Source organism: Notothenia rossii, assembly GCF_949606895.1.
Source record: "Notothenia rossii genome assembly, chromosome: 12".
Classification (NCBI taxonomy): domain Eukaryota; kingdom Metazoa; phylum Chordata; class Actinopteri; order Perciformes; family Nototheniidae; genus Notothenia; species Notothenia rossii.
Window position 1 is genome coordinate 11,377,928 of NC_136911.1, and position 144,179 is coordinate 11,522,106.

Sequence of the window (144,179 nt, forward strand, 5' to 3'; positions counted from 1 at the left end):
GGTTCCTCCGAACTGCGGGTTCGACTCTGATGGCCGGGAGGGACGAGGGAAACGTCGGGGGGGTCTGCTGGAGGCTCCTGCTGGAGTCTTGCGTTCACTGGGACCTGGCTCGAAAAACTCGAAACCCTGACTCCAGTGCGGTGTTGCGGCCATGCGCCTCCGGGTACCAGACTCCCCTGCCTCCTCCGTGTTGCGTGGGCTGCGTGGGGGTAACCCTGCTTGTCCGTTACCCTGCGTGTCTCTTACCTCCCAGGCCGACCGATATGAAGCGTTTCCAAGACGAACCGTCTGACTCAGGGGTCCCACCACGGGTTCCGTAGCGGGGTGGAAGTTCCACCTCCCCACTTCGCCGCGGAATGCAAGACAAACACCTGTTTCTCTCATCCTCCACTGTGGCATAGCGGCCTTAGTCGGCTGCGGCATTCAGCAACTGGCCTTGCTCCGGGCACAGGACCCTACTTCATCAAACTACCTGTTTGATCCTGCGTAACAACCACATATATGCTTGTCTGCAAAGACATTGATCGAATGGCAAACGTGACCCGCCATCGGAAGGCCTCCGCCGGCCCGGCTTCGTGCCGGTGCTCTGGCGGTCGGTTCATCCAAACTGTGGGTTTGACTCTGCTCCTGGGAGCTCATATATGCTTGTCTGCAAAGAGGGACATGCCTGGTCCCGCCCAGGTGTTCTTCTACGGCTAGTGTCCAGCCAGCTGCGGTATCATCAAATTTGACCCGCCATCGGAGGGCCTCCTCCCCGGGTCCAGCTTCCGGTGCTTGGCGGTCAGTTCATCCAAACTACGGGTAATCCTGGAGCGGACAAAGATATGTCTATTTGCCTGAAGGATGGAAATAAACAAAGAATGATATTTTACAGGACATGATGGATATGTGTTTTTTCCAGGCTTTTTGGAAATAAACCAAATGTGATTTTGCAGTGCATTATATAGCTCATTTTACCCATGTGATGTTGTGCAGTACATTACTGAGCTCATTTAACGATATGGTCTACCAGGCGAAGTGGGATGCTGCCATGTCCCAACTGGTCTCCGGAGGAATATAAGGAGAATTGACAGGGGACTCTGCCCAGTGCTCATGAACCAAATGAGGGGTGTGTTAGAGGGGAAGGCTCTGGCTGTTTCTGCAGCCTCTGCATCTACCGGCACCCGCTGCCCCCTTCCACACACACACACACACACACACACACACACACACACAAACACACACACACACACACACACACACACACACACACACACACACACACACACACACACACACACACACACACACACACACACACACACACACACACACACACACACACACACACACACACACACACAACTCTTCCTCTTTTTCCACCTCTTCTCAGGATCCAGTCTCCGCGTCTGGTCGTCCGGCACCACCGGGGGCTCCTCAGACGCCAGGACAGGGTTGCTGGCGGTGCGCATGGAGGTCGGACAACTGGTTTGGGTTGCTGGACCGTCAGTGTCCTCCCCCGGTCCCGAGGTACACACCAGGCTCTGATGGACACGGGCTGTAATCAGACGATGATCCATCAGCACTTGTTTCGGCCGGGGGCATTGGTTGAAGCATCGTGCGTGAAGGTGAGGTGTGCATGGGGATATTCACCAGTACCCAGAGGTGACGCAGGAAATGTTTTATAAGGGCAAAAAGCATAGAGTCAGGGCTGGAGTTAGTACTCGCCTTACGCACCCCCTAATCTTGGGAACTAATTGGTCAGGGTTTGCTAAGATAGCGGGGGCTATTGGGGTGCTTTCACGGACGTCAAGGTAAATGTGAGTTGTGTGCTGTGTTGAGTGGAGAGTCGGAGGCGGCACACAACGTTGAGGGGGAAACAGCCACGGAGGGGGCAGCGGAGGTCCCTCTCGCCCCGCTGGTGTTTCCCTTGGAGGATTTTCCTTTTTTTTTATTTGTACAAAAACAACCTTTTTATTGAGAGGGAGCTCAGGGACGTCAGCAGCGCCTGTACAACAGAGGGTCGGAACTGAGACAATTTTCACCAGGAGATAAAGTGCTTGTATTACTCCCAACCTCTAGCTCTAAACTACTCGCCAAGTGGCAAGGACCCTTTGTGGTGGGGGACGTAGATTATGAGGTGGTGCGTTCTGACAGGGGGGGACCAACACAGATATACCACCTTAACCTCCATAAAGCATGGAGAGAGGTGACGTCTACTTCTCTGGCCACCACGGTGATTGAGAGGGATGAGTTGGGACCAGAGGTAATTACAAACAACCAATTAGCCCCGGTTTGACGTGACGACCATCTCTCACCGGGTCAGAGAGCAGACGTTGCCTCATTGCAAAGACAGTTTTCCGATGTGTTCTCCCCGCTGCCAGGGCGCACCTCTCTCATACACCACCGCATAAAAACGCCCCCAGGCGTGGCCATTTGTTCACGGCTCTATCGGCTGCCTGAACACAAGAGGAAAATTGTTCAGGCGGAGCTTCAGGCTATGCTAGAGATAGGAGTGATAGAAGAGTCCACCAGTGACTGGAGTTGTCCCGTCGTGCTGGTACGTAAGTCCGACGGGTCAATCCGGTTCTGTGTGGACTACCGCAGGGTTAACGAATTGTCCAAATTCTATGCTTATCCAATGCCCCAGGTCGACGAACTCCTGGATTGGCGAGGCACTGCTCGCTTTTACACAAAATTGGATTTAACCAAGGGCAATTGGCAGATTCCCCTGTCTCCAGAGTCCAAGGAAAAAACGGCCTTCTTCACTCCATATGGTTTGTACCAATTTGTCACACTTCCTTTCGGGTTATTGGGAGCCTTAGCCACCTTCCAGCGGCTCATGGACCGGGTCCTGCGTCCCCACTCTGCATATAGGTCAGAAACCAGAGGAGACTGTGAAGTCCACCGTAGACGGACCACTTTCGGTCAAAATGTTCTATCAATTAAGGGCAGCTCATTGTTGAATAGCCTCCCAACTGAGTTACGTGATTGTCCCACTTTGAACAGTTTTAAAGGTCAACTAAAAGAATGGTTGAGAAACAAACAAACGTGCAATCACCGCTAAATGTACTTTAATATACAGGGGTATCTCCTCTCGCACTTTATGTAGCTCTTTTATCTTCTCTTGCACTTTATGTAGCTCTTTTATCTTCTCCTGGACTTTATATGTCGTAGCTGCTACATTGTACTGCCATGTGGTTAATGCTTTTATGCTGCTCATGCTCTTTCTGCACATCATGTACTTATTTTTGCTATGTATATAAATGTCATGTTCTTAAATGTTGTATGTGAGGGACAATGGGTGGAAATTAGCTCAAAGCTCAAATCTGGCATGTTTACGTTTTAAAGCATTATTTGTTTAAAATGTTCATCAATGTGCACTGTCCCTCTTCAAATAAACGATAAAAAAAATATGCTGCTGCTTACTTGGATGATGTCATCATCCACAGTGAGACCTGGGAGCTGCATATGCAGCAGGTGGGGGCAGTGCTCAAGTCCCTGAGGCAGGCGGGGCTCACGGCCAACCCAAAGAAGGGTGTGGTTGGACGGAGGGAGGTACGGTATCCGGGGTATCACTTGGGTGGGCAAGTGCGGCCACAAATAGAAAGGCCATTTCCGCCTGTCCGGCGCCCAAGACGAAAAAAAGAGGTCAGGAGGTTCATGTGGCTGGCCAGCTACTCCAGGCGGTTCATCCCATCCTTTTTGGAGCTGACCAGTCCTCTGACCGACCTGACCCGAAAGGGTGCTTCAGATCCGGTCCAGTGGACGGAGCGGTGTCAGCTGGCGTTTGAGAGGGTTAAGAAAGCCGTCTGTGGAAAGCCGCTCCTATATACTCCTAACTTTGCTCTCCCTTTTGTCTTGCAGACCGACGCCTCGAACAGTGGGGTAGGGGCCGTTTTGTCCCAGCAGGTAGAGGGGGTCGACCGCCCCGTACTGTACATCAGCCAGAAGCTGGCGCAGCATGAGGTGAACTACAGTACGGTGGAAAAGGAGTGCCTCGCCATACGGTGGGCGGTCGGCGCCCTGCCTTTACGACCTCCTGGGGTGCCCTTTCACCATCTGGTCGGACCATGCCCCGCTCCACCGCATGAAGGATGCTAACGCCCGGATCACTCAACAACATTTCCTGATTATGGTCAAATATAGTTCAAAATTAGTTCTCCCAGTTAATTACAAGATCTCATTTATCTAAATAACCAATCTTAATCAAGAAAATCTTACCAAGCAAATGTTTACTTGTTCTATTGGCAGATTTCTGTACTTATTTCAAGTGAAATCATCTTGTTTTCATTATTGTTTAACTTGTTTTTGGAGCAGTTGTTTTTTTATTTAAAAAAACAATTGAGGGTCAAAATCATCAAATCAATCAGAAAAGACCAACAGGGAAGGGTTCATGCAGGCAGGATCAGGCAAACAGAGAAATAACGCTGGAAAGCTGGAGCAGATACAAACTACACAATCAGGCGCGAAGTGACTGTGTTGTGGGCTGGTGTATGAGCTGCAGGGCTTGTTGGGGAATGAGGAGTAGGTAAGTGTGTGGGTGGGGAATGTCAGGTGATTGGAACGGCGGAAAGGGGTTACTGCAGGACAGGAGGGGGTGGTAGGATCTGGATTGACATGGATATTCCATATATGGCAGAGAAACAGAGTAAACAGACTGCAAAAACTAGAAATTGGATGGAGATGTGACAGCTGTTAAGTTTGATTGCCATCGTGCCACCTCATGAGAAGAAGGGAAGCCAAAGTTATGGAGTGAGTAGAGCAACAGAAATTATAAAGTTCTCTGTTGCCTGCAAGTCTTTCAAAGTGAACACTCACGCACAAAAACTGGTTTTAAGCACTTTTTTAAAAATTACGTAATTAAAGCTTATGATTTAAAGGTGTGCTATGAACTTTAAGCATACTGTTGGTTGTAATGGTAGGTGCCAATCATAACAAAATGTTGCCTAATTGGATAAATTAACATGTCTTTATTCTTTGTTTTTTACTATAAGATACAAAGTCTCAAGAATGAGACCGACAATATTGTCTATTTTGTTCCTATTCAACAAATCCCAAAGTGAAAACCCAATCCAACAATGAATGTCCAAACACAAAGTACTGTAATAAAGCCTGATATATGTTTTTTACTTCTGTGTCACGTAGTAAAAGCTATTTAAATATGAAAAGCTCAGGAGACATGTTCCTCCATTACCATTAAATAATATATTTGACTCATTCCTAATTAAACTGTCCTGCTGCCACAAATACTAAACTAGAGCACCACATGTGTATTAATCAACCACAGCAAATGCACAATTTCTAGGTATTTTATTACACATTTTATGTTGAGCTTTATGAGAGATTAATATCTACAGCATTGTTAAAGGGCTGCTTTGTTTTTTTAATTGACAGGCACCAGCCCTGGTGGCAGTTCTTCCCACCAACAGTTCTTCCCTCTAAAGACCTTGGATGACCTGTGGAACTATAGGCTTGGTTTCTCTACAGTCTAAGGTTGCATATATCATGACTTAACTCAACCACAAGTCAAATCAATTGTGCCTCAGTTCCTCAGTTCCAGTAGTGCTGTTTTGGAGTAGACCCTGATCTCTTGACCTGCCAGTAAAACAGTAAAGGAAACAAGGGTTTCTATACAAGGACACATCAAGTAAAGGATTCCATTTTAACTTAATTGTCTTGTATCCTGTACTACACACCCAGAGTCAGCTCAACTACTTCTTTCATGGATGACTTGCATCAAAGGTTTAAGACACTACAGGATCGTCTCATAGACCCCTCACACAACTCAAACACCAAAGCTGCATCATCCTGACATCAGGCTGCTTCAGTAGGGATGTGACATCGCACTCCGTGGTTGATGATGATAAGAAGAACTGAGAGCCATCAGCTTTAGAAAAAAGTAAAAGAGATTAGAGCAGTGAAGCAAAAAATAAGCAGTTCAGGTAAATTCAGATGAACTACGTTTGCACTTTTTAAACTTTAATTATATGTTAATACCCTCTCTGTGTACACATTAGTGTTGTAGCTGTTGCTCACTGTGCAGTACTACACTTAGCTTGTGGGTGCTTCTGGGTGTTTATATGCTAGTTGTTTCACAAACAGATTGTATAACCATGAAACCTTGGAAAGCAAGATAATGAGAGATGAGACAGTTTGGTAAAAGGCATTATTATTGTGGCAGTCACATTAATGAACATTGCTGAATGCACAGGCAATTAATTACTGCTTGCATCATCACCCAGGAAAAAGTGTTTAATTATTTTTTTGATGCACTCTGTTGCACTCAGCGAGCCTTGTAGAGTGTGCTCAGGCTGACAAAATGGATGCTGGCAGGGAACCAGCTAAACTGTGGTTTCACTGCCTAATGGCTATTGTACTGGCAGGGCAGATGGTATTTCTTGACAGTGGAGATGCACTGAGGTCTGCCGCAGCAGAGGTGACACTGCTTGGTTTTAAAGGTTTTTCTTTTTTTCTTTTTTTTTAAATGATCAATGTCTGCAGCAGCTGAACAGGGCAGCTCAAAGCACCAAAACATATAACACTGCAGATACTGTATTGATGTTCTTTCTCTTTAACAGAGTTAACGCTGCTCTGGAAGAAATTCCTCCAAACAACACAGTAGCCTTCTTTGCGTCTTTATTTATTCAGTTCATTTGCTATATTGTCTGTAAATGTTATATTGCACCATAAAGGTGTCAACATACTGACAGTAAATACTTAATCATTTATTCCTAGTTCCCCCTCACTAAATTAGAAATGATAGGAAAATATACAACTTTTGCTTGGGATACCTACAAACATTGACTGTTGGTAAAAAGAAGGAAGCAAGAGAGTGTGTCATGTGATTTGTTGACCCATCCATCCACCTTGAAAGGTTTCCTTGGATGTAAAGAATGGGACCTCAACTGCAACAGCAGTCTATTTACATAAAAAAACTCTTAATCCCATCACCTATCTTTGTTTGAGGCTAGACTCAAGGCTGCATTTGCTGCCACTACCGAATCTCCTCTCCAGGAAGAGAGTCAAGAGAGGCATGACTGAAGCTAAACTAACCTGCTAAATTCAACTGGGTTTGAATCCAAACTGATGAATCCAAAACCTCATGCTGCATGTTGTCTCTCCTCTTTGTATCTGTTCAGCGGTACAATCTAATAAAAGCAAAAATAAGCCCTAAAGATTATCAGAAGAAAAGAAGATTGTTTTGTTCTGTTGCATCAATTGTAATCTTTTTTTGTAACTGTGCCTCCTTTTGCTGTCTATCTACGCAAACAAAATAAACCAGAAATAGATTCGATTTAGATCAACTTGTGTTTGACCATAGTGAGTCTGACAATGTTATAGGAGTGCAATGCTAAATGTTCCTCTCCTGGCTAGGTTACAAATGGGGTTAAATTGGCACCAGCCCTCAGGGCACTTAAACGTTCCAGGTTTGCTGTGTTGCCATGTCAGCATTATGACCCTATTTACCTGCATCATCTCTTTTTCAGATACCTGTATAATTATGTATTTTACAATCCTGGATTATAGGCCCTTATTGTGAACCTGCAAAAGGAAAAATCTAGGTTTAAGGCCTGCAGTATTGCTGTTAAAATGTGCCTATATGGTGTATATTCCAAGTGCATTTGACAACAAAAAAAGACATATCACTTATCCATACATGACAGTGATTAAATCATAGATGAGCAACCACCCCTGAAAAAAGATAAACACTACCTCCTTTTAATTCATAAAACATTGTCATGTTTTCAGAACAGATGTGCTTTTTCAAATAATCTATGCAGCTTTTCTACCCCCTGCCAATGCAAGTGTTGGGAAAGCAATTCAATATTTGCATTGCTCGTGACACAAAATAGTCATAATTCACACCAGCTGCTCAAGTTCCTTGTCAGTTCATCATCAATAAATATCAAATTTAGGAATTTGAATAAACAACAGATTTAAAGACAGTTGTTTTTCTTCTATCGTTAGAAAAACAAAAAGTCTTAAGAGAAACAGAAGGATTGAAGCAGGGAAGCAGACATCAGGGACACTTACCAAACCATGTCTTTGAGCCGTTATCTGACACACAGTGACTCCACGCTGTTTGTTTGCCTATAACCCAACACTGAGTCAAGGCTTTAATCAAACAAGTATGACATGCTGGATCAGAGCACTGGGATAGAAAATCAGATTAACATGTGAATCTCTAGGAGAGGCTCCTTGGGTTTCACAGCAGGGCTTCTACATCATCCAAGAGTGTTTTGGATATTTTTTTGTTCATTTAATATTTTTCTTTCAGCGTGATGGTTGATCATTTTCCTTGAGGAGATTGAAGGATATTTTTGGGTTTGTTATTAATTTAAAAAACTATCAAGGGTCATTCGGAATGAACAGAACTAGGCCAAGGCTGTCTTCATTTCAGAAAAACAAACGGACAAGCTAACAAAGTGACATCCAAACTGATTGAAAAACAACCTTGGCACAAGTAATTACTTCATAAAATATCAACAAAGGGTTCCATTGATTTCTAACAAAAAAACACATTTACAATGTACAACCTTTTTTTGTGGCAAAAATGTATCAGACAAAACTTGAGATACAGTATGTGTAGCACCATGCCATTAAACCTCCAAACTCCATTACAACAAAGTTAGATCACGTTTCAGAAGAGCTATTTGTTTTCTCTCATTTTTTACAACAATTACAAACTATTGGGTAAAGATGTTTCTATTTACTAGATTTGTTCTTTTCGAAAGACAGAGTCAATAATAGAAATACTAAATGTCTTAAACATTAGAAATGTTTTTGGGAAATGTTTTACCTTTTTTTGTATTCAGTGTCATGTTTATGTAAAATAAATAATATATTTCCTACCCAATCATATACTTTCTAATTTGTTGAAATATAGTTTGGACGGAATAGAACAAATTGAGTTGGTAAAGCACAAAATGCAATCTGACTCTTAATGAATATCTTATGACAATCCAAGCCTTATAGTTATTTTTGTGTTGAGTTTGAAAACCACTATAAATTAATGTTCTTCATTAACAATAAAAGCAGCAATATTTTAAACCAGAAATAAGCATTCTTATTATTCTCTATTTTTGTTAATGCATGGAGAATAGAGCAATGTGACTAATAACTGTAGATTCAAACCGGTCTGTGGGTTATATGTCTAACAATATATCTGTTAAATTAAGAATTTATAAAACAAGTTCAGCTGCTTTTGGTTTTGGAATGTTTTAGAACTAGTAAGTAGCTTGTTCTGCATGGCATCACGTTTTATACATATCCTTTATTTAACCAGGTAAAAGACTCATTGAGATTAACATTTATTTTCCAAGAGTGACCTGAAGGGCAGCATGTACAAAGGTACAACAGATAAAACACAGACAAGACAGCCAGACAAATACAGCTGTAAAACACAAATAAAATGACACATTAGCCAGTCAATATGCGAAGTAAAACAAACTATTTAACATTTAAAACGTTTTTAGGATATACGAGCACTCACATCGACCAATGGTGTCGTGTTCTCTGTCCTTTAAGATGGACCTGAATTCCCCCATAGTGATTAAATCGGAGAGTTTCAGCTCTTTTCAGTTTTCATTTTCAATACAAATGCACAGCACATTTTCAGATAGACATTGTGTATTTTTTTTCAACAAATTCATTGTCCATTTGATTAAAGCCGCCCACATGTTGCAGAATCACCTGATTCCAAGGTGACTCGTAAAAGTCCTCATTAAATTGTGACATGCCGGGCCTCTGAGCACCAGCCGCTGACTATCAGATGTCAACATCTGACTTCTATGCTGAGATGACTTTGAAATGACAAGAGTCAGAACAACACCGGCTTCACTTACACACACAACTTGACTAAATATTTTAATTGACAGGTTGTAATGTATTATGGTAGTTTAAAATGTATTTTATGGATTAACTGCAGAGTTTATGAGGATTCAAACAGTGCAAAACCCTTAAAACTAATCAAATGTACATAATGAATACCTTCACATTTATAATTGTTTTAATTAAGATGTTTTTCACAAGTTGCTGCTGTATAATTTGGCTCAATTCCTTAAAGACAAATTTTTATTATATATATTTTTTAAATATAAATTATATAAAAATGTGAATTTCTCCCCTTTACGTGCATTGAAATGATTAAAGAAAGGGATGTGAAAGAAATGATGGACATGAGGAACAATTACAGTAAACCCTTTTATGTAGGCATGTGAGTATTACATTAATATACATCGAACAACTGTAAACCTATCCTCTAATATGCTGACGATTTCATCTTAAAGCCCCCGGTTAAAGTCTAGCAAGGAACCTTTCTTGCGTGTCTCATCACTCTACTATCATGTCCTTTCTCTTCTCTAATGTCCCTTGTTCAAATACATGCTGTAAATGTCCTCCCTAAACCCTCTTTGAAGTAATTACTGTTGAAGGCTTTTGGTTTATTGAACATGAGAACTTGTTTGCTGATAATAAAACATACAAAAAATGACTGAGCTTTTCAAAGTGGAGAAATGTACAGTGTTGCAAAAACCCTAGGTGCGAAATGTTAATAAGAATACTTGCCATATATACAGTCTATAACACTTTTGCACAGTTTAACATTGTTTGCACTTTGAAAAAATAGCTTGGTTGCATTTTAGTGCATTCCTGAAACACTGAAAAATTCAAAGGCTTCATTGTCATATGAACGTATAAGTATTGGCAATGAAAATCTTAAGTCCCAGGCTCTTATAACAGTGCAGCATACAATATACTCAAAACAAAGAAGAAAATAATACATATGATAGTGCAAGAAAATAGTGCCAACGACAAAATGGTTGAAGTAAAAACGCAGAAGTTAGTCAACTATGTACAAAATGAGTAATGAAATATTGTAGGGAGGTTTGGGTAAGATGAGCCAGTGGGTAAGTTGTGCCTCCCCCTTTATCTAGGCAACTGTGCACATGAGATGTCATGTGACCGATTCAGGAAGCCCCCATCATTTCTATTTGGCTGTGATGGAGAGAAGCACATGGTAAAGTGATAAATGTGTTTTTTTCACAATAAACCAATTACAACATGTCAGGTATAATTACTGTTATGTCAAAGCAAATGTATCCAGGTCTATAAAGATATATTTTGGTTATTTAGCAAGGTGTGACTCAAATACCTAAAGATTAGCATGAATGACTAAGCTAGATGTTTTTTACCCAAAAACGTGGCTGTGGGGCAAAGTGAACCAGATGCTATGGGGTACAGTTAGCCAGTTGTTCACCTTAACCCCCATGAGGCACTGAAGTTGGGTTAAGTCTCTGTAGTATAAAATGGTATTTGTTTACATTACATTACATGTTTCTTGTTAGACGCTTTTATCCAAAGCGACTTACATACTCAATCCTGTGGACAATCCCCACAGGAGCAATTTGGGGTGAAGTGTCTTGCCCAGGGACACAACGACATGGTCCCCTGATCCCAACACCAAGGTTCTATCCACTTCGTCACACGCCTATTTCAATGTAGTTTTAAACAACTGATTTGTTTGTTATGTTTTAAACATTATAGGGAAGCTATCATGCCAAGAAAGTAAAAGAGAAAGACAGAGAAGCCACCGAAGGCAAGGGTGGAAAATCGATCAGAGCAGGGGCAAAAGATAGAAATATGGACAGGTCAACCCTGTGTAGATACATAACAAGGAAGGAGGAAAGGAAGGAAAAACAGTACAATGGAGCAGCAGAGGCAAAGAGGGTCTCACACAGGAGAGAGAAGGAGCTTGCATACCATACAAAAAAACTGGCTGACCAGTTCCATGGCCTCACTCCAAATAAAGGCTTTGAACTGGCCTTTGAATTAGCCGACGGAAACAACCAAACAACTCCGGATTCAACTTGAAAAAGTCAATTGGTCAATTTACTCCGTGGCTCAATTTACCCCTTGACTCAGAACAACTTACCCTTTAGATTGCGAAAGTTAAGCCACAAGACAATATCTTTTTCAAGAAGTCATATTTTCATGGCCCGTACATGCATTATTATCATTTTGATTGACCGAAGACATCCTGAAATTACGGTTGTTGTTGTTGTTGTTATTGTTGTTGTTGTTGTCATTTGACTTATATCAAATGTTTCCTTGCTTTGAAGTAAACCTTTGCTCATCTTACCCCACTCTCCCCTATAGTGGAATAAAAAAAGCTGTTGCTGGGGTTAAGGGGTCTTTGCTGTTTAGTACATTATTGCATGCTTACATTTAAAATAGTCGACCACCAACATCAGGGTGAACGCTGTGTTTCATTTAGACTAATAGGGTTAGAAAGCTTTATTAATCCCCAATGGGGAAACTCATTATATTCACAGCAAACAACAAACACATGAGACCACAATTAAATACCACCGAAAATAGCCATTTGAGACATGATTAACAGCTGTAAAATGCTAAAGACCACAACTAAAAGTCAATTAAAAAATCTGACTGCTACTGGAACAAAAGACCTTCTGATTGTCCAGTAGGACACCAATGCGTCCTCAGTCACTCAACCACTGAGCCTTTGAGATCATAAAAACAATGTATGACCCTCAAATCCCTTTTTTGTGTTTTTGTATGCGGCTCTTGATATATTTAATACAGTTAGTATCTGTGTAACTCTCCCTTTTTTTGAGTATTCCATTGATCCTATATTATCATCTACAGTGATGCTGATACCCCCAACCGAGCCCAGCATAAAAAAGGACTCTGATAATAAAACACCAAAAAAAGCCATTGTGTCCTTTACCAGGAGCAAGTTTAATATTCAAAGTACAGTTGTGGATCTTCTGTGAACCACATGGCAGCAGGGACCAGTGATTATGCTAATCACCTAAATACCTCTGCCCACAGACACTTTTGTTGATTGAAGAGAAAAGGGCTGGTCCCAAAAGGATGATCCTGGATTGGTCTCTGAATCAATTAAGAGCATACATTTGGAGTGGCACATGTTGGGCCCATTGCAACAAAGGGCAAAGCGTTCTCATTCTGCCCAGGAGACTAATAATATCCCGGCTGGATCTCCTCTATCTTAATGACTCAGGACATGTTATATTGCCCTGCACATGCCAGGTCGCTGCTCCACCCCCTCCCTGTTTGCTACTATCTAATGCTACAATATTGTTTTATAGCCTCTGAGACGGGTGGTAAGAGTGTGTCCTGAATGCATAATCACTCAAGAGTAGGACACACCCACACTACATATGCACACTTTTTATGATAATAATGTTATCTTTTTTAGATGGGACGTTTTTTTCCCATTATGCGTTTGTGTGTGGCGCGCTAATTAGTACAATTGGATGACGTTTAAATCACCATGTTATTTAAGAAGTGAAGCACAATAAACAAATATTTCCGCGCTCGTAATTGAATCAGTGCAAAAATAAAGCTCCTGCATGCGCATTTGTGTTTGACGCTAAAATGCACTTTGTAATTATTAAATAAAGCGGTCAAGGTGACAGTAAGGGGGTCGGATGAGCACCAGATTCGCAGAGGTGTGGAATGTGTAGATGCCACAGTGATCCACTAGACTGACGTCTCTCCGGTAGCGCAGACGAAGCCCGCAGCCCGGTTATTGTACAGACTTCAGTACAACCAAGCAGTCGACAGTCTCTCCTGCAGAGGCACAGAGAAAGGAAAAAAGAACTTCATCAACGACGAGCTGTAGTTTTGCAGCATGTTCCACCTTCGGCAATCTCCGTTTAAACACATTAGTCCAGCAACTGTTTGATTTTGCTGGCAATTTCTTTTGGAAGCGTTCGCCTTTTATCCCCTTTCGACTGATGTAAAAAAAGCAACCTTTCTATCTTGGAATGATGTGGACCTCTCATGATACTGTTGGATTTTTTTTCTTAGCCGGAATTTGCGTGCAATTTGGATTCTCCTTGGAAGGTAAGAACTGCATATTTTCATAACGAACATTCCATCTCCGTGTCATCGTGTCGAGCTCGCTGCCCTGCATGGTAGGCTCCGTACAAAGTGCTAAAAGTGCGCAGTATTTCCGGAAAAGCAAATGGGGTTGTTTAGGGGAACATGTTTCACGTGAGATGGACTGGAACAAGCTCATAAAAGGGAAAAGCAAGCTCACAATGAAAGGTGTAGAACGTTTCGTGTTTTACCCGTCGATGACGAACAATGCAACTGTTGATTGTTTGAAATCAAGTCGTTCTATATAGTGTCAAAAGGAGTGGGTGGCTGTTTTATCTCCCGTTTTCACAGCATGAAATCCATTCGATGCTTAAGAAATATACTTATTCTAATTGCATAAAAAGTGAGCGGTCTTCCGGTGATTTCAGCACCACGGACAGCTGCTGAGATGAACACTTTCAAACTGCTTCTGTGCTTTTTTCACCACTCACAGCCATATTTCAAAATATCTGATAATAAGTGCCCACAAATCGAGATATATATTGCCTGGCTGTAGCTCCTTGTGCAGAATTAGAACGACGGTTTGGTATGGAAGTTTGCATGCACGGATATCCTCACAAATCTTTCTATCGTCGCCACCTCTCCTAGCGTAACCCCTTTCGGCTCCTTCAAGCATATTCTTTATTACTGCTTGTATATTTCCCTTTATACTTTATTCTGTTTGCCCTATAGTTCAATGTGTTTCGTTTTTAATCGTGGTCAAAGATAGCACGAAGACTGCCACAGAATGAAAACAACTCCCATACAAATCCCAACCTGCTCCTAATGAAGTAACTGGTTAGATTAGCTTTGGTGCGACAATGCCTTGGTTACATTTCCCATGAAGATGCTCCGTGAGTGTTTGGGGGAGGAGGCGGGGGGCGGGGGGGGGGGGGGGTCTCCTTCAATTAAAACAAGCACACGTCTTTATCAAGCGCTTGGTTTCAGTAACACAGCTGCTGTCACCGGCCACATTCATGGCTGCGTTCACAAGCAGACCATTTAAGTGATTAATTCATTTGAATTTATCTGCGGTATAAATCACACAACTGCCCCCCCCCTCCCCTTTCCCCTTTTGTGTTTTATATGCAGGTCACTTCACGGATATGCCCTCTAACATGACGGTTAAAGAGGGACAAAACATAGAAATGGCGTGTGCTTTCCAGAGCACGACCGCGTCGGTGTATTTGGAGATCCAGTGGTGGTTCGTGAGAGCGCCGGAACCCACTGACAGCGAGGAGGAGGTCGATGCTGAAGAGGTACAAGACACCTATTTTTTTCTTTCTTTTCCCCCTTTCCTATGCCAGTTAAGTTTAAAGCACACAAACTCATAAAGGGAATAAAGGCACAACAAGTATCCGCGCAATTACGCACCTTGTCACATCAGCGTCGTGCGTGTGTGAAGGCTATGTCATGTTTGATATTTTTTGTATTGACCTGTTCTATCACAAGGTACAATGTGTTATGACCTTCAAATATTTTAACATGAAGAAAATGTCATGCGCAGTTATAGTTTATGTTTACCTTGATCGTTAAAATCCCTTCATACGTTTTGGAATCACTGTTAAATTATCCTTAATTCAGAGGAAGGTCCATTATTATAACAAATGATCAGATATTTAAACATCCGTCTAAAATCTGTATGTGGTACTTCATTGTATATTCCACATATAATGTGGTATGTTTAGCTTCCTGGCTTCAACGAGTTAAACTAATCCCTTCACACATTAAGCACAGAGCAGTCCCATCAGGAAAAATAAGAACATTAATCAAGGGCTATTGTGGAAAAAAAGGGCTCGTTCTGGATATTAATTACATGATAAATGAAGTAAATGAGCCTGACTAGTCATGAATGGATCAAAAAGTGGCTGAATCAAAACAGCCAAAGAATATTCTTGTATATTGCCTCATTAAACAACACATTGGAAGCGCTTCGGCATTTTTGTTATGTATTGCTGTTGCATTACTGCTTGCTATGACAGCTTCCTTCGCCTCAAATAATGATTGCCTGCTTAGTGGATGAGATCGCTGAATGTGTTTACTACATTCAAATGGATGGAAATTATGTTCTTACGTATTGTGTGGCAGGTAGCTGCATGTCAGGATTTGGAAGAGTTGCTGTATTGTCCTGACAGACATCAAACGGGGCTCTTTCTATTTTTGTGATAAAGAGGGAGAGAGATATGTGTGTGTGTGTGTGTGTGTGTGTGTGTGTGTGTGTGTGTGTGTGTGTGTGTGTGTGTGTGTGTGTGTGTGTGGTGTGTGTGTGTGTGTGTGTGTGTGTGTGTGTGTGTGTGTGTGTGTGTGTGTGTGTGTGTGTGTGTGTGTGTGTGTGTGTGTGTGTGTGTGTGTGTGTGTGTGTGTGTGTGTGTGTGTGTGCGTGCGTGTGTGTCTATGAGTGTGGCAATGGGGTGGTTCGATATCCATGTGGCTTTAATTATGGTTTCATTGTTGCTGGGCTTTCATAGTAACATGGGCCAGGCTTTGATGTGGGTTTGATCCCACGTGACTCTTGGATGTTGGGCTGAAGTGGGCTATTGATGCAGACATCTCATTGTTACCCACATTTCTTATCATCGAAGGCTGTTTGAAATGAAAGCCACTGTGTGTGTGTTGTCCTGCAGTGTTGCAGTTAGAATGGGAACAGAGTCAAGGCTGTGTCAGAGATGCTGCCTGGGAAGCAGCTGGTCTCCTGGAAACTTAGAGGAAGTGAGCTCAATGACTTAGAATGCAAATATGTATGCAGATATAAGCTGCCAGCATGAAAAGTAAGAGATGTTTGAGCTTTGAAATGCCGACATGAAAGGAACAACGTGGAGAAAGCAGTTTACATTGAAATAGTGCAGCAAAGGGAAAGAGTTGCTGGGTGGGTGGATATTTTATCTTAAACTCTCAGTGACCCAGGATCAGTTTCTCAACATTACAAATGAATATACTGAGAATTCTTCACATTCAACCTTCACTTTTTCTCCTTTTTTATACATTCAAGCCTTTTAGTTATAGCCGAAAAAAACCCTTACAAAATCTACATCCTGGCCTAGAGCTTTGATCCACAACTTAAACAGAAAAATGCATTACACAGTGATAAGTCAGTTATACATTACAAAGCTATATTTCTTTATCACATTTCACGCATTCGATTGTCTTTGGGGGGAAGAAATCATGGGATTTAGACAAATAGAAAAATATAATGTACACATACAAATGTTATATATATATATATAGCCATAAAGGAACTCTAAAACAATCTTTTCAGTTATTTTAACGACATTAACATTATTAATACTATTAACCATTCAGGTCTTTTGAAGTGTACTAGTAGTAGAAAGGTCTGTAAATCTAAAAATAAAAAGAACAAAGCAGTGATTTTCAAACTACGTCATTTCTAACCTTTTCCAGCCTACTTTATTCTGTCAACGGCTATTCATACGGTGATAAGGATTCCATTCCAAACCATTCGAATTATTTTCTAGCTGCAACCTTGAAAAGTTATAGTCTGCTAATCTTGGCGAACATCCAAGCTACATCTATATTTCTACATGCTGAAGACAATAGCATTGTCAATTTGTGATTGTTTTCACAAAACCTAATTTGTATTGGCAGAAAATGATTTTCCTGTTGGAACGTCTGTGCTTATTTCTGCACTGGGCATGGATTAGGGAAGGAAAGAAATTAACAAACAAACATGTCAATAGAGAAAGCTGCTGTTTGGCTCTGACTTCCACAATAACTGTTATGTGATTCCCCTCTCAGATTAGAAATGACACGATGCCAGTTCATAACTATGCGCAAACACAGAGACAAACAAAATATTCACACCTCCATGACAAAGAAGATTCATGTTGCTGATAGCATTTGCAACACTCGTGATGTTATTGATTCAAGTCATGTAGTGTAGATACACAGAGAGAAAGAGAGTGATGTTGAGCACGAATGTGAGTTAAACATTTGCCGTTACGGAACATGAGCAGATTGCTGTGGAGGCAACGGGTCATCACTTGGCATTTTGGCAGCAGATTTTTTAAGTACAAAGTGATTCAGCGCTGGGCGTGATAACACATGATTGTGTGGTGTTATTTGATACTATTCTATGTGTTTTTTGGTGCTATGGACCAAATATAAAAGAAGCTCTCAAAGGACGCAAAATAATACCTTTTTGAGGATGACATTTTAAGTTATTAGCAAGGGAAGTTATTTGTTCAATAATTCCTCTTTAATGTCCAAGATGACAGTAATGAGCCGGATGAGAACTATAATGAGACATGAATGTTGTCATACTGATCCGCCACAGTCCTTTCTCTGCAAATTCAGTGGGAGAATGTTAGGTCTCTCTTTTCATGAAGAAAGTGATACAAAATCAGTTATGTATTTTATGAAAGTTGAAGTATGTCACACAAATCTCATAACAAATGTTGTTGTGTAATGATGCTTAATCCGGCAGGCATCTTAAGTAATTTCGCTCAGTAGTTTAAAAAAAAATCCATTGGTGTGAAGCTTTGTGTACTTGCATCCCAACCGTATCTTCCTAAAATTACGTTTGAGTACTACTTATATTTTATAAATGTGTTTTGAATAAAACTCAATTGCTACCTGCACATTTATTACTTGGGCAACATTCACTCTATGCCCAGACCATCAAGGTTTGTCTAAATGTTGATTAAGTTAACACTTTATTTTGAGCTTGAAGACATTTTCTTACAATTCAACCCAGCCAACGAGCTCACCTAACCTAAAATATACTCTATGAAAATGCAAAAAGAATAAACCAAATGTCAGAAAGCAAATCCCAGAAATACAAATATATATGTATATATATATATATATATTTTGCAATATATATATATATATATACATATGCAAAAAACTGTGTTTTGGTACTACTTTCATTATAGATATTGGTTTTCAAAATGCGGTTTGCACATCCAAGAATGAAAAGTTATAAAATATAATAAAATATGATGTACTATTGTTTGTAAAATGATGCCTACATTTGTCTTTCAATAGTGCAAGAACATATACAGCACAGAATAGGTTCAAAATTGGTGTAATGTTGCTTTATATACTGTTCATTTGTCACAACATTTTTATGTTTTTATAAGGTCAGAAGAAAAAAATATAGAGTTGAATTCATACAGATAAAGCACACGGCACTGTTGAATTTCCCAAAATTAAGAAAGTAAAGCCAAAGGACCACCATTATAACACAGGTTGTTATCATCATGATCTTAAAAAAGCTAAATCCTATCCTGAGATGCCAAATCAATAAATATTAAAAACCTATAGCTGATGTGGTGGAAATCGTTCAAATAAAGATTAAAGTCAAGAGATTGTCTTATACAGAGTACAGAGCCCATATTCACAGCAAGAAAATGAAAGTCTGAATGAAGATTGTGTGTGTTGTATCTGGTTTACTTAGCCGTTGAAACACCAGCGTCCTTGAGACTGCCCAACAAGTGCAAAAAACGAATCCATATCTTGTAATACAGTGCTACACAGTTAGTTGTAAATTAAAACAAAGCGTTGTGTTATGTGGGAAAGGAGGTCTCAGTACTTTCCCACTCATGTGAAATACACTTAGCAATAAGCAAATACAACTAAATGGAAATGTATATGAAATGTCCAATACACTGACTGACCTGAAGGCAGTGTCTTCTGTTTGATTTTCTGTCAAACTATCATGTAATACAGTCTAACAGTTCCCTTGGATCCTGCGCTGATAACCTGAATAGGACAATTGATATCACTAATGGTGGACATTGTACATCCTCATCAACACCACCTTCTGATCAAAGCACATATCATTGTTTATCCTGTATGTAGGGTATAACATAATGTACCTTCACTGGTGGACGTAATGCCTACACAAACACTTAGCATACCCTGAGGGCTGTGAATTTCTGCTTTGCTGCCCTGAACTCCATCATCGAATCAGAAAGCATAAAAATAACTTAACACAGCCTCCAAGGTAATTATAATAACGGAAAACTATGTCACACATGGTGGACAGAGAGCTTCATTTCCATGTTTTTCAATTTAAAAATGCGTTAATAAATTCTTCATTTGGTTCCAAACCCTAAATCCCTCTTATTCTGAAGAGGTGAATTCAATTATTTCCCGGAGTTTGATCTCTCTTCTTTATCCAGCTAATCCAACCACGTTCAATTTATTGAGCACATCTTCACAACCCTGTCCACTAGTGATTCTATTTAGTGTGGGATTATGTTTGGAAATAAGGAAACAACGGATAAAAGCTGGGTTTTATTTGTGAAGGCAGCTGTTTCCATCCTTTCAGCCAGTGCTCAGTGAGTTTGTATTTCATATTCCTACCTCGGTGGAAAATGCATACAAAATAAAAAACAGCTTGGAATCAATGTTATGCTTTCTGCGAGTGGAGAAAAAATCTTTGCATATCTGAAATATCAGAAAAGCTACACCTTGACAGCTTGAATTTCAAAGCTGGATCAAGCAAAAGCACAACAAATCAGAGATGATGCTGGAGACTCGATGCATATGTGTGCTGTTTAAAAATTCATACCGCATTTCATTCCTCAAATACCGCCCGGAGTGCATAACTGGCTAGGCTGCTGGATCCAAACCTGGATATACCTGACCTGAGATATGTTAAAAGGTGGCGTGATGTGTCTGTTAAAGTGAGATGAATTAAGAAAAGGTAAGCGGACATGATGCGGGCTGCCCTTGACTAAGCCAGTCAGTGAAAATAGGATCAGCTGAGGCCTGCGGACAGAATACAAACGACCGTTACATAAAAAACAGGCAGAGATGGCAAAAGTAAACACATCCTTTACTCAAGTAGAACAACAGATACTCATGTTTAAAAATACTCTGGTAAAAGTAGAAGTAATGACTATACTTCTTTACTCAAGTAAATCGGCTTCTAAATGTACTTCAGTGAAAAGTACCCATAACTAGCAGCTGTTTTAAAGAGTACCTGACCTCCCTTTATATTAATAGAACAATAATGTCATTGTTAGCTAATGAATGTTTCCATGCTGAACAACGGCAACATGACAACGTTTCCATTGGTCCCTCTTCTTTAGAGAAGACCAGGAAATGATGGATACACGGATCATGTTAAAATCAAAAGGCACGCAATGACTCAAAATAATAATGATCACGCCACCAAACACAGAATCAAACTAAAGTAACAAACCTGTTTTGAAAATGTAAGAAGTAGAAGTACAGGTATTTGGGTTAAAAATGTAAGAAGTAAAAGTAAAAAGTCGTCAGAAAAATAAGTAGTGGAGTAAAGTACTGATACCAGAAAAATGTACTTAAGTACAGTAACGAAGTATTTGTACTCAATTACTTCCCACCTCTGAAAACAGGCCGACACTCTTTGACCAAAATGCACTGTGCAATGTTAAGCTCTTGAAACAAGTGAGTTTATAAAACCAGTGGATGTAACAGCAAGGAAACATAAAATCCATTGGCGGGCGTGCTCTCTGAGTGACCTTACTGTCTGCGTCTCCACCCCTCAATCACTGCCTGACTGCAGCCCCCTCCGACACTCTTGCTGAGATAACTGCATCAGGAGTCAATATGATGCTCCAGGAGTAGTCCGGGTAACTGCTCTCATCAGCCCCGTCATCCCCGTATGCGCACAAACATCTGTAATGATTGTAATGGTTTCCAAATGGCTTGCAGTGATCATGCCTGCTGCTTTCATTTCCGACTAGTGGACTATGGACCCCTCGCTGTCAGGCTCACTACAGTCATCAGTCATGGAAGGAAGGCTTCTTTGAAAATCATTACTGCATTGTGCTGCTGTAAAACTGGCCCTGTGTTGCACTGCACCATTTCTCACTCAAAATTAAAAAAAACTCAAACTACTCAACATACAATTATGGGACCTTTATTTCTATAAGCTTAATATTTGTAATATTTCATGGTCCAAGACACTCCTCTGAACAAGGACATTTGATTAAAGCATTTTCTCAATCACCATTTATGTGAAAACTATTTGAGATGAATAGTTTGACCATGTCAAATCATTATTAATAAAGGTACAGGAACATGAAATCTAAAAAATGAAATGAATTTTTTTTTTACAAACGGTTTGTTTCTCATGGATTCATACTGAAGATATAAACCTGTAACATCTTCTTTAAGTCCAACACCATGTCAAAGCATCTTCTTATCAACTGTTTTATTGTTTTGATTTTTTTTTAAAGAAGAAATAAAGAGTGGATTATTCATCAGATATGTTGTATTAGCCCCAAAACACAGTAGGTAGGCTGATGTTTTCTTGACAGCTTACAAGGCTAAATATCACTTAAAATAAAATAGTTTGCCATTGTGTTTAAACTCTATGGCTTTTTTTGAAAAGCAAGCTGAGTTCTGGCTGAGAGTGTGACGAGAAAGCAGCCTACAATGGAATAGAGAAAATGCGGTTTGATGCAAATACTGTTTCAAATTAAATTACTTCATGGGCTTCATAAAAAAAAGCTCTGAATGTAAATAAGGAAACAGTAATAAACCTGCTTAATAAACAGATATGGGGTTGTTATGAAACCATATAAATAATTAAAACACATATCCCCTTTTGGGTGTTGAGCACATGAATGTAATGTACAGATCAGTACGCTGAAGAAGAGTAACAAGCTAGAATAAAAGATCAAGTAAAAAATTCTCACGCATTTCTACTTAATTTAAAAAAGGCTGAGTACTACTCAACTACTCAAAGTGAATTTTAGAGCCGTATTTTTAGAGGTGGATTGATCCACATGTATTGCTCTTAGGGAGTATTTGACACATTCAAAAGTTGAAGGATTGCGTCATAATAAACTGAAGTGTGTTTTCATGGTAATGAAAGAACATGTCACTCAGAGCATCAGTAAACCTCATTCATGTGTTCTGATGGTTTTTAGACAACAATGAGGCTCTATAGCACAGAGGAACAAGAGATTGCATACCAAAACACTTAGTAGTTAGTAAGATACATTTAGTATACGTCAAGAGTTTTCTATTTAGAGGGCATTCATTCTCTCATGGGCAAAATGAATGTTATGGAATATGATTGACTTTTATGGTGTCAAAGACAATGGCAGAAGGAGCTTTGTCAGCTCAGAAAATAAAACCTATTGATTCATCTGATTCAAATGATTTTTTCTTCTTTGAAAATCCAAGCGCTGGAATGACTCATTGGACCGTTACGCAATACAAACAAAATGCGTTTTGAAATGTGAAGGTCTTAAAGCCAATATTCACTCTTTCAAGGATTTTATTTGCATTTGGATTTGCACAATATTTATGTGAATTCTCTTTTATGGTATGATGACAGTCCTCCTGTTTTCGGTGCTTTTCAGTCCGCACCATGGTCTGATCTTACATGAATGTGATTTTCCCAGTAGTTAAAAAGTTAAAATAAACAAAGAAAAACATATATATATTTAGAAAAAGCATGTTCCCACATTTCAATCTCTATAAAGGTTCATATAGAGTAGGGCTCATATTTGTTACTATTCCTCTTTTCTTCTGAATTATTCGTATTAACACGCCCAAAAAACCCAGAGTTGAGGCCATTCAAGTGCTGCAGAAGAATAAGATAATGGAGGAAGGGATAAAGGGACGAGCAGATGGAAAAAACATATGGGAGGTGGGTGATGCAATAGGGATACTGAATGCCTTTAGGGAAATATCTGAAAGAGATTCATACATGCATGCAGAACAATTTCTCATTTACTCTCCCATGTGCTTCAACACAGCTCTGTAGGCTTATATTGGCAAGACCTGAACAAAGCAGACTCACAAAACAGAGACGTTCTGGGCATTTTGTTCACGATACGGGGGAGAAGAGCCAGTTAGCTAACTAGCTTGTTAGCTTAATGACTCATTTCAGTAGTATTTGGAGCTCACATGAATGCACAAGTCTGTTTACTGGCAGTATTGTATCATCAATGCTAAATCCCATGAGCGATTTTATGCTTTGCAAAGAGATGACAATTATTGCCCCATTGGTATCACAGTGGTGTTTTATTGTTTCAGGAGTAAATATTGTTTCCTTCCTTATTTAAGCTTTTCATTCCAATGCACGCGCTCAAATCTGCAATAAGTCCGTTTAACTGACTGCAGTGTTCTTAGCGTGTCTTCTCTTATCGGCCTCCAAACAGCGACTGGACTGTGCACTTATCTTTTATCTACCCTTTCGTCTCAAAGGATGTCTTACACTGTAATCACATCATGTTACTTGTCTGGCTGCCAACTTTGGATCTCCTGTTATCCTACATTTTCATTACTAAAACAAAATCATTCATGAAAGTCTTTTTTTGTTAGCTCTCAGACTTTTCATTAGATTATGTTCTGACCCAGTCTCATATATTCAGTGTCTGTGTACAGGTCCACTATAAGCAATCATCCACTAAGTATTGAAAACATATTGTATTTATAAAGCACTTCCTTAAAACAAGGGTCAAGTGCTTCACAGTTACAGGAACACTTGAAAATCATTTAATAAATAAATACATTTTAAAGGTCCCCTATTATACTGTTTTTCATCAATATAGTTCTCAGTTATATACAAAACATGTCTCTGAAGTATTTGGCTCAAAATACCAAACAGATCATTGCAGCATCCCTGTTTCAGCCCTGTTTCAAAAGTGCTGATTCTCTGTCTGTTACTTTAGAGGAAAATAAGGAGCCACTCCCCACGCCCCTCTGAGAGATATTTGGTTAAAAAGAACACAATGGTGCTCCAAGAGGAGATTCAGGTGAAAAGGTGGAAGGGTGTTACCTTGGTTGGTGATTGGCTAATGGTTACACAAGCCAAAAAATCGTTATGACATCATAAAGTGGCCAAAATCTGATCAGCTCATTTTCAGACTGGTTTTTTTATGGATCATGACAAAAACAGAGCGAATCTCGTTTACTGAAACTTTCAGAATCTCTTTACACAGAGGGGACACACGTTTATGTATAAAAGACATGAACAAGTGGACTTTGCATAATAGGTGATCTTTAATTGGAAAAACCAAGGCCAATGAAGCACCAATAAAAAGCCATATCATTTAAGCTAATATCTGAAACACTTAACATTGTTTGCAAATATGAGAGGGACCAGTCTAGCAGTCAGGACAGAAAATACTCAGTCACCTGTGGGCACAGAAAACAAGGAGCCCTTGATCTGATGAGCAGAGGGGCCTAGTGGAGCTGGAAGGGAACAGCACATGATCAATGGAAGTGTGTAGTGCTTGAAGTAATACAAATGATTTGAAATTCAAACAAATCAATGTAAGTTATATCCCCCTAGTGAAGTGAAACAACTGAAGAACTGTGGAAAACAAAATATTGGGTGTTCCAGTGTTGCGATTGTTGTTTGGCTTTGAGGAAAATGGTTACCATACTTCTGAGATTCATAGAAAAATCTATAGAATGCATATCAATCACGGTTGCTGTTACATATCTATACAGTCACTGCAGCCAATACATTAACAAACATCCTTTTCCATAATCCATCCTTTTGGTGCTTTAATCAGCAGGACATAATGACCGGTGGCGGCAGAAAAAGAGCTTAAACACATCACAGTGGGACAGGAAATTAAACATGGATTAGGGAGATGGTTTATCCTTGCTGTTTGATAGTAGAGGAAGATTATGACACAGGCGTAATGATGGAGGTGAAAAGGTTGGCTGTGGCTTTTACACCATGAAAATCAGCTTATATACACTGAGTATGTTGATCTGAATGCACAAGCTCTAATTTATATATGTTATTGCTGATATGGCAGTGAGGATTATGTTGAGAATAGCCTGATCCCTGATGTGTTGCTTGTATTAATTCAAAAGTCACATTGGCTGTGGTTTATCATATGTTTTCAACGTCAACCTTGGCTGGAATAGCATCAATTTACCTCTATTGTATTCACAAATGGGAGGAAAATGTTTTATTGCTTTTTCTCTACTGTTGGACATCCTGAGCTGCACACACTTTTCTTTCCCTTCTGTTTCGCACAGACTTATTATTTTCTTGCCAAAGCGTGGCATTATATTTGTTCGCTGTTCAGAATGGTGGAGAATCCACTGTCACAGATGCGTGGTCGTAAACAGCAAAGTCACTTTATTGCTTTTGATGTCAGTCCAAGTATCCGGCGTGTAGCCCATCTACTGCCAGACAAGAGGGGGCTCGATCTCATATCTGCCTTTTTTCTAACAGTCACTGCAGATAATTCCATCAACTGATCCTCTGCTGTCACTGTTCTTCTTGACCCCTCTGTTATACTGTCACCAAAAGGAAACTGAATCCATTTGGTGTCACAACAGCGGTTGTCAGACTAAGAGAAGTACTTTTCAAATGTAATCTGAGGCTTCTCCAAATGCCTACAGACGATGCCTTTGATGTCTGCTCTGTTGTTCTGCGTTTCCATCGTTGGAATCATTGCCAAATTGCACCCCTTTGCTTGCTCTGTTAATCTGCGCTGTGCTATCCCACACAGTAATGACCTTTTGTCATAGTACAATCCTTATTGATCATGTTTTGCACATTTTTAACTTTGCTTTTATAAATATTTTGAGGCAAAATGATGGCGTTCACGTTGTGGTCGTCCTTCAATTTCTTAATTATAGGCTTATTGGTACCACTTTACAATAAGACTACCCTTATAAAGGGTTTACGAATAGTTAATTCATTTATTAATTATTAACAATTAACACTTTATAAATCATTAATAAGCTTTTATAAGACATGAGATAAACAGGGCACCTGTGACCGGTTGCTTGCCAAATAGTGAGCCCACATTTATCTGTACTGCTAAGCCTTATGGCTACTTAGCTTACTTTGTCTTCTTCATCAGCCAGCATGCTTGGTATCTGTGGTTCACTGAGTTGATTCTCGCTAAGTAGCCAATATAAGGCTTAGTCATCTTGCTAAATAGTGAGCCTCTGTTGACTCACTGCACACTCACTCACTTCTATGTTAGAACTGGTTTATAAATGGTTCTTAATGATTAATAAAGTGTTTACAACCCAATTCATAATCTCATTTTAAACCCTTTATGAATCCTTTATAAGGGTAGCCTTATTGTAAAGTGGTACCGGCTTATTAATATTGTCCTTTTTTCCAACCTGTTTAATATTTATCATATCATAGTCTTAAAGTCAATGTAAATGTTTATTCAGAAAATAGTCAAATTATAAAAACGTCAACAATGACAAAAACATTGATTTGCCGACACATGCCAAAAATGTACAAACACGATACAACCTTATGTCATGTTTTGGAAAATAACTGAACATTGCCAAAAAAACATTTTTTGCAATTTTGAGACTTATTTTAACATTTTAATGACATAATTAAGATAAAAAAGCATATTATTTGAGGTGGCCTTTAATTATTTCATTTACAACAAACCATGTCCATATTTAGTTGACCCTGGAAAGCTTGTTCTAAATGCTGTGCCTGGGTAGTCAAGTATTTGTTAATCAAACACGTACTCTTCTGCATTTTCTGCAGTTAATATATATATATTCACAAAAAAATAAACTGTTTGTATTTGGTAATCAATCCTCACACATCCTTTCAGCGGACAAGGAAAAACACCACCAAATAAGGATGCATCAAACTCTCTAAAGTGTTGAAGCAATTTGTACTTCTGGCTTCATCGCACTTAATAACGTAACTAACCATCATAACTAATACAATTGCAGCTTGTTTGGAAGCCTAATAAGGTCCACTCTGAAACATGTCATATTGTACCGAAGCTTTTTATAGATTTTCTTTATCCATCTTCCAACAGATCTTACAGCTTGATACTCAAGTGTCCCTGAAACATTTCAGAGAACTCATTAAGAGCATAATTAATCTTAGCGGTACACATTGACACTGTGTCACCCTTAATTATTGTATTGATTATTTTATTAAGAACTAATTTGGCTTACTTTCCCCCTACTTATTGTGATTATAATCTACTTTTATGACCATGTCCTTTTTTTGGCTGTTGTTTCATAACCTCAAGAACACACCGTCATTCAATAATGTCATTAAATATGTTATAACCTGCACAGCAGACGGATTTCAAAACATTAAAAAGCTGAATTATTTTGTAGAAAGGAAGTACATTTTATTTATGTTAAAGAAAACACTTTAATTAAATTGATACTATGTTGTGAATCATTAGATATTAAGCCATGGTTTACATGTGGTGTCAGTTGAGAAATACATTACATATATCTATATAATGCTTATAAATAGTAATATTAAATATATACTGTATAATCAAGCCATGTCCTTGGCTGCATGTCATAACTTGTCTAGCTCCGTTCCCATACAGTCATATTACTGTCCGTGCAACAGAGGAAATAACATAACATGTTTTTTAAAAAGTGTTAAAATTCTTTAATTTGTGTTAGCTTTTTAAATGCCAGATGAAATTATTGTATGGGAATGAGGCGCAAATGAAAAAAATTACTTGATTGCTCATGATTTCTGATGTGACAGTGTGTTCTTTAGGTTACGAAACCCCAGTTTGGAGGGCAGGGCGACCGTACAATACATAAAGAAGACAGAATTGCTTTTAGTTTTACTCCAGATCATAATGATAGCCAGAGGAAGAGTAGAGGATGATTTGTTTCAGCTTACAGGACTCATGGCCCATAATGCTTTCCCTCAGGAGCTCAGATCTAATGCAGAGGACTTTTATTGGCATGATTCATTTCTCTAATTGCTTCCACTCCCCTTATCCACCTATCTTCACATAGATAATGACATGCCCAATGCTAGATTGAAACGATGTACTATATTGTTTTCTATTTAGTAGAAATAATTACCAAAAAGCAATATACATTATATAAAATGGCCATGGCTGGATAACAGTAAATAGATGCCTTTGTGGGTGAGAAAATATTTCAACACCCATTTATGTAGACAAAAGTCTACATAAATACTTTTGAAATGGCCTGGACAAGTTGGAGCCACGGTGGAGCCAGAGACAAAATGTGCAGCAACTCCAATGTGTAGAAAGTAGCAGTGAGTATGAGTTCAGTTTTTCCACAGACATGACTACAGTATGTAGCTCACTGGGAGATGAAAACATTTAAAAAATCAGCGCAGAAATAAATGTGACAAGATGAAGTCATCGCAAATAATTAACAGTAGCAGGACTGGATTAACCCACCAGGGGTGCCGGGGCGAAAAAAAATGAGCTGTCAGCCCCTGTTGGGCATGCTGTTTCTTTCACTCTGTGAATTCTAGGCGTGGTACTGAATACAAATACATTTTCAGAAATAAAGAGATAATTCACTCTTAACCACATTAAGATGTATTTGTGTTCTCTTTTTTTTGGCATGACACTTCGTATTATCCTGGTTATAATTTAGAAATGCAATACACTGCTACAATCTGCATAATGTAACAATGTAATGGTGGCTATGAATTGAACATTTTGTACAATATGCATCAACAATAAACGTCAACATATTTGCTATGGTTTGTTTATGCAGTAGGGGATACAATTTGCCAGTTATTTTTTTCAAATGATGATCCTGGTGGCCTGACAGGCTCCTGTTAGGGACAATAACTAAAACCAAGGCAAAGAGAACTTTTCACATTTCTGTCAGTAGCTTTCAAATGTAGTTTCATGCCCAACTTCCATTCTTTCAAATATGCAATATGACTTACCGAACTATTCCTTTCAAAATAATGTCATGAATGTATTCTATTAATTGTTCTATTCATACAGCTTCACCAAATCATGCAAACCAACACGTTTTCTGACTTATTTCTACACATTTGCACTCAGTTACTTTCCATAATTATTTCAACCAAGTTCCAATCCTAGAATGAGCCCAACATGTATCTGAAAAGGATCCATGTAAGCACAATATATCATGCAATAATAAAGCCTTGAAAACTGGATGTCAACTCAAAACTCCTCACGAAAATAAGGCCATAAAAAAGTGTGTATATGATGCTTTAAGGCCCCTACCATTTCAGATTATAATGTGCATTAGTGCAAATTGGAATTTACTGAATGACCACAAACTGATAGCCACATGCTGACACTGCTAAGAGTGGACCTCCTGAAGGTCTGGGTCCTAAGGCAGTATAGTTGTTATATTCCGTAGGCGTTGTGTCAAAATGCACAGTTTAATTTAACGTATATAATTGCAGCACAATGCAGATTTGGATAAACCTTGCTGATGATGTAACAACTGCATAATGCAATTTTGTAATTGCTTTGAAGTGCTGTAGGTATCAAGAAAAACCTCTCAATTAAAAAATAACATGAACCTTCGTTTTGGACTTGGTGCAGAATATTAAGGTAATTGTTTTATGGCGTAGCACAATTCACAAAAGTAGAACAGAGGTGATGAAGATGATTGACTTCAGGGTAATGACTTAAGTACTGTGTGTTTGCAGGCATGATTCTGAAGGACTGTTTAGACATCAGGTAAACATGAGTTAGTCTGTAATTGTATACGAAATACACTTTATCATGTTGACTTTGTACATATTCAAAAAAGCTTTTTTTCCCCTTTAGACATGAATTTACGTTTATCTTTTATCAATGTATGTTTCCTTTTTAAATGAAGGAATACATAGCAAACAAAGGATTTTCATGAACTATTCATGAAAAATATGGCATAAAATTGTTATGACAAAAGCAATCACAAGCTCAGTAGAGTACAGAGAAAAAATGCAAAGATATTTTGCATGTCAAATATCAGCATTTCTCCAAGATAATGAGGCACTATTGAGCCACCATTGATTCTCTGTGGCTGGATTCCACTTTAAGCTTTGCCAGTGTGTTTGGCATTGTCTGTTGGCTGCAGTCGGCTCTTATCAGTGGTTATCTAGAAAACCCATCATGTTAAATCAGCAGCAACAGGCAGCCTGGGAGAGACAGATGTCTGAATGGCTGCTCATACGTTGACAAATGGAAGGAAAAGTCTTAATAAAAACATGAGAAATATAAATAAGGCAGATGCTTTTATGCAGGACAAAGGGGCTTGCAGAAGGTATGAAATGGACTTATGGATTCATCATGTTTGCCAAGGACAATGACTATGCACCATTTTGAATACTATGACAATTTGAAGACTATATCATCTGTGAAGGTTTGTGGAATTGTAAGCATCTATTCTTTAGCAGGTGTGTTCTCTTTTGAAATTGAGATCTACGTTTTTTTATAGGCTTTTTATATTCTTTAGTTGTTTTGTTTTTAAATGACATGCAAATTAATCTCCCTGGCACTCAATGAAAAGGGCCCTCAAGCTAAGCAAACTTTACAGTGCCAGCTGGAATTTTCTTATCAGACACACATGTGTTTTAAATCTGTGTTCTCATTATATATGACAAGATTACTATCAATTCACAGCGGAGAAACGTGTCTTAGTACTTGGTGTCTGTGTCTAAATGTGTTTAAGTTTATTTCATGTATCAAAAGAAGTGTTCATGCAGACTTTGTTTATGTTTATGCTATATTTTAGGAGAATTCATCTGAACATAATCACTATAAAAAATAGCCTTCTTAGGGATTTTTTTTACAATTATTTTACCTTTACAAAGGACAAAATGTTCTTTCAAAGCTTTTTCCATGCTGCCAATACAAATCAGTTAACAAGTACTTACATTTGTAAATGAAAAACACTGTCTGTATGAGGTGGAAAAAGCCTAAATAATGTTAAGCCCACTGTACAGTTTCTAAAGTGGTCAATGAAGCAAAGAATGTCAAAATGAACAAAATGCAGGCAAAATCGTGTTCACCTAGGGTACCTTAGAGGACTAGAAGGCCTGTGCACATTAAAGAGTATGATTATATGAAAGTGCTGTCAGTGCTGATGTGGAGCTGACATTGGAGCATTTCAACAGTACAGGTCTGATGCTGACAGACGTAGCGCGGGATAGTTCTTAGAAAATAATTGAGGGAAAACGGTTGAAAATGTGAAAGGTCGGTGTATTATGTGTGTGATAGTGCTGCGGTGTATCTTCTCCACTGCAGATAGTTAAAGATGGATTAGAAAAGCGCGTGTGTGTGTGTGTGTGTGTGTGTGTGTGTGTGTGTGTGTGTGTGTGTGTGTGTGTGTGTGTGTGTGTGTGTGTGTGTGTGTGTGTGTGTGTGTGTGTGTATCAGACAGCAGAGAAATGTGACTCCAGTAGGCCTCTGCTATATCTAGGGATAATAGAGCTGTCACAGTGTTTTGACTCAGGGCATTGATTCTGCCTTTAATTGCTTTAGGCCTCCGCTTGCCCGATAGCAGTCCGCAGATAATAAATATAATGTATTGTTGCACAAGAACAGTTATGACACTGATCACACACTGATATGTACTCATGTGCTGTCAGTGCCAATAATCCTTTTATCGATTGGGGCCGCCTCCAAACAATTATGGCGATTGTTTAGGGGCATAACTCAGACGGCGCAGCGCTCTGTTTCCATCCAGCATGGATCTTTTATTGAGCCAAACTAAGGATTTCCTGCATCCCTGCCTTGCTCTTTTAACAATATGATTCTTCGTCCACAATGATTTTCACCTCTAAGACTTACATTTCTCTCAGGATCTGGCTCAAATGCCAGTGCTGCAGCAAACCTAGATCCTTCCATCTTGAATAAAATACTTTGTTTTTCTAACTTTTTTTACCATTAACCTTTATAATGATTCATTTTGCTGAGGATCCTTTGACACATTTAGAAACAATATTCACACAAATATATAACCTTCAAGGATTCATTATTTCACCAGTTATCAATCAATTATATATAAATCATAGTGTCTTTTACATGCTGTTGATTAATTACATATAAGACTTATGGGTGCAACCAATACTCATTTATACACACCTTAACAATCCATTTTGAAATGGCCTAATAGTATATGCTATTGTAGTCCATGCAGTGTCACGTTATCATTGTATGTGTTTTTGTATGCTTACATAATCATATGTCTTTCACCGTAAGGCTTTTGTTGGTGGTAGGTAAAGTTGAATGCATTAATTAAGCAATCATACACGAGAGGCCGTTCTTGAACGTCATTTTTGGTACGGCACTACTGCGGCAGGACCGAGGCGCTTGCGCCGAGGTCCGTACGCCTGTACTGGAGTTATGATTTATATATTTAATTTGTATTCATTTTTTTGTAAAGAGTTACTGCTTTGTCCCTCAGTCCACCTGATGAGTGTATCAGGCTCATTGAAGCTTAACTCTCCTCACCAATTACAGATGGCATACAATTGTCACGATCACAGGTACAGATCAGAACCCGATAGCACGACTCAGATACAACCAGTTTTTAGCAATGTTCAGTTTATTCAGGTCAGGGACAGGCAGGGTCAAAACCAGGAAATCCGTCAGACAGGCAACCAAAACCAAAACAGGGAGCAGGCAGGAACTCGAGATCCGAATACAAGCAGGCAGGGGTAAAAACCGGGCAGGACAAGAATCTAGGCTAGAGAATAACAAACACTGGAGAGCTTGGCGGAAAAGACAAGACAATCTGGCAAAGGACAAGTGATAGTGAGGTGGTATAAATACTGTGGAGTAATGAGGGAATTAGTAACAGGTGAGGGGAAGGGCTGGGGAGACCAGGTGAGGAAGTGAGCTGATTACAAGGGCCTGGAGGAAGGCGGGATCTGAAATGACAGGAGAGTTAAGATGAGCCAAACCAAACAAACAACAATAGATGTGTCTAACTCAGCGGTTCTCAACTGGTGGGTCGCGACCCAAAAGTGGGTCGCGGATGTGTGAGTGAAGAAAAAAAAAAAAAAAATTGGAATTCTTTTTTTTTTTTGGGGGGGGGGGAAAAGTCAAACTTTTATTTTGAAGGCCAGATTTTCTAACGCTGTGCATGCAGTCGGCGTTGGACTGGAAATACCGGAGATCATATACGGTTTTGAAAACTTCTGTCACGTAGTGATCATCTTCTCAATAAAATATCTTTGCTGATGTTTTTTCAAGTCTTCTGGCCAATCAGAATCAAGATTGTTGCCAGAAGTCCCCATGGAGAATAACTTTGCGGTATAACTCTTCTTTATACATCCATGGGTACAACTTCAGATAAAAATGAAGACATAATGAAATATGGCCCCCGGTTTGATGATTGACAGGTCACAGAACAATGGGAGCTATCTACCCTTACCCACAATTTAAAGTAAGTCACACAGACTATCTCCTCTTTACTCTTCTCGCAGCAAGATGTCAGAACAAAGTGAAAAACAAACAATGGTATAAAATATTATTAATATGTCGGGTAGTAATACATTTATTTATTTTCTTCTCAGAGTGTACCAGAATGCATAGTTTATGTTAATATTTCTAAAAATCTCCTGGGGGAGAATCCCCCCAGACCCCCCTGCTGGGGTTGGGTTTTCAGCATGTGTACCTTTTTATATAGTTCAGCTTTTATTCCATCATCTCATTAAACCTTTTAAAAGCATACTTTAGTTCTGTGAAGGGATATAAGGGATACGTATATGCACTGTACTTCACTTTTATTAATATTGTATGCTGAAAAGCATATATATTACAGCACGTTTTTTTGTTGAATAGATTTGAGTGCTTCAAGATTTTGGGTCGCGATGTATTGACCAAGTAAAAAGTGGGTCCCGAGGCCTGACCAGCTGAGAACCACTGGTCTAACTTGTGACAACAATCGTGTTTGTAGTATGCTGCAAAGGGCTTAAGAATTAAAAGATTACTAATACGCTGCTTTCTTTATGGTGCATTTAACATCTAACAACATAATAATTTTGTTATTTTAACAATTATGTATTCCTTTGGTTTAGTTGACAGCTCTACTATTTGAATTATAATTGTAAAACACATTCTAAACATTAATATTTGCTATAATATAGATGTATGAGCTCCATATTTTTCTTTCTGTGGGTTCAACTATGCACTTTTTCCCTCGCCCTTTTCTTTCTTTCTCTGATATTAACACCAGTGGCCTGTACTACGAAGCTGGTTCAACCTAACCTGGATATGTTTGAGTTAGCCGGTTGGCCTAATCCAAAACATACGCGCTCTCGCTAAACGGTCCTACGACACGGGTTATCAAGTGGATCGCTCAAACCAGCCGTGCCCTATTTAGTTAGGTGCGCGTTCACATGAAAGGGGTGGTATTTGGAGCATTCGACCGATCACAAACAAGGACAAGCGTACTGACAGTGCAGCGCGTCATACTTCCTGAATGAAAAGTCAACTATAATATTAGACAAATATGAAGACGTTAAACTTTAAACATCCATGACTTAAACACTTTATCCAAGATCAAAGCAAGGTGAATACAGCTGGTAAAAGAAAAAGTGTTTGAATGCGTACATTAACAGGTTTATGATATCACTGCCCCGTCTAAGACACGATCTGACTTTAATTACATTTGACTTTCGTCAACTTAATGTGTTGCTTAAAATAATACTTCTGCATACAGTAGCCTATGTGACACTGTGAGTGTCACATAGTGTCAGATACGGCTCAGCTGACTCAGATAAGGAAATAATGATACATTATGATGTGATATGCCGCGGACTGTACTGTTACTTTGATCCGGTTACTTATGTTGTGGCAGATATTTAAGTAAGCTTTCTTAACGCTAATGTTATAATAGTCAGATTGCTCTGAAGATGGGAGGTGATATTCTATTAATGTTCACGTTCACACAGTCAGTTGATTTTCGCCGGCCGTCTTTCCTGCAACGGCAGTTTTTCTGTATTTCCTTTCTCCTGTAACATGACTTGATCGCTTTAAACTCCGCACACGGAGCTCTGATTGGTCAGCAGGCAGTGCTTTCACTGAGTTGATCTCTGCAACCTAACGTGCTCCGGGGCAGGTTAGCCGCTCAGCATTTTTTTTTGAGATAATTGTGTTTGAAGTGCTACTCTTGAACCCTTATGAAGTGTAATATGACAGGCCAGCATATGGCATCAGGCAGGATACAGATGCTGGTCAAACAAAGAAAAAAACTAAGAAAGCTCTGTTGCAAAAATACAACATGGTGGTAAAAAGTCCAACCCCACTAAAGCCTCTGCCAGAATTAACAGTTTATGAAAAGGAACAATAGGAAAAACAAACGCTTTAACGATGTACATCTATTTATAATTCGTAATTTCAACACTGAGCAGTTTAGTACTGTGTCAGGCTTAATTGGATATTCTGGAACTCGTAATTGCTTTAAACTGTAATAGGCTAATTTTTGACTGTAGTTAGCTAAGGTTAATGTAGCTTTCTAAGTGAAGCTTCATAATGTTTGTTGCACATTGTTTAAAGTGATGGTGCAATTTAAAGAAAAACAAGCTCTTCTAACTAAACAGTCTATTCAAACTGTGTGTTGAGTATGTATAGAGTAAAAACACTTGGAATATTAAGTAGAAAATACTTAAGGGTGGCTTGATGGACACTCTTCCCAACAACATAACACATAACAGATATCTTCTGACAGCTTTAAATTAAACCAAACTTTGGATTGGTGAGTATGGGGGCTAAAACATGTGTTGTGGTCAGCAAGTCAAAGTGCCTCACTTGATCAGCAGTAAAAACGCTTTTTGTTTTTGCAGAAGTACTGCCTTTGGCGTTTGCACAGCTCAAAATTACTACCGAGCATTGAAACAATTGCCGCTGTCCTACAAGGACAACCAATTAAATAGATCAACAAGCTGTGAAAGAAACAGAACCAATTAGCTGTCTTTATCACAAGCACACACAGTTTGGTTGTGCTTTTCTCCGAGCACAATTGACTGTATCCTTGGGTGGGAGACCGGTGACTCTTAAGGTGAGTTGCAATGCAAAGTAAAAAAGACATTTAAAATGAGGGTCCCATTAACACATATACTAATAAATAGACAGAATTATGACAAAAAATATGTTGCCTTTGTCCGTGACCGTGACACAGACACATTCACATTCACTATCAACAAAACATGGAATATTTAAACCTTTGTTGATTTGTCACAAATGTAAGCAAACAGTTACCAATCTAATCGTCATGAAAGGTGTGATAATTCCTGCTACATTCCCTGGTGAATGTGAGCCCTAAACTCTCCCTCGTTTAGCCCTCCTTTTGAAGGTGTCGTTTGGTACTAATGTTAATTTTAACAATAAATCTTTATTTTCTATGTGGTACAAATCTGCTCAAATCATCAGTGTTTTAATCAGGATTTAAAATCAATGTGGTTGTTTGGTACGAGGCAAATTAATGTACAGTTGGTTATATACTGTATATATATATGAGCTAAACAGCCGAGTTGGGGCCCACAGAACAAAAACAATGCGCTCAAAGACATTCAAACGCTTCCTAGATCTCAGGAGAACTGCATGGTCCCCTGATAATACTTTGAAGGTTTGAACTATGAACTATGAAATTATTTGGGCAATAGTTAAAATAAAAATAATGTAGTTGATACCAAGATGATGCAAACAAACCTGATTGAGACCTCGGCATCAATTAAATATAGCGTAAGCTCTTATTTCCCTATTTTTTAATATTTGTTTTGCTTTTTCAGAACATACTCACTTCCTCTCTAAATGTCATTGCCAAACTGTTTGCACAGTCTACATGGGCTGGAAACCCCAAACAATAAGACTTAATCGGCTAAAAACCGCATAGAGCTGCAACAATGGTTGTTATTTCCCCGCAGGTTTGCAGTAATAGCAGCCCATTTTATATTAAAAAGTCATTTGATTTAATGTTCATTTAAAAATGTTCCATTTATGGAATTTTAATATAAACTGAATGATCCTTGACTCATGGGTCAAGATCACCTAAGACATATCTCTTTTTTATAAATTGCTGGAATGATTATGTTTGTTTTTCAATTCCGGCAAGTGGGTTGAGCCTGAGTCTTAACATTCAATCCACTTATATTCCTCACACCTAATTTAAATGGTTACTTACATCTTGACTCACCCTGTGGGGTTTTTGTTTGAATTAATACTAGTTTTATATTTTTCTTTCTTTCATTATGTGTACCTCTTTGTCTAGAAAAATGATGTTACCATGGCAAATGGACTAACTACCTAGGAAAGCAGAGTGAGAGAACAAAAAAAAGAGGATTGCTGTTGGCGTGGAGGAGTTGTCACAAGCCTGTACAAAATGTGGATTAGCATTTAGGCAATTTTCTACAGCATGCCTGAGATGATGAAGCTGCAGCACTGTTGCACACCCACACTGAAAATACACTCTTAGCAATGTTTTATTTATGCATTATCTGTAGCCCCGCTTGCAAAACCCTAGATGAGAAGCTACACCATGCCACTGTGGCGAGAATGTAACTATACATTAAATAAACCATTTGACATTGCTTTTTGTGTATACACAGAGAAGCCCTGAAGGAAGAGTTTTACACAATTCGATAAGATAATACAGTCACGTCCTCCAGATCTTGTTTTTTCAAATTTCACAATTTCAGAGGTTGAGTCGTGGCTGGCCTATAGAAATAGGATACTCCCACACTGCAACCCTTCTATTGACAACGCTGTATTATTCTCAGGTCAGACGAAGGCCAGCACACACTTTGAAGGAAGAAAAGCAGAAGTTCTTTACATCATAACGCGTGTGTGTGTGTGTGTGTGTGTGTGTGTGTGTGTGTGTGTGTGTGTGTGTGTGTGTGTGTGTGTGTGTGTGTGTGTGTGTGTGTGTGTGTGTGTGTGTGTGTGTGTGTGTGTGTGTGTGTGTGTGTGTGTGTGCGGGAGGTGTGTGTGAAAAGAGCAGGAATGACTGATTCAATATCCTCAGGTGGAAGCAGACAGAAAGCACTTTGGGTGAGTAAAGAAAGTCATTTCAAGCTGTCAATCAAAGAGAGTCGCTGACATCTTGAGATCCACCTCAAGATGGAGGTATCAATCACCCAGAGTGCAGCAGGGTTACTGGTAAAGCAGTGACATTAGACCCAAACTGGGGACTGCTTACTGGGGATCTCTCTCTGTTCATGCTAACATTTGGGATCAGTCAATCTGCAGTCAGTCTCCGCTTTTTGTATGTATGTTTTTTGTTGTTGTATAAAATATTCATGCCCACCTGATGACCCCAAATATGTTATTACCCCTTCATTCACTCAAGAACTCAAGAAGGTGCCAATTATTATAAGGGATTGTACAATTAAGTCCTATGAGCTCGACTTTTTTTGTTGAAAATATTCAACAATATTATTGATGCATTCACATAAATTCACCTTCCATAGAGACAAAGAACCTGCATATCTATCAAGTTTTACCTAAAGTTTTAGTGCTTTTACTAGAATCAAGCATGATCATGATTGCCAAGCATCTGATTTCAACACATTTAACAGTCATGCAAGCGGCTTTGAAAAGATAAAGGACATTTCATACATTTTAATGTATTTGGTAAGTTTATAGTGATTTGATATCATTGAATTTTAGGGCTGCAACCAACAACTGTTTTCATTTTTAATATATCTGCTGATCGTGCTCTCAATTCAGCATCCTGATGATATTTGTACCTTATGTGGAAAAATTGTGAAACAACTTTGCCAGTAAACAAATGAATCAAACTGACATTAAGTGTACCTGAGATTTTGATGTAGTTTAAATACTTATTGAATTATTTGCTGCTTTTCTTTTTTACATTGCATCAGAAGAATCAATAGTTCCAATCACTGCATTAGGTTTGTAATTATGAGTGCATAATCTTAAATTATCTAAAGAAATGATGAATGCAAAATGTCAGAGTTCAATTTCAGCCTGACAAGTTATAACATTCTAGCCAATACAATTAAAACAGATTCTGAAATTGAACAAACAAGTCACCATCAAAGGTTTTGTTTTTGGTCCATTGCCTTATTCTGACTAAAAACTATTTGTAATCAACAAGTTCTATGTATGCCTTTCAAACTCTGAAATATAATGGGTTAGGACAGCCGAAAGACTTCAAACACACTGTAGTACGAAAGGTGTACAACAGAGCAAAGTCAAATAACAAAATTCAAGGTTTTCTACACTCTGATCCTGAAAATAGTAAACAAGCAGAAGTAGTAAAAGGATACAAAACTGCAACAACATGTTTTATTCTTCAAGGTTAGTTAATCAGCCTGCATGGCTGTTGATAGACAGATGGGAAAATAAGGTTCAAGATAAGGGCAGAGCATCCGATGGTTGTTGACAATATTACTGGGCTGTTTTCCGGAGCAGCGTGAATTAGGCCCAACAACAATAGCAACCAAACCATAATAGATTTCAACAGATCTGTTTTGTCATTGCTGCAGACAACAGTACGGCCTTTGTATAACACCTTTCTCAAACAGACAATCCCTTCAAAAGTCCATTTAGTAGATGTGAATGCTCGGGAAGAGTAAAAGTCATGGTAGTTCGAAAAGATAGATAAATTCCCCAAAAGGGGAATTTGTTTTTTACAACCAGTGTATGAAGCACACTGACAGTTTGATTTTTTCTTGACCTTGAAACTTGCCTTGCCATATCGGTAGAGGTTTAAACAACTTGGATAGTTACAATCATTCAAATAGTTGGGATTTTTGAAAATTTGGTTTTGGAAGTTACGTAATTGGCATGGGTGTTTGAGCACTATGAGACATTTACCAAGACTGGATGTCAGCACTAGGCATACCTAGTTTAGGTTGGATTCCCGCACATTCTATGTACACATGATCCTTCACTGTTTATTCAGGGCTAATGCCATTAAAACTTTGATTTCACTCCCTCTCTCACGCACAGACATACTGTAAAGTTTCAAGCTCTTACTTGCGTCTCTTTCTTGTGTGGGTTGAGTACATAGCTGACTCACTTAGCTAAAATGTCACCACAATACTAGTGCAGGACAGTAACTATACAGGTGTAGAAAAAACAGATACTTTCCTTTGCAGCATGCCCAAAAAACATTTGTCATGTCATGCTTTTCCGGTTATTACCCGTCCCCTTGTGTGTTATGAAGGTTTTTATGCATATAAACGCTCTGCACAGTCACAAACCCTCAAAGTACACCTTGTAGCGAGTACAACTCTAACACAGAAAATACCTGTCGATACTGCGCCAGAACGCCTCGTTGGAGATTTCTCTTTTTCCATTGTTTTCTTCCTCGGTACAGTGACGTGCCCATACCCAAATGGACCTATTGGTCCATCCGCGGAGCCGTTAGGTTAAGTCCGTGGATTGGTCCAAATGGACCAATCTGCGGACTTCCTAGCACACACACTCAATCTTTTCTCAGCTGCAGATCCGCCGATTTCTCCTCCCTGAGACGGCGGGACGTGGCGAGGCTGTGAGTCGGTGTGTGTGTGTGTGTTCGGGCTGGGTTTCGCTGTGTCTCGCTGTCTCGCAGACAGCTACTGGACTCATAGGGAGGGGGGGGGGGGGGGGGGGGCAGGTGCTCCAACAAGCCGTTTAGGACAGAGAGAGAATACACATACTATACAGAGATGCTGTATGAGAAACCAATGGGATTTTGGAAAATTGCAAATATATAAATCTATTGTAGTATACCTCAACAATGGAATTATGATCATTAGAAACGGCCATGATATGGGACCTTTAACTTATAATAAATGGTGCTCTTCACTATGGTGGTTCAATTCACAACCAACACTAAAAGTCTGTGTGAGCGTGAAACCAGCAGGGGGCTTTTCTTTTAATTTGTGCTGCATGAGGGACATTACAATTAAAAGGAATTATCCCAATGAGGGCCTGACTGTTTATATCACACATTCAGAGTTGATGCTTTGCCCGAGGATGCTGCTAAATAAAACAGAGAGTGTTTGATCCTTTGGGGAATATAATGTTAAAATAAGTGATGTGACATTCTTGTCATTAGATTGTAATTTGTACAAGGGCAAAGTTTGGCTTGATAATGGCCTCAAAGAAAAGATTAGAGGATTGAGGAAATATCCGGGTTGATCCCCTCGAGCCTGTGTCCAACAGCAAAATACACAGAAATTAGATTTGTTTTGTTACCTTGAAAAGTGTTTTCGATAGGAGAATTTAACCCTGAACATCATGCCCCATAGGACATGAAGTGACTTAAGTCCTTAATAATCAGCCTTTGGCCGATAAAAATTCACAACCGTTCAAAGGAAGATCTGGCCAGTAGTTGCTTGAATATATTGTGCTCTGGACCAAAGTATTGAAAAAGTATCCAGTTGGTTCTGCCATCTCAACAATTCTTTATTTAAGATGCAAAGGGAAGCACTCGGGCTGCTTCACTGCACGACTACAATTAATCAATTATTTCACCATCATTAAAGTCAATTTTTTTCCTGTTGTAGCTGCAAACATCTGCTGTACAGTTCATGTTTTCACAATTTATTTCTCCCCATCTGCTCTCCAACGCCCACACCTCAAAAGTCTCCCCTGGCTGCTGTGATTGTTTACCATATAATATTGATTAAGACACTTGTGCCCTCCTGTGAGAGGGTTGAAGAAGTTGCCCAAGGTTTCTCCTCAGTTTGAGTCACTATCCATTACCCATGAGTAACATGCAATTAAACTGTAAAGATAGATGACTGTCTGGTTGATGGGTCCATGATGTATTAGAAAGCTTTATTACATGCAGTATCAGAGTGCATTCTCTTATTTATATTTTACAAATAATGTTTTAATGATATCCTGCAAGCCTGCTAGACTTTACAAAAGGAGGTTATTTTGCATGAGAATTCAAGCTCAGTTTTAGCAGTTCACAATCTTTTTTTTAAGGACTATAACTTCTAAGCGCAATTTTTCCCCTTCCATGCTTTCATATCTCCCTTTTAACTTTGGGACATTTTGTGATAACTATTTCATTACCTTCAGAACTTAGACCTCTGAACTTCAAAGCTGATATGGATTCATGGCAAAGTATTCTGGAGAGACTCTCTCTCTCTCTCTCTCTCTCTCTCTCTCTCTCTCTCTCTCTCTCTCTCTCTCTCTCTCTATTTTTCCCTCTCTCAAACATTTTATCTGCTTTAAGAGGTCCATTGCTCATAGAATCAAAGCACCACTGGAGCGCACCCCCTCAATAATGCACTAGGCACACCTTCACTGACCAAGAGTCACAGTCGGAAAAATTGAAAAGGTTCGACTCCAAAGCCCAGAGACAGTTGTTAATTAACATTCATTTGAAGCACCTTTCCTACTGTAGAATTCACTTCTGCTGTGGCTGACTAAAAACAGCTTTTCAAGAAATGAATATGTGACCCCCCCCCCCCCCGTAACCCTTTTTTCACACCGTTTTGAAGCATGATTAAATCTGTGATTGCAAATAGCATCCATTAATACACATGAAATGTAAACGACAAAAATCGAAATCCTGAATGTGTTAGCAGCTTCAACCAACACCCCCATTTCCAGGCATTATACATTTACATTTTGGCTTACAGGCAACATGTGCCGAATAAGCTTATGATGGTCATTGATTGTACAGACAAATATCACCAGATTGGTTTGATAAATGTAAAAGTTAATATGTTTAATAATGGCTCAAAAACCTGATGATTCTCATAAATGTTCTTGGGTAATAAAAGCAATTTTTTTCATTTGTTCTGTAACTGCATGGATGTTATATGACTTCCTTTAAGTGTGTAAATAACACTGACTCTTAATAAATATTTGTATCAATTCTGTTTATTTTACATTTGACTGCATTTATATCCAAACTGTTTGCAACATCTCTTATCATATGCCACATTTGATTCACAATACATCCACAAGTCCACCAAGTTGACTGCAATCAGGGTCATCCAGTGTACATTCTAGTATGTCATGTAACAGGCTTCATGTTTCACAATATTGCACCATAAGGTTTGACACCTAATCCTTAAAACAGTTATACAAGTGAAAGTGAGAGCACAGTCACAAGGAGATTATGTGGTGATAAATGGTGACAGGTGATGGCGAATGGGATTAGATGATGTATCGCAGATTCAAGATCAGGCTTCTGTCATTCCTTACTAAAGTAGTTCATTTAGGATTAAAATCCAAGCTGGTAATAACCATCAATTTATAATCTTTATTTCCCACAGTAATTGCTGATTAAAACTGAATTTGAGTCCTTTCGGTATGTGAACCTTTTACTTGTTTAATTTCTACTGATAAATGGAAATGTGCCAAAATGATGTTCTTCTTTTGTTTTCCTGCACTGCAAGCTGCCTATGGTGATTTAGCACCAGTTTAACTAGTTAACCAGTTTAACACACATTTAACTATTTGAATAAGCAGGACATTATTAACAGAAGAATGGAAATGGTCTGTCCACACAGGTCTACACTGCAGCAATGACTAGTGCCATGCTAACTTTGGAAACCATACATGGCAGTGACGTGCGGTGAGCTTCATGGCTGGTGAGGCACTGACTCTTTCAGAGTCAGATTTACAAATATTATATTTTGACCTTAATCAAAATTTTCGGTTATTTTCAAAAGCTTTTTTAGTCTGATGCTTTGATTCATTTTAAACAGACTGTTCAACAAAAGGATACCCAAAATCTAAATATTGGATTGTTCTTTCTTAGTAAGATCCCATTTTCATTACAATTGTGGTCTTACCTTGACTTGAAGATTAAGTCCATGCTCTCCTTCTGGACAACAATCTCTATTAGTTTTTTGTAAAAGTCCTCCTTATCTTCCTGTAGTTTCAAAAGTCTAGTTTGTTGTTTGTGTCTACTGTCTCTGCGCCCCCCTTCAGTGCGGCAGAGGTTATGGCTGCCTCTCCTGATGCTTTTTTCATTGCCGTTATATGATGAGACCAGCGAGCCTAAATATCATATATACGTTAAATAAGTTATTTAGAGACAATGGATGGCGAGGATACATTTAATAAAGGGATCTACAAACATTACATTGGTGACCTACAGTGAGATGGTAACAGGCATGCGCTTAGGGCCCGCTTTCCAGCCAGTTTCTGTGGGTTGACACATTCTGAGGTGAGGCAGAGCTCATCTGTGCCTCACCTCAACCCACAGTAACTGGCTTGAGCGCGCTCACAAAATAAGTGCCCGCGCTAAATTAGTGCCCGTGCTCCAGCAAGTTACTGTGGGCTTACGAGAGGAAGAGCTCGTCCCTGCCTCACTTCTCATCGCTACCTGTAGTTGTAGCGGAGCTCGGCAAATTAGCTGATTTTCACTTTAAAAAGCGATTGGAATCATACATAAATCACACTTACATCATAGATCAGTGGAGATATTTTATTATTATTACTATTTAGTTTTTCTTTAGTTGTTTTTCCGTTACATTGGAGTATGACAGGTGAGGCTCTGCCTCCCCTGCCTCCCCTGCCTCCCCTGACTGCACGTCGCTGATACATGGCGTCCTAAATGTATATTTTGTAACTGTGATTTGAAAGAAAAGGGAAAGCTGTGCCGCATGGCTGATCAGTTATGAATGGTTGATTGTGCACCAACCTTTCCCGTATCTGATTGAATTCACAGTCTCTCACCGGGCTGTCACAAGTGTTTGCATTGGATGTTCTAATTGGAAAAAAACTGCATATTTGCAAAAAGTGTCAATCATCCAGCAATGTCTGTGGTGAAAGACAATTAAGGATAGTAAAAGATCATGCAGTAAGGAGTTTTAGAGAAACTTGAGCAACAACTGCTGACCGTTCAAGGACAAGTCCAACACATAAGCAGCTGAGCTGAATCCGTTCTTGAGTGGATGGTTTCCATTATTTAGCATAACAATGAAAACCAAGCTAGCAAGATGTAGATTAGTAGAATAACCTCTCTAAGACTCAAATATCCATTCAAATATTAGGCTCAATGTTGATGTAGATCTTGAAGCAGTGAGTGCAATTCAAAACGTTTCTGCCATTATGAGGTAAATACCTAAGAAGTGATTTCAAATATATTAACTCTGATAAGCTTCCTTAATCATATTTGCTAAAATGAAATAATGTTGAGGCAATGACACTTCATTCAGTCCTGCAATGATAACTTTAAAATGCAGAAAGCACTGAAAGCAGTGTATAGGTTTGATGCAAAAGCCAAACAGTAAAAAAACAAGAAAACCTGTTTGCTGTTCATCATTCATGTTCAAAGGCTAAAAAAAGAACCCTGATGTGAAAGGGACCCCAGGGTAATCAGAAATTATTGAAATACGGTATGTTCTAGTGTCATCAGATCCAATCCTAAATGAAGCTCATAATAAAAAAAAAACATTCAGGTTTTTCTATATATTAGAATTAAGACCAGGGGCCTCATTTATAAAGTCTTCCGTAGGATTCACGTGGGAAGGTTGCTTACGTAGGACAAAGCAAAGAAATACGCACAGACATTTTCCGATTCATAAAACACTGCGTACCGGCATAGGACTTGCACGTCCTACGCCAGTTTCCCTTTATAAATCACAATCAACTCGAAATGTGGCGTAGCTTTTGCGGGCTTCACGTAACGCCTATACATAGTCAAAGAAACGCCCCGTATTAATATTACTTTTTACTGACTGCATGAAGAAGATCGCAGCAAATGACGACGGAACAACTAAAAAAGAAATGTCACACCGTGTCAGATTTTGGTTCTTTTGGGAAGGTGGAGACAAATCACATTGTTTGGTGGATGCAGTTTGAACCAGAGTAGCAGCATGGAGGTCGGATCGTCACCAAAATAAATAAACAAGTGGTCCGAAAAAAGTTAATGACAAAATACACATAACCTTCCTCAGGCGCTGTGTCAGTGTGTTTGTGACCCCCCCATGAGGAGAAACTGTAAGAAAGTATCGGGGGATCCCTGCGGAGTGGAGTCAATTAATTATTATTTTTTTTATTTGGTGGTTTATGTTTCAGCTTTCGATCAGTTGTGTGCAGCGTCTCCACTGCAGCCTCAATCAGTCTCAACCCCCCCCCCCCCCGCAGCAACACTAGTTAAAGGAAATAAAACTCATGTGTTGAGTTATATCAGCTGGCAAATCTACCAAATATATGGTTTTCTTAGTTTCCATACCTCCTGTGTTTTATGAGCGACGTATCAAGTCTTAGCAAGTCTCAGATTTTGTAAACACTCAACATCTATTGTTAGAGCATATTACCCCATATGAGTAATAAGACACAATAAAACACCAGGCATAATGTTGTGCATAAGCACTCACATTGTGTTAAATGAAATCTGCAAGGAAACGTCCATAGAGAACCACAAGTATTAAAAAACTAATTTTGAGAGCATAACAGAAAAACATTTGCTACAGTAGGACCTTAGTTTGTGTTATACCTTAGGTGTCTTTTCTCTAAGAAGTACCACACATAAGCCTGCTTGGTAAACATGGTCATGCTGTTTGGTTTACTGAAATTGTGAATCAATTGTGAATTATTTATCCCTTTTGGGTGTTGAAATCCAAGCGTGTAAGGTTATATACAACATTAATGTGTAGTGAGAGGTTCAGTTTGCTTTTTAAAAGACAAAATACGAAAAGAAACATGTGCCAAGTGCTTCATCCTCCTTTTCCTTCAGCATTTATGAGGAATATTGCTAAAGGTAAAGATACAGGTCCCCTAGGGCACACTACTTTATGAAAAGTGGCTTAGGAGGAGAAGTGGGAGGTATTTTGCTTTTTGAAACAAAATGCTTTGGTTTCACCTTTAAGTAACCCAGAAAATAGTATATAAAGTCTCAAGACGACAGAAAAGCAACACTAAACTTAAATTGTCTCAGCGATGTGCCAAAGCAGACAACAACAGTTTAATTAGACTTAATAAGATGTTATCTACACTTAATAGATAAATTAACAGCCCAACCAGTACAAAAGCTCTGAATCCCCCCTCTTTAGTAATATACCTTTCTTTTATTTCCATCTTTTTACCATCAACCAACCACAACGCCAACTTAGGCAAAGGGTAGAGTTCAAAGTCGGTTTACATTTAGATTTTAACCACACAGATGTATAGTTTGTGTCTGCATCTTACACAATTGTAAAGGTATTGTGTTCACTAAATCTGTCCACAGACAGAGAGAAAGACATATAATGACAATGTACTCAAAATCCCTTCTGCGGAACCACATTTTGCCGAAAGTCTCACAAGCTACCAGCCAGATGCTAGTTGGTCTATATGGAGGACATGTCAAGAAAAGGATTTGAACCCCATTGTGCTTGGTAATAAATGTTGGTCTTATACTTCCTGCTATGATTATGCGGATCCAGTAGCATGTTTTCCAGCTGTTTAAGACATGTTGAATTCGTCTGAACTATCTGGATGACAAATTAACTGAAACCTTAAAAGGAAAGTTTTTTTTGTTTTGTTGCCATGTTATGATAAACTCTGTTCATATTGCTTACACAAGGTTATGAAGCTGTTGGTGAGTTCATCCATTTGTATGGTTATTCGTGAGGTTAAATCTATTTTCTACCTTAACAGTAACTTCTATTTGCCACCACTGCTCAACCTTCATCTACACTTCCTCCCTGTTGACACATACTGTATACTGCTTATTGTCAATCAACTTGATGTGACAAGCTTATGTGGCGGCATTTATAGTTTTGATCTAGTTATTTCAAAGCCTGTCTTCATGTCCTGCTTCTATTATTTTACCACCCCTGTGGCTCCTTTTAACAGTCATTTCGATTACTGTAACAGATTACAGCCATATGTAGTCCTTTGAACAGAAACTCTTCTTCTACCAAAGTCTTCAGGGGTAGGTTTCAAATCTTTTAAGGGTTTTGTGAACTCATTAGGAGGAATGTCTCCTTTAATCATATCGGGGTTCAAACAATATTTTCTTAGATCATGAAAAGTGGGTCTGAAATACAAGGGCTCTCGTTAGTTTTTTGTTTGACAAAGAGCATGACATATTTGAATATATCCAAGCAATCACATGAAAAGCAGAACATTCATTTTGTAGTTGGAAGGCTTAAGATAAAGCTGTAATAAGCATTGATGTAAAAATGACCACCTTAAATTGAAATGCTCTAGCTTCACTACTTGGTCCATATTAAATTATATTCTATGGTATCAGTGATGGAAAGGGATTTTTCACAAGCAGAAAGAAAACTAACTTGTCTAAAAGATCTCCTATATAAAGTAGCAGTCAGCAATGCATGGTTCAAATTGAACTGGACAGACTGATGACTGACCCACCTTTGAAGGTTTCTGGGCATTTCGGTTCAGGTTTTTTCCAGTTTGCATTAAGAGCTGCTAATGTTGAAAATAGCCTTGTTGAGCATTAAAAACTGTACTGAAGCTGTCCCAATTCAGCGTTTCGACTCAAATGTCACCCCTTCAGCTCTCAACCGGCATTCCCGTTGCGAGTAGTAAGTACTTTGTCATTCTGTTAACCGTCGACTTGAATTGACATTTCACTCAGTGTCTCTCATTTCATTCAATATTCTTCGGAGACTGCCTTTCCCTCCGTCCCATCATTACCAGCCAGGCCGTTTCACCTTTTTGTCTTGCTGAAAATTGATAATTAGTCAGCCAGGACAAAAATTAAACTGCCAAATCAATTAGGGTTTCTCGAACAGCCAGATTCATTATCACGCTAATTCATCACAACATGTGTCTGTTGGAAGATTGGGTGTGTTTTTGCTATAATGCTAACCTACAAGCGTATGCATTTAACAGGAAAGATGGTAAATATAAAGAAATCATTATCATTTTCATTTTTGGTTTTGTCTGAAAGATATTTTCCTTTAGTTTTAAAAGGTTCAGGTGAATGAATTAATCAACAGAGCATACAACTTGTGTACGAAAGACGATGACAACAATTATTTGCTAACAAAGACCAGATTTTAGTGTCTGAAAACAAATAGTTACAAACCATAGACCATGCTAGCAGCCCTATGTATTACTGTGCATGTCCACAGGGCCGCCCCTCCCTACAGGCCAACCACGCAGGCTGCATGGGGCCCCGCCTTGCGCAGGGGGCCCTGCCCAGAGGGCCTCAGCTCCTGTGCGCAGTTCTCTGCTCAGTTCTCCGTGCACCCCCTGTGAGAGTGAGAGAGAGGTGACAACGTCTGTAACCCGACACCGTTGCCATGAATCGACATCTGACCAATCACGGCTTTGATACGGCCACTAGTGCAGGTGAAGAGATGACGGTGAAAAGACAGTTTCAGTCCGGCGCAAGAAAGAGGGGGAAAAAAACAAACATGAAGAAACTAGAGCATCACTCGAAGGTGGGTTATTGTATAATAATAATAATAATAATAATAATAGATTTAATTTGTTAGCGCTTTTACAGGTGCTCAAAGACACTTTACAGATAATAGTGAAGAAAAAAGAAAAGAGAAGAAAGGAACAACAAATAAATATATAGTTAAAGTTAAAGTAAAAAAATACAAAAACAATCACACATGAAAAGCCAGATTGAAGAGGTGAGTTTTTGTGAGTTTTTTGAAGGTGGTGAGGTCGGTGCAGTCTCTGATGGGTTGTGGGAGTGAGTTCCAGAGGGAGGGGGCAGCAACGGAGAAGGCTCTGTCCCCCCAGGCCCGGTGATTGGTGCGGGTGGGGATGGATAGGAGGTTGGCTTCTGATGAGCGGAGGCAGCGGGAAGGGGTGTGGTGGTGCAGCAGTTCTGTGAGGTAGGGGGGGGGGCTGGTTGTTGAGGGCTTTGTAAGTTATGAGGAGGACTTTGAAGTTGATTCTTTGATGGACGGGGAGCCAGTGGAGGTTCTGGAGGATGGGAGTGATGTGGTCTCGGGAGCGGGTGTTGGTGAGGAGGCGGGCATCAGAGTTCTGGATATGTTGGAGTTTATTGAGGAGGTTGGATGGTATGCCATAGAGGATGCTATTGCAGTAGTCAAGTCGTGAAGTGATGAATGCATGAATCAGGATTTCAGCAGCAGAGGAGGAGAGTGATGGGCAGAGACGGGCATTGTTTTTGAGGTGGAAAAAGGCGGTCCTGGTGATGTGATTTATGTGGTGGTTGAATTTGAGCTGACTGTCGAAAATGACTCCGAGGTTGCGGATGTGAGGGGGGGGAGATAGAGTGTGGCTGTCAATGGGGAAGTTGAAATTCTGGATGTCTTTGATACGGGATGGGGGGCCGATGATGATGATGTCTGATTTGGCACTGTTCAGTTGGAGATAGTTTGTTTGCATCCATGCTTTTATTTCTGAGAGACAGTTGGTGAGAGTGGAATGTGTTGTGGGGGTGATGGTTTTTGTTGAGATATAAAGTTGGATGTCATCGGCGTAGCAGTGAAATTGAAGGTTGTGGCGACTAATTATTTTTGCCAAGGGGGAGCATGTAAAGGATGAAGAGGAGGGGGCCAAGCATGAGTCAAATGTACAACTTGCGAATCTTGTATAAGTCAAATTGCCAATTGCCATATTAAAACATCAGCTGCAATTCACGACATGAAGAAGGGGGGGGGGGGGGGCCTCATCTCACAATTTAGCTTGGGGCCCAAGTTGGCCAGGGGCGGCCCTGCATGTCCATCTATCATTATATCCATCACTTTGATCCAGCCTGATAAATCTAACTAAAGGATGATAAATCTCCAAGGATAGAGTATACTGACGACAAGGTTATCCTATGAGAGTTTTTCTCTACCAGCCCCAGTAGGATGACACTTTTAGTTTGAAACTATTGGGTTGCCATTCAATTGGCAGCAGTTATACAAGGTTAACCATCATCATCCTGCTATTTTGGAGAAATAGTAGCAAACACACCAAACTAAGATTGTGTCCATTACACCTGCTTAGAATCAGTGCAATTTGAATGGTGCTCCATAGAGGTTTCTTCTGTTGACTGCTCAGTTGAGTGTTTGTGGACATTTTACATAATAACAGCTTTATCATTACATGTGACTCGTTGGAAACTTTTATCTAAAGCAACTTACATACTCAATACTGTGGACAATCCCCATACGAGCAATTTGGGGTGAAGTGTCTTGCCCAGGGACACAACGACATGCTGACTGCAGTGGGGTTTGAACCTGTGCTCCCCTGATCCGAACACCAACGTACTAGTCCACTACACAACAGCCTCCCTATTATCATTCACATTCTTCAGAAGTTTGTCTCAAAGATACCTGTTGTTATTCTACATTGCCAAGAAATGTATTCTGATGGCACACTTCATATAAGTCATTTATTTATGAATTTGTTAAATGCACGCGAATGCATGCAATGTAGTGCCTGTGGTTTCTATGTTAGTTGACAGATATATAACTTATGTTGAGATAAAGTGTCCTGCTTTATTGTTGATGGCGTGTGGCGCAGTGGATAGAGCGTTGGTGTTCGGATCAAGGGAGCACAGGTTCAAACCCCACTGCAATCAGCATGTCAAATGGCCTCTGTGGGGATTGCCCACAGTATTGAGAATGTAAGTCAATTTGGCTAAAAGTGTCTAACAAGTGACATGTCATGTAATGTAATGTTGATAAATGTCACACGCATGTTAATAGGCTGATTTACACACTATGGAACAATTTTTTCTCAGGCAAATTGCAATCCTTATCACACTGATAAATAAATAAAAATAAGAATGAAGACAAGAGAGACACATTTGCTGCTTAATTGTAGCTGCGGGCAACAAAAGAGTTACCAGACTCCAGTCTGGATATTTTAGAACAAAGAAACTAAACTGTGTATTATTGAGTGGGTTCTCATACTCAGCAAGTCTTTTTCTCATTATTTCAAAGAACAAAGGTATAAAAGTTATAAAGTACATCATTTTTGGCTTTCTTGTTAATCCAAGTTTCTGAAGGTTGCAACACTGTAGCATCTTTTAGTGTGTTTAAAAATGAAGATGATTGATAAAGCGAGCTTTATGTTATTGCATAGAAAGGCAAACCAACAAATATATTTTTTTAAAGAGGGAGAAAGTCATTTGTTCAACAGAATAACTTGAATAAACAAAGGATTTAGACAAGCATTTTTACACATTTTTGCATGTTATATGCTGAAATTCTAATACAATACATGGAGGAAACAGTGCAGCATTTTTGATGATACTTGAAATGATGATTGAAGAGCTGAAAGCACGATAGAAGGTGAATAATTGTAATTCATTGAAGCCAACTCTGGGGGATTCTGTTGCTCGGACACAGAGAAAGTCAAGTGCATGTCTGAAGAGCTGTAGCTAAAAAGAGGAAAAACCTCAGATTGTTTCCTCAGTGTCGCGCAGTGGGACTGAAGTGTTTTCATTCCAATACTAATATGGCTGCTATTGGTGTCAAGAATTGAGCTGAAATTATTAGATTGATGCAGTGCATGTGATTTTATGGCTTCTTCAGAGACAGAAAAACCATCATTTGGTACCTATTATTTCAGTTGCGCTTTGAGACCCTCTAACAGTTCAATAAGAACACTCTTTTGGTCTCCAATTTCTGTAAAATTGGCTTGTCAAGGAATCATTTCCCCTTCACTTGATAAAGTAATGGAGTAATTGTACACAATTCAAGCACTTTCATGTTTTTTACACGCACAATTGCAGGCTTTACATGTAATTAACATAGCTCTTGTCATAAACCAATGGACTGTGAAGGGGATTAGTGTTTGCATGTGAATGGGACCCCTCTCAGCTGTGGGATGTAATTAGGGTTAACAGCTAGGCTTAGACCCAAAACATATTCAAGCAGGAGTCAGTGAGCATTGTAATTAAGAAGCACTTTACAGGGCACACTATTGTGCTTTATGTACTCTAACTTTGCACCCTGTATGGCCTCACTTGGTCCCTAAAAAGATGGAATTTGTATGCATGCAACATTCATAGTTCATTATTAGATATGATTACGTTTTCCTGGCTGTAATGGATATCGATTGCGCCAAAACATCCATCATCATTTGCGATGTGTCACTGAGTATCAATACACTGCCAATTTGTAGGTGACTTACAGACGCAATGATGATTGCATTTCCCTGGATAGTTGTTGATGTGTTTTCATAAGATAAATTAACAAAGTAAACAAACTAGTGAGTGTGGTGCTTGGGCTGGATGATAGGAGTCATATGAGTTTGAGAGCTACTCTGTTTTTGAATTGAAGAAAGGGCATATCAAATCCTAGGTTCTACAGTTCACAGGATTTTACACAACGATTACCCACTTTTTTGAGTATGAGAGGAGTTCAGATTCACAATGGCAGTGTAGCTTACCTTTATAGATTTAAGGGCAGAACTTGTATAATCGTGCTATGAAAAATCCAAACCCTTTTCCTGTGGTTGTGACAATATCATATCTCCACTACACAATTATAGTGGCCAAGATAAATCACAATAAGAATCAAAGCTATTTCTTAAGAACATTTGAAGAAAAAAATAAAGGTATCTCTAAAATCTTTAACTTTTTCTAGCTTGTCTCTTTACTGCCAAATGAATTAAACTCAATATATGAGTGTAAAAATGTTGAGAAAATGTAATAAAAAATGTACAAAAGTGACATAAGAAGAATTACATTCATTTTTTTTTTTTAAATATGACTTTCATCGTCCTTACTGTTATCACCACACCCCTATATAGGTACTATCAAGGCTGTTTCAATGCTACAGTTACTGCTGGCTGTAGTGGCTGTGAAAGAGCCAGTGATCGAACCGCTGATCTTTAGATTAATGGACAACCCGCTCCACCACCTGTTCTTTATTTCTGCCATATTGAAGCTGACTGCCATGACTTACCCACTGTTTTTCTAGGCAATGGGCAGAGAAAGCCTTCTGGTTGATGTCTTGTACAGCCCATTCACTCTGCTGTTGATCAACTATGCTTTTAGAAAGATCTCCTTTTCGATGACAAATCTTGTATTTAAAATGTATTGATGTAAGTATCCATGTCCTTTTTTAAAATGCATTTATCCTTCAATCAGAGTCTCTTGTTGGATAAACAAGTCATTCTTACGGTCTTCTTTTAGTCACCATCTCTTTTGACTATTTATCTCTGCTTATAATGTTTGAGCTGTCTTTTTTACATCGAATCAAACCAATTCTTTTATTCTGACACTTGCTACAATGCTGCATTTTGCAGATGTATTATTTCAACACCAGTGGAAGTCAGATAAAAAAATCCCGACGGATCCTCTCGCATTGTAAAACATTATGAATTTGTGATGGTCGATGTGTCTGTGGTTGCCTCATTTACCTCGACTTCAGCGCATGATGTCCTACATTCCTAATCACCAGGCCATGAACCCATTTATTTCAATCAAAGTAGGGGTATGGGCATAAAATAATCTTCAAAAGTGAGAACATTCAGTCTGTTATATGTGTCTTACGCAAAACAAGTCATCATATTGCGACGTAACATCCTGGTCTCCTTTCTGCATCTGTGAGACACTATTATCTCATTCTCCTCCATGATGGATTTTTCCTTTTACCATGGCAAATAGGGGCTTTACAAATAGAGCGTTGCTCTTTGATTCAGAAAGTTTGACACCATGACATGTTGTTTCAGATCTCATGAGACATGTTATGCTATTAAACCCCACTGATCCTACTTTGGAAACACCCTGACATTGTCTCACAGGGTAAAACATTTGAACAGTTATACAAAAAGAGCAACAGTTAAAAACAAAATGAAAACAGAAAGCATTAAATATCAGCTTAGAAACTAGACCCTCCAGAAAAACGCGATTCTGCGATCGCAGAATTTACCGCATAATCAGCAAAATGGCGCAGATTTTTAAAAGGCCGCATATTTATCAAAAGGCCGCATAATCCCCGCATTTTTCCACACAAAGTTGAGAGAAAAAAAAGGTAACTCGTCTTGACGTGACGTCATCAGCTCGCGCATCACAGAATGTAAACAACACTGTATAGAGTGAACGTGTGGAGCTCACACGATAGAGAAAACACCACGAGGAAAAAATCTAATCCATCTCATTTACCGACGAATATTTCTACTAAAGACCGGGCAAAAAGTGGGGGGAAACTATTCTGCACCCGGTGCAACTGTGTGTTGGAGCATAAGAGAAAATCGACGGTGGCGACCGACTTTGATTCATTCAAACATTCGAAAATGCTTTCTGCAGCTGCGGACAAGAAAGCCATTCAACTCACGTTCACCGAGGCATCAACCTCCAAAACCCTTTCGAGGGCTACAAGAAACGAAGTGAGTAGCCTACAAGATTGAAGCTGGTCAGATAACGAACGAGTAAATGAAAACAGAATGAGGCGGAGAAGTGTGTGTGTGTGCGTGTGTGTGTGCGTGTGTGTGTGTGTGTGTGTGTGTGTGTGTGTGTGTGTGTGTGTTTGTGTGTGTGTGGGGGGGGTGTGTGTGTGAGATTAAGATAGCCCAATTGCTTTTACAATAAATAAACATTGAATGTGTTTAATTGAATAGTAAAGGGGTTTAACGTTAGTGGCAGGTTGTGTGTGAGAGAGAATAAATAAGACAGCCCAATATTTAAAGAAATTGTTATTCTTTTTTCCCGCATATTTAGCATATTTCGCAACTTTCCGCATATTTCGCAACTTCCCGCAATTTCACCGCATAAAACTATTTTTTAGCCCGCATAATAAAGGATTTTAGCCCGCATAATCAAGGATTTTAGCCCGCATAATCAAGGAATTTAGCCCGCATAATCAATGAATTTAGCCCGCATAATCAAGGATTTTTGCCCGCGTTTTTCTGGAGGGTCTAAGAAACGATAAATGCAAATAATCTCAAAGCTAAACCCAACATGATTCAAGTCATGAATCTGACTTTTGAGTTTGAACTTGACATAACAAATATGAATTATTTTTGCCCTTACAAATATAGTTTGAATGCATTTGACAGATGGAAAGGTGCAGGACAAACAATGCCCTAGTTTCACCTCTGCAAGTGTACAGTGAAAGCTACAGTCAGTCAACTATCAACTATATGCTTGAGCCTGATGGGCGTTTTACAACCTGAAACGTTTGTTTTGACTGACTGTCATGCTCCACACAAATCTCCCTTTTTGCTTTGTGAGAAGTTCAATCAGCCAAATGAGCATGTTTCAGGTATTTATTCTGTCATCTAAAGTTTACACACACTGAAAAGGTGAAACCAAGGTAAGAAGAACAGGGTTTATTATTTAGATTTTGTTTCCGTCAATGATTCTCCAATGTCATACTTTAAGACCATCAACTACATACAAATTCCTTTTATTTTTAAAAGGTTGTCAAATTGAATTGTAAAATGTATTCTAGAATGAGTGTTTAATCTACAGTATACACAAGCATACTGTATCCTTTAATCAATTTGTTTTTAACACTCAATTGTGTAGTTAATTAAATGTGTATTTCAATACCTAACCAAACTGGCATCATATTATGGAAACTAGTGATGATAAACCTTTCACTAATGACTTTTCCTCTGCCACCATAGTTTAAGATTACAGGGTTAAAAGAAGTCAATGACCTGGATTTAACCTCCTGTGTTTGTGTTTGTAAAATGGATGATGCTGGATGAACTAATTTACATATTTTGTTTTTGTTAATGTGTTTTCATTTGCCACACATGTCTATCATCCGGGGTCACATGAGATGCTATTCGGTCTCAGTAAGAGCTGTAATACAATCACAGCAACACAGGGTGGTCTACGCTATACTTCAGTTTAAATGATAACAATTTTTCTTCATATGACGTTAATTTAGACGCAGTAACTCAATGGAGCTTTTTTGATGCACAATAATTGCGGAGCACATTTTACAAGAAGTCAATTTAAGATTTACATGAAGAATGGCAGTGTGTCATGGTGGAAGGGTTTTGCAATAAAAAGACAAGCGATTGAAATTGAGATACTTGCGAGCTGCCGCAGCTTGGGCTCAGCAGGCACTCATGCGATAGAAATGAAATATAAATGGGAAAATAATGGAGGTTTTTTCCGACAGTGTCATTGAAAACTTTTACATTGGTGTCACAGGCTAGAAAAACTTGCTTCTGGAAACATTTGTCAGGAACACATGTAGATGAAGAAAAAAGTGATTTTTGACGAGTTGGAACAGTTAAATGCAACAGTAATAATTCTCAATAAAAGGTCTCAGGGTTTAACATTTGTCTCAGTTCTTTTTAATGAGACACAGTAGCAACATCTTAGTGGCAGATACATGGCTTTTACAGCAGATGATAAATGCCAGGATACTGAATTGATATTGGACATTCATTATGTCACAATTACCTTAATTGCATTTGCACAGTGCTGGGTGACTAATGGGTTCATACTCATAAATTACCAGCTATTTTTTTTTGTTTTAGTGCCTACAAATTTCAAAGAGTCAATTCGGATAAAATATAAAAAAAATTGAGAGGCAGAGGTGAAACCAGACGTGGACTTGTTCTCAATGTGTGAACAAGGCAAGCACAGTCAGCTGACCCGAGACCAAGCAGAGAGATATTGTCACACAAAAAAAGGTCTCTCCTTTTATCCTCCCACATTGTTAACACACACACACACACACACACACACACACACACACACACACACACACACACACACACACACACACACACACACACACACACACACACACACACACACACACACACACACACACACACACACACACACACACACACACACACACACACACACACACACACACACACACAGTTGTGTCCTGATGCTGGAGGATACACAATGTGTGTAATGCCAGCCATCCATGCAATTATGTAACTCTGATGAGCCTCGAGGCACAGAGAGATCCGTAGCAGCTATAAAATAAAGAAGAATACATCATTAAACATAGATCTATGTCTGGAAGGGGCTTGTTGTAGTTAACATGTTTTTATAAATTGGTAATTTTGCTCCCAAGAATAAAAAAAAAGTGTAAATGTGTTATCAACCCATGTTTACAGAATGTATGCCCAGTGCAACAATGGTGGAGTAACTTATTCATTATAATAACAACAGTCTCACCATAAGAAGTTGTCAACAGATACAATTTGTATTTGTTTATTTTGAAATGACATTAGCGACTGATGGCATCGGTTGTTTGTTGCCAAGGGACACATACTTGTAGGTATTTTGAGAAGAAGAGGAATGGCAATTCTTCCTACTATCTTTGGCTGTACTAGATTTTCTCCATTGTCTCCTTTTTTAACCTTTTAAAACTGCATTGCAAAACTGCAAAAACAGACATTAAATATCAAGGTGAACACTGAAATACTTGGACTACTTGGATTTTAACGTTTCAGGGTTAACACTCTTTAAGTTACTGTAGCATTAAAAGGGCTTAGAGTTCAAAAGAGAATGACATAATCATATGTATGCTGATGACACTATTGTATACTCATGTGCTCCTTCTCTGGATATGGCCGTTTCCAATATAAAATCAGATTGTATCACGCTGCAGCATGCACTGCTTGATTCCAAACTGCTATTGAACAGTAAGCAATGCTTTTTGCTCCCAAGTCAGCGTCCTCTTGCCTCTCCATTGACACCCTTGATGGCACCTCTGTTGAGTTTGTCGATACATACAAAGTTCTAACAAAGAAATTGAAATTCACTCTTGACTTCCTTTACAGACTTAAATGTTGTTTTTCAATTTCATCCCCTAAAAAGTTGGTCTCTGGCTTATTCCTGTCCCAGCTGGACTACGGTGATACCATTTATAGATTTGCCTGTCCCACTGTTTTGGTCAAACTTGACCGACTCTACCATGCTGCACTGCGTTATATATCAAATGCCCCCTATAGGACTCATCATTGCAAACTGTATAGCCTAACTGGATGGTCCTCACTTACTATGCGTAGGATGCAGAATTGGTTTTTATTAGTGTATAAAGCCATTTTAGGTAAGCTTCCACTCTACATATTTGCCAGATTTGCCCCAGTTTGTGACTCTGACAACCTCATATCCAGTGCCTGGATACGGTTCCAGGTACCTGCTGTGCGGACTGAGGCTGGAAAAAGGAGTCTTTTTTATTATGGTCCTTGGTCTTGGAATGACCTTCAATCACGCCTAAAACTGATGGCACTTGTCTCAATAGCATGTTTTAATTTGAAGTTGTCAGAAGTCCTTACCACCAGCTGCTCTTGCAGTAATAAGTAGTGTACCTTTCTTACTGCCCTAATGTGCACAATGTAGTGACTGCTTTTTCGTCTTTTGTTTTCTTAGTTATGTTCTCTGTATTTTATATGTTTGTGTTATGTGTAACATTGCTGCCTTCTTGGCCAGGTCAGCATTGAAAATTAGATTGTTTCTGGTTAAATAAAGGTTAAATAAAATAAAATATGGAAAACCCTGTGAAGATATAATTTGTTTGGTGAGTCATAACAGAATATTGCAAATTGATATGGAGCAATGAACATATATTGCATGTGTAGAAAAAAAAGAATTCAAATTAAAACAAAGCATTAAAACCATAAATGTATTTTATTAATTACCGCAGACACTAGAAACAAAATGAATCCAGCCATGTTGTGATGAAAATGTATGTAAATAGCCCCAGGATTTCTGGAAATGAATTTTTTGAGAAGCAATTAAACTTTTGACCATCTTCTTTGGAACTGTGACGATTTTTTCATGTACACAACAGCCACTATATTTCTCTGATAGAAATATAGAATTTAAAAAATCAAGAAGATACTATAAGTGATCTCTACAATAAAACAGTTTAGTGCAGGATGTACAAAGATATTAATAGGAGGATGTGCAAAACAGAAAAACGAATTAACCTTTATTCAAACATTAAAGAATACTTTAGGTTAAGGTCTTCTTTTGAATAAGAAAACAACTTTGGGGGTATCTATCTACAGATAAATATTAAGCCTGACAAAGTACTTAACGTCTAATATATTGCTTTCCTGCAATGTTAACTATGTTGAAGCACTTATTTTAACTGATATTATACACATTAATTATACTCTTATGTATGTAGATAGTATAAGAAATGTGCAGAATATGACAGTTTAATGGTGGAGGTATACACACATATTGATATATGTCTTGTAATGCGCTGTTGAGGAACCTGCTGTGACCCAAGATTTTCATTCATTGCATAACTACACCGTAGTTGTGTATATGATATGTCAATAAACCTTTAAAATCTTGAAATCTTGAAAGGGATGTGCAAAATAGCCATTATACAGTCTTTAATTAACTATTAGTAGAGAATAACGAGTAATGAATATACTTTATTACTCGTTTCCATTCATGTCAATTGCAGATAAATGTTTAGTCTTCTCAAGCACCAACTATCAAATATCTCTCCTGATTGTTGGCACTTGACAATCACCTTCCCTGAATTTTACTCAGGTGTAACTAAAGTCTGATTTAAGGGTTGTTTATATTTCACATCATTCATCAGAAAAGTAACTCAAATAAATGTAGTGGAGTAAAAATACCAGGTTAACCTCTGAATTGTAGTGGAGTAGAATTACAAAGTAACAATGAGCTGTCACGTATATATTAATGCTGCCCATTATGGACACAAGCGGCATACGTCTGTTTCCGGTTATTTTTATTTTGAAATTCAGTTCCTGACGGACGCCAAAAAAGCCAGAGATTATGGAATTAAACCAATAAATAAAAGCAAGGATAATTGTGTGTTATTGGTAAGTAAATAACAGTGTGTTATTTTGAAAAGAATAACAAATTTGAAGGAAAAAAAGATTTTAAAAATGCAGTATTCTGAGGCTCTGAGCCCCGTTTATTTTCCTCACAGACGGCAACAAAAGTCCGAAATTATACGATTTAAAATAAAAGCAATAATTGTGGCTTGATATTGAGTTAGAACATGTTTTTATGAACCACACAGCTTCCGGTCTTCCACGACCCGACCGGAGAAAAAAACGTGCTGCAGGCACGAAACACATTACCAGTAGAAATACATTGCTTTTAAAATCGTATATGCAACACGAAAAAAAGGGGGAAATCGTGTTGGTGAACACGAATCAATAGATTAAAAACCGTGTTGGTGAAGACGAAATGCCATGAGACTGGGTTGGTAGATCAGAGTAGAGCGTCTGTCCTCGAGTGGAACTCTAACTTTATCCTCCCCAGGTGGCATATATAGCCTACACTGCACACCCAGCCCATATAACCACTGTGAAGTTTGTAAAAGAGGAGGCTGTAATTGATGACTTGAAACTGCAGCACCGAGACATGAGGACAATTAATCCTGCCTAACCCTTAAAGACGTCTGCTTGATACAATAGAGAATGCCAGGTCCATCTGCGGAGTCAAGATGTAAGAGTCATGCATACATGCAGACAGGGAAAGCTATGGCTCCTAATTCTGCTCATTAATCACCTGTCTGCCGAATATCCTCCAGAGAGAAACGCCCGGTTCCTCGGAGGTAATTACAGCACTTGAAGGAACACTCTCTGCTGCAAATGCTCATAAGTAGCCACCTTATTCCTCTCCTACCCTGCCTTCTCTGTCTCATCCATGTCCTCTGGAGAAACGTCCTCCTCCTCCTCTCAAGCCTTTTCTGCTGCACCGCTCTTGCTCCTCTTTAGCTATGTAGCCAGCAGACTTTTCTTTTCCTGGGCACACATCCATTTGGCATCCGATGTGAGATAAATAAATTATAGCCTCTAAAATCAATGGCCAGTACATGATGTAGGCAGTAGGCTTAGTGCTTGCCACCGGGCTAGAATTATGCCACTGGGACTTGAACGGGGGCATTTCTTGAGCCCTTTCCGTCGCAGAGACTAATTGAGGTTTTGAGGCATCATTTGTCTTAAAAAGCAAAGCAAATGAGTTCAATCAGGAGAGACTTCATTTTGTTTAAAGAACATCTATTGACACATGTCATATGATAAATGTTAAGTCTTTGGCGATTAGACCCCGATCCTGAAATCGTATATCTAAAGGGGGAAATGCAGCCGTGAGCACATAGGGAACCCCCCGGGGTCTAGACACTGGTGATGATGCTGAAGATCTGGATTTGATGAGGAGATGGGATGAAGAGGAGATGTGATGAGGTCTTTGGATTAGCTCTCCTGGCTCTGGATATGATGAAAGGAGGCGGATGGGGAGGAGGCGGGCAGCAGCATGACAACCTGAAATCACAGCTGACTGCAGGAGAGAGGAGAACCATTTTAAAGGTTGGCTGCAACACAGTGATTGGCTGCTGGAGAATGAGGTGAATAGGTTATAGACAACGCCCGCGATGAGCTGATTATATGCAGCTGCGGAGTGAATGTATACTGTATATACCCATCTTCCTGAAAGAACTTGCGCTGAGCTTCATTTTGTCACACAGCATCCTGGTCTGAACCTGTTTGTTCCTCTTGAATCACTGCGGCGCCTGGAAACGATCTTACATGTCTCTACAGAACCACTCAAATAATCTAAAAATAAATCAAAAACAGAAGCAGAGCAGCATCTTTGTGCATTTATTTTTAAAGGCTGAACAGTACCAATGCAATCACTCAGTCTGTAAACTGTGTGTTGAAGTTGGCATGAAAGATTTATACTGTTACTGTCAGCGCATGGGTGATGTCTTTTAAAAAAAGTTGTTGTAGTAATCTTAGATGGTTTTAGGGATTATAACACTAGACTTGCATATCATATATATTTCAATGTGTCCTCAACAGCAGAAACTAAACAGGAAGTGATCTCTGCTAATGCTCTCTTTCTTGTTCTTTTGTTTTCTGTGTTCCCAGGTGGAGATGACACAAGAGCCTGATCCTGATGACGAGGGGACAAAAATAAGTGTAAGTTACAGAATATGTCATGTATCCCTGGTTGCAACCTAGTGTTTATCGAATGTATGCCATAATGACGCAAGTTGGAAGCATATCATTTCAAGGAAACACAACGGCAGTTGATTTCACCCTGAATAATACACCTTCAACCGGAGAAAGGAGCTAATCATTGAAATCAGTGGCAGCGTATTATTACTGTCAGAGTGCTTCCCTTCCTGTGTTCATGCCCCAGCAACCGTTCTGCCCCTTTTTTTCCTACCACTGTGTATCTGCATTCTGTGCCTAGTGCAACACACACCACACTTCCTCCCAATGAGTTATGATAACATTTTAAAGTAATGGCATGGATATAGGAACATCTGTTAGTTGTTCAGTAGGAATTGGAAAATGTAGCTGGATTCCTGGTTTGCAATAATTAACTTGGTAAAGAATTATTTTTGAAAATCCATATGCAAAGAGACAAAATTCACGTATCTGCGTTTGTTGAGGTTAAAAAATGAAATCATGACTTGAGGCACTAACAGCATGTGTTCACTATTAAACCGAAACTACAATCTTTCTCTTACCCTACATTTGCTCTTTTTTGTCTAACGGCACCCAGTCTCCAGCATCGAACTGCTGTGCTTTGTCCAATTGCTGTTTACCTTAATAGCCTTTTTACGACCTCTGTAAAAATTGTAGAATGTAATAATATGTGAACTGGGAAAAAAGCAAAAAGGTATCTATAGACATATTTTCTCTTAACTTCCAGTTAAATTGCTCTGATTAACATGCATGTTATAGACAGTTCTCTCTGCTGTTCTTTGTCCTGTACAGGCCCCTATGGAGGGTTGTGGATTGCAGACTTGATCACAGATAAAAATATAGCAGCTAGAGTTCAAATGCTTATGAGTTTCTAACTGTAAAACATTTAATATAATACCTGAGGAAGTTATTTCAAAAGCTTTAACTTTGCAATCATTGCCTGATTAGTTATACTATAAATATGTTTGAAATGGGAAACCAGGCTTTCAGGGTTGCACAAATGTACTCATTCACCGAATGTATAAACATCCCCTAAAAAAGAAAAGATATCATTTAATTAAATCATTTAAATTAACATTGCAAATCGTTATTAATTTCTTAACTGCAGCTCTGTGATCACTTTCTTTTTTGTCAAATAAGGCCAAAAAACCTAACCCATTTAGGTGATTTATCAATCAAGATTCAACTGAGAGTTATTCAGTTTAATCTTGAGAACGATTAATTTTATTTTATTACATTGTGTTGCCCAATTCAAGACCCAAACAGATTTTGTTGGATAAAAGATGGATAGAGAACCTTTATTATGTTTATTGCACACAGTAGAGAACCACTATTTAAACCATAGCCGCATTACCTAGCAATATAATTGAACCTGCAATTATCGATGACACAAAAGATTGCCTATTGTGTTTGCATCCAGATGTCAAAGGTCCAATGCTCATGTAGCATATTGAAGAATTAAGTGGGATGATGTGTGAGGAAAATATTGTGGTGTTCCATAACTGTTCCTCTTTGAATCACTCTAACAGACAGTGAAAGTCCAGGGCAACGACATCTCACACAAGCTCCAAATCTCCAGAGTCAGCAAGAATGACGATGGACTGTATGAGTGCCGGGTGACACGAGCTAACTACGTGGAGGTTGTGGATTACAAAGCCAAAGCCTGGCTGAAGGTCAACGCTACGGCCAGGCCACGACGACCTCTGCTGCCTCCCAAGAAAAGCTCCCCGCTGCACCTGACAGACAAGAAGCCGAGAAAGTCCAGCTCATCTCCGGGCCAGGACAGCATGAGTTCAGACCAGAAAGTGGCCTCAACCTCCACCTCCCACACATCCTCCAACACAGCTCAACACAACCCCGCCTCAGGTAAATAGATATAGATGGTTATATAACAAGAGCACAGTAGAACACAAATAAAAGTTATGTAGTCAGATGTTTTACCACCAGCATAAAGACTGCAACATGTCCGATGAGCTCCAGAAGCTTGTGAGTCACCTGCATGAAAATGGGTGTATGGTGGAGAAAACCTAACAACCAACAACAGACCTCAGCATGCATTTATACAGCAGTCAAGTGCAAAGGGGCCTTTTCAGAAAACAGACCATCTGGCCACACTGAACTGACATAGTGCAGGTGTTGCAGAACAAGAGCACCAGCAGGAAAATGTGATTTGAGAGCCAGAATTCACAGAAGTTGGCCAAGCACTTGATGAGTCTTTTGTAATAATTAATAATCCTATTAATAAGTAGCATCCATGAAAGGCACATTTTGGAGTTACTATTGGTCACAACTGGCACCATGTAGAAGGAATGTATTATCTCCTGCCAAGATGGTGGTATGGTTTTATGGTGGTTGTGTACTGGACTTGAATAATTGAATTCTGAAAGCCTAAGTGTGCTGTCATTTGACTGGTTGCACATTAAAAATGTCATTAAAAAATGTCAAGGGTTAATTTGTTTGAACTCTGAGTGAAGCTTCAAGGGCCTAAGGTGGACTGTCACATTTAGAAAATTGGTTTGGAGTACAGCCAGACATCATCGTTGTGATTTCATCCATTTGACCATGAATTCAATTTGAACTTGTCATTTTCTGAAAAGCTAGACAAGCAGCGACTAATATGTGTCCACGTATTTTAATAGTGTTGGCAGTTCAAGATTGTAAATATCAATATCATTAACAACCTTTAGCATACCAAAAATAAAAGAAATGAACATTTCTTCACTGTAATGGGGCTAAAGTACAGCTACTTATGCATGCATGGGTAGAGGCTGCCACTCCATACAAACTTTCAACTAAATTACGTCAACAGCGAATAAACCTATGACTACAATTTTGAACAGAAACGACTATTTAGTAATTGCAAACACGTATACTTATGGTCAAGAAGGCACACGAACAAAAACGGGAGCTTTACTGTTTCACAGAAATGTGAGATTGAACTGCCAGCTGCTTTCTACGCACCAGCGGACTAGAATTCGAAGGGGGTGTGGCCTAGCTACAGATTTAATGTCTCTGCTCATGCTTCTTCAAGTTAGGTTCAAAATGTGTAGACCTTTAACACTTGTGGTATCAAGTCGCATCTCATACCAGCAATGCGGAATATGAAACTGGCCTGTAGAGCTCAAAGGGAGAAAAAGTGCATTTGGCTTTATCAATGCATACCACAATGTGTCATCACAGCCTGTTGTTTTATGTTATCTTATTTGGAGTGTTGGAATTCTCTTTTTTGAGGGAACAGTTTCAAGTCAATTGCCTGTCTCTAGCATGCCCAAAATGTTGCTGCTTGGCCCACTCACTAATTCTAGGAGATAAAAATACAATGTATCCTTTCATGTGTCTGTGTGCAGGCTACTCATGTGCTGTGAAATTGATTTGAATACTTTACTGTTACTGTTAAGGCACTACTCGGTCAGGCTCCCAGCTATATTTTAAATTTTTTATACTTTATAAGCAGCTTCTGAGATCCTCAGGCAGGAATCCTCTGGTGCTTCTTGAAACTCAAATACTACCTAGGGTATTGTTGCTGCAGGCTCTTCAGCTCTAGGACTCCCTGCCTGAGCACGCTAGTAAAAATCAGTAGCAACTTTTTGGGGTTATTTTTCACATTTATTTGTTTCGTTTCTCAATGCGCGTTAATTATCTTTGTAATTTGTTTAAAACTTTGCGTGTGTAAATCTTGAACATGACCGTATTGGCGGCACGACACATTTGGACCTGAACCAAGAATACAAAAAAATAATGGGCAAAAAGAAACAAGCAACATTTTACAAGATTGTCTGTCTTTTCTGCTCACTATAACTAACATCATTAGAAAAATGTGATGGATGCTATAACTGCTAAAAACACACTGACTGTAAGTTGTCTTTTTTTTCATTGAATTTGAACAAATGAAATTGTGGGATTTACTGTCCTGTCTGTTATTAGATTCAGCAGGTTGCAAGTAATATCAATGTATTCTTGTCTTTCATAGAGCCAATAAGGCTGAAATCCTTCCTAAGACATGTGTGGTGTAATACCTATTGAGTTGTCTCAGTGAGTGCAAACATCATCAGCCTTTGCAAGAAATGGAAAACGTGCACACCAAGCAGGTGGAGGATAATTTAATTTAATTATTGGTAAAGGTCAGTGTTCCCAGTGGAGTTATTTGTCAAACATGAAGATACTTTATCTATTTAAAGAATGCCTTCTCTTTAAAAAGGAATCTTTCACAGCGAATAATTTTAAAATGCAGTCACATTTCGAAGAAATTACTTAGAATTATTTGTGTGAGATTAAATTATTGCCATCATTTCTTTTTAATAATTTGCTCCCCGGGTGGATAGCGTTACTGCAACAACATAAATGTGTGAACATGTACTGTTGATTGGTCACGTTTTTTTTTGGAAGACATTTTCCAATATTATTTAAGTTGGCCACCGGCATTAACAAAAAAATATATACAGAAGTTTCCATGTTGACCTCCAAGGAATGATGGACATTAAGTTCTAATGTGCTGTATAACATCAGTTCAAATTGACTAAAAACTGTTGTGCAAACTTTCCAAAGTCTTTCGAATAACAACTTTGACCGTGTTTACTGCTCAATCAAAAAGATGACAGCTGAATGAAGAGCTGCAAGCTCAAAGAAGAGGTAGCCAAAGAAACAAAACTTAAATAGCTGTTTTCACCATTAGGCTCTGTTCCCAACCTTAAAGTTAGCAAATAACAAGTCGCGTATCATGCGTCAATGCAGCTTTAATGTTCTCAATTAAAGCATTTTCTGATCTGGTGCCAACAGGATTTTTCTAAAGCTTTATGGTTTAGGATAAATTATGACTTATTATTAACCATTTTAACTGTTAGTATACAAAGAGTAGCTGGGCTCATATTCTGTTACTTTGTAAACCTCTGCAGCCACTCTGACTACATACTTAAGATATTTTTTTTAGTATAACAATTTTGCACAAATTCTACCATTGGTACTGAAAGAGATTGTTCAAACATGAACAACTTATTTTGGTCATGATCATAAATAATCAATGCTTCTAGAAAGGATGGTATCATACCCCCCTCAGTAAGAACCATAGACTGTGGTAAGAACATTACACTAAGATATCTAATGACAAACAAAAACGTTTGGACCAAATCAACTAAACTAAATGCAACTGCATTTTCACACTAGCTAGAAATGACATAGTTGTAGCAATAAAACATAATTTACCCATAATGTGTATTATCATATATGAAATGTAATGTGCAAGGAGTTGAAATAATGGCCTTTGCCGATTGCCATATTTACTTTCTTGTATCTTCATATTTAACTTGTAACTGTTTAGGGTCCTGATCAGGCAGCCTAGCATTAGGTGGCTCAGTGGAAATTGTCTCTCATTACCTTTTTGCTTTATTTGAATTTCTGACTATCAAACTTTGTTACAACAGTCCTGCTCCTCTTCATCTTTAAATGTCAATCATTTTCTACCTGGTCAGATGGTTCAAAAACTGAGTGGGCTCTGCTCTGGGTTCTGATACCCCTCTGCACCCTGAAGCAAAACATTGAAAGATATTACTTGCCGCTGAATGGAGGTAAAAAGTTGAATAATCCCTGCGGCTGTAGAGTCAGAGATTATGAGGCAGCCAAATTATGCTGACAACTATGTTGCAATGAGTCCTGTGTGCGGTGTGTCTGACAATGATAAATGCCTCTCCGGAGGCTCACAGAGGTGTTACGGCTGAGGGCGACAGAGTTCTATTACTGGTTTGAAGAAGATGAGCAACAATAGGTAAATTGGCTGAGATTAAATTAAACCTGGGAGAGTGCAGATATTTTCCTTTTCCGCATTGCTGCATGAGTAAACAATGAGGCACTTTCCAGATGGAGGGAATGTGACTGTGGCTGGTGAAGCAGTTGGAGCAATAGCAGCAGCAGTAGCAGAGTGGTCTGTTCACAGCTACTCCCCACCAGTGTGTCAGATGTTGTTAGATCACAGCTCGGCCTCCATCGTTTCTGGCAGTGTTTTTCTCTCAAAGCTCAGAGGTGACCAGAGCTGAATGTGTTTTTAAAAAAAAGAAGGAAAAAATGTCCCCTAAGCCAGACTTGTCCTCACCCCTGAGGCCAGCCTGGTTACTGAATGAAGAAAAAACAAATATGGACTCAGCTTATTGCATAAGCATTAATGCAGCAACAACAAAAGCACTGACCTTGTTTTTTTTAAAACCACCATATTTTTAAAACTGCGTCAACTGCATATGTCTAAGGAGAGATTACGAGTGAGTCATTGCTTCAGTAGGTGGTTAAGAACCACCGGACTGCTGTTCGTGACTTAATTTCAATTGCTCAAGCAATTGCATGCAATGTCATTGTGTCATTTCAAGTTTGTGTAAATGCTTTTCCTCCCTCACTAAAAACGTTTTTCTTTGCCTGTAAATCTGGTTAATGTACGTGAACGCTCAGTGGGGAAAAGTGTGAGACCCAATTAACCATATTTTTGGCTTAACGTCTGCACCAGTGGCTCTTTGTCTCCTCATACTGAAGACTTTTAGGGATACATCCACAACAAAGCATTTGTTTATTTTTAAGGCTTTGCCGACCACATTTAAGCATCTGTTAATGGACTTAAAACAGAAGCTTTTCCTTACGCAGAACTTTAGTACAGCTAACAAAGAACCTGTAAAGGTACAAGTAATAATTACTGCTCTCCAGTATGACAGGAACTTCCAGCCTCCTGGCAGAGCTACAACCAGTGAGACGCATGTCTATATTTCAACTATATTTCTTTATCCATTGTGCAGTGAAACTTTGATTTGTAAGAGTAACAGAGGAGAGAGCAGTTGAGAGAGAACGAGAAGAGAAAGCAAAAGTAGCAGCCTTTAACTTCACCAGAAAATAATATTTTATCAGGCAAATGTATTTTTTTGCACGTAAGAGTAAGATATATTGATATTTAAAGTATCAGACACGTTCTTTTATCATGAAAGTTCAACAAAACTAAAACATTTCTACTTTTACTAAGCAACCTATTGCAGAGTAAATAATTGTCCTCTCTACATCAGGAAGTGCATGCCCTGTGTTTGTGATGTCATATGGGCATTTGGGCATGTTAGTATGGACAGAGATTGTTAAACAAACACATGTGTGTACGACCATTTTTCTTTTTAGAGTGGCGTTTTCAAAGCAAAAATAAATTAAGATTGGTAATTTATTTTCTACTCATTTGTTTGTAAGGTAAATGCATATTTACCTTTATATATGTATATGGTGAGAATCAATATGGAGAAGAAGCAAGCAACAGAAAAACAAATCATACTGTAGGAAAAAACCAACTCAATTGGTAGAAGCAGCTTCTTTTTTTTGGGAGGAAATAGTGATACTGAAACAGACAGGAATATAGCCACATTAAGCCCTAATCAGCTGCTTGTTCCTCAGTCAGTTATGGCTTGTAAAATGGTTGCAGTAATGTCAGATAAAACACACAGAACTGCTGGAGTGATCTTTTCAAACATAGTGGATGGTAATTTTGGAGCATTTGCATTACCCAACAGACTGTGTTATCATGTTTAGCCTGATCCACAGATGAACAGCCAAGCTGCACGGTAATGCCATCCAGTTGTATTTAACCAGTCAGACATCCAAAAATTCAGGGCATGGCTTAGGCAGCCTGACAGTCAGAAAGATAGTGTATCATTCAACAGGCAAATCATACAGCTGCTTTTATAACAAATACGCAAGTAAGTCAAAGAGACAGTCAGCTAGCCAGTCAGCCAGCCAGGGATCAGCCAGAATAGATCTGGCACTAAGCCAGTTTGAGTTCCCTGTGGAGGTGCTGTGGTGATTCACCTCCCTGCCTCACTGAACCTGACTGCTTCGCTGGCCTAGAATTGATATTCAACATCACCATTTCACCAAGCCAAAAACATTTTGGCAAAACGCAGAGTGTTGTGTAAGGTTAAGTAGGACAAAATGAAGAGTATTCAGTGTGGGTTTATTCTATCCCAGCATGTACAGAGAAAGCCCGAATATGTTTCTACCAGCTCAGACACTCCAATTATGCCTTTGGAAAAGTCAGCTTGCAGTCCCTCACACTGTGGAGGAAAGCTGGGAAATGAAATGCAAAAAATGCAAACTCAAAGAGACGTGTGCAGTTTTAAACCCTCGAATATTTGGAAGTCAGACTCCCCCAAAGATATGCCATGGACACTTTTTCCCTTAGCAAGAATTCAGATGTAAATGTATCTGTAATGGCTTGTAAAGAATAGGACACAGTGACTTTGTCAACCACATTTTGACAAGACGTGGGTGGAGTACCTTTTAGCCACAGTGATGAATAGGTAAAATAATACCACTACTAATACCACTAAGGTACTTTGTTTGTATTTTCAGCTTTTTGTATTCTTTCTTTGCTCTGCAAATAAAATGCATGGTGGGTTAAAAAAACTGCAATAATTCATAAATGATTTTCCTTTATTGTTTTCTTAAAAATAGCACAGGAACAGGATGTACTTTTACCTTACGTCTATGACGAGTGCTAGTTTAAGTATAGAAATTGAGGGATACATACTGTGTAAGATGAAAGGGAGAGCTGCATGCAGGTGTTCTAGAAGAGCCATTAGTTACTTAGTTGTGCTTCTCACCAATCAAAGTTGAAGCGGGAGCATGAAACACAGCTCACCAAGACAATTAAGGTAGTTGGAAACTCTTAGTGCCTGATTACTGAAACAATTGTGTGACTCATCTCGAAGCATAACTCAGCCACACAGACATGTGACATAGAAAATACATTTAAAAACATTTGCATAGAATTGTAATTAAAAGACACTACTAATAACTCCTGTGATTTTTTTACAGCAAAGATACAGAACATTGTTGTCATTCTACATGTATTTATTTTTACTCTGTTTTTACAAACTGAAAAAAATAGTTGGCAAATACCAAAGAAACAAATTCAACAGCTAATCAATAATGTATGAATAACAATATTCCTGCTGTTTTTTATGTTGATCTCTAGATTCTAGAGGGAGTGAAGCACTACTTAGAGTTGCCTCAATGCTTTTTGAAGAAACATCTGTAGGATGTCAAATCTGACACAAAGAAATTACCCAGCACAGCAGTGCAACATGCAGTGACCCATCATGTTATTCCCAGGAGGATATCAGTATGGCCCAGCACTGGCCCTGCTTTTACTAGATGTTTCTTGAGAGAAATAGATGGTTATATATGTTGTTGTTGTTGTTGTTGTTCCAGGAAATGATTCCTTTATATCCAGGTTAGATCCAAGTATATGATAAGATACTACTATTCCATGTCAGCCACCCCGATAACGCATCACATATTGCTTCAAGTTGACGTTAGTAATTCAATCAGGAGAGACGTGATGTATGAAATACATCTTTATTATCGGGTCACATTATATAAATGAAACATAATGATAACAGTTTATAACAAGTGAATGAAATGGTGTTTGGCGATTAGGCCCAGGTTTTGTAGGATGTCATTCGGGAAGGGAAGAACCGTTTCCGATGAACCCCCCCGGGTCTAGACACTGGTGGTGGTGATAAGTGGTTAGGTCCGGTTGGAAGGGAGAAGGTTAAGCTTGGCCCTGAGTTGGAAGCAGGAGGCGAAGGGGTGGAGGAGGGTTGCGTGTTGACACCTGGAAGACAGCTGATGGAAAAGGGGAGAGCATATATAGAGGGATTAACAGGTGCGATGATTAGGCTTGTGAATGGAGGGAAGTGATAGGTTAGCTGAGAAGTGGCACTCCCTATCCTTTAGTGAAGGGAGCGAGTATTGCCATGACGTGCAATAGGAAGTGATAGGTCTTCCCGCCTGAACTTGCGCTGAGCTTCATTTCAATCAGGAGAGACGTGATGTATGGAATACATGTTTATTATCGGGTCACATTATATAAATGAAACATAATGATGAAAGTTTATAACAAGCGAATGAAATGGTGTTTGGCGATTAGGCCCAGGTTTTGTAGGATGTCATTCGGGAAGGGAAGAACCGTTTCCGATGAACCCCCAAAAGAAGTGAAAGTATGAAGTACTGAACGTGATGAAATCTTACCTTGTGGGATGCAGTGGAAATCTATGGATGAAAAGAGAGGTTAATACATGTGGGGATTTAGACATGCTGATGCCTCCTAGGCATCCTCCCTGGACGTACAGGGCTTCCTGGACGTACAGGGCATCCTGGACATGCAGGGCTTCCTGGACGTACAGGGCATCCTGGACATACAGGGCATGCCGGACGTACGGGGCATCCCGGACATACGGGGCGTCCTGGACATACAGGGCTTCCCGGACATACGGGGCATCCCGGACGAACGGGGCATCCTGGACGTACAGGGCATCCCGGACGTACGGGGCAACCTGACTTCGCAGGGACACAGTTTATACAGACCCGAAGGTTACAACCTGGACGTACAGGGTTAGACATGCAAGGATAAACATGAGCCGCGGGGCGAATATACGTGCTGACATGCTAAGAACCACCACCAGTTATATGCATACGTACCAATTTTAAGGTTGGAGAGACCTTTGGATAGCCAGCACGGCACTGAGGTCCGGACGAATGTAGGATGAGAAGCGGTTGTTGTAGGGAAGAGGAATAATTACCTTGATTGTGGCAGGTTTGCTGCACCTATCCTGAACGAGCCCTGAAATGCTCTTAAGACACCACCACCAGTTATATGCATGTTTACCAGAGGTAAGCAGGAGAGATCCTGGATAGCCGGCACAAGCCGATGCCAGGCGAAGAGGGAGATGTAGACAATGTAATGCGGTTGTTAGCTTGAGTACAATGATGCATGAATATCATACCCTGCTTAACATAAGCCATGTGAGCATGAAACCAATATATGAGTGCAATATGAGCAGCATCAAATAATATTGCTAGGTAAATACTGAGACATGACCCATGATATAGGCAGGGCTCAACGCTAACTTTTAAAAGTGGTTGTCAGGCTGGCAACCAGGCATCCGCTTTTGGTTGCCAAAACTGAACATACGGTTGCCCTTTTTTAAGATACCTTATATTTTAAATAATTAAGATGCTATACAGTTATACATCAACTTAAGAATGAACATGTGACACAAGAATGTTCAAATGCTTTACAATAAGTAATTAACGCACTTATTTGAACCTAAGTGGTAGTAAACTTGTCAACCCTCAATTGCTGGTATACAAAATACCAGTAGTGCTGCTGTTGTCATGTTCTTCATAGATCCCTCACAAATGAATTGAGCAAGTCACTAGTTTCTTGATCATCCGTTGTCTCCCTTTCAAATGTGGGTTTTCTTGACCTTTGTGCTGACCCCCACCATAGACCCATTGGCCCTTCAGCATTGAAGTCTTGCATTGCCAGACTAATACATTTCTAATGTTAAATAAATGAAAACCATCCACAGGTAAACATTTGATATTAATTATTGATGCTGTAAATTACCTTTAATATGTCTAACTATATTTAAAATGTGTTACCTTTTATAGAAGTGATTATAATTTAATGCAGCCATTTTTCTATGGTAAAGTTTCGTTTTGCACTTTTATTTTGTAGTAATAAGATCGGGACTCTTATTTTGAAGGAACTTTTACCGGAAGTGAATGGAAAACATTCCTCTTTGTTTTTCGTTCGGGTTTTACCTTACGCTCCATCAGTTGAATCACTTGAACATTCATTTGAGAAGTTGAGGTGTTGGCTGAGCTTTTTTACCACACAGTCAACCAACTTATTTTTGCTTCGCCATTTGTTGTAAAACAAACACACGGCGCAACGCGCACGCGAGTAAACGTGCATCGCTTTCTGGCTCCGTAATCATGCCAATGCACGTGCAATTTAAGTATCAGGTTCCGACTGGTCACAACAATTAAATATCACTCTTAAACAAATATGAAAATGTATCTATTTTGGGGTGCACGTTTTGCTGTCCTTATTTCTTATGTTAAAAACTGGTTGCCGCTGATGGCAACCAAAGTCCAAGAAGTGGTTGACATTTTTCTGAATGGTTGCCAATGGCAACCTGGCAACCGTTACTGTCGAGCCCTGATATAGGACTAGCTTAATTAGCAGTTTAATTACGCCACGATGAGACGTAGATGCTGATGTGCTGGTTGGGTGATTAGACTGTCTTCTATCATCTTACATGAGCTTCTCTTTCACCCTGAAAGAAACCCCCAAAAACCACGGATGGGCAGCATCCGTGGCTGTGTGAAGCTTGAAACTGCGGTACTTACTGAGCATTGTGACGGGTAGTAGTTACCCGAACTGCATAACTCCATGCTGTAACGCGTTACAACCGACACTGCCTGGAACTCACCTTAACCCTAAACTAAAGGCAACGATATTCTCTCCTTTTTCTTCTTCTTTTTCTCTCTCTTCTTCTTCGTTCTTCTCTTCTTTTGCTTTTCTCTTTCTTCTTCTTTTCTTTCTCTCTTTTTTTTCTTCTCTTTTCTTACCTGTTTTAGCGGTGAGGCGCAGGGAAAGGAAGCGAGCCTGCTGTGCGCTGAACCTGCTAGTAGTGACGTTACGTATTGCGCCGAGGCTTCGGAGCGTGTGTCGAGTAATCCCCAATCTTTTTGTGAAGCATGTATCGAGGCTTGTATCATTTTGGGCCAGTGATGTCATCGATGACAAACGAACCTCGCTGCCTGTCGATACCACGGGACTGCTTCGGGAAGCGATTCATTTGAACCGTTGAGCCACAACGCTCATAATACCCATGGATGTATAACAAGAACCATATTACCCCTCCTGTACCCGGGTCCGCTGGTGACACGATGGAATTAAAAGAGCTCAGACCCTCACTTATATAGAGGTCGGAAAATGTCATAAGTATAAATAGATACAAGCATAAATAAATGTAGGAATAAAACATGAATAAATAAATGAATAAAGCAGATTAGATATATCCAGTGTTTTTGGGTAGATTCAGCATGTGGGCTGTGGCTCAGCTGGAAAGCAGCCGACCCACGACCGCAGGGTTTGCTTATAGAAGCTACAGCTAAATGAGATAATGCAGTTAATAAATGTATTCCTGATATGGTTTAGCCTTCTCAGGCTACAACGTGGTTAAGTTTATGAACAATATTAAGGAATACGAATCCCTCTTGCAATGTTTACCAGCCTCCTATAGGCTTTTCAATCACACTCGTTCAACTGGAATGAAAACAATATTGTTAACATGAAAATAGGATTTTATGTTCGTTGTTTAGAGTTATTCTAAGGCTTTACTCATTGGGAACTCGGTATGAGATAGAGCGCAACTGTTGAGATTTCCAATTTGCCTGTTTTACACGCTTTGACCAACAGGGGGTTTATGTTCAAATGAAGCCCATGATGAAGCCTCATGAGATGAACCCTTTGCGAACCAATTGCTGGAAAGCTTCAAAGCTTCATAAGGCTTCATCTCGCCATCACTACCTGCTTGCCACCTAAGACGCACTTAGTGACCAGTGCTGCTACTGAGCCGGGAGGAGAAGTAGCTTCGATGAGATGTAGCTTGAGCCCTGCCTGCCTGCAAGAGGGGTTGTGGTTGAAGCTGGAAGTGGGTGAAGCTTCGCAAGCGATGAGGGCCCGTTCCGCGTGAAGGCCGGAAGCGCCGCATTTGAGCGGCCCTGATGCCAGTGATGCCCTCTCGAGAGACTGAAGGCGTGCGTCAATTGTTTGCCTGAAGTAGCCCATTTCCATGAAGCCGGAGGAACTTCCGTGGAGCCCAGTATCCTTGTCTTTTTCTTCCGCGTCCGGGTTTGCGGGGTGGCCGGCTAGAACCGCTAGCCAACTGGGGAACGCCGCCTGTAGCTTAATCCGCAAGACTGCGTAGCTGATGAGTATATACCTGGAGCTGGGACGAAGCCCTGCTGCTGCTTGCGCGTTGACACCTGGAAGACAGCTGATGGAAAAGGGGAGAGCATATATAGAGGGATTAACAGGTGCGATGATTAGGCTTGTGAATGGAGGGAAGTGATAGGTTAGCTGAGGAGTGGCGCTCCCTATCCTTTAGTGAAGGGAGCGAGTATTGCCATGACGCGCAATACAAAGTGATAGGTCTTCCTGCCTGAACTTGCGCTGAGCTTCATGAGCCAGTCTTACAGCATGCTTTTTGGGAGTTCTCCACAGTACATTACATTTCACAGTATTGCCAACTGCAGATAATGTATTAACAGTTTGCATAGGAAAAAATACACAAGAGGACATATTTGCCTGCTTTAGTTTAGCAAATATGAATATGATGAAATGCAGGCTCTTTCTCAGTGAAGGATATTTTTGCCTCAAGTTCATTTAAAGGTTCCCTGATGCAATCTCCAAACAAAGTGACTCACACAGTAACTGGATAAACATACTGTAGTTCAGTGTGGTCAGTGTGGGTAGTGTTAATAGAAATAAAACAAATAATAAACATGCAGTGATTGGCAGTGTATTTGACCTGACTTGTGTAACAACACAAGTATCTCTATGTACTGTAAACAAAATACAAATACATCAATTTAAAATACATTAATTGAAGTGACTTCACTGTGGCTCAAAACACTGGTCAAAAGAAATCAATTATGTAATGATAGATATGGTTCAGCCGTTACACATGGCTATGAGTACAATAAACTCTTGATGAACTCAGTGAGGCAAAAGTGTCAACATGTGCCGGATTGAGGTGTTGAGCCTTAATAATAATTAGCCCAGTGCCACTTAATCAAAAAGGTTAGCTGCTTAAAAATGATGAAACCAAATACAGAAAATACATGTGTTTATATTGTTCACAGATTCTATAAATGTATCAAATATTTTATAACTTCAGACAATTTTTCAGTTAGAAATCCAGGTGATTGTTGTCTCTACAGTGCTAACATAACCTGTGATTAGCCAAACCAGGAGTACTTTCCACTATGATGTAGTGTACATTGTTAAGAGAAAGCATGACACCTGTATGTTCAATACTCCAAAATTTAGCAAGGTTTATCCCCAAAAGCCTTTCATCTTCTTTTGTAGATAAGTCATGCAGAGCGGGATAAAGCTTGCATGATGTGGCACAGGTGTTATTTTTACTTTATAATCCAATATTGACACCTGGGGTTTGAAAATCTAGATTCTTCTAGGTACTGTATATGGCTGTAAATTACACAAATACATGTACATGTCCACCCGTTCCCTCACAATGCTTCACTCTCCTGGCTCACAATTACATTGGTTAAATATATTAATTAAAGTGCATTAACACAAATAAGAACTGACATCTCCAACATCTTAGTGAAGTAAATTATTGCAAAATATGTGTTTTAGTAAATCAGTGCGTGTCTTTCCATGTATAGCTTTATATACTCACTGTGTCTTGCTCTGACTCATAGCTGAAGGCTGATTAATTATTCTCTGTGTGAAAGATGTTTTGGCCCAGAGTGATTGCTGCTCCTCTGTGGCACTCCTGTTCTCTCACCTCAAGCCAAATGAGATGTGGTGGGGAGGAATAAAGGGTCAAAGCCTTCCATCTCTCTCCCCTCCCCACTACAATTCCTTTTCCATTCCCCAATCCCCAGCAGCCCAGACAATCCAGGGCTGGGCCGCAAGGTTCAAAACATCCCTAAGGACAATTTTCTCTTTCAACCATCACCACAGTCTGCTACAGGAATATAGTCAATTTCAATATGATTTAGTGAATATTTCATTTTCTCTTTCCCAAGTTTGGCTTGTTTCACAGGATTACAACTTGGCACTTTTGTTGTTTCTCACATTTCCATATTTTCAAGCTGCGTAAATCCTTTCTTTCTCTGTATCTGTTGATGCAGAGTAGACTACTTTTTATCAACAGAATTCTGCTGCATAGGACTTCTTTTTCTCTCATCATTCCGGTTTGATGTCCCTGAGACAGAGGCAAATCAAAGAGTAGGCTGAGGATGCTGTGTTCTAGTTTGCAGTTGTTAGTCATGTCAGATGCTTAGTAAACAGTCAGAGCTGCCTGCAGTGGTGATAGCAGTTTGTTAAGGCCAAGGCAACAGTAGCTGCCCATGTAAATCATTTTCATAACACTTCAAACGCTGTTTACTTTGAGGGGGGTTGCATTTGTCGTTTTCTGTGGTTGTTTGGTAAAACAAGTTGAATTTATGTAACAACATCAAGTTTAGGTCCACTCATTAAAAGACAATATTGGACCTTGACAGTTTTATATAATTCATATGCCACGTTTTCTTTAAGTCAGGCGGCATTATGTATGTGTTTAAGGAGATTCATTTAAATAAAGCCATGATCATAATCTCACTGAGAATCAAGTTCATGTGTGTAACACTTTTAAGAACTCAAATGTCCAATGTTCTGTCTTATGGTGTTGGAAAACAAAGGGAATTAATTCTATTATCTATTAGTATTTTGCAATGTTATTTGTTTGAATCCATGCTCTGCAGCTGAGCAGTGTTCACGGGCTGCATAGCTGACTGCAACCTTATGGAGCAAACTTAATGAAACCATATGGTGTTACATTTTGAATGCAGAGGAGGGTGAAACACAAACAGGCAACCACATGTTAGAGAACACACAAAAGACATATACACAATCTGTTCCACTGCATGACAAAATATGCTTTTATAATGTGAGTTGGGAATTCCATCAGGGTGTGAAGGTTAAAAGCAAGAGCTACAACATTTATGTCCATGTCGTTTAGAGCTACATTTGTTTTAATGTTTTTTTCTTTTCTGTTCCTAGGTACAAGAATATTATCCAACTGTGGGCTGGCTGTCCTCCTCCTGGCATGTGGTCTGGTGAGGGATGCCTTGTTATAATTTGAAGAACTGAAATGGTTTGCACCCTGATCTCGTACCTTCCTTCCCCCATCCTCACATATACAGATACAAACACACACAAACGCAAACACACATACACACACAACACGCGGACAGCAAAGATGGCCCTCATTACCCCGCCACTACTGCTCTTGCACCCAGCACATTGTTATTAGCCACTGTAAACACCAGTCAACTTTAAGCCAGTTGGATTACCTTTTGTACAGATGTCGCCATGGCACCAACGCTCCGGTGTGAAAACGGACTCTGTATCTTGTTGGATAACTCTCATGGAAGACTGACTTTCTTATGGTTTCGCTATTCCAGTCAAATGTGTTCATTGCTCAAAAGTGAACAAGAAAAAATGAGAATCTATATTTGCGTAATAGATATGATTCTAGATATATATATATATCTGTCTTATTTTAAAATCCTATCAAATACTGTATGTGCTGTATACATAGCTGAAACTCACCATATTGGCCATGGAACTTCATTGTGAATAGGCACTATGGCCCTCTCAAATGATCGAAAGAAATTAAAGTACATGCTAATTTAGACTGTTGTTAACATTAACCATACGGTTAAAAAGTTTAATTATTTTACAGCTGTATTGGCCATCTAAATGTTCTAAGCATCATGTTACATCTTGTTAGTGATACATATACCGCTGTGCATGCTTTTTGGACTGAAGGCAAGAGGGAAACAAAATTAAATTGAGCAACACTAGTCATCACTTGGAGTTCCGTATGTCAAATTTAGCTTTTATTGTTTGTGCTAGCTTTGGTGTAAAATAAAAAAATGTCCCTTGTTATTTTAATTTGTATTGCATCCTTAGTAGGAATAAAATGGGTGTCACAATGTATGCGTCATTGAAAATCGCGAAAACGATGATTAATTTTAATTGAACTGTACCATTTTATAAAGGCATGCTTCAGTTGCTTTAGCGCCTCCCTGGTATGTCTCATTATTATAAAGGATAAATAAGTATTTAGCCAATTTTGATCATAGGTATCACAAGTTTCTATTATTTTAATACCAGCACACAAACACACACATTTGCAGGTAGATGTCTGAGCAGCTGGAGGACATGAGATGCAGTGCAACACAAGTAAACTCTAAACTCGCTCATCATCAACATTGTATATGACCCAATTTTGGGACGAATAATTTAGTTTTGTTGAAACTATCTATCTTGTATCTTACAGTAATATATATTTTACCTTTATTTTCAGATGATATGTCATAAAGATTTGTATTCACGCGAAGCATTTATAAGCAAAACGCTTTGACAATCTGACACAAACATCGACAACGATGTTTTTTGGTTTTATATTGGAACAACAGATACAACAGTATAACCTCTAAAATCAATGGGATTCTTTTGTTGTTGTTAACTTTTGAGCAGAAAGGGAAATTGTGCGCCATCCATCAGAAATGCAGGTGTTCCAATTTGAACTGAAATATTTATGAATAATAGAGTAGTTTACTTATGTCTCAATAATCATACTGTAAGTGAATGTTATCCACCATGAGTATCATTTGGTAAGACCCAGAAGAACATGCTATTTTCTTTGCTTAATTGATGCCCAAAATTGAACTTAAGGTAACATGAAGCATGATTATGTAGTTTCTCATGTGTTGTATAATATAATCTAACATTCATACATGACATAAAAATGTAATTGCCAACGTTTACTGTGCTGTGTGTTTTCAAAAAGCAACATTTTCACCTCCCTTTAAGCTTTTGTGCCGCTTTGCAGACAAAGCGAACATCCCCCCTGTATAGTTGTACTGCATTCCTAAAGAACTGTGGAGGGAAACTTGTTGATTCAGCATGGTTCAAAGGCTGGCAGTGCTTGTCATGGGAGCAGACCAGAGACATCAGCAGCTTCCAGCCTGAGTATAAGATGTGCTAGTGATTGAGGGCAACCCTGTCTAATCCCTCAAATTCCAAATAGCTTCAGGATATAGTTGGACAGTTAATCTACCATCACTGTCATATATATCCCACTCTGCTGTGACTGGAAATCGATTGCTGTGTTTGGAAATGAGAACATGTTATGTAATATGATTCATAAAGTTTAGACTGCAGAAAAAAATAAAGCTTATTTTAGTGTAGAATGGGATTTTAATGTTGATTCTATTGGAAATGGAATTGGAAAAGCACTTTGGAGAGTTGGCAGAGTTTGAGCGGACGGTTTGTCCAACCCTCATGTAAAAAGCAACAGATCTGTACAACTTGTAAATGAAATAATCAGCATGTTGACATTTTTTAATCCATTTAAAAAGGCAGAGGCCAGTGATGTTCTGTACTTGTAAAAATGATGTCATGTTCTCATACTCAAGTGCTAACAAGTCCAAAGTGGTTTTTCATCTCTTCAAAATGAACTTGGAAAAAATGTATATGACAAAAAAAAATCTATATATATTAGAAACATCTTCTTTTAAAGCTTTCATCCTAATCTAGGGGGCTCATTGACTAAGGGTCCTTGCAACATATCAAATAATAAAGAAGGACATATTAGAGCGATTATTGATTTGATATTGTGATTGAACTGATGACAAATGTGTCATGAGTGTGGGATGTAATGGAGGCTGGATTGCATACAAGCAACAAGGTCTCTGTTAATAAATAGGGAGAACAGTTCACAATGACAGCAGTTCCTTCATCTTGGCTGTTATTTCAGAAACACAGCTTTTCTCCTTTTATGTTTTATATGCCACACTACTCATTCACTCTAGATGTATTTGTTTCTTCTGATGTATTTAATTTCAATGCGGTCCTGTCTGTTTGTTGAGCTGTCAAAAATTCTAATGAATTATAGTTCTCTTTTCTTTGGTATTGTGTTAGGCTTCTGTACTGAAACATTGCAACAGTTTGTATTATAATGACGATATCAGAATAATATTTAAATAAACCATTTTCACAGATGAAATTCAAACACTGAGGGATTCCATCTGTCTCGTTGGTCACACACTGAGCTTTATTGTGAGCGAACTGAAAAAAGTGCTGACTACAACAAAAGAGGAGTTACGCATTAGTAAATCCTAATCACTTTTCATTGGATAGTACTGATAAATGGTACTCAAAATCAATCTGCATTTCATTTGTGCAGCAACCCCGACACAGAGAAACTGAGGAAATACAGAAATGGATGAGAGTTATTTAAACTCAAAGAGCAAATAATGCAGAAAATGTGTGTGATTTCTGTGTGTATAGCTGCTGATTGGCACGATTTTCTGATGTCTTCATAATCACATGGAAACTGACAGCCCACGACTCCATTTTATGTGGCCCGCAAGAGCTTGCAAAGAATATAATACCTTTACTATATGGTGACATGCCACTTTACAGAAGCACGTTGCCCATAAACTACATGTCCCACAATGCATCTCATTTTGTGACATACGCAATGAAGAGACTTGCAAATGATTTGCAATTATATAATATAATACATTATTTTATATTTATTATATATTTATATATGTATATGTATATAGTCTTAAAGTTACCGGTCCTTTGAGTGCAACCATAATACAAATGTGGCCTGCGATGACATTTAGTTTCACACCCCTGGTCTAGGGTATGGATGACATGGGTCATTAGCTTTTGATGCATTACAGTAATCCAATTTGTTAACTGCTGTGTACAAGAGTGAGCATTTAAAAAATGTAATTTAGTTTCTAGTGTATAGTGCCATTACAATACTATCAAATGAGCCTCCATAGACTCTAATGTAATATATAACTTATAATGAAATTATGTACACTGGATATAAAAGCACAACAGTTTGTTGTATAGACAGGTGCAAAGTTATAAATACAATTGGACTTTGTACACTTCAAAGCATCACGGAACTCATCATAACTCATGAACTGTAGATATCCACATTAGAGTTAGCCATTTACCATTTGACTGCAGTTTGTGCTGTATACAGGGGCTGAGTTATAATGAAATGCACCCAAATGGGCCTCCATAGATTTGATACATTACATAACACAATACCTTATACACTTTAGATGTCATCATGAAATGATGTACAGGTATTCAGTGTGCAATGCTTTTGAAATATCAACATGGTTTGCACAATATACAGGTACTGTGTTATAAAATAGGATTAGACTTGATTGCTCCATTGAAATTAAAGCATACATATATTATACCGTTTTCATATTATACAATTGTGTGAATTTTGCACTCTATATACTGTCTGTGATATTGTCTAAATCCGATGGATGTTTATCAGCAGGTATTCAAATACTTATATCTCATCAAGAATGATGGTCATGAAAAAGCGTCAAAGATATTACTGTATATCCTTAAAAACAACATTTCGACTTAGATATTTTCACAATTTCCACACAAACCGTCGAGACACCTCACAGATGATTCCTGTGATGTTGAGGGGTGAAAGTGGTGAGTGGCATTCTACACGTTATACTTTAAATTTGTCTTACTGCGGTTCTCTTGGTTTTGGCAGTCAGTGCAAACCTTGGAAGCAGGAAACTGCCTCTCTGTTGTTAACAATTGGCCTGTGAAATCTCATCATCCATTCATCTGTTTGAAAGACAAGATAGAGGAATTGAAAATAGGGATAGGGGGAGAGAAAATATCCTCTTCGGAATTTAGCAGTGAATTTGGCAGCGCCTCAGCTAATCAGGTTCACTTAATCAGTGAATTCAGAATGCACAGCAGGGAAAGCAGCAAATGCAAGAGAGATAGAAGAATGCAAAATTAAACCTCTGCCAGTCTTTGTTAATTCAGCAGGCAATGACACAGTTATTTATGTGAAGGCAAAAAGAGGGAAGCCATCTGCCAGCCTCTGGCGCTCTAATCAAATCACTGTCCCATTGCAGCACAAAGAAAGAAGGAAGGAGGAGATTATTGTATGACTTGTTTTGTTTAAATCTTACATATTCATATATGCTCTTTTGGCAATGTCGATGAATCACTGATGGCAAGTATATGTTTGTTTTTGCCACTGACAAAGAAAATAATATTGTGATCTAAGAGTGATCTTTCCAAATGCTCATGAAATATACATGCACACATTGTACAGAGAGAAACCATGCTGAGCGAGAGAGCTGCTGTGATTTCAGCCTTAATACAAAGCACCCCGCTGGCAGCACTGCATGGGATAGGCAGTGTGGTCTCAAGTGCTTCCTTAGACCTCGAGAATGACATTGTACATCAGATAGAATGGGGACAATCCAGCCATACCAACACTATGGGGATGCAGTGGCCTAAAGGTTAGAGAAGTGGATTTCACTGGGAGTGTTTCGTCAAACAAAATAGGAAATCTGTCAAAAAGTCTGTAACTTCACAAATCTAAGCGTCTAAGGACTGCTCATGCCCTTTAGATTCACAAGCATTCTCGTGTGTCTTGTATTTGAGAGACTGTTGGATACCTACAATTAACCAATACATCTTCTTACCTCAAGAACAAACACTGACTTTCACACAAGACATAGAAGATTTTTGAAGCAGATGCACTTATTGTTAAATTGTCCACTGAAATATTGAAATTAACATTAAACAACAACAACTGTTGTTGATTTTTTGTTCAGTTTTGTTGGTTTGTTATCTATTTGTTTTGGTGTTTTATATCTCCTGTTGGGGAAACAAATAACTTTAGCCGATCTTAAAATGGACACATATTTAATATTCCAATCAATGAAATAACCTCGAATATAGCCTTCATGAATATAAGAAAAATCATTTTGTCTATTGCAGTCATAAAGGCAAAAATCAGCTAATAATGATGCTTGGCTGATAAATCGATGCAGCCCTAGTTTTTTAATTAAGAAAATGTACTCTAAAAAAGGAGCAACTTACTTTCTTTCTTTCTGGAACTTTCAAGCACACCTCATTTCCTATGTTTAGTAATGTGTAGGTAACTAAATATACTTGGTTAAGGATACACATGGCCGGCCCTAGACTTTTGGGGGCCCTAAGCGAGCTTTGGCTTGGGGGCCCCCATTCACTCTAGCGCGTTCTCACTACACACAACACGGAACCAACTTTTGTCTTATGATGTTAGCATAAGCACACATATTGTATAAATAAGCATGTAAACACCGTGGACCTAACCTACTCTAGGTGGGTCCTCACCTCCTCTAGGGGGGTCCGGGGGCATGCATCCCCGGGAAGATTTAAATAAATATATATTTACATAATATAAGTTAAAAGCATCAATCTGGTGCACTTTGAGAGCAAAATTAAGAGATCTATGGATACATCTCTCAACACCCATATGAAACAGAACTGTAAACAGATTTTTCTGTATGGATATTTTACAAATCACTTAAACTGTATTCTTGTTTTGTCATATAGTATTTCATAACTGTTTTTCATTTATTCTCTCTGGCTGTCCATCTCATAATGTTCACATAGAAACTAGTTGTCAATAGGAATATCATTCCGAAGAATTATAATTTCTTGCAAAAATCTGTCACAAAAAGAGGTTGCACATTTAAATTCAGGTGTTGTTATGGCAACGTCAGTGGCCAAACAGCCACATTTACTGCTGCAAATACGTTCAAACATGCTGTTGACACATAAAGCAGTGGCAACTATGCCAGCATTTCAGCTGACTTTTTCTCAGAAATACTGTCACATAACATATTTAAGTGCTAGGTTGATGCTTAGCAAAGCTAACTATGAAACACTTTAACTGACAGGACTACGGATCAACTTTGTACTGTAAGGTAGCTTCTAGCTTCATGTCGAACAGTAAGTCAACATTTCCCAGAGAGCTTTCTTTGAAATTATCAGGTAACGCCAAAAACCATTACATTTGATTGTATGACAAAGTGTTTATTTAATATATTTGGCTAGCTATAGCTACTTGCTAACGGTTTAGCTTACCCCCGCGATTCAAAGTAACGTCAACGTAGCTGTAATTTATGCTTTGCTTACATGTTCGCATAACTTGAAAGTTCACTGACATTTACATACCTTGTTTACCTGGCTCAAGTGGTGGCTCTGGGGTTGTTGGGTGAGCCACCACTTGAGAATTGTCGTATTTTTAAGAAAAAATGTTCTTATGTCCATCTTCAAAGACTCTGAGTCTGACTGACAGTTTATTTTAAACATTGTCACAGCTCACAGGATAGGTACCTGTCAGCCAATAAGACCGATGTTTATTTCCATTCAACTCTCTGGTTGGTCTGGTGTCTTGCCTCTGTTGCATTCACTGAACACGGGAAATTACAATCCTGTCGTCCTCTCTTGTGTCATGATGAGGTTCAGTTAAAGCACGGTTAATGTATTATATTATTGACTCAATAATATAATACATGCCTTTGAGAGTAAGACATCTAGGCATATTAACATCATTAATTAAACATACTTATCAAGGTGACGGTGTACTGAGATTATTATTTTTTTTAAATAAAAAAATATATATATATATATATTTTTTTTTGCTAGGAGGCCCCTTAGTGGCTGCGGGGCCCTAAGCGGCCGCTTATGTCGCTTAATGGGTAGGGCCGGCTCTGAGGATACAGCTTGATCTTGGTTAAAGAAGAGCAGTGTAAAATGCTCCTTCAACATGGGCTTCTTTTGTGTGCCATATACTTTGTGGACTAATCCACCAAGGCTTCACCCCTACAGTACCTGTGCATTCCAATAGCCTATACTTGTTTAGGGAAATCTCAAGGAATCTGAAAACTAATCCAAACACATAATCATAAATGAACAACACAAAAACCAAGCACATAAGAAGGTTAGGTCGTGGGAGCAAACAGTATTGGCATGAAGGCATAAGAAAGGTAGAAACAGTCTTGTTGTACACCAAAATGAAAAATATAAATTTTTCAGCTTATGTCCAAACCATAGACTGTATATATGGACGCAGTGTCCGTGACCGTGACATAGGATTCTGCAGAGTTGCCGAGAAGCCTAAAGTTGGTGGTGTCGGCCACGGTACGTCTACACTACAGGCATCAAAAAATGCTTTCAACGCTTCGCCCATTCACTTGAATGGGGTGACGTAGAAGATTTTTAATCTTCGCCGAACTGCATTGTGGGGAGCATGGCATGGCTTTGCAAGCATCACGAGCATCTATCGGCATCAAAAGTTGAACAATGTTCAATGTTCAACTTTTGAGGCTAGATGCTTGGCATCAGCCAATGAAATCCCGTTTATGCAAATCCCGCCAGTGCAAGCGCAGCCAATCAAACCGCGTGCAAGCTGGGAGAGCCAGACCGCAGTTCATTTCCTCATATTCCAAACGAGATATTACGGTAGCAAATCACCCGGTTCTTTACGACCGGAACTATTTACCGGGATACAAACCGGAGGAACCAGGCATGGAGGGAGGTGGCAGAGACAGTGGGTGAAACTGATCGTTTTTTCGCCTGTTTGGAGAGTTTATATCCAGTTTACTTCGTTTTAACATTGCTATTGCTTTGTATGTCGGGGGCGGGAGATTCATGTGATTGGTTGCTCGCAAAAAATCGCCAAGCTTCAGACACGCCCAGCTCCAAGATTTTTTCATGCCTGTAGTGTAGACGGGCCGACGGCTCGACAGTGACATCAGAATCCAACTCCCGCCTGCTCCAGCCTGATCCAAATAATGGCAAAGAGGCGGAGCCGAGGCGGGACCTGCTGCCACTGAGCTGGAAGTTCCAGAGCTAGCTGAGGCTACCAAGCTAAGCTAACATGCTCAGCAGTGCTGTTCTGTGATGCTAGCCGGCTAACCTACGTCTGTTGCTCCCGGTCTGCACATTTTACGTTGCTTAAGGTAAGTTTACATGAAACTATTCAGCAAAACTTTCAATAATAATCTAAGGTATTGAGTTTTTGGGATAATACTTGCATACAAAATCTTAAAATGCCTTCAGGTTTCTAAAATATATATTTTGTGGTAAATTCAACAGTGGACACGGCAAAGATTCAAATATTTGCTTGATTTTAGTTATTGATTTATTGCTGTCACTTAATTATACTTTTAATAAATTCAAGTCAAGCTTAGTTACATGTGATGGTAGCTAGTTAGGGCTCTTACCTGTGTGCCTCCTCCACAACCAGACTGTAATACAACTCTTAAGTAGGCCTACCAGTTGTATCTACTTTACCTAAACAATTAAAAAGACAAAATCAACTAAATGTATTGAAATAACAATCTTCATTTTAGGTGCCTCTTCTTCTTTTAAAGGTCCCATGTCATGCTTTTCTGGTTATTACCCGTCCCCTTCTGTGTTATGAAGGTTTTTATGCATGTAAATGGTCTGCAGAGTCACAAACCCTCAAAGTACACCCTGTAGCGAGTAAAACTCTAACACAGAAAATACCTCCACAAAACGCCTCGTTGGAGATACGTCATTGTCCATTAGATTCTTCCGGGCACGCATGATGTCAACCGTACCCGGAACGAAATGGACCAATCCGTGGATTCGTTACGTTAAGTCCGCGGAGCCGTTACGTTAAGCCCCCGCTGATTGGTCCAAATTGACCAATCCACGGATTTCCTCACACACACACTCAGTGCAAGCAGCTCTGCTGATTTCTCCTTCCTGGCTGCAGGCTGATAACAAACAGTTGGGATCGCGGCGAAATTCTCTCTGCAGACCCATTCTCACAGCGTTTATCAACCTTTTTCTTACTCAATATCAAGCCACACTTATTGTTTTTACTTCGGCTGTGACTTTGTGTGTGCTCAGGATGAGTTTGGCTGTGTTTCGCTGTGTATCGCTAAACAAGGAAACAACACCTCACAACGTCCCGACCAATCAGAGCACACTGTGCTCACAGGGAGGGTGGGGGCTGGAGGTACTGGAGCTACAACGAGCCGTTAAAGGCAGAGAGTGAAATTCAGTGAATACACGTAGTTCACAGAGATGCTGTATGAGAAACCAATGTGAGTTTGGAAAATTGCACAATATAAATCTATTCTAGTAGACCTCTACAATGGAATTATGATCAGTGGAAATGGCCATGACATGGGACCTTTAAATTAAACTTTCAGACGTGAGATATTGAAATACAGTAATGGTATTGTTTATTTAAAAAAAACTGAGCCACTCCTTACAGTTACAGTAACTTCATCCTTCTCTGGGAGGAGGACCAGGGGCCTCATTTATAAACGGTGCGCACGCACAAAATATGCGGTACGCCAGTTTCTACGCGCTGTTTGCGATTTATTAAAAACTAACTTGACGGGAAAATGTGAGGTCCTCCACGCAAACTCTGACCCATGCGTACGCACTAAGCACAAAAAACGGAGAGACGAGAAACTGCGACACCGTTGGCAGAAGGAAGAATGGAGAGAAATATGTGGAAATAATACCATAAATAGAATGTTACCTCATTTATCATATATGAAGAATTCATTTTCACAAATTGATTAAAGCCAATCTTAAAATGATTTAACAAACGCCTGTTTGAGACTCTTCAGTGCACACAAAAACATAACTTGGAGAAATAAATAAATACGGAAATGTTATTGATCATCCCTCGATTATGTTCTCTTGTTAAGAAATGTATTCTCATAAATGGTGCGGTAAACAGAAGGACAGAATTACTTTAAACTGACGCCCTTTTATCATGTTTTATGCCGTTTTATGCCTTTCGCCAATAGCCTACTTGATAAGTCGCTCGTAAAACACAGGAGGTATGGAAACTAAGAACACCTATGTGGTAAATTGAACATCTAATATAACACAACACATTAGTTGTATTTCCTTTAACTGGTGGATTATGGATATATAGTTGCTGGTCGACAGATGGAACTCAAACCACCAAATACAAAAAAATAATTCAGATCCAGTCTTCATGACTCCACTCCAGAGGGATTCCCCGATCATTTCTTACAGTTTCTCATCAAGGGGGTGTCTCCTGTCCCCGGTACAAACACACTGCCTGAGGAAGGTTATGTGTATTTTTTTTGTCATTAACCTTTTTCGGACAACTTATTTATTTATTTTGGTGACGATCCGACCTCCATGCTGCTACTCTGGTCCAAACTGCATCCACCAAACAACATGATTGATCTCGACCTCCCCAAAATAACCAAAATCTGACACGGTGTGAGATGTCTTTTTTAGCTGTTCTGTCGTCATTTCCTGCGATCTTCTCCATGCAGTCAGTCAAAATGAATGAATGAATGGGCGTTTCTTTGACTATTTATAGGCAAATATGGGCGTTACGTGAAGCCCGCAAAAAGCTGCGCTGCATTTCGAGTCGATTGTGATTTATAAAGGGAAACCGGCGTAGGACGTGCCGTACGCACTTCACTTGCCGGTACGCAATGTTTTGTGAATCGGAAAATGTCGCAACATTTCTGTAACTATTTTTTTGCTTTGTACTACGTAAGCAACCTTCCCACGTAAATCCTACACACGGCGTTATAAATTAGGCCCCTGGTATGGTACAGAAAAGACCAATGTGATCAGTGAGATAAAGGACGTGCCAAAGCTTGCCATCACATGAGATGGGTGGACCAGTCTCAGCCATGACCACTACCTCACTGTAACAGTGCACTACACAATCCAGGGCATCTTAAAACAGAAGGTCCTCCACACAAGAGCAGTTTAAAAATCACAAACCGGTGAAGTAGTTGCAGAGGAGATATCTGACATCCTGGAAGACTTTGCGATAGAACCAAGCAAGATTCTAGCTGTGACTGTTGACAATGCTGGTAATATGGATTTTGCCATGAAGAAGCTGCACATCCTAAAAATAGGATGCTTTGCGCATACTTTAAATCTGGCAGCGCAGAAAATCTACACAGTGGCTGCTATTGATAAATGGGCAGCCAGAATCAGAGCAGTGGTTGTCTGGTTCAAGAGATCCTCGATGTCAGCTACCATCTTGAAGGAAAAGCAGCAGCTCCTTGGTAAGAAACTTATTTAGAAATTCCCAAATGTAACAATTGAATTCAATTTTCAAGTGTCCAGTACTTACATGTATGTTGTTTTTGTTTCAGGCCTTCCACAACAGTCCTTGATCCTGGATGTCAAGACCAGGTGGAATTCCCTCTATTTGATGATAGAGAGATTTATGGAGCAGTTTCCAGCGATCCAGGCTGCAGCTTTGGATCCACGACTGCGAAAAGGCTATGACAAAGGACAACCTGGACCTCCTGAAGGATGAGGACTTTCATAAGGCTGAGGAGTTTGTCAAGCTCATGAAGATCCTGTATACATAGGCCTGTCACGATAATTAATTTTGTTGGACGATAAATTTTTCTGGAAATTATTGAAATAAACGATAATATTGTCGGCACCGTTTTAAGACCATTTTAGACATAATGATAATATATAATAAAAAATAAAGTACATCCTTTCAAACATAACTTTTTATTGAACATTCAACATTGCAAATGAAATGTGAAATAATATTAAAATATATAAATTATATATAATAAATAAAACAAATTAATTAAATTATAATAAATTAATTAAATCACACACAACCAAAACAATAAATTAAATAGAGTCAGGCTGGAAAATAGAGCTCTCTCTCTCATATATATATATATATATATATATATATATATAGATAAATAAATAAATAAATAAATATGAGCACACATTATCTCACAAGCAAAAAAAACCTCCTTAAAACAACAGTCAAGAGTACAGTCCACTTTCAAAGACCCAGATGCCTCAACAGGCCATATCCAAATCTGTTTCCAAGTTTACGAGCAAGGAACACCAACATGTTTGCATTGTCGGGCGGGGGCTCTCCATCTCCAGCTGCCGTGTTTGCTCCCAGCTTGAAAAACGGAATGGGGTGGTTGTGTTTTAGGTGGTTTAAAATGCGTGGTATTGCCTGCTTTTGTCGCTACCTTTTTTAAACCAATGCGACACACCGCCCGACTCATTCAAGTCAGTAGGTTCGCCTCGTTGATTTGGTTTGAATCCAAAATACTGCCACACCGGAGAATCGAGATGTGTAGTTAGGTTTTGTAACCAATTCCATTTCACTTTAAATTCCCCGCGAGTAAGTCACACGTTGTCTCCCGCTTGTCGCTATATTATTAATTTGGCTGCTACGCTGCTGCACGTGCACGCGGAGTGTCCTGACCTGGCTGTGTGTCAGCCCCGCCCCTCACAGCGCGCCTGTCAGCCACAGCGCTCCAAGCTAAAATGCTGGCCACATCGTTATGTAAACGGCAATTTATCGAGCTCAGAAAAGTTATCGAGTCCATTTTTATTTATCGTATGATAAGTCAATTTATCGATTATCGCGACAGGCCTATGTATACATCCACACTTTGTGTGTCTTATCAAAAAGATGCGACCTGTGGACAAATGATGCCCATCCTCCAAAAACTTGAGGACCACTCCACTTTGAAACATGAGGACACAACCTTTGTTTCAAGCATCAAAGAGAAGGTATGGGGAAACCTCTCAGGACGATATCAGGGGGAGGATATTCAAGCCTTTCTGCTTGAGGTCACAGCAATGGACCCCAAATTTAAAGGAAGGCTGTTGAGTGATGCCACCTGGGACAGGCTAAGGAGGAAGGCAACTGTTGAGGCCAATGTGACAGAATCAACACCATGTCAGGCAAACACAGAGCAGGAGGAGCAGTCTGAAGGAGAGGGAATGGAGGAGACTCCTCCATTGTTTAAACCAAAGTGTGCCTTGGAGGAGCTGTTCTCAGAGGAGGACAGTGAGTTGAGGGTGACCACCCAAAAGAACACCTTGTCCCTCACCCTTAATGAGCGTGTTGACCAAGAGGTTGAGCTCTACAAACACCTGCTTCCAGACCAGTACCCATGGCTGAAGACACTGTGATGTGGTGCTGGGAAAAGAGAGCTACTCTGCCCCTCCTTACACACCTTGCAACTAAATATCTCTGCGTCCAAGCCTCCTCCACCCCTAGCAAGAGAGTATTTTCAACTGCAGGGAACACTATTAGCCAGGAGAGGTCCCGAGTTCTGCCAGAGAAGGCAAACATGTTAATCTTCCTCCAGAAGAACTGTTAGGAATTTTGCAGCATACCTTTATGCCCCACCTGTGTTGCTCTGTACCAGTGCCACTGTATTTTTTCAGTAAATAAAAAGCAATGTTCATTCTGTTTACAGTTCCGTCATCACATTATTTCATATTATTTGTTTAAAACATTGTTGTTCCTTTTGATGTGAAATATTATGTATTTAATTTAAATAAAAAGCAATGCTCATTTTCTTCACAATGTGTTTAATTAATTTACCTCTTTTTGTTTTCAAAAGAACCGATAAGAATACCGTTAAAAGACCGGACCGATAAGCGGTATCGATAAAAGTAGTAGTACCGTTAAAACCTTAACGATACCCATCCCTAGTCAAGACCTAATATAAATAAAAGGGTCACGTTATAAAACAATTCACTCACCAATTCATAATCATGAAGGCGGAATCTAACTATATCCTGAATAATTTTTATTGCATCCAGGGGTAGAAACATGTTTATTTCTGCTGTAAAGTTGGCCATTTTAACATGAGGATCTATGGAAATTGCTCCTTTCTGCAGTCATCGCCTATCTGCCAATAGATGAACTGCAGTTTGTGGCACTTCCTTATTGGCCTCCCGGCTCTGCCCCAGAGTTTGCCGCTTGGTCCAATCAGGTGATTGCGAAACATGCATACATGTTACACTAATCTCATAATTTCTTTAGTGGTAATGCTTATTATGTATGCAGACCCTACCTTTTTAGAGTTCATGATGAACCTCAATGAATGGCGAGGCGATGACGTCCAAAATCATCTTTAGGGGACCATGCATACCATCAATTTTAAGTCTTCGTTGAGTTAGGCTTTTTCTTGTCCCAGGTGTGGTACAGATGATTGGACAGACATTGCCATTTGTGGGGACCTGGTGGTTGTAAGTGCAGACATTTTTTATTTGAGCTGTCAGGTGTGTCTTTTCTTCCTGCTGAAGACACAGCAGCAAGAACAAACATACTCTGCAAACATTAAAGATCCCTATTATAATGTTTTTCATCAATATATTATAGTTCTCAGATATAAACAAAACATGTCTCTGAAGTGTTTTACTCGAAATACCAAACAGATAACGCAGTGCAGCATCCCTTAAACCCCTCTGTTTCAGCCCTGTTTCAAAAGTCTGTTACTTCAGATGAAAGTAATTTGGTTAAAAAAAAAAACACAATGGTGCTCTAGGAGGAGATTCAGGTGGTAAGGCAGTTACCTTGGTTGGTTATTGGCTAATGTTTACACCTTTTCAGACAGTTTTTTATATAAATGGATCAGGACAAAAAGTGAGCAATTTCTTTTCTCAGAATCTCATTATGCAGAGGGGACACATGTTTCTGTATAAAATACATCAACAATTGGATTTTGCATAATAGGTGACCTTTGAGTAAATAAGTTTAAAAAAAGGACATATCCTTAGCAATGCCTTTAAACGTCGTACTACTCTGGGTAATTTGGATTTCCCAGGAATTAATACAAATGCTCCCACATGCTTTCACAAATGCTGACCGGTGCCCCTGTCTTATCAGGATGAAGGGTCCTCTGACACCGTCTTATGTTTGCGATTGGGATCTGGTGGCTGGCAAAGCGCGAACAAGCAATTCGCTCAAAGACATTCTAACAAAAGCAAAGCAATTGAAGGGCATTCAACTTTTTCAGTGTGTGTGTGTGTGTGTGTGTGTGTGTGTGTGTGTGTGTGTGTGTGTGTGTGTGTGTGTGTGTGTGTGTGTGTGTGTGTGTGTGTGTGTGTGTGTGTGTGTGTGTGTGTGTGTGTGTGTGTGTGTGTGTGTGCGTGTGTGTGTGTGTGTGTGTGTGTGTGTGTGTGTGTGTGTGTGTGGGGGGGATGCGGCATGGTGTGCGAGAAAGTTGTGCATTATTTATTTGCACTCATTAAAAGTAATCAATTGAAACTGGCATTGATGTAAGGGTCTTTATCGGGCTTTCAGGAATCCGTCATTGTAATGTACCGTGTGACTTTCTAACCCTGCTTGATTGTTTTGTTCCACAAAACGCCCGGAGGAATGGAAATGTGTTTGTGTGGACCCATCAATGCTTAGCATCTCTCACTGCTGTAGGATTGATGAACCCCAAAGGATTTAAAAGAAAACCAATGGTCTAACAGCCTGAAATATACTGTGTTGAGCTTAAGATGACTGTCAATGACTGAATTGCAAAACAACAACGGCCATGTCACCTTAAGGTGTGTGAATACAAAGCTCTGAGTTTAACCCAACATGAGAGACGGAAAAAGCAGAAAGAAGACAGTTATGGAAATGTGATGCACTGCTTTAAGTGAGTGGGGTGGTGATTAAAAAAGAGCCCAAGAGAATTGAGTGTTGACAGAATGTGAAGCCTGCCTCCTTAAACTATGTAACTGGGGACAGGCATGTTCTGTTCTCTGGAGCACTTTCCTTACATGTAAACAAACAAATTACTTCCTATCACTATAAATCATAGATGTTTAAAGATGTGTGTGTGCTGGGGTCTATTATATTTACAATACAATACCATACAGCTTTATTTATAGAGCACTTTAAACCTCCAGACCAAAGTGCTGTATAGTCAAATAAACAAAACAAAACATACACAAAAATAACAAAGCACAGCTCACACACCATAAAACAATTACAAGTAAAAACAATAGACAATTGCAATAAAAGCAACACTCTAAAAGATGTTAATAGGCTAAGGAGAAGAGGTGGATTTTAAGAAAGCACTTTAAAAGCAGGCAGTGTGGCGGCCTGTCTGATATGCATGGGCAGATAGTTCCACAATGTGGGAGCCGCTACAGAGAAGCAACGGTCCCCTCTGAGCTTTGACTTGGTTCTGGGCACATTCAGGAGCAGTTGATCCGCTGACCTGAGAGGGCGGTTGATATTTCTTTGTATCCAGTACTCAAAAGTGATGCCGTGCTGCAGTTCTAAATCTAAGTGCCATCCAATATGGAAGACGCCTCCAGCAAAACCCTCCATTCCCTTTCAAATCCTCACAGGTTGCCATAGTGAAGGAAGTGAACTGCATACACAGGAGGACGTGAGAGTGACACCCTGCTGTCAAACCATTTCAAGGTTGGTTTGGGGCATACCAGGTACTGAAAACAAATCATTGACGGACAGCTCCCTCACCGTCTCACTGCAAGGTTTCCTAGTGAGCCCAAATACACTTTTAAGTTGTATTTGTGACGAAAGATGTCAACATTTGAGTTTTACTCTTTTTACTATTTTGTAGTGTATTATATGCTGCCACTGTATATCAGAACCTAAAACATGTATTGGCAAATGTATTATGCAATGATGCAATATAGATATTTGTGGGTGAAATAGGCAGCCAATGACAGGCTTATTCGGCACTCTACATTACCTTGTCAGGTGACATTAAAAGCAGCGTCAGATAGTGATCAGCTGCATCACCTGCCAATGGGCCTTAATGCTCCAAAAAGCCTATGCATTTTGCTGTAAGGGCAACAGAATTCAAGTACTAGTCTGGAGATGTTGTTCGTTAACACATTAACACACTTTAAACAATTTAATTAATAGCTAATTCATTGTATTCTAATTCAGATAATGTATTCTTCATCATATTTCAATTCATCCATATAGAGGACAGTAATAGTTGATAATGGAACTGCTATTGAAAAATAAACAAATATATAATTACAGTTTGGGAAGTAAGGAATTGCAAGTTAAATATAATTTTATTTTGATAATTTTGGCATGCATACATTTGTGTTGCTTGTATCTATTATTTCAAATCAAATGTTTGATGCCCTGATAATTAAATGAAACTTTTTTTGGGGGGGAGGGGGTGTCAAGAATAGACTACATATCAGCTGTAACAGCAATGTGATGAATTGTTTCACATGAAAACCGATAAGTGTGTGTGCCAAGACGCATGATGAAGGGGGAAAAAAGTGGTAAGAAAATGAAAGGAACCTTTTCTTTAAGTCTCATTACAAGAGTTATAAATGTGTTTTATGGTTGGGTGCTTTTAAAACTGCAGTGAGTAAGAATCCAATCAGATTAATCATTTAAAAAAGGCTGCAAATAAATGTCCTAAAAATTTTGAAAGATTGCATTGTTGATGTCGTGTCTCTATGCAGGCTATTAGTTTGATTTAAGCTCAGTGTTAGAATAAATTAATGTACAACTTGCTTTTATTGTTAAGCCTGTGATGGTCAGATATCAAAGAAACTACAAGAAAGGTTTTATTGGGCAAAGAAAGAATGATTATGATCAATAAAATGAAAATCAATAAAAGGCCTGCAGACTATTAATCTTATATAGAAAAGGAAAAAGGGCAATACATTTGAATAGATAATTATATTTCTGGAGCAAACAACATAAATCTAAATAGTTTGAATTTTGTTTGAATTTGAATTTAGGCAACCAAGATCTAGCTGAATTGCAAAGTAGGGAATGAATGAAGCCCAATGTGTGATGCCCTGGTAAATCGGGAGCTACATTTGCACATTCTGGCTTCCTATTTTCGAATCACCTTTATTTATTCAGGGAAGTTTAACTATGAGCAACGCTTTCTTGCTGAAACTTCCTGATCAAATTTACAGAGTAACAAGCTCCCACCGGGTAGCTGACAAGTAATAATTCAGACCCAGAGTATAGGGTTGGAAAGGCAGTAGGATAAAAAAAAAAAGAATGATGGCAGGTTTAGCCCGCCTTACCACTTTTGCCTGAAGAAATGGTTGGAAACTGCACAGCCTGCTCTATTTGAAGCACTGGGGGACCTCCCAAATGACAACCCAGCCTTTTTAAGCATTTACAAGATGGTGGTTGCACTGTGAATAGAGTAGATCTGAAATGACAACAAAGTGGAAGATTTTCAAGTGGAAATGAGGGCTGTGCCATTACTAAAAAATGAACACAGATGAGAAGCAGCCTTAACAGATGGAAATAGTAATACATTTGAGAGCTATTTAATATCTCTTATTTGTTTGTAATATTTGATTACAGTGTTGAAATTGTTTATTATCCTACTGCTTTGCTCAGTTGCTGCTAAACACACAAGCTGCTCAGAAATAATTGGGGCCATCATTTTCTGATGGCCAAGCAGTAATGGCTACTTGAAGAACTCCCCTGTCAGTCACCTTGAATAGAGCCTATTGCTCCCCATCTTTACTTAATCATTGACTTCATTTCAAAGATAGGAGAGCTGACACTTTGGAGAACCGTCTATTGCCATTCCGTGAATCCCATTGACTGGTATTGAAATAGATGTCATGAGGCAGGATGGAGGAAAGGCTGAATGGCTAAGCTCAGAAAGGACAGTAATATGTTTCATTCCCTGTGCAGAGACTGATCTCAAGTGTGCATTATGAAGCCATTTAGCCTGACGCCTGTCACAATTAACTGTAAAAATTGAGACGAGCTTTGAAATATTGCACATTACATCATCGCTGACACATATTAGTAATCTGCACATTGCTGTCAAGGAACTGTTTCAATGAAAAAAGTGAATCACATCCACCAAAGTAATGAGTATTGCTATTCATATAGTTGTGTGTGTGTCTAACTATGATTTGATGTGTTGATTTAGCCTGTTGATACATGCCGGTAATTTAGCAAAACAGAATGTTTACACCATGGGAACATCATTGAGAAATTATTTTAATTGTACCTCTTTTCAGTATCCCACATGTGATAATTAGACTCATCATGTTTGATTTTTATTATAAAAATAAATAAGGGATATTATTATCTCTAATGATTTTATTTACAGGTAGAAACTTTACCTTTAAAATTATTATTATTCACATTCAAGTTCTATGAAAAACGATGGATGCTTATATGAGGCTCAACAAGTCTGATCCAGTCAAATGATGTGCATATTATTCAGTTTCAGCCTTCTTAGTGTATAATTACGTGTGTTTCCTTGGACAGTGTTTCAATTTTGAGCTTTCACTAAGATTAAGAATAAGATGAACCTTTATTGACCCCTAGGGGGAATTCAGTTTTCCACTGTACATCTTTTTAATACACAGACATTACAGTACAAATACACACATGCATTGGAATACAGGTATCGGTGCACAGATGCACATGTATTCTAAAGAAGTGCCAGAGCAAAAAGGCTGCCAGTCTGTCCAGCGCCAGGGAGCAGTTGGAGGATTGGTGCCTTGCTCAAGGGCACCTCAGCAGTGCAATTCAAGATCAATTTAACAATATATTTTTGCATGGAAGATGGATAATGGATGTTTTCATGCATAACATTTATTGGAAAACATTATGTGGAGATCTTTAAGGGTGCCAGTATGAAAAGGAGGAAAGACTAAAACATGTTTCAACTTTCATAAATGTTTCAAACTGGATTTGAAAGAATGTGAAAGGTTCCTTTAATAATCAGGAAACAGGTTAGGCTGGGCTAACCCTCAAATTGACTACCTAGTAGAAAATGTCACCTGAAAGCAGTTTTTTCTTGATTTTCTTCATTTATGTACAAATAATAGGAAAATATTTTTGCACTTGATTTGGTTTTCTATTTACATTATTAGCAAAAATACAGATACCTAATCATTTCACTAAGTTGTTCACTGACAACATAATTTACATTGAACTGAAAGCGCAATTTTTGCCTCACCTTTGGGAATTTCTTAAAAGAGACATCCAGAGTGATGCAATGGATTCTTATGTTGTTAAAGCTTTTTTTCAATGTATGTATTTGATGCCTTTCTTAGAATGCTGATAAGAGAGGTAACAGGAAAAGGAAAGGGAGGAGAGATGGGGACGTGCGGCCTGAAATGACAAGAAATACTGCTGTTGATGTCAGTATTTCTTGTTGTCCCATCATCAAAAAAGAACAACACAATTATTTTTGAACAGTTGGGACTTCAATTACATTGCTTATAATAGCATTAAGATATATGTGGGTGTGAATATGACATACATTCAATGCTTTAAATCCTCTTTAACCTGATTTAGTAACCTACTAATTTGGAAGTGAATTGCAAGCAAAGTTACTGCGTTCATGAACTATAATGAATAAGTTAAACGACATGTTTTGGGTACATACTCTAGGATGCTGCAGAGACAAATACAAATATATGCTTTGAATTTTACTCATACTCCTTTACTTTTAAATGTACTCCGGCAAAGACGCAAAATGTTTCAGTTTTATCATTTCGAGCAAATGTGGTTAGACTATAACTTTATGCATTTGCAGCAGTTTTACAATTCAATATGTACATGTCCTTCCATTAAACATAGCACTTTGCCTCCAACCATAAAATCATATGGAAGAATAGTAACTTTGCTTTTTCTGTTTAACTTAAGACTTCAAAGCTGCTTCCCTGCTGTTTCCTGACATTTGCTGTGTCCAAGGGAGGTTAGATGAAATGACCTGAAAAAAAGTGCACTTCAACTGGGTCTTGCTACAGGGATAGTCTAATTAACATTTGAATTAACACAAAATATTGGTAACTCGAGGCCATCCTCAGAGCCATGTCTGGGACAGACTCATTACAGTCGGTGTTAGCCTCTCTAATACTCCCCTCTGACGTGCTGCCTGGGAAAATGTCCTCCTCTCTAGAAGAATGAATAGATTGCAATGGATTAAATTATTTGGTGTATTTTTAATGCCTCTCAATAAAAAATGTTGGGTAGATACAGTTGAGAGGTCCATTTTTTTCATATTTAGAAAGAGCTGGATTTAGATTTAAAAATAACTGCGGTACACATACGTACTGTGAACACTTGAACTACATGAGGCTAACATGTTTAGTCATCTATAGGTATTCACATGAAAAGATATGTAACCAGAACTGGTCATGACCTTCCTTAGGCCATAAGCAACATTAGTAATAAATACTATTATTCATTTTATCCAGTCTGATAAGGCCACTTTATACTGGCTCTCCCAGGTTTCTTTTTATAAATTTTCAAATGTTCTATTGCCATAAAACATAAATCTAAGCAGGCGCTTAGTGCACTATTGTGTCAAGCCCGCTTCGTTTGTAAAAGTCTGACATGTATATTGATGTTAGATGAGAGCCAGGGGTGTGACATGCTCCACAAAAAGCTCCGTGAAACATATTTTATCCACAGTAAGAAAATCAAATCTGCATTTTGTAACTGAAGGACTTTGATTACAATATTTGCTTTAAGATTGCAGCGGAGAATTGTACTGAAGAAGCGCAGCACGTAGGATAGATGGAGTCTGTACAGATCTTGGTGCTTATGTATCACTGTTTGATATTTTTTTTTAAATCAGTAAATGTGCTGTAATTATCCTTAAAGGCACAGTTCACCCATAAACACCTTAAAATAAATGTTCCCCTCATCTATCATTCGAGATAGCGATGCTATGGATTTCAGTGCCTCTGAGATGTTAGCTTAGCCTTATAAAATAAAATCATTAGCTGAACATTTAAAGTCTAAAAATTAAAAAGCAAAATAAAATGCATTTATTATAAAAATGAAACACAATATCAACCATTTTGATTATCACTGCTATTAATGGTTTATAAATCATTCAACATTATAACATCAATCTAATAGTAACAGAAATAAATAATATTATTTTAATAAAGTACAATAAAGTACAAAATAAAAAATATTATATAATAATATTTAGGCTAATATAAAAAAAAAAAAAAAATCTACATCTAGTAATTATAAAGTCAAACTTTGGCCAACATGACATTTTTTTTTTTAAAACAGTGTGTCCCTATGAGAAATGAAAGAAGAAAACTAAAATAATCTATCCTATCACCAGATTGTTTATTCAGGTCGGCCCGGAAACTTAAATTGAAAAGATCACCCCTCATGTGTCCTAACAGCAGCAGCAGCAGCAGTCTGGCAGCTCAGTGATGGTCTGAAGGAGCATATGGGGGGGGGGTTGATCTTGGCTTTGGTTCAAGCGGCGGTCAGTCCTATTTGCTTTTACGTGAACAGACTGCACAGCCGAGAGCAGTTTCTTGGCAACGGTAAATAACAGAACAATAAGAATACAGGGATCTGGATAATACTGCAAGTGAGTAAATCCTTTTAATAGTGATAATCTTACATTTTTATACTAATAATATTTATTATTATATAATGTGCTATTTTTCAGTTTTATTCAATATATACCGTGCTTATAGAAAGTAATCATACCCTGTGACAATCTTAACCTTTTGTCACATTACACCCTGGAATTTAAAATAAATTAAATCTTACTTTTTTGAGCTTTATGTACACATTTTAACCCTCATAATTGAAAGCAAAATGATCATTACAATTTTTTGGGACAATTATTAAAAATGTATAAGTTAAATAACCGGTTTGGTTAAGTGATCAGCCCCTTGCAGTATAACATTATAAACTTACTCAGGCGCCACCAATCAACTTCCAGATCAAACACCAGACTAATTGTCCCCTACCTGACATCAACTGAAGTGATTTTGATTGCTCCAGAATAAAACCAGCTGTTTCTAGAGGATTGCACTACAAAAAGATTTTGAAGGCTTTAGCTATCCCTCTGAGTACTGTTCAGAGTGGAAAGCGCATGGCACCACCAACACATCAGGCCGTCCGTCCAAACTGGATGAGCGAGCCAGGAGGACATTTATCAGAGAAGCTACCAAGAGGCCAATGGCAACTTTGAAGGACTTACAATACTTTCTGGCTGGGACAGGTCGGTCTGTGCTTGTGACAACAATCTAAAAAGCTTTACACAAAGCTGGCCTCTATGGCAGGGTGGCAAGAAAGAAGCCTTTTCTGAAAAGGTGCCACACCCAGTCTCGTTCGTGCGATGCAAAAACTCACCTGGAAGATTCTGTTGACATGTGGAAAAAGGTTCTATGGTCAGATGAGACTAAGGGTGCATTCACACCTAATAGTCCGCTCTCTGGTGCGCACCAGACCAAAGTTTGTTACATTGTTTCATTTTTCAGAAGGTTCGGTTTGCGTTCACACGGGCAAAACTCAAACGGACTATAAACTTTAAACACAAGTCATGTGCTCGGAAATGCTGTTCAACCATTGGTCAGACATTAAGGGGGTGAAAACGCAAATCCCGGCAATTTCTAGCGGAGCATCGGCACTTTCGGCAGGTTATTCTCATGCTGCTGTTAATCTGGAGATCAACAGACACTAGCGACCCGGCATATGATTATATAATCAGACAACGTCAGTTAAAAAACATTATTACATGGCTTTGTTGAATACTCGATTCTGATTGGCCAATTCAGAACACGTGACACGTTGTTAATCCAGAACAGACAGACCGCTGTCAAGGATTTATTGACCGTTGTTAAGGACGCTCACATCTGCACAAAGAAGTCCGTTCGATTTAACTGTATACAGTTTGGCTGAAAAGCAAAGTGCATGCAGTTTGCTTTTCTAACTGACAAGACAAGAGCGACAAGAAAACAGCGGAGAAGTAACGGGCAGAAATCCTCCTTTTTACGCAGGGGTCCAGACATAGACATCAGACGGCAACACATATTCAGTTGCCAGTTACTTTGGCATTAGGGCAGGGATATCTAGATACTTTCCAAGGTTTGACATAATGAATTGTGCTACTTTTAAAGCAAGCAACAATGTTTTCAAATCTGTAATCAAAAAGCTCCTCAAAAACGCTATCGAAGCAGTTCCTGCCGTTGCTACGTTAGTTCAAACAGTAACAACGGACTATTTTTCTCAGCGGATGCATGTCAATTTAAATCAGTACTTACAGCTATTTTTTAAATCAATAAAATCATTTTCTAAATCCTCAAAAGCATTTAAATTAATATTGGGAGTCATGTTTGTTGAGAATGTGGCCATGTAATAAGCGGGGATAATGTGCAGCGACTTGGTCATTATGGGGAAAAGAACACCTTCATGCCGATCTAGATCCTTCCGCTTCGTTGAAGATATCCGCGTTATTGTGACACGTAAATACTGTGCTTCCTATGTTTTGGTGCGGACTGCGTTCACACCAGCAATGAACCGCTCCAGAGTTCGCAAGCAAGCGCTCCGAGACCACCTATTTTAGCGGACCAGAGTCCGGTTGTTTAGTTCACTTAAAAGGTCTCGGACTGTGTTCACACCGACCCAAATGAACCGCACCAAGCGGCTAAACGCACCAGGGTTCGATTCAACCGGACTATACAAGGCAGGTTTGAACGCACCCTAAGATTGAACTTTTTGGACTGAACTCCAAGCGCTATATTTGGCGAAAACCAAACACAGCACACCATCCAAAACACACCATACCTACTGTGAAGCATGGTGGTGGCAACATTGTGTTGTGTGGATGTTGTTCTTCAGCAGGGACTGGACACTTGGTCAGGATTGAAGGCAAAATGGACATTGCCAAGTACACCCACATTCTTGAGGAAAACCTGCGTCCTTCTGCTAGACAGCTGAAGATGGGCAGGTCATTCACCTTCCAACATGAGAACGATCCTAAACATACCGCCAAAAGAACAACTCAGTGGCTTAAGGATAGGAAGGTGGATGTCCTAGTGTGGCCAAATCAGAGCCCTGACTTAAATCCGATAGAAAATATGTGGATGGACTTGAAGAGAACAGTCCATCGTCGCTCCCCACGGAATTTGACTGAACTCGGACAATTCTGCAAGGAAAAATGGGCAAACATTCCCCAATCTAGGTGTGCAAAGCTAATAGAGATATATTCAAAAGCATTGATGGCTATAATCGCAGCAAAAGGTGGTTCTACCAAGGGGACTGATGACTTTTCCAACACTGTTATTCTAGTTTTCCATAACGGTCGCCTTCATTTTTCATTAGTTTGATGTTTTAAGGCAAAATATGTAAATACAGATGGAAAAAGTCTCTTTTTTTATGGGTTTTGATTTCAGGCTGTACGACAAATAAACACTTTATATTAAGGTACACAAATTAGCCATCAACTAGTTGTTAATTAACATGCATATTAGCAGTAAATTGGCCCTTTATTAGTCATTATAAAACACTTATTAATGCCTTATTCTACATGACCATATTCTACAAGTAATAAGCCATTAGTTGAGTTTTTATATATATATAACCCTCTAATTAGTGCTTATTTATTGCAAGTAAGGAAGTTGTTGTACATGAGTTTAGGTCTTAATATGGTCTGCTCAATATGGGCCTAATAAGGCAGTAGTATCACAAGAATAGTCGTTCTCCCATAATAACGCTTAACAAATATGATCTATTCTTATGTAACAAGACATGAAACTATAATAATGTTAATTGTGTCTAAATAACTCAAAATTAGGTTTTTATATCTAAGAAAATGTTCCTCTTTGAAATAATAGCTTGACGGTCCGTGTACGTTTTGGGTCAGTGTATGTTTTGGTCATTGGATTTTCTTTTCACAAAAGGATATTCAAAAACAAAAAACGACTAGATATTTGATTTTCGTTTTCGAATTGAAAAACCAAAATTGAAATACAAGGCGTTTTCCTTTATCATGGTGAAAAAAGATTTACTAAACTTAAAAAACGAGATTATTTTCATTTTTTACTTCTCAAAACAAAAAATAGAATCACTAGAAAACAGAAACCAAAAAAACCCCGTTTTTTCATATTCTGCTACCGGAAGTTGTCTTTCAAAATAAGAGCGCAGATGAAGACGGTCAATCCGTGTATCTACGGTCCATTTCTTTTCACAACGAAAACAGCCAAGACACATTTTGAGCCCAGAAAATGAATGTTTGGAGATTTCAACTATACAGCGATTCTGCACTGCGGTCAGCTCAGCCGTCTCTCGAGTTTGTTATTATTTTGTCTGCCAATAGTTCTTCGTGAGATCGATCCCGTTGGACTCAGTAGGCTAGTAGTGAAACTACTCCCACAACAAGTAGGCTACTGGAGTACTTACTGTGTACTTTTTGAGTAATCCTCTGTCAATGTCCCCTCCTGAGAAGAAGAATGCATGTTTCTCTGCTATTTTGAATCAGCGTTGAAACACCTTTCTTCATGAGACTGATATTGTTGGACAGAGTATTTTAAGAGGATATGGTGGACATGATATCAGCAATACTTCCAGTCAGTACACCGGCAGCAGCATTTGTACCCCTCGGAAAGTATATGTGTCTAATATGTGTTTTAGCTGTTTTTGTTGTGAAAACAAATGGACCGTCTTCATCTGCGCTCTTATTTTGAAAGACAACTTCCGGTAGCACAATATGAAAATATGTTTCCTACGGTGGCCCTGAAGTGCAAGACACCACAGCATTTCAGAAAACGCTGCAGCATTTCACAAAACACAACAGCATTTCAGAAAATGCAGCAGCATTTCAGAAAACGCCACAGCATTTCACAAAACGCCACAGCATTTCACAAAACACCACAGCATTTCACATTGGATGAAAAAGGTATTCCTTAGGGAGAACACTTCTTGTTTGTGATTGGACAGAGCGAGCCAGAGAAGCACTGCTGTGATTGGTTGATTTTGCTGCCAGTCAAGAAATTACGCTTCGTGATTGGCCCAACACATCAGCCGTTAGTTGTTAGCACACACTCAGAGCTCACAGCTCCTCATATCTGTGCAGAAACTGAACAAAAGTTAAACATATACAAAACACAGACTGTCTATGTCATGGTGAATACAGTCGCTGCTTTATTTATGTCTGTATGACGTTGTTGTTAGTGTGGACGGAGCAGCTACAGGTTAGTTTAGCCTGATGGATCTGATTCCGATTTACATGGAGATACACCCCTCCCCCTCTCCAGCGTCTTGTTTGAATGACAGGAGTAAACACAGAATTAATGCTTTATTAATTCATGGTTTTTAAGGGGCTTATCTCCATGTAATTACTATGGTAGACTACCCAATATTCACATCGCTCTAATCGCTCGAGTTTCACCGCGGCTGTCAGCTGTGTTTGCTCCTGTCATTCAAACAAGACGCGCTGCAGAGGGGGCGGGGCGTATCTCCATGTAAATCTTACGGGATATACCAACTACAACAAAATGAACATATTTGCCCGTGATTTAATGGTAATACACGTTTCAAAGTGATGCCGAAGTAACTACATACTGATAACGGTTAGTAAGAAACATGAATTAACGCTTTGACAAGTCTGCAGACAAGACGGCAGGCGAAAAGCTTTTCTGAATGGAATCGGATCCATTAGGCTAAACTAACCTGAAGCTGCTCCGTCCACACTCACAACAACGTCATACAGACATAAATAAAGCAGCGACTGTATTCGCCATGACATAGACAGTCTGTGGTTTGTACATGTTTAACTTTTGTCCAGTTTCTGAACAGATATGAGGAGCTGTGAGCTCTGAGTTTGTGCGAACGGCTAATGTGTTGGGACATATTGCGTCGGGCGTTGACCAATCACGAAGCGTCCTTTCTTGACTGGCAGCAAAAACAACAATCACAGCAGTGCTTCTCTGGCTGGCTCTGTCCAATCACAAACAAGAAGTGTTCTCCCTAAAGCAGGGGTCGGCAACCCGCGGCCCTCGAGCCGCATGCGGCCCTTTAAGCCTTCTGCTCTGGCTCCCTTGAGCTTAGACAAAAATAAGAAGGAAATAAAATAAAAGTATTTGGAGGACTATTTATATTTTGTTGCATGGTTGAAAATGTTTCGTATCTTGTATTTTGAGGTGATACTGTGACCAGGGGCGTAGCTGGAAATTCTGGGCCCCATGAAAGAATCTATTTGTGGGCCCCCAATCCATGCGAGTGCGCATTAGCGCGCACGCTAAAAAAAATGTGGCCATTTATTTATTGATGAAAACGCATAATATGGTTTTTACCTATACATTCGGATCAGCAGTTCAGCACCAGTTCAGGATGTCGCATTGCGTTCATCTTCAATGAATGGACCAATGCAATAGTCTACCAAACAACCTTGAGTTGCACTAGCTAGGCATATTTTCCCCTATTCTTGTGACAATGTTTTCTGATACTCAACATACAAAAGCTGTTACTTGTCCTGTCTCTCTGTAATCCCATCTCCAACACAAATAGTCTACTCAAGCACACTATTAGGTTGACAGACACTTACATTTTGATGTGCTCTGTAGTATACAATCGTTCCCTGCTTGGATATACCTTTTACGAAGCAGATTTTGAACTGTCGCGGGCAGAGCACTAGCTTTTTTGCTGTAGCGGCCGGGTTGCTGCCTTTCTCAGCAGAGTGCTAAAGCCCTACCTGTTACACGCGCAAGTAATTCGAGGAGGCGCGAGTGACAAGTGTTGAGTTATTGGTGGGGACAATTCAGGATTCTTGGATACTGGTGGGGTCAGAACCTTGCGTCCACCCCCAAAACGACACGATGAAACCCAACCTCGAAAACCCTGTTGAAGTTAATGAACTGTAATGGACTGCAAGAAATCAACATGCACTGACTATCAACTTTATCTTCTGTCTATTTAATTGAAAATTACACCCAATACAGGAATGAACAAACAAAAAATCTCAACATTCTTTGACTTATTAAATTAAGATTTGAACAACACAAGGACAAAAGTATAAATTAACTGAAGATTTGAACATAATTATAAAACAATAAACTCTCAGGACATGAACACACTTACAGCAAACAATGAAAAATGTAGTGCGAGAGGACTATGCATCAGATAGTAATTGTTCACAATGTGGGCTGTAGCCTGTCAGCTTACTATAGGGAAACATCCCACAATCCTGTCATAGACTGGATTTTTATTCCTAAATCCCGAACGCCAATCGCCGGACCTTCTTGGTGGCAAAATCTTTTACGAGCTCTTTGAAATCAAGTGACAGAGCCAGCTTGCTTTCAATCGATAACATTGCAAGGCTGTTCAACCTCTCTTGCGACATGGTAGATCTTAAATAGCTCTTGATAAGTTTCAACTTACTAAATGATCTTTCACCACCAGCTACGGTAACTGGGAGCGTCAAGAAAATTCTGAGGGCAATGCAAACGTCTCCAAAAATGCTCTGGAGTTCCATCTTGTATATTGCATTCAGTAGATCAAGAGAGCTACAATCAGGGGGGAAAGTGGCAGAAAATATTTTATTGAGATGCCTTATCTCACTCTCAAACTGATCTGTGAGATCCTGTGAGTATTTCTCCCTCAGTGGCTGACACACAGAAGCCATGACACTGTCACTCAACTTCCCAATTTTAAGTATGGCAGCAAATTCTTCAACAATATTTGCTGTTGTTTGGAACCGAGTGTCCAAGTCACTTATGATCTGGTCCATGGCAGTGAGAAACACAGTGTTACGGAATGTTGTTTCTGGCCTATCCTCCTGACCTGTTCCTTCAGCAGTTTCATCATGAAACCTCTTCCTCCTCCTCTCACGGCAAAGTTCTTTTTTTAAATGAGGTGGAACCTCCATTTCCTTAGCTACCATTGATGCCTCAGACAGAATAGCATCCCATCCATTTCTGAGAGTCTGCATCTCATCTCTTAGTGCAGCAACATTACCTGCCTCCACCTCTATTGAGATTTTCCCTGACTGGAGTATCACATTTCTGTCATCAATAGATTGCAATACTTTCACCCAAATGGTGAGAAGGACAATGGCATCAAATGACATGAGGTAGTTCCTCAGACCAACAGCTTCAGATCTGGCCTCACCTGTGAGACTGCATGAGCTCAGTATGGTAGCAAGGGCTTCAATGACACCAGGTAGGTGCTTTGCTACAGGTTTCACAGCATCAATTCTCGCACTCCAGCGAGTGTCAGATAGCCTATGTACAGAGCAACCTGTTTTCTTTTTGTATATAGACCAACGAGATGGACTGGCACTTACAAATGTGTAGAGGCGGTTAATGTAACCAAAAAAGTTGGATACTTCAGGGCTCGATTCTGCAGCATGCACGCCTACCAGATTCAACGTGTGGGAGGCACAAGGTGAGAAAGTAGCAAGATTATTCTTTTTCAGTATTTGTGCTTGGACTCCCTTGATTTTCCCTGACATATTCGCCCCATTATCATACCCTTGCCCCCTGCAATCACTAATATCTATCCCTAGATCCAGAAGCACACTCTCCATCATGCCTGCTATTTCACATCCTGTTTTTCCGTTGAAATCTTTGAATTCAATAAATCTTTCAGTGATCTCCCATTCGCCTGTGTCTTCATTATAATGTACATATCTTATGAGCACAACATTTTGCTCGGTGTGGGAAATGTCAGGCGTTGCATCACAAATGATTCCATAGTATATGGCATCCTCCCTTTCCGTCAGAATGGTTTTTAAAACCTTTCCCCCACACAATTCAATAAACTCGTTCTGGATGTCTGGGCTCAGATAATGAGTTAGCTGGCTTCCTTTTTTGGATGTCCTGATTTTGTCTAAGTGGTCTTTCAAGAGTGGATCATATCGTGACAAAAGTTCTAGCGTACCTACAAAATTTCCATTGTGGACATCGCCCAAAGCATGCGTTTTACCTCGGAAAGCTAAATTCCTCGTTGCCAAGTGCAGAGTGACATCAAGGAGTCTCTGCAAGATAGCTTTGTTTTTCTCAATTTCAGACTGTAGCTCTCTCTGCAACTGATGATCAACGCCACATGCAGTCATAACCGAACACTGTAGGTGTTTCCATCGCAAATAACAGTCCCTGTGATTCCTACTTGTTTCATGGCTTGGGAATTTATCATACATGCGACGCCACTCGACGTCACACATCTTGTATCCCTGGTCACTACTCAAAGCACTAAGAGAGGGTATTTTTTGCTCCTTGGAGAAAAGAACACATGGTATGCAGAACAGTGCATTTGCACTTTCACTGTGAATCAACCAGTCCCTTTTCACTTTTCCCCTACCCTTATCTGCTTTGGTGTATTTCAAGTAATCTGGAAATCTCTTTCCCTTTGAATCATGTGGAATTTCTTGATCTGTTTCTCGCATTGCTAATTTCTTTACAATAGTTGCCCTGTCCTTGTCACTCATCCTAGCTGGGAACAACCCTGGGTCAAGTGATAGCAGATCTTCTACCTCAGACACCACTACAGGTGGCTCAGTATCTGTGGCATCCTGTGTCGGAGCCTCACTTTGTCCCTGACATTGACTGTCCATAGCTGCTTCCTCCTCATCTGTGCTGCTTTCATGGTCCTCGACCTCTTCTTGTACTGGTACCTCTGCCTCTTCACCTCTGCTCTCCTCGTTGGCTGCCTTGCTCGAAGGCCCTGGCTCTAGAGTATCCATAGTGTACATAATTTATAAAATGCCCTATAATAGTAATAACACAGTACAGCTCGAGCTATCTCTTAATTGTTATAATAATAATAATAATAATAATAATAATAATAATCATTTGTATAGATATTTTTCAATTGCTCAAATCTAGCTATAGCTACTGTAACAACCTCAATTTAATGTGCCAGTGGTCAATGGTATTGCAATTACTGGAAGAACTAGAGTAACTAAATGTGAATATTACCTAAAGTTGTATTCAATGCATGGTAAGCATATTTAAAATCTGTTTGTTAACCCCAAGCCCTGCTGCTTTACCTCCCTCTCCTTCAACTGGGAACCGGCCTGAGGGAAGGGGTACTGATCCTGAAGCCGCATCTGTGCATTAGAGCAGATGTGATTAGCATGTAACATTATACAGGTTAGGTTAGCTAGCCATAGCAAAAGGGCATAGCTGCTGGATACAAATTCACTGGGCTCATCGACACTCATCTAATTTTTGATAGCAACAGGTAGCTAACGTCAGCCACAAAATGTTGGCTAAGCTGTTATGGGCTTCAAAACAAGTTCTGTGAATAAATACCTTTCTTGTGAAAATACTTGGTGACTATCTGTCGACCTCTTTTATTATTTTCCTCTTGCTGACGTTTTTTCTTTCGTTTCTGAGCTCCTGATTCATGAGCTGTAGAGGACATTTTCCTGTCAGTCTGTTCAAGCTGCAAGCTGCTGGTGCACTGCTGTGCCGCCTAGTTATAGTTGAAAGTGGGGGTGCAAGATTAGTAACTGGCAGGCAAGGGGTGGTTTGGAGTGGGTCAGGCACGACCATCTCCATGGCAGAATTGTTTTAATTTAATGAACACCTGTACGTGCAATTTCCTGCAATATAGAGCACAGAACTGTCTCAAAATCCTATGGGATCCTAAAGGATTCCTATAGGGTTCCAAAAACGTATAGAGATTCCTATAGCATTTTTTGACTAGGGATGTTATCCTAGGTCTCTTTCTCACTTCCTCTGCCTCCTCCCTGAGTCTGCACAGTCACCACATCATTCTACATTAAGGAGAGCAATACACTTATGAGTACACTGAACTGGTTTGAATACACAATCTTTATGCTACTCTGTAAAGAAAGGGAGAGAGGGGGGAATATATTATCCAAGTATTTGTGTCTTAATTTGTTATGTTATCCTACACTTTAAGCTGACTGATATTTCCATTACCTGTAACTCTTGTGTCTCTTTCTCTCCTTCTCTGCCTCCTCCCTGAGTCTGCACTGTCACCACCACATCATTCTACACAGGAGAGCAATACACGTATGAATACACTGAACTGGGTTGAATACATGATTTTTTATTTTTTCTGCCATGTTCTACCTGGTTGGCTGGCTGGCTACACACACACACACACACACACACACACACACACACACACACACACACACACACACACACACACACACACACACACACACACACACACACACACACACACACACACACACACACACACACACACACACACACACAGTGTGCAGGTTAGTTACAGTAGGAGATGGGCTTCTATCATATTATCTTCTATCATTCTATAATTCATTCTTCTTTTATTTTCATTTCAGGTAGTTGTACCTTAAGAGAATTGAAGGCTGGCATCTGTAAATGCAGATAGATATAAGTACTTTATTCTTATTTTATTATCATTATTTTCTTTCCAATGAAATGAAATCAGAAAATAAGTGGTATATGATGGAAAATATGAAAGTCAATGCTTGAAGGAAAATGGACTTCGGAAAAGTTTTTTATTTTGTATTTACTGTTCTGTAAAAGTTTTGTCGAATGCAATGTTTTATGTTTTGTGTGGACCCCAGGAAGACTAGTTGTTGTCATGCAACAGCTAATGGGGATCCTAATAAACTCAAACTCTAATGGGCTTCGATCTACCAGGTAGCTAGCTAGTCAAACACACACACTGGTTGATGTTACTAGCTAGCTAGCAAACGTCAGCTAACCGCTAGCTAACATAAAGAGTGACCTGTAATTCAATGCAGCGAAAATGAAGAGAAGGTGATGATTATAAATGTGTTTTATTGTATTGAGTGGTAGAAGTAAAGACATGTCTAACATATTCTTTGTTTGAACAACTTACTGAAAAGGTCTGCCACCAATGACAGACTGTTCGCGGTGATTTACACTCAGCCTACCTGCATCAGGACTGCTGTGGGTGGGAGGCAGTTGATCAAACCATTGTGAGCGAAATGCTGGGGGGGTCACAATCTTTGGAAACTTAAAAACTCGCTATTAAGTGTCTATAATCAGCACAAGTTCTTTCATTGCGTATTATTAATTCGATTGAAATTACACACTTATGTTTACAGTGATATATTGGGGGGGAAATGTCATATTTTTCATATGATCAAAAAGTGGGGGTGCAAAAGCACACGTTTGCTCCCCCAAGGTCAATTGTGGGGATGCACCTGCTCCGCTTGCTCCATTGCTCAGGCGCCCATACCATGCAATGAATGAAGGGAGGGGTGCTCATTCTGTCAAACAGAGTAACAAGCACCTGTTTGTTTCTTTTGGGACGTTTTTTTTTAATACAGGCAATTATACTTTTGAGTCATTTACATTAACTTACTTTAGGATAATAATAAACCATATTAATAAAAAGATAATAATAGTGTTCTCTGGCCCCCCCCCCCCCCCCCCCCCCCCCCCCCCCCCAGTGCTGGGCCCTTGGAATCATCCTAACCTAATTTTTATCTCTGGAAGCCGTAGCGCTGTTAAAAGCACAACCAATCATCTGAGCCGGCCCGGCTAAAATAACTGGATGGCCTACCTGCCTGTCAGCCTTCCATCTGTGCACAAACTTATCTCGTGCCCTCATTGGTCATGTGCGCGTTCGTGTGTGTTGGAGGAGGGGCTCTGTAGGCCCCAATTTCCACTGGGTCCGTCTGCGCCGCGCTGCGCCGCGTCACGGCTGCGCCGTGGTTTTGGTCTAGCGCCATAACCCACCGGACGCGTCCCAGAAACGTTTCAGAAGCGTAGCGTCGTGTGTGCAGGCTCGCAGTTTTGTTATTGATTCGGGTTTAATTCGGGTATTAATTAACTTTAAAACATTAATATGTAGTTGTTACCTTCCACTCCACAAACTGCAGCGACTAAAAACCAGGCCTTGTCCTTTCTGATGTTGTCCTTGTAGTAAGCATTGGTTACATCATATAAAATAGTGTGTTTTTCCACTTCCATGATGAAAACCTCGTCGTCCATTGTGCGTATCGTAGTGGAGGTGTTGTGATGAAGGAGGGGGGTCTGCTAAATTAGTATATGTGGGGGATGGGCCTGGCCCGGATGCTCACCTTTCCACTTCCTGCGAGGGGGGGCTGCCTGCCCGACCTTACGTTACGGCTGCACCGTGGCAAAAAATAGGATTCATCCTAATTTTAGAGAAGCGCTGCGCCGAGCCACTTCTGGGACGTGTCTGAGCCGTAACGCGGCGCGTGTGGTGGAATAGCACCCATTGACTAGAGTGGCCGCGATGGGGGTAAGGAAGTCTGAAGGAAGAGGCAGATTTTTTCCGGTTGTGTATTTTCAAATTCTAGCGCACTCGAGCTGCTTTCTCCATTCTTACATACCCTAACTTTAACTCTTTTTAGGGTGCAGCTATATGTTTTATTTATTTCAAAGTGGGCCCGTTTAAATTATATTTGCTTTCCTTCAAATGTGCAGAGGACTCCCCAAGTGCTGTGTTTAATTTATTTTAAAGTAGGCCTGTGAATTATTTTGAATTCTCCTTATAGGAGTTCTTTGTTTCTTATTAGAGGTTAACAGTTTTATATAATGTAATAAATAGCCTAATAAATGCAAAACAACTGTAGTTTTTGTCTGATATAACAATAAATACAACTTTATAAGCTATCAAGCTATGAAATATGTTTTGCGGCTCCAGACAGAAAATGTTTTGGGAAAAAGGAGCAAAATGGCTCTTTTGGTCAAAAAGGTTGCAGACCCCTGCCCTAAAGGAATACCCTTTCCGTCCAATGTGAAATGCTGTGGTGTTTTGTGAAATACTGTGGCGTTTTGTGAAATGCTGTGGCGTTTTGTGAAATGCTGTGGCGTTTTGTGAAATGCTGTTGTGTTTTCTGAAATGCTGCAGCGTTTTGTGAAATGCTGTGGCGTTTTGTGAAATGCTGTGGCGTTTTGTGAAATACTGTGGCGTTTTGTGAAATGCTGCGGCGTTTTGTGAAATGCTGTGGCGTTTTGTGAAATGCTGTGGCGTTTTGTGAAATGCTGCGGCGTTTTGTGAAATGCTGCGGCGTTTTGTGAAATGCTGTAGCGTTTTATGAAATGCTGTGGTGTTTTATGAAATGCTGTAGGCCACCGTAGTTTTCTAGTGATTTTATTTTTTGTTTTGAGAAGCAGAAAATGAAAATCATCCAGTTTTTTAAGTTTGACCATGATAAAGAAAAACGGTCAGTGTATGTTTTGACCATTGGATTTTCTTTTTACAAAAGGATATTCAAAAACACAAAACGACTGGATATTTGATTTTCGTTTTCAAATTGAAAAAACAAAATTGAAATACAAGGCATTTTTCTTTATCATTGAAAAATGGATTTCCTAAACTTAAAAAACGGGATGATTTTCATCTTTTACTTCTCAAAACCAAAAATAAAATCACTAGGAAAACAGAAACAAAAAAAGCCCAGTTTTTTCATATTCTGCTACCGGAAGTTGTCTTTCAAAATAAGAGCGCAGATGAGGACGGTCAATCCGTTTATCTACGGTCCATTTGTTTTTCACAACGAAAACAGCCAAGACACATTTTGAGCCCAGAAAATGAATGTTATTAAGGGCTGTAAATATAATAGGCCTGTGTCTAAAATGGACAACATTGTTTGGAGATTTCAACTATACAGCGATTCTGCACTGCGGTCAGCTCAGCCGTCTCTCGAGTTTGTTATTATTTTTTCTGCCAATAGTTCTTTGTGAGATCGATCCTGTTGGACTCAGTAAGATAGTAGTAAAACTACTTCCATAACAAGTACTATGAATTACTTACTGTGTACTTTTTGAGTAATCCTCTGTCAATGTCCCCTCCTGAGTACAATAATGCATGTTTCTCTGCTATTTTGAATCAGCGTTAAAACACCTTTCTTCATGAGACTGATATTGTTGGACAGAGTATTTTAAGAGGAAGGTAGACATGATATCAGCAATACTAGTAGTAACCGAGTCCAACAGTGTCAGTTTTATTAAGAAGTTGTGGTAAAAAACTCTAGATTATGTTTGTGCCACAAGTGACAGAGCTCTGTCCCACTTGTGGCTTTCTGGCACCTGGTAACCTCAGCCGTCTCTCGAGTTTGTTTTTTCAAATCAGCTGCTCTTCATTTTTTTCCCTGCATGCTATATTCAATGAGTGATACAAATATTTTTGTCCACAAGTTCTTAATAAAACTGACACTGTTGGACTCGGTACTAATTTGACTGCTACCAGAAATGAAATGAAGTACTTTTACTATGTACTTTGTGAGTAATCTCTGTCAGATTCCCCTCCATAGTAGCATACATAATGCATGTTTATCTGCTATCTTTGATGAATGATAAAAAGACAATTTTACCATTAGTTCTTAATGAAATTGATACTGTTTTGACTTTGTATTTGTCAGCCTACTACTAACAATACATTGAAGTAATTTTACTGTGCACTTTTTGAGAAATCCTCTGTCAAAGTCCCCTCCTGAGAACAAAATCAAGCCACTTCTGCTAAGTTTGATGAGGGAATTATTTTTTGTTGCCATTAGATCTTCGTGAGATTGATCCTGTTGGACGCAGTACTACTGAAACTACCCCCACAAGTACTATGAAGTACTTACTGTGTACTTTTCCAGTAATCCTCTGTCAGTGTCCCCTCCCGACTACAAGAATGCATGTTTTTCTTTTAATAAGCATTAAAAAACATTTCTTCCTGAGACTGATATTGTTGGAAAGAGTACTTTAAGAGGATGGTAGACATGATATCAACACTACTTCCAGTCAGTACTCCGGCAGCAGCATTTTTACACCTTGGAAAGTCTTTAGAGTCTGGACTGGATAGCTGGTCACAAATATCCTTCAGCAAAGTGACACACTCTGTCAAATAGTTGGCCTCTTATGATGCTGCTGTCTTTTAATATATAATTATTCCTCAGCTGCTAGTTCGTACCTCGCAGGTTCTTCAGTCTCATCAGCCTCATCCTTCCATCAGTCCCAGTCAACGCCTCCAGCCCACTTCCAGTGTCTGACTCCATATGATATTGTCCTGATGCATTATAACAATTTTCTTTCCTTTTTTCTCTTCTCTTAACTGAATTGTCCTGTCTTTAAGTATAATACAATGTAAACTAATTTTCCTGCACCATTCTAAGGCTTCCAAACAGGCATTTTTACTGTATGTGTTTGGAGAAATGACACAATCAATGGCCCAGAATTGTACTTTATAAACTATGAATCTTGTGGTGCTTGAAAAAATACACACTTGCTAAGCCGGCCAGGATAAATGCCTTTTTTGGAGCCCTTTTTTGCAATATTTATTAAAATGTCATTAGTTATTTAAACAAACCCCTATCTGAGGATAATACAAGCAACCATAAAACGCCCTTTATCTAGAGAGCCATTGAAGCCCATGAAGAATTTATCCTTCCACAAATCTTTTCATCTGCTGTATTAAGAAAGCTGCCACGTGTTTTTCAAATGTAAGTTAAGGCACTATCTGTGCAGAACATTACAAATATTCTTCATTTGCAGTATTTCATTTTAACACTAGAACCGCCAACGGGTAAATTTTACCCGCAGCTGTTTTTTGATTGTATGTAACTTTTGTTCAATAACATATTAAAGTCTCCCAGTCCGTGACTTTTCCTGAAATTGTGTTATGTAGCACCCTCTGTTGTTTACAATTATCGATATGAAGTCAGATTGAAAAAATCGCCCAAAAAATGCCATTTATACCTATATCCGCCAGTGTAATCTTTACCTAAACATGCAATGCAGCCTAAACATGACGTGTTGCTATAGCAACGCCTTTTGTCTACTGCGTTTCCTTATAGATAGAGAGATAGATTGAGAAAGAAAGAGAGAGAGATAGATAGATAGGTATATTGATAGATGGATAGAGAGAGAGATAGACAGATAGATAGTTATAGATAGTGTAACATCTTGGAGAATACAATATATTGGATGACTGAGCTCACGTTGAGGACGTACAGATGTAGCAATTCATTTCAGACAGTTTGAAACGCGAGGGCCGTGATTGTTACGTGATCTGCCCTTGCTCAAGGGAAAACCTCAAGCTTGACTTGAGACCGCCCCCGTGATAGATAAATGTAATTATAATGAAGCCAGCTGCAATGGATCATTGATCCACCAGGGGGTGCAGTGGGGTTCCACACTGGAGCTCATGTGAAATAAAGTCAGATACAGTACGCTGGATGTACAGCGGAACTTTGTTAAGATCCATATGTCATGGATATCATACTACTGTGCTAAATAAGAGACATGTAATCATTTAAAAAACATCACCATGTTGTTATTTAACAAAATAATGTTGTTATTCGAAAAAAACGAACGGGAAGAAATGCAGCCCGGCTCTTCATTTTCAATCCTAATTTAATCATCATCTTCACCACGATCATTTATGTTTATGTTCGCCGAATTGACATGAAATCACTGACACATATGAATATACTGTATTCAACTTCATTAAAACGTTATTAACGTGCCTAAACTCAGTAATTCACCAAAAATATGTATATTTTAATGGAGTTTCGTCGGTCGATCAGGATCCCAAAGTGTAGCGAAGGGATCCTCATCTGGATGAAGGGTGTTATTTTCCCCATAAGGAACAAGTCGCTGCAAATTATCCCGCTTATTACATGGCCACATTTTCAACAAATTAACGACATGACTCCCAATATTAATTTAAATGCTTTTATGGATTTAGAAAATGTTTTTATTGATTTAAATTGACATGCATCCGCTAAGAAAAATAGTCCGTCGTTACCGTTTTTTAAACAGTCTGAATGAAACGGCAGCTCTCAGCTGTGTATTTACCTATACAGTCTATGTTATTTACACAACTAATGGCCCATCAACCACAGCTCTCTCCCCCCCTCCCCCCCTGAACTTTCTTCTCCAGCAGCTAAATTAACTGTAGATTACTCTGAGTGACCATAGACTGTATGTGACAAGCTTACAGTTAGTGACGTAACAACACCATAAAAGATGGTGGGTTGAAAGCAATACGGGAGGTAAAAATAACTAGAATAATTGTGATTTATTTATTGTGGCTTTTATGTTTTTAGGTATAAAATGTTATGTAATTCAGGTTTATAGTTCACCCTTCTCTAAAAGCCTTCAACAATGACAATATTCATAGTAATTTAATAAATCCTTCCAACACACATTGTAAAAAATAGCCTACTGTAAGTTAAGAAATCATTCCAATATGTACATCTTCTGATGTAACAACAATAACATTATAAATAGTAACATAGCTGAACATGGTATTGCACATTTAGCTTTGAGTGTTACTGACCTGAGATGTTTTTATTACATGAATTAAGGTGACTGAGGCTTTTTGACATACAGGGATGCAAACTCATCAGGTATGAAAAAGGTGACAAGGATCCGAGCCCCCGGCTCCCACACCCCACGGAATAACAGAGGATTTTAGCAGTCAGAACAACTAAAGCAGCAGTGTTAATAATAACAGAAACGCCAAAGAGTCACATCTAATAGAAATATATAAAAGCATTTATTTCAAATTGTGGAGCAGTCAGTTTATAATTTTGGCAGCACTGTTGAGCATTTTGAAAATGTATTTTCAGGCCTCTGTGCAAGGCTTAGTCTTTCTATCTTTATAGCCACATGGTGTAAAGTAACTAAGTTCATAAACTCAACAAGTACTATACTTGGGCACAATTTTGAGATACTTGTACTTTATTTAAGTATTTCAATGTTTTGCTACTTTGTTCTTCTACTCGACTACAGTTCAGAGGTACATGCTGTACCTTTCCTCCACTCCATGTATGTAATACCTTTAGTTACTTTACAGATGTGGATGAATGATGTGAAATATAATCAAGTGTTAATTCCAACTTTGGTTCCACCTGGAGTAAATCCACAAGCTACCCTGCAGTATACAAAGTCATTCAAACTAGCTGCACCTTTACCAGCTTTGAGAACACTTTAATGATCAATCATTATAAAACATATCATATCTATTATTCTGAAATGGACCAATCTGCACAATGACTACTTTTACTGTCGCTACTTTCACTATATTTTGGTGATAATACTTTTCTACTTTTACTTGAGGAACATTTTGAATGCAGGACTTTTACTGTAACAGAGTATTCCTACACTCTGGGACTATTACTTTTACTCAAGTACAAGACCTGAGTACTTCTGCTTTTACTCTAGTACAAGATCTGTGTGCTTCTACTTTTACTCAAGTACAAGATCTGAGTACTTATTGATTTAAATTGACATACATCCGCTAAGAAAAATAGTCCGTCGTTACCGTTTTTTAAACAGTCTGAATGAAACGGCAGCTCTCAGCTGTGTATTTACCTATACAGTCTATGTTATTTACACACCTAATGGCCCATCAACCACAGCTCTCTCCCCCCCTCCCCCCCTGATCTTTCTTCTCCAGCAGCTAAATTAACTGTAGGTTACTCTGAGTGACCATAGACTGTATGTGACAAGCTTACAGTTAGTGACGTAACAACACCATAAAAGATGGTGGGTTGAAAGCAATACGGGAGGTAAAAATAACTAGAATAATTGTGATTTATTTATTGTGGCTTTTATGTTTTTAGGTATAAAATGTTATGTAATTCAGGCTTATAGTTCACCCTTCTCTAAAAGCCTTCAACAATGACAATATTCATAGTATTTTAATAAATCCTTCCAACACACATTGTAAAAAATAGCCTACTGTAAGTTAAGAAATCATTTCGATATGTACATCTTCTGATGTAACAACAATAACATTATAAATAGTAACATAGCTGAACATGGTATTGCACATTTAGCTTTGAGTGTTACTGACCTGAGATGTTTTTATTACATGAATTAAGGTGACTGAGGCTTTTTGACATACAGGGATGCAAACTCATCAGGTATGAAAAAGGTGACAAGGATCCGAGCCCCCGGCTCCCACACCCCACGGAATAACAGAGGATTTTAGCAGTCAGAACAACTAAAGCAGCAGTGTTAATAATAACAGAAACGCCAAAGAGTCACATAATAGAAATATATAAAAGCATTTATTTTAAATTGTGTAGCAGTTAGTTTATAATTTTGGCAGCACTGTTGAGCATTTTGAAAATGTATTTTCATGCCTCTGTGCAAGGCTTAGTCTTTCTATCTTTATAGCCACATGGTGTAAAGTAACTAAGTTCATAAACTCAACAAGTACTATACTTGGGCACAATTTTGAGATACTTGTACTTTATTTAAGTATTTCAATGTTTTGCTACTTTGTTCTTCTACTCGACTACAGTTCAGAGGTACATGCTGTACCTTTCCTCCACTCCATGTATGTAATACCTTTAGTTACTTCACAGATGTGGATGAATGATGTGAAATATAATCAAGTGTTAATTCCGACTTTAGTTCCACCTGGAGTAAATCCACAAGCTACCCTGCAGTATACAAAGTCATTCAAACTAGCTGCACCTTTACCAGCTTTGAGAACACTTTAATGATCAATCATTATAAAACATATCATATATCATTCTGAAATGGACCAATCTGCACAATGACTACTTTTACTGTCGCTACTTTCACTATATTTTGATGATAATACTTTTCTACTTTTACTTGAGGAACATTTTGAATGCAGGACTTTTACTGTAACAGAGTATTCCTACACTCTGGGACTATTACTTTTACTCAAGTACAAGACCTGAGTACTTCTGCTTTTACTCTAGTACAATATCTGTGTGCTTCTACTTTTACTCAAGTACCAGACCTGAGTGCTTCTACTTTTACTCAAGTACAAGATCTGAGTACTTCTACTTTTACTCTAGTACAAGATCTGAGTGCTTCTACTTTTACTCAAGTACAATATACAGGGCTCCCAAGTTTTGAACAGAGTTCAGATTGAGATTTTGGCAGCAGTGTTTTAGCATTCTTTATGAGCGCAGCCAGTAACGGGGTATCGCGAATGTCAACGAGGGGGTGGGGGTGGGGGTGCTAGTGGAGTGCACGCGTCTCAAACAAGCCTAGTTTGTTTACAAAATTGCGGCACAACTTGGTGGGCGGTACCCTGGAAAGAAATCTCTGCGTGAGAAATACAAGGTGTGGCGTGTGAGCGTGTGAATGGAGTGAAATGCGTGTGTCTCACGCCAAATGGTTGAGACTTGAGAGCTCTGAATATATATATACTTATACCACCTCTGTTTATAGCCTATGAAAAAAACTATTAGAAATAGAAGGCTAAAGCTAACGTTAGCAGATAGTGACAATGTATGCTAGCTAGCTAGCTCAACGATTCCTTAAATAATATTGCCACAGAAAAACTTTTCAGTTCACATCACACTCTGCCGCTCCGACAGGGAGCTCTGCTCTGAACACCTGAACGGCCCGTTCTAACAGCTGTTCACCAGCGGTCCAGTCTGTGCCACAGTGACTCCGGACGCACAGTTAATATTAACGAATGCACCCGTAGGTAATGTAGCTGCTGAAGCTAGACCATCATCTCGGAGCAGCAGAGCCTTATTATACATCCATGAGCAGAGCCGACAGGCAGGAAGACTCGAGCACACAGCTCGTACTTCATTATAATATATAAAAAAAGAACACCATGCGTGTCATGATGACACATAACAGCTCACGGCCGCAGATTACTCCGGTTCCCAGATCCCCCCATACCCCAAAAATATTTTTATTGCAGATCTACATGAATCACACAAACGGCTTATTTGGATTCAAAACGGCGAATTTCGCCAAAAGGTGACAAGTTTGCATCACTGAACATAGACAGAGCACAACTGAAACATAACATCTGAGATGTAACAACATAATACACTTTTTGGGGATGCTTGGGTTGTGAGGAGTGAGGGACACGGCTTAGAACGGGCGTGTCGCCTGGCAGGACAGGAGAGTGTGTGCACCAGTCTGCCTTGATCTATGAATTAATGTCCGTGACACTCACTGCTGCCCACAGCTGTTTTATAGAAGGAAATTCCTTCACTTCATGAAAGTGTTTTAACCACACACACCTCTACACACACATGACGGGTGTTATTTTCCCCATAAGGAACAAGTCGCTGCAAATTATCCCGCTTATTATATGGCCACATTCTCAACAAAGTAACGACATGACGCCCAATATTAATTGAAATGCTTTTATGGATTTAGAAAATTTTTTTATTGATTTAAAAAATAGTTGTATTGATTTAAATTGACATCCATCCGCTAAGAAAAATATTCCGTTGTTACCGTTTTTTAAACAGTCTGAATGAAACGGCAGCTCTCAGCTGTGTATTTACATAACTAATGGCCCATCAACCACAGCTCTCTCCCCCCCTCCCTCCTTGATCTTTCTTCTCCAGCAGCTAAATTAACGGTAGGTTACTCTGAGTGACAAGCATACAGTTAGACACAACACTGTCATTGCAAGTGACCCTCAGTTAGTTGACTTTTATGTTCAACTGCTAAATTCGTTATTGATAAAAAAAAGGGCTTCTACTGTACCTAATTACCTTAACACTAGAACCGCCAGAGGTTTTTGTATAGGCCTACCTAAACCAGTCAAATCCCGCTATTAGAATGCAATTTTTAACAGCATAGGGTGCTACATAACACACTTTCAGGAAAAGTCACGGACTGGGAGACTTTAATATTTTATTGAAAAAAAGTTACATTGCACACACGCAACACACATCACACAAATTGACCCGATTGGCGGTTCTAGTGTTAAATAAACTCACTAATTAATGAAACCAGTTCAATACGCATTATTAGGGTCTGAGACCTAGGTCGGCGAAGACCCTATTGAAATCGGTCGCGCAGCGACCGATAAACCTGCGAAACACACACAAAACAGGGAAAACGACCGGCAAAAGCACAGAAAAGGTTCGGAAATCATGATGGGTGATAGGCCGCGTGAGCCCAGTCACACACACACACACACACACACACACACACACACACACACACACACACACACACACACACACACACACACACACACACACACACACACACACACACACACACACACACACACACACACACGAAGCCCACGTGACTGCAACTCGCATGATTGATATCGGTAGGATCAATTTAGTCGCTCGCAAACGCGAGCGATAACCATGCAAAACCCACACAAAACAGGGCAAAAGACGGGCAAAAGTGGCCTTAATCATGACAGTAGATAGCCCACGCCAATTATTATTATTTGAATACACTGCGCGCACTTTTGACCCTCGCAACATATGTGAAAACTCACCAAATTTCGCATTCGCATCACAAGTCGTGAAAATAGCGATGTGTAATTGGTACCGGAACTTTGCGTAAAAAATTGCGTAGACCACGCCCACTTCCGTTTTTAACGTTAACTCCCCCTACTTTAACTTTCACGTAAACCAACGAAACTCGCTACGCATATCTAGGGTGCGGAGACGAGCAAAAAAGCCTCTTGGAGGGGTATAAAATAACGTACAGCAAGTCGGCCATTTTGAATTTGGCGTTGGAAAAACGCGATTTATCGCGTTTTTCGTCCTCCGCACTTTAACGAACTCCTCCTAGGGAATTTATCCGTACGACTCCAAATTCGTCGGGTAGCTTCTCGACAAATGGCCGATCTAAAGTTATCACAGAACTTTTTTGGGCGATCTAAAGTTATCACGGAACTTTTTTTCTTTCGCACGGCACAGCCGTGATTTGGCGCCAAAGTTCGCGTTCGCTCGATGCTAGGCCATCCCTCGCCATGGAACACGATGATGTCATAATTCAAACTGACATGCTCAGAACGCCACCAAACTTCACATGATGATTAACACTGCGGCCCTGAACAGCTCTACGTCAAATCCGATGTTACTTAATATGGCGTTACCATGGCAACGGATCCCTCGCCATAACACACGGTGTCGCTGTAACTCCAATGGACACGGTCCCATCGTCCCCCAATCTTCACTTTTATATCACCGGTGAATGCCTCAACAGCTCTACATGAAATCTGAGATCTCATCGTATGCCGTTTCCATGGCAACAAATCCCTCGCTAAAAAACACGATGTTCTGTTAACTCAATGGAAAATCGTCCAAACGGCACCAGACTTCATATGATGGGTGATGGTCAGGCCCTAAACAGCTCTATGCCAATTATGGGATGTCATCGTATGCCGTTTCCATGGCAACGCATCCCTCGCCATACAACTCTATGTTGTCGTAATTCAATGGAAAATCGTCCAAACGCCACCAGACTTCATATGATGGGTGATGGTCAGGCCCTAAACAGCTCTATGTCAATTATGGGATGTCATCATTTGCTGTTTCCATAGCAACGCATCCCCCTCCATAAAACCAAATGTTGTCTTAACTCAATGGAAAATGGTCCAAACGACACCAGACTTCAGATCACAGTTAATGGTCCGGCCCTCAACACCTCAATGTCACAATAGTGAGTTTTCCTCAAAAGCTGTTGCCATGGCAACGCATCCCTCACCAAAATACCCGATGTTCTGTTAACTCAATGGAAAATCGTCCAAACGGCACCAGACTTCATACTATGGGTGACGGTCAGGCCCTGAACAGCTCTAACTCCATTATGGGGTGTCATCAAATGCCGTTGCCATGGTAACAAAATGGTCGAAATGAAACACGGTTTTCTCATAAATCCAGTTATTGCTCCAAACGGCACAAAACTTCACAGGTTTTATAACGATGCAGGCTCCAACACATCTACGCGTATTATGGGGTGTCATCAAATGCCGTTGCCATGGCGACAGATCACTTGCCATCAAACACAATGTTTATGTTACTGCTGTAACTCAAAGACATTGTCCGATCGAACTGAAACTTCCCACGTTTGCCAACGGCCGAGTCCTCGAGACACCTAGACACACACATCGACGTGCGGACAACAGCCTACGGAACGTCGAAGACCCGCTCAACGCTGCTTGCAGCTTTAATTCTTATTCTTATCATTCTTTATGAGCGCAGAAATAGTCTTAAAATCAGATCTGTTTTTTAAATGAAATCTGACGGCAGGCAGTTAGCTCTGATCACCTATGATAAATGCGCCGCACCTAATCGCTGGCCATTCAGCCACAGACACTGTTCGAAATCGGGGGGAGCCAGGGGGAGCTCCCCTGAAGGATGACTTTGAGATAAATAGGGGGAGCCCAAAACAATCGTGCATATTTGTGTCACACAGATTAGAAATGTTGAGTTTCTGTAAATAACAGTTCTTGAAATAAATAATAGTTATTGTTCATTACAGTTTCTGAATATTTGTTTTATATTTGTGAATATGTCTGGGTGTTGCCATCTGTACGTGGCGGCGCTGCATTCTTACTTACGTTGCTATGGTTATGGCGGTGATGCCGGCGCGGTATTTGAAATGTTCATATTGATATTTTTTTAACTCTGGCTTTGTAATAAAAAATATGGCAAAACAAAAACAGCCAAGCGTCACAGCTTTTGGATTCACAAGCAAAGAAGCGAAGGAGTCTAAAAATGAAAAAGTGAACAGAAAACAACTTTTAGTTCGCCGGCTGTAAGCGGCGTTAGGGTCGAGCTTGACAGCTCCACACCAAGGGAGAGGCCTGCCGATGCGGAGCCTGAAGAGGCTTCAACAACGGCCACATCCGCCGGCATAGTGAAACCGTCTTTATTAGTAGAAGAGTGTTTTTATAGCAATTGATTGCATCCGTGCTGCTGCGCCAGTCAACAGAGCGGAGCGTGTGATATATTTAGTAGCAGGATGTGCTCTGAAAAATAGGGCTCCCCGAAAGCAAATGGGTAATTCGAACACTGACAGAGTTCCCTCTATACAAATCAAACTGTAGACTGTGTGAAAGCACCTATTGTTTTAAATAATGGTCGGAATGTGACCTGTGAGCCTTCTGAATTACCGTGGGACAGCACATTCTAAACTAAAATGTTCAATCAATAAAGTAACATCTTATCTTATTTTAATAATATCTTCATATTAATAATAATAATAAATCATACAGTATGTGTCCGAAAGAGAGCAGGAGGAAGCAAACACAAAAATATACAAAAAATATACTGCATATTAAAGCAAACGATTGTAAAGGTAAAAGTATGAGCATAACAAATAAAGAAGTGTAATGTAAACATTTACATTATAATTATGATTATTTAATATATAAAGACTATATATTATTGAATTACAAGATTAGATATACTTTAGTTGATCTAAAATATTGATGTGTTCAAATGCTCTTCAAAACACAACTGAAAGTCCATGAAACTTGTCTTTCTGTATTTGTGAATGAAGTGCCATGTCCTGGTAAAAACCTGAAATTGAAAATCTGGCAACGCCCTCTTGGAAAATAGTGGGAGGGCTTAACATTCCTCTATACTGGTCTTAGGCAGGTCGTAGGCAGGAAGCTGTAAACTGGAGTCTGAAATGAAGTGCTACATCTGTAATGCATGTGTGCAGGTTACGTGCCAGTCGTCTATTTATGTAGACAATGATATGTTCATAGAACAGAACATTACAGATATATCGATAGAGAGAGATAGAGAGATTTGTACCTAAACAAAACACAAGTCTAACACAAAGCGTTTAAATCAGCACTCTTAGCGATATTTTAAACTTCATGCTATCTGCACAACCTATATCATATGACAAGCTGAGAGTCCACAGATTATATTGGTCTAAATTTCATCCCTGTGTGATCAAAACTCACTGTTCTGTATGATAAATAAAAGAACATTGTACCTTGAAAATCTATAGCGGGTACATTTTACCCGTTGGCGGTTTTAGGTATACAGCGACCTCTGGCGGTCCTAGTGTTAAAAGTGTTCAGAAAGACTGCATCAAATATGCTATATGTATAGAATATCAATATTGTTATTAACTTCAATTAAAGTCCATTTAAATAGCGGGCAAGACTTTCCGAGGGGTAAAAATGCTGCTGCCGGACTACTGACTGGAAGTAGGCTATTGCTGATATCATGTCTACCATATCCTCTTAAAATACTCTGTCCAACAATATCAGTCTCATGAAGAAAGGTGTTTCAACGCTGATTGAAAATAGCAGAGAAACATGCATTCTTGTTCTCAGGAGGGGACATTGACAGAGGATTACTCAAAAAGTACACAGTAACGGAACGTCCACACAGCAGCGTGCATTGACGCTTGGCGGTGGGCGTGTCTGCAACGCGTAGCTACACTCCCCACAATGCAATTTGGCGAAGCGTGACGTCACCCCATTCAAAATGAATGGGCAGAAACGTTGAAGCTTCAACGCACGCCGCTGTGTGGACGAGCCGTAAGTACTTCATAGTACTTGTTGTGGTCACTACTAGCCTACTGAGTCCAACAGGATCGATCTCACGAAGAACTATTGGCAGAAAAAAAAATAACAAACTCGAGAGACGGCTGAGCTGACCCCAGTGCAGAATCGCTGTATAGTTGAAATCTCCAAACAATGTTGTCCATTTTAGACACAGGCCTATTATATTTACAGCCCTTAATAACATTCATAATGTGTCTTGGCTGTTTTCGTTGTGAAAAAAAATGGACCGTAGATACACGGATTGACCGTCCTCATCTGCGCTCTTATTTTGAAAGACAACTTCCGGTAGCAGAATATGAAAAAACTGGGTTTTTTTTGTTTCTGTTTACTAGTGATTTTATTTTTTGTTTTGAGAAGTAAAAAATGAAAATCATCCCGTTTTTTAAGTTTAGTAAATCAATTTTTCACCATGATAGAGAAAAAAAGCCTTGTATTTCAATTTTGGTTTTTCAATTTGAAAACGAAAATCAAATATCTAGTCGTTTTTAGTTTTTGAATATCCTTTTGTGAAAAGAAAATCCAATGACCAAAACATACACTGACCGTACATGGACCCTGGACGTCCAACAGGTCCTGCCTTTAGCAGAGACGGCTAAAGGAGCTTCTTTCATTTAACCCTTCACATTCCAACCGAAACTGAATAGGCAGATTCGAAGGATTTATTTATTTGGAAATGTTATTTTAAATACAATTAAATCAAGTTATTTTGGTACAACTAATGACAAATATAACAAAAAAAATATTTAAAAAAAATATATAAAAAATATATAATTTTTTGTAATGTTTTTAAATATTATTTTGTAGAATATCTTAGGCCCTCAAAGAGGGTCTAGAGGGCCCTGACGGCTCGCCACTGCTAAATACATTATAACTAGTGGTGGGCCGTTATCGGCGTTAACGTGCTGCGTTAACGTGAGACTCTTGTCGGCGATAAAAAAAATATCGCCGTTAATCTATTCTCAAAGTTGGGTTGGGAGCTTGGTCTATACTACGCAAGCGATGATGACTTCCACCTTGATAATTTAGCGCGAATGTATACCTAGCCGAATTGCACTGTAGGGGGCGAGATCGAGTCTTTGACCTGTGTTTCTTCTACTGTCTATGGATCTGACCCCGGTCAAATCAGCCACATTAAACGTGACATGCTAACATGGATACAGCAGGAATGAGGCCGCGGGGTTTGCTTCAGGGGAAATTTATTTTTAAGAAGCTTCCCGATGGAAACCTCGACAAAAATAAGGTTGTTTGCACCTTGTGCAATGCGGAATTAGTTTACTGTAGGAGTTCATCCAGTCTCAAGTACCACCTAAACGCAAAGCATCCCTTAGCTAATGCGGAAGATGCCGGGCCAAGCACTGATGTAGCGCGGGGGAAGACTCGTCGTCAAACAACTATGTTTGAGTGCAACCGAGGCAAGCCCGTCAGCACAGCTCTATCAGCCAAGCTAACTAGTCTCCTCGCTCAGTGGATTGCCACCAGCTGCAGGCCCATTAGCGTGGTTGAAGATGACGGGCTCAAGCTTGTTCTCCAGGCGGCCACAGGTGACCCATCTTACAAACTACCTGCGAGGCGAACTATCATGAGGAGAATACATGACCAGCACGCAGAAGAGAAAGCTACGAAAGTTGAGAAGATGGTAGAGGCGAGGTCTGTAGCACTGACTGGGGACCATTGGACGTCCGTTAACAACGACAACTACCTCGGCGTTACAGTACACCTCATCGATGCTAGCTGGGAACTTCACTCCTTCGCTTTAGGTATGCTACGTTATGTCATTTTAAATTACATAATTTAATTTCGTAGCCTTTTAATTACCACCACGTTATGTTTGCTTCTTGATAATTGCTAGTTGTTTACTACTAGTAGTGAAATTATTCGTAAAGTGGTCGGACATTTCAAACACAGTCCGGCCAACTCAGACGAGCTAAATGTCCAACAATCCTCCCTTGGACAAGTTAAGGAGTCACTCGTGCAAGATGTTCCAACACGTTGGAATTCCACTCTTGAGATGATAAAGCGCGTGAGGCGCAACAGAGACGCACTGCACACAACGCTGTCGCTGCAGAAGCACAACCTGGCCCTCCCAACAAATGCGGATTATGAGAAGTTGGCAAAGCTAGAGAAACTGCTGGAGCCATGCAGGTATGGTCTACAAAGATAGTGTGTTCATGAATTGGCATACAAGTTTTTAAATGTCACTTTGTATGTAAGAAACACCTGCCCTTAAATGTGTAATCTGAGTTAAATTAATCTGTCACTAATAATTTTTTGCTGTGTGTGTGTCTGTCTGTCTGTCTGTCTGTCTGTCTGTCTGTCTGTAGGTACATCACTGAGCTCCTTGGTGGAGATAAGTATGTATCCTGCTCTGTGGTTCTACCTGCCCTGTGCCACCTCCAGCACGCGATGAACATCTCAGATGATGATCTTGCCTATATTGTGCGATTCAAGGCTGCCTTCATCAAGGACCTCAACCAGCGGAGGGAGAAAATAAACCTGGAATGGCTTAAGGTATGTCAGAATGACCAGAAGATAACTACATTGTATGACCATAATAGACTGTAAAGCCAGATGAATAAGTCATGAAGAAATATGGAGGTTGGATTTGGAAAGTGACATTTTCATCAATCAATAATTATTATTTTTTATTCATCAAAGGTGGCGACTGCTCTAGATCCATGATTTAAGGACCTCAAGTGCTTGCCCAGAGCAGAGAGGGAGCCAGTGTGGGCAAAGCTAAGTGCGTTGATGAAGGGAGAAGAACCTGCTCTGCAGCCACTCAGGGAGGAGAACCCTGAGCCACCCAAGAAGAAAACAGCCCTGCTACTGATGGGATCCGACTCAGAATCAGATGAGGAGACACCAGAAGATAGTACAGTGGAGAGGTACAAGGTAGAGCCCAGTGCCAGTCTAGATCAGTGTCCACTGAAGTGGTGGTCGGAGCACACTGCTGTCTATGGTAAGATGGCCCAAATTGCCCGTAAATACTTGGGGACTCCTGCTACAACTGTCCCATGCGAGAGACTTTTTTCTTTTGCAGGCCATATTGTGCAGAAGAGGAGAGCTTGTTTGTCACCAGAAAATGTGAACAAACTGGTCTGCCTGAGTGACTGGTGGAAGAAGGAGAAATAGAGCTTTGACTGACACAAAGCTACTCACTGTAAACAGTTCATTACAACCTGTTTTATAGGCCTACTGTTCAACTAAAAATAAACAGTTAATAAACACAAGTACATCTCATTGTCATTGATTTATTTTCATCACCAATTATCATAGAACAGCTTTCTCAAGCAGTTTGTGATGCATTTTGGAAACTGGAGATGAGCCCCTGGTCTAATGCACCACCTGGCTTGAGAAACCCGTTCTCAAAGACTTACTTTTAGTCATTATTTGGGTAGCACACATATTCTGAATGCCTTCGGCAGAATTCAGATGAGCCATTTTAATCTAGATTAATCTAGATTAATTCCAAGAATACAGTGAGATTAATCTAGATAGAAAAAATTAATCTATGCCCACCACTAATTATAACACACAACTACTGAAATTAACCTCAACAGTACATGAACAAAGTAGGCACACGTGGAAATATCTGTTTTATTAATGAGCCACTAAAGCAGCGTTTCTCAAAGTGTGGGGCGCGCCCCACTCGTGGGGTGCAGAGATGTGATAGGTGGGACACGAAATACAAAATAAAAAAAATAAAAAAAACATTATTTTTTTTTATTTTTTCTCACACTGGTGGAATATCAAAACAACGGCCCGCCCGGGGTGCAAAACGCATCAATGAAAGCGACCCTCTACCACACAAAACAACACCTGTAAATAACCCAATTTGTGTTCTTTGAAATTGAAAAGGATATTGCATTGTGTTTGTTAATTTCGTTGCAGTTGTATGTCTCAAGTGTCATTTGGCATGCTTTTATTTTGAAGGCGAGTTTACGCTGTTGACAGTTGTTGTTGCTATGGAAACAAGAAACGTTTCACAGCGGGCAGAACTTGTCATAAAGTCTGCGATAATAAAGCCCTCCCATTTAGAGGGAAGATATGATTGGTCAATTGTACTGTCTTTTGACATTACTCTCTCGTTCAGTTACTATAGCTGGCCCTCTGTGAATTCATAGCTGGACGTCCAACAGCTCCTGTCTCCACCTCGCAGAGACGAGCTTCTTTCATTTAACCCTTCACATTCAAACAGAAACTGAATAGGCAGATTCAAAGGATTTATTTCATTGGAAATGTTATTTTAAATACAATTTAATCAAGTTATTTTTGGTAAAACGAATGACAAATATTATTAAAAACATATTTAAAAAATATATATAAAGAAAAATATAATTTGTTTTAATGTTTTTAAATATTATTTTGTAGAATATCTTAGGCCCTCAGAGACAGGCTCGCCACTGGTAAGAAATCTCTCATACACACATGTGAAATGCTCTCACAGACACACACAACAGCGTTGCAGTCGGGAAGAAAAGCAATGTGGAGCGAGAGAGAGAGAGCGAGAGAGCAAGAGAGAGAGCACACCTTTATCTATTTAATAAAGTTGTAAAAAATAAAGTAAGAAATCATTCCAATGTGTATTATAGGACAGTAAAAAGTTTAAAAGGGGAGGGATTAGTAAAATATGCATACATAAAAAGAAAGAATGCTAACTAGGTAACATAAGATAAGAATAAACAAGTTTAAATGATTTGTTGTGATCATATTCTAAAGATGTTTGGATTATTGAAAAGTATACAGCTCCCTTTCATGTGAGTGTTGAGAGCTGTATCCATAAATTAATGTTGTGCTCAAAGTAGGGCTGCTTGATTATGGCAAGAATCATAATCTCGATTATTTGGGTCAATAATTGATATCACGATTATTAAAAACGATTAACAATTTACTTTGAAAACATCAATTTATTGAAGAAAATAATTTGAAAAGTATGTTTTTAACAGTTGATTACCCTGAACTTTAAGTATAATTCAACTGAAAAACCTATTTAAAAAAAATAAAATCGTTTTATTTCGATTATGTTGTTTTCATAATCGTTGCAAGCCAAAATCGTAATTGCGATTAAAATATGATTAATTGAGCAGCCCTAGCTCAAAGTGCACCAGATTGATGCATTTAACTTCAACACTCTCCAAGGCTGAGAACACATAATGCAGCCTGTACTTTTTAATAAAAACAGATTTTTAACAGAGTTTATGTATTTGTGATCATACTGTGTGACCTGCTTGTATGTACTTACACAATAGGTGTATCTGGCCCTTTCTACATCCAGGACATGGTTAAACTGTACACCCCAGCGCGTGCACTTCGCTCTGCATCAGCCAAACGGCTCGCTGCAAACTCGCTGCGAGGGGGACCCAAGTTCCCATCAGCAAAAACACATGGGTTTGCTATCCTGGCTCCAAAATGGTGGAATGAGCTCCCCATTGAAATCGGGACAGCAGATAGCTTGCACATCTTCCGGCGCAGACTAAAAAGGCATCTTTTCGACTCCACTTCGAGAGATAGAATTACTAACAAAGAACTGCTAACAGAGCACTTTTATACTAATAAAGGACTGGCTTATCTATAGCCAGTTGAGTAGCACTTGAAATGTTTGGCTCTATGAAACCTGTACTATATGATTCTGTTTTCTTCAAGGTTGTATCTTCCTGGTCTAATGTACTTACTGTAAGTCGCTTTGGTTAAAAGCGTCAGCTAAATGCAATATAATGTAATGTAATGTGTACTGTTCTCTCTATGTGTTGTACAGTGTGAACATAGATTAAACAGCCAGCCAAACTATTTTGAGAGCCAGGGAATGAGCAACCATGCTCCTTTATTGACTTATTTGCAGACCACTGACATTCAAACGGAGTGAAACTATAACAAAATAAGTTACAAGGCACTTAATGATCTCATACATGCAAGTGTAACATACACAGATTAACACAGAGGACCGCTAAGTGTAAACAAGTAAAATATAGCTAATGCTAGCTGTGCAATAAGCATGTAGGCTATACAGGTTAGTATGACTAACGCTAGCATGTATGCTAACGCTACCGTGTATGCTAACGCTAGCGTGAATACTAACGACCCGTCCACACAGCGGTGTGCGTTGACGCTTCACCATTCACTTTGAATGGGGTCACGTCACTTTTTGCCGAACTGCATTTTGGGAAGCGACGCGTTGCTGGCGTTGCTCGCTTCAAAAGTTGAGCAATGTTCAACTTTTGGCGCCTCGCAGAAGCGTCAGCCATTGAAATCCAGTTTATTCAAATCTGCCAGTACAAGCGCTAGCCAATCAAACCACGTGTATGCTGGGAGAGACTACGCAGGTCATTTCCTCATATTCCAAAAAATGGAGGGAAAATTCATTATAGCTGTAGTGAATCACCCTTATGATCAGTCTCTGTTCATCTCAAACCGGAGGAGCCAGGCATGGAGGGAGGTGGCAGAAACAGTGGGTCAAACTGGTAGGTTTTCGCCTGTTTGGGGATTTTATATCCAGTTTACTTAGTTTTAACATTGCTAATGCTTTGTATGTCGGGGGCGGGAGATTCATGTGATTGGTTGTTGGTCGCGTTGCTCGCAAAAAATCCCCAAGCTTCAGATACGCCCACCGCCAAGCGTCAACGCACGCCGCTGTGTGGACGGGCCGTAAGGCAAATGCTAGAGCAAATGCTAACACATTTTCTCATCTCGTGTTTGAACATCTCCAAATGTCATCACATAAACACAGCACATGTTACTAATCCTTACAGTGTAAGTGTAATGCTTACACTTACACTTACAGTCATTGCTTTCTGACGGACTTGACCCTTTTACTCTTCAGGTTGCATAGGGGAAATTAGTAGCAGTCTACTCATGGATATCTACTGCCATGCTATTCAGTTCACTTTCTCCTACTTCATGTACCCGGTTTCCTGTCTAACCTTCAGTACAAATTTTTACAAAAATATAAATGTGCAAATATGAAACATAAAGTTCAATATCACCTTGCTATTAGTAGCTGAACTGTCACTACCCCAAAACATATTCTTAGATATAAATACCTAATTTTGAGTTATTTAGACACAATTTACAATTATGGTTTCATGTCTTGTTACATAAGAATAGATCATATTTGTTAAGTGTTATTATGCGAGAATTACTATTATTGTGGTACTGCTGCCTAATTAAGCCCATATTGAGCAGAGCATATTAAGACCAAAACTCATACAACAACTTCCTTACTTGCAATAAATAAGTACTAATTAGAGGGTTATATATATATAAAAACTCAACTAATGGCTTATTACTTGTAGAATATGGTCATGTAGAATAAGGCATTAATAAGTGTTTTATAATGACTAATAAAGGGCCAATATACTGCTAATATGCATGTTAATTAACAACTAGTTGATGGTTAATATGTGTACCTTAATATAAAGTGTTACCAAAAATGGATATATTTTCGCTATTATAGAGAGTGCCAGTTTTGAGAGTGGAAGACTCGAACCGGATTCGAACCTGGTTTCGCTGCATTAGCCCAGTATATGAGCCACCAGCTTTATCCATTGAGTTATGTGACAGCCCATTTTTACATATTTATGAGAGGTTTCAAGACTTTTTTATATTTTTGGGCTAACTTATTTCTGCCAACATAACGGTGCTGTCAAAGTCTCTGGTCTGACTGAAGAACACCAAAGGACTGCTACTAGGTCTTTCCTATGAATGTTGATATAAGGTATCTTTTTCCCCTTTTTTTAACAAGGCACAGAGCCAACAAAGCATCTCTTGAGGAGATGGAGCTAGTTATGAGAACAGGATGACAATGTGTTGGCTGTCCTTTCATGTTTTGGAAACTTTTGAATTTCTGAATTTCCAAAGCAGTGCATAACAAAGAACTCTCAAAACAAGAAATAATAAAACATACTTGCTTAGCAAAATATCAGCATGAATATCAGCATGAAGACTAACACTTTTGAGAATCTAGTCCTTTAAACAACAGCATTAATCAAAGGTGGTGCAATTTAGTACAGCTCCACAAAGAATAAATGCAGTTAAAACCATTGAATGTGAAGCATTAGGCCTTGGGTTTTATGCTGTACTGTAGCCCAATGTGAATAAACCTAATTCCATTTAAGCAAAAACGTATTTTCAAGAAGCAGCTTGGGGGAAAAAATGGAGTTAAGATAGTAGAAAGTCTAGATATGAAAACAGAAATGGAAACTGCAATGCTGAAGAAAGGTAGGGAGACAGAGTCCCTATTTCCCAGCCTGGCGTTAGGAGTGGCAAGGAGCCCATTAACTGAGGAGGTGGACTTTTAAATACATTTTTCAGATATTCTTGGGGTCGTAAATTAAGTTTTCATTTAATAATACAAAAACACAAGATTCAAGGCTTAATTGTCATATCCACATTAGCTACAGTGTAGATATGGCGATGACAAACTTAAGTCGCAGGCTCCTCCAACAGTGCAACATCAATATATATAGGACATAGAACAAATAAAACTGATAAAATAGTGCAAGAGAATGCTTTGAGATGTGCAAATAAATACAAATAAAATAGAAATAGTGCAAGAAGAGTCTATATACAAGTAAATGGAATATGATATATGGATAAATAATTAGCAAGATACAAACAGATTAATGTTTATGGATGTGCTTTACAGAGTTCAGGGGTTTAATAGTCTTATGGCCTGTGGAATGAAACGTAGGGTTACGTATGTATGGTAACCCATGTTATATAAGCACAGCGGAGCCCTCTACTGGACTATATGGGTACTCCCCCGTATCCTATATATGCACGCATTCTTTCACTGAGACGGGCCTACCTGAATGCGCACGCATCCACGCATAAGAGGCGACCTCGCCCGCCCACTGCAATCCCTTTACTTTCTCTTCAGCTGAGCAGCATAGGGCAGCAGTGCTCCATAAGTAGAGTGCTCTGCTGTGCTTATATAACATGGGTTACCATACATAACCCTACGTTATATCTGTCACAGGCTCCGACGTATACCCGCTCTGCTGTCCCGCGAGAATACCGCTCCATCCCCCTGTTTCAGACCGGCTTTCTGTTTAGCAGCCGCTGCGCCTCTCTCACCTCTCCCTCGGCCGTAGCCAAGGAGAGAAGAACAGGCTGCAGCTGGCCGGGCACACCCTGGCGCACTTACCCCGCGGAAGTGTGCCATAACGTAGAGGATTTCTTCCTCCTGTCTTAATGCAGAGGAAAGGAAAAACCTCCAGCCCCCTATGGGCCCATGTGCACGTGACGTCCCCCGGGGCCGGGGGCCCGGGAAACAAAAGCACAGTACGTCCGGGGAGGGGGTCGGATGCCCACTGATCCACAGCCCCCCTCTCCCTCCTCACCAGTCCTGCGTTGCCCCAATAAGCACAGTCGATGAAAAGGAGCCAGACATGTCTAAGAGATAAAACTTAATAAAGGGACCTGGTGTTGACCAATATGCCGCCGTGCATATGTCCTCCACACTCACACCATTAAATAAGGCTGTTGATACAGCCATGGCTTGTGTATAGTGTGCACGGACTCCCGTGGGGAAGGCTTTCCCCGCCTGTCTGTAGGCATGTACAATGCATTCCCAAAGCCAGCCTGCCGGGCGTTTCTTGGACAAAGCTTTTCCAGTTACCCCACCGCCGAAGCACACAAACAGCTGTTCTGTGTGTCTAAGGACAGCCTAGCGCTCTACATAACATGCCAGCGCACGCACCGGGCAGAGGAGGTGCAATTTAGCCTCCCTCGCTCTACTATGGTGGGGAGATTAAAACCCCCCAACTGAATAGCCCTCGACCTGAACGCAGGACGAGATGGCTGCTGCATACACTTTCACCGTGGAATGAGCAAGCCCTCTGTCCACCAACAACTGTAAGTACGACAAAATAGATCCCAATTTACAAGATAGGGGCTCTATTTTTCGCTCCTCACACCATCGCCGGAATCCCAGCCACTTTGGCCTGTAACAGGCTGTGGTGGATCCCGCTCTAGCTGCCTGGATAGACTGAATCACACTATCAGACAATCCCTCCCGCCCACTCGTCTGGCAGGGGTCTGCCACTCGACATGAGGTCGGCCCCCCTGTTCTCCAGACCCGAAATGTGGAGGGCTCTCAGAGATAACATCACCTCTGCAGCCCATAACCACAATTCCTCTGCTATGGTCAACAGAGCGGCGGAGCGGACTCCGCCCTGTCTGTTGATATATGCCACTGTGGTGCTGTTGTTGCTCCTGATCATTACAGGTTTCCCCTGGATTAAGGGTTTGAAATGTTGGAGGACTAATACCACTGCCCGTAGCTCCAGGAGGTTGATGTGCCGCGTCTCTGTTAGAGACCAGCACCCTCCTACAGCTCTCCCTTGGCAGGTTCCTCCCCATCCCATTGTGAATGCGTCCGTGAACACTGAGATGTGGGAGATCACCCGTCACAGCGGGGACACCCTAGGGAGGTGATCCGGGGACCCCCAAAACCGGAGGTTGCCCTCCACCGAGGGGGGGATGGTCACCAGCCGCCATTTGTGTCTCTTGAGATCTACTGTAGTGGCAATTTCTTATATTACTTTATATAGTAAAACCAAATTATGATATTATGCTTAGAAATTGTTTGGTCAACTCGACCTGCTTCCCGCCAAGGTCGTACCTGGAGGATGTGGCTCTCCCTATGAGAGCATTGTAAGATAACAGTTTTCTAAGGAAAGTCTTATCTCTTTTATTTCCTGCACAGCAACAGTCCTCTATAAAACACACACACGCATTATACCCTGTGTGCACTCCTGCAGACTACTCTGTACTCTGTGAGACATGTACCTTTGAAGTGCTTCAAATAAAGAACCAACGAAAGACAACGCTGCTTGCTTTCACCAGTTTATTATTGATTACTCTCATTGTACATCTTTACAGTATTGACAAGTTTAAAATATCCACGACACTACACACAGGCTGGAGAACATGCATTAACCCCAGCGGGGTAACATAAGAGTTAAAGCTGTCACTGTTGCCCCCTGTCGCAGTCTGCAAACTGCCTGTAGCAAGGATGCCTGTCTGCTCTCTGACAGGGTGGCGCGTAGCCTGTCTGCATTGAGCACCACTCCCAAATACAGTACCTGTTGTTGAGGCATGGGGGCGCTCTTCTCCCAATTGATCGCAAAACCTAACTTGGTTAGATGTCGGATCAATTGAGCCGTATAACACATTGCCCGTTCCCTGGAGCTGGCCATAACTATGAGGTCGTCCAGATAAAAGAAAACTCTCATGCCCCGGCTGCGCAGCGGCTGGAGTGCGACCTCCACGCACTTGCTGAACGTGCGCGGGGACAGGGAGATTCAGACCACGGAGATCCAGAATGGGCCTGAATTCGCCTGTTTTCTTGGGCACCAGGAAATACAGAGAATAATGCCCCTTCTCTCTGTCACAGACACCGCCTGTTTTCGCACCAAGGTCTGAACCTCTGCTTAGAGAAAGCCTATCTCCCTTCGGGATAATAGCTTCGCCTCTCTTATGCCTGTAAACGGAGGAGGGATGCTGGAAAACTGGAGTGAGTAACCCTGTTTCAACCCTGTCTATCCACTCCGTTAACATGCAGCTGCGTTTCCACTCCCTGTAACACTGTGTCAGGGGATGTGCCAGCACCTCGGGACGGACCGCGGAGGCGTACTCTGCCCACTCAGCTGCCTGCGGAAGCAGGTGCACCGCCAGGCTATCCTTCAGCGGGGGCACACCGGAACACTCCGTGTCTGAGTGGCCCTCCACCTTGAGGATTCCTGCCCAACTAGCCACCGTAGCCTTCGTTTTCAGTGGCTGCCGCCACGTGGCTTCCACACGTGAAAGAAAGGGATAGCTGTGAGCGGACGAGGTTGCCTCTTATGCTGTGGATGCAAGCGCATTCAGGTAGGCCCGCCCAGGGGGCCGGCTACGGATAGGGAAGTCTCAGTGAAAGAATGCATGCACAGATAGGATACAGGGGAGTACCCATAGAGTCCAGTAGAGGGCGGAGCCTGTGAGATATATAACTGTCCCTGATGGTTGGTTGGTTTTAGACACAGAAGTAAATACCCTTTTGATTTGAAATAAAATAGGAATTTTAATCAAACCCTTACTTTTCAAACAGCTGTGATCCTCCCTTCACAAGATTTCCAGATTTGCCACTTGAAAAGTATAATAAATGTCATGCCCAGCCTGTGGTCTCTTAAAAAGTAGAAGGAAAAAGCAGTGCACAGCAAATGCACATTTTGCAATCACAGTTCTCCCTTTGTGGGGTTTTTTTCCCCCTAAAATCCCAAGATCATTCTGGTGGGTAATTATTTCCAAAACAGACTATCGTTTGCAAGATGTAATCAATTGTTTAGTTAATTCTACTGCTATTTGAGATGTCACTTTAGCATACTGGGATATAAGGGCCACATGAAGTGATGATGATACGGAACCTCAACAAACTCAAACTCCAGCCGCCTACTGACATGAACAATGAACGGATCTCCTCCCCGAGCAGAGAAAAAGAATGTAATCTTCCGGATAAAGATGTGTTTAAAATGACAGAGTGGGACAACAGGCTATTATCTCTTCTTCATATGTCTCTTATTCATTCTGTCCTACATACTTAAACTGGGATAAGAAGTGCTGAAAACAAGCCAGTGTCATTTCCCCATACCACACGCCTGAGGCACTGCGTCAAGGAGGCTTTGCAACTACTATTATGTGGAATATTTGGAACATGTTCAACACATCCTGTTTTGCGTATGCTCAATTATCTTCATCTGTTGGAGATGTCAGCTCTTGACTGTATATTTTCTGTAATTAATTGCCCAACCCTGAACACAGTTTGGGCTGATATCTGATGGAGAAAAACGGTATTTTATGTTTTTTATGTCCTTATTCATTTATTCTTTTTTTTTCGATGTGCTACATGGCTTGGACAGATTTCGCTCTCTACACCAAATAGATTGTGTTATAAAAGACCAAGGCTGATATCTCAGAGGAAATACAGAAAAAGGGTCATGAGCAAACTCAGGACCACATTAAAATCTTCAGCAATGCCTCCATCCGTATGTGCAGCGATCCCAGGGGGTAGTAGCAGCCACGCCACTGAGGATGTATCCTGTACTCTGCTCCAGTTAAAAAATAAAAAGGAAAAAAGCACTCAGTCATGGAGACTCAGTGGAATAAGCATTTCCTTTTAGAATATATACTAGTTATTCAAACACCAAAGACCATAAAATATTTTTCTCGGAAGAAGAGTTAGCCAAAAGCTGCTTAAAGGTCCCATGTCATGGCCATTTCTACTGATCATAATTCCATTGTTGATGTATACTAAAATAGATTTATACTGTGCAATTTTTCAAACTCACATTGGGTTCTCATACAGCATCTCAGTAACGTATGTGTATTCACCGGTATTCACTCTCTGTCCTAAATGGCTTGTTGGAGCTCCTGCCCCCCCCTCCCTGTGAGCCCAGTGTGCTCTGATTGGTCGCGACGTGGAGAGGCTCGTTGCTGCTCTCAGCTGCTGCGAGCTGCTGCGAGGAGCAGACAGGCTTCCGTGTCGGCGATACAGCGAGAAAAAGCGAAACTCATCCTGAGCACACACAAACACTCAGCCGAAGTAAAAACAATAAGTGTGGCTTGATATTGATTAAGAAAAAGGTTTATAACGCTGTGAGCATGGGTCTGCGGAGAGCATTTCTCCGCGATCCCAACGTAGTAGCCCGAAAAACGTTTACCCATTTAAACAGTCTTGGTAGATACCTTGTTTGTTTTAAACATCATAAATACACGAACAACAATGAATACTTACAGGTTGTGTACCCGAATCTCCCGCTGGTTCAAACAAAGTAGGAACAGCATCGTCCTTCAGTGCCCTACGCTGTACATATCCGGCATGAATCGCTGAAAGGTTTGGGAAGGTTTGTTTCGTGAAACGCTGGCAGAGGGTGTGGCCTCTGGGTATCCCCACGTCAGAGTACCCAGGAAGTAAACATCTCCAACGAGGCGTTTTTGGGAGGTATTTTCTGTGTTAGAGTTTTACTCCCTACAGGGTGTACTTTGAGGGTTTTTGACTCTGCAGACCGTTTACATGCATAAAAACCTTGATAACACACAAGGGGAAGGGTAATAACCGGAAAAGCATGACATGGGACCTTTAAGTATTTTACTGTTCATTTACAATCATAGTGTGTTTGTTTCATTTTGAAATGTGTTAAAGAGCTTCTTGCAGGTTGTTTTTTTTCTACATTTATGCTTAAACTTGCTTGAAAATTACCATTAAAAAAGTCAATGTAGGATTTGATATGTTTTACGAGACATAAGGGCAGGAATTCAGAGGGAAAGGAGCAATTTTGAGCTCTGCTCTTAAAAACTGCTTTTTTTGAAGGTCATACGTCAAACGCGTCATATTACATAACAAAGGGGAAACATCTCCGCTCTCTAACCGCGGGTATATTTAGTAGTTGCTTTGAGTTGAGCGGTTGTGTTTTAGTGAGCTGGTATTTTTCGGTAGTTTTACATTGTATTTCACCATTTGTAATCATGGTGCAGTATTGTGTTTGTGCAGGTTGCACAAATACCAGCCTGTCAGGACATCGAGTCCACAGTAAAAAGGACCGGAGCTAGCGTTCGCTCCTGGGTGCGTTGTGCATCCACCTCCCTGCAGCACATACTCTCC

General features: G+C 39.7%; 1 protein-coding gene across 1 annotated transcript; it reads left to right on the forward strand.

Moving 5' to 3' along the window:
- The first annotated feature begins 13,512 nt into the window (after positions 1-13,512).
- On the forward strand, positions 13,513-82,952 carry vstm2a (V-set and transmembrane domain containing 2A). The gene is made up of 5 exons (XM_079661033.1): positions 13,513-13,872; positions 14,980-15,146; positions 63,204-63,254; positions 64,799-65,135; positions 79,927-82,952. Exons 1-5 carry the CDS (start codon positions 13,794-13,796, stop codon positions 80,001-80,003), a joined length of 711 nt encoding a protein of 236 aa, XP_079517159.1. The 5' UTR covers positions 13,513-13,793; the 3' UTR covers positions 80,004-82,952.
- The last annotated feature ends 61,227 nt before the right edge of the window (positions 82,953-144,179 follow it).

Bases quoted from the DNA above. Each gene is read 5' to 3' on its own strand.
- vstm2a (XM_079661033.1), top strand. From the start codon at position 13,794: ATGATGTGGACCTCTCATGATACTGTTGGATTTTTTTTCTTAGCCGGA. The intron at 15,147-63,203 runs GTACAAGACACC...CTGTGTTCCCAG, and splicing joins AGGAGGTCGATGCTGAAGAG to GTGGAGATGACACAAGAGCC. The intron at 63,255-64,798 runs GTAAGTTACAGA...TCACTCTAACAG, and splicing joins ACGAGGGGACAAAAATAAGT to ACAGTGAAAGTCCAGGGCAA.